At 39.3% G+C, this 144,179-nt stretch overlaps 2 protein-coding genes across 7 annotated transcripts in view; both read left to right on the forward strand.

Annotated features, from left to right (window-relative positions):
* The first annotated feature begins 7,333 nt into the window (after nt 1–7,333).
* tiam1a (TIAM Rac1 associated GEF 1a) lies at nt 7,334–90,222 on the forward strand. Of its 2 annotated transcripts, XM_041801932.1 has the most exons (30): nt 7,334–7,523; nt 31,894–31,999; nt 34,979–35,634; nt 36,874–37,160; nt 38,108–38,380; nt 38,474–38,705; nt 41,676–41,848; nt 43,893–44,117; nt 45,573–45,758; nt 50,995–51,141; nt 51,229–51,303; nt 53,904–54,074; nt 56,990–57,094; nt 58,134–58,215; nt 58,500–58,586; nt 62,030–62,242; nt 64,464–64,597; nt 79,822–80,046; nt 80,380–80,448; nt 80,564–80,689; nt 80,823–80,931; nt 81,076–81,255; nt 81,362–81,480; nt 81,582–81,690; nt 83,846–83,904; nt 84,136–84,232; nt 85,391–85,478; nt 85,606–85,778; nt 87,914–88,290; nt 88,412–88,539. In XM_041801932.1, exons 3-30 carry the CDS (start codon nt 34,986–34,988, stop codon nt 88,421–88,423), a joined length of 4,782 nt encoding a protein of 1,593 aa, XP_041657866.1. In that variant the 5' UTR covers nt 7,334–7,523; nt 31,894–31,999; nt 34,979–34,985; the 3' UTR covers nt 88,424–88,539. The 2 variants fall into 2 exon arrangements, with proteins under 2 accessions (XP_041657866.1, XP_041657865.1); XM_041801931.1 differs by having other exon boundaries at nt 87,914–90,222.
* Nucleotides 90,223–100,161: 9,939 nt separating this feature from the next.
* The window catches only part of grik1a (glutamate receptor, ionotropic, kainate 1a), a 61,847-nt gene continuing 17,829 nt past the window's right edge, over nt 100,162–144,179 (forward strand). For 2 of the 5 annotated variants that reach the window (XM_041801979.1, XM_041801982.1), the window contains exons 1-12: nt 100,162–100,464; nt 111,819–111,986; nt 118,113–118,370; nt 120,084–120,265; nt 123,978–124,031; nt 124,125–124,295; nt 124,671–124,814; nt 132,207–132,314; nt 132,575–132,619; nt 140,367–140,480; nt 140,792–140,995; nt 143,401–143,624. In XM_041801979.1, the coding sequence (XP_041657913.1) occupies nt 111,857–111,986; nt 118,113–118,370; nt 120,084–120,265; nt 123,978–124,031; nt 124,125–124,295; nt 124,671–124,814; nt 132,207–132,314; nt 132,575–132,619; nt 140,367–140,480; nt 140,792–140,995; nt 143,401–143,624 (1,634 nt within the window). In that variant the 5' untranslated portion in view covers nt 100,162–100,464; nt 111,819–111,856. The remainder of the gene's footprint in view (nt 100,465–111,818; nt 111,987–118,112; nt 118,371–120,083; nt 120,266–123,977; nt 124,032–124,124; nt 124,296–124,670; nt 124,815–132,206; nt 132,315–132,574; nt 132,620–140,366; nt 140,481–140,791; nt 140,996–143,400; nt 143,625–144,179) is intronic. The other 3 variants (XM_041801980.1, XM_041801983.1, XM_041801984.1) reach the window with 2 other exon arrangements.

The following is a 144,179-nucleotide window of genomic DNA, read 5'->3' on the forward strand; positions in this document are numbered from 1 at the left end:
AATGTGTGTTGTAACGTAGTAATGTCACCTTATTTTAAAATAAGTAATGGGAAAATAAAGACAAAAGAAAAAACTAAATGGAAATTAAAACTCACAGATTTTTATTTGTGACACACATTAAACAATAATAAATTAGACTTTTTGCAAAAACTTGTTCTCCTGTCTCTTGGGGACCAAAAAGTAAAAAAAATAAACATTCTGTGACAAAATAACTTCAAAAAAATTCACATATTAACTAAAAAGGTCTTGAACTTTTTTTGTATTGGCTCTATTTGCACCATTATTCAAAGCAGTTCCTGTCTGCAGTGACACAAAGGGACACGTCACAGGCTCTTTATCTCTCTTTGAGCTAAACAGGCCGTCTCCTCCAGGATCTGCACAGTAAGAATAGTGCAGTTTGACAAAGCATGATGCAACGATAGAACAGCCTGCCATTGGTTGTCGCAGCCCTTACAAAGCATTTTGGGACACAAAACTGTGTAATCGTTAGCTGCTAGCAGCAGAAACAATCAAAAATTGATTAAAATGGATAAAAAGACATTCAATACAGGGTTTACTGGTATGGATTTAATCTTTAAAGACCCCGGGAAGTCACCCAAATTCCAGGCTTGCTAGAAAAGCTTTCGTAATGAATTTGAAGACATATATAGTGTCATTATAACAGCTGAATTGCAAGCTTCAAGAGGGGGGAAAAGTAAGAGGCTATGATGTATGGTTCATAAGTTATGTATCATTTTATAACCTGTGTTACTTCTTGTCGCATATGACAATACTGGTCTCAGTAAATGCTACTTAATGCTAACAAACCAATAAAATAATAGTCTGATTTTACTCACCTGAAGTAGCACAAACTGGAACACATGCCTTGCACAGTATGTTGTAAAAGTAATTTTAAAGCATGCTCACTGTCCAATTCATTAAAAATCTGTTAAACACACTACAATGATGTACTCAAATCTTGGGAGTAGGGATGTGTGCAATTGACGAGCAAAATAGTACATTTTTTTACATCAAATTAGCCAATAAGATTTAGTTAAACTCCTTATCATTTTTTCTAAATGTATAAATTCAGACCTGAAATCCCATTTACATTCTTTTAAAACTGTCATGAAGCCTCCTGCCACTAGTAGCCGCTGTAGCTTCAGTAAATGGCTGTTGCCTTCCTGTCAGAGCTTTCCATCCCTCTTCTCAAGATGTTCACATGCGAAGCTGAACAGTTATCATCTCACAGGAACAGCCCAGTAAGGCAGTATTCTTAACTAGAAAATGGAAATAAAGTTGTGTGTAGATTTTTGAGGGTAACACTGAGGTTAGTCTCTCAGCTGAAATAATGCTAAACCACATTAAAGACATATTTATCTGCAAGGAAGACCAAAGGCTGGAGGAGCTATCTGGTAGCTTTGGCCACACTCTACTCAGCATACCAAAATCACATCATGTACCCACTGACAAAATGCCCCGTCTTTAGACTTGGTAAAACACATTTTAAATGATAGTTTAGCAAAATAGGGAAATAGCTGCCAAGAAATATCACAATTAGGAGTTTAAGTTTAGTCACTGAATTAATGAAAAATCTAGCAGATAGTTAGTAGAATCACCTATATTTCATAGTGACTACTTCTCTCATTAGCTATATTTTTAAGTGTAAAACTGATGAGATATATTAGAATATAACCACTGTATAGGGGGCATGGGAGTTTTTTCTTTTTATTTCTAATGTAAAGTTGTAATGTAGATTTGTAATGGAATTGTGCATTTTGGGTCTGTTTTGGATTTCATGCACTGATGTAACCAGTCTTTGGTTGCTGTTATGAGTTAGAAGTTTTAGCACTTCTTTGTTGGCCTAATTTTTCAGCCCTGGAGGTTGCCTCATGCTTTTTTTGGTCCATCTTCTCTGAGGCTCTATTAGGAGGCATTACACTGTAAGCAGATCACCAGTGAACCAGAATATTCACTGACCTCTTCAAGGCACAAAATGTGCAGTTTTGTGTGCAACATGCCTGACATTTTGATGACAAAAAACAAACATCAAATGCAAAAGACTTTTGTTACAAGTGGCATCTACTTACATACTACAGCTGGAATTCATGAGCACTTGTGTTTTTCTACACAGTGGGGAGTCATAGAAGAGGTTTTGTCCACATATGTTCATGTACAGTCAACTTTTGAAATAATTGACCCTTATGTGAAACCTTAGCTGTCCATCACAGAGATGAATGTGATGCATGCCACCGTGTCTTTGTGTTGATCATGAAGGCATGCAGTCTAACACCTGATGCCAGCCTTTTCTCCACTTTGAGGATGTGTCAGTCACATCTGCCAGTCACATCTGTTGTCACTATTAGTGTGGTTGTGCCTTTCTATATATCTTTCCAATTATTATTTTTTGACTGTAGTCTGCTTGTCTAATACATTTGGGTGCATATGACTGTGTATGTGCTAACATGAGGGTGCAGCATGCTAATGGAAATTGTAATAGCGCTAGACAGGGATTAGCTGATATGACCTGAAGCAGTGGAGGTAGCAACTGGTAGCTACTGTGAATCTAGCAAAGGTAGCAGGCCAGAAGGGGTGTGCTATTGTGGCCTAGCAGCACATACATTATTCATTAGTTCTTCTTGCATGGCTGGTAATAATGATTTGATCAAATCTGGCATGGTAGGTGGTTGGGTGGGGGAAATGGGAATCCTGACTATGACTATGTGCATACCTTTTTTTGTCCTCTTCCAATACTGTATGCTCATGAATTTCAATATGATATATTTAGCAAGAGGTATGACAGGAGGGAGTGATATGGGAAACCAATCTCATTCCTTCATCTTTGAACTGACACTGACTACCACACCCTCACGCACACACTGTGTAGCATTTGATAAGGATTGAAAGGTGGAGTCTATTGTGCTGAAGGCCAGCTCAGGTGTGCAGGAAGGCAGGGGAACAAAACAGGCTTAACTTACAGTGCTGCAAAAAAAAAAACAGTCTGTTTATCGAACAGAAAATGCATCAGTCAATTGCCTTTGTTGTTCTTTTACTCCGCTGTCAGGAGAGCAGACTGCGTGGCTAAGAACAAACAATGAGTGTGTTCACATTACAAAGGCAGTACGCAGAAAGATGAGTGCAAAACTGAGCAGAACAACTAAACAAAAAGAAACCCCCGCTATCCTGATGTTTCCCCAGCACCTCTTCTTAGCTTACATAACATCCTCCACCTGCTGCTGTTATTATTACCTCCTATGTATTCTGCCTGTGCCAACATGCAATCACAGTCATAGCTGTCCTTAAACTATCACCAGTTCCCTCTCGCTTCTTGGATAATTTCATTACAGCCCAATAACACTGTGTTTGGGTAGGAGTGTGGGAACTGGTTGTCTAAGTCATCCTCTTGGATTGGTTATTTCCTGTTTCAGCTGGCTCTGAGCAGGACGGACTGTCTACAGTTCATTTGTTAGATAACACAGAAAGAAATCAGGAGGAGAGAAGGGGAGAGGAAAAATGTGATGACTACACAGGTGCTAGCTGACTGTCAGGCAGACTGTTAAAGACAAGAAGCTCTGCAGCAGTATCATCTGGGTTAGGTGCTAAAATGTCATTAAGTACCTCGGGGTAAAAAGTCATAAATGTGTGTGCTGGAGTTGCACTATTGTGCACTTTTGTCAGTGACTTTCTCCTGGTGACTGTCTTTTCTCTCCCTCATGGAGGCTGTGCCAGGTCCTTTTGTCTGGTGGATCTGTTTCCTTTCCTGCCCTTTGTCCTGACATGTTTGCTTCTATAAATGTTAAATACTCCCAAACCAGTTATTTCAGGAGCTTTACAGCGAGGTAGACGGAGACAATGGGAAGTCATCAGCGTCTTATGTAATCTGCCCTGTTTTTCTCATAAAAACCCTTCTCCTCCAGCCAAACTTTTTGTTAAATCATTTAGTAATCCTGAGAACTCTCATCAATATTTTGTCTGAGATTATAAAGCATGCTGGCTCCAGAGAGAAGAAAAGTGATGGATCAAGGATACCTTCAGATTTCTTTGTCATTTTCCAAAGACTGGCGCTGTTGTAGGCCAAGTTAAGATGTCTTTGCATTTCTTGTCGTTGGATCCAGACATTTATCTACACCGAGGTCAAAATAGTTTGTGATTTTTTTTTAAACTGGTTTGTATTTTCATTTAGTTTTCACTTTTTAGTTCTCAATTTTAGTTTAGCTTTAATTAGTTTTCAATACTAGTTTGCTAGTTTAATTTTGATTTTTTTTAAAAATGCTTTGTATTAGTGTAGTTTTTTATCAGTTTTAGTGTCATTTTTCAGTTTTTCAGTATTATGGACGCTTGTCTGATACAAAAGCTAAAAGGATCAGGAAAAAAAAAACATATCTAAAACATATATTTAGATAATTGTACTCTCTGCTGAAGTTTTATTCCAAATTTGATATTTGAATACAACTCAAAACCTAAAACTGCCCACCAACCAGGCTTGGGTCACTAGGGAAAGTGGGGCCAAGTAAATTCACTTGAATATTAGAGGTTAAAGTTCAAATTCATTATTGGAAATATGTTGGAGAAAGTTTAAATACATGCTTTTTATTCATGTGTGTAGACAGACTTGAAGATACAACATGTACATTTTTTGCACTTGTGTACTATGTTAATTTGAAGAATTTTTTTTTTTTTTTTTGGTTTTACAGTATTTAAAATAAAGTATATCCTAATATTTTCAAAGACAGAGAAATTCTTAGTTTTTATTATTGTAACAGGACATGTTTTTTAATGGAGGCTACCATAGGTTGCAAGTTCAACTCCTCAACCTCACCTCTGCAACAAGAAATCCCCCACACTTGGCACATGGAAGCGACACCAGAGAACATCCTTGGATCCTAGAGCAGTCCTGCATGGGTCCAATTTTGCAAACCTGCACCACAGAGCTCAGAACCAAGACCTGACCCATTTCACAAAATTTTCCCCTTTCAATACCTGGGTCTGCCTGGACCCATGAATAAAAGAGCGCTGCCCAACCCGACCTGTGATTACACACAGTGGACACATACAGCCACTCACTTTTGTTTAAAGTGCTTTATTTTCTTGCAGCTTTGCATTCAGTATCTTAACAAAAAGTGTGGAAGGCTACTGCCATTCTCTGATATTCAGTCCTTTGCATGTTACAGATAAGCAGTGGTAAGTACGCTTTGCTTTCTGTCATGCATTCAAATACACACTCACACATGCTTGCATACATCACTGAATACATGCTTATGTTAAAACAACTGCCAACTTGAATAAAGTATAACCAAAGGTTGTAAAGAAATGAAAAAACTCAAAACTTAGAACAGTGTGCAACATAGGCGCTTTGAGAGTAATTCCCTCAGGCTACTATGGCGCCTCAAAGCTTCAAGGAAATAATTCTTGATAGTATTTGCTTATTTTGATGTAAAAAATGATGCAAATCATTGCCATATAGCCTAAATGTACTAGACATTTTCAGTGCTGCAGGTACCTGACCTAGTGCAGGACTCTACATGCACATTCTGGGACCTCTTCCAGCTTGAAAGCGAAAGTGCACTTTCAAGTGAATTTCTCCCGCATTATGAAAAATTTATGATTGAAAAACAAAACATTGGCTTTCTTTTAAGTAAATATGACTTTGGACACACCATTTTATTGAACAGAGTCCTCAATTCAAACAAGAAGTGAACAGTGGAGATGGGTGGAGCTGGGCAGCGCTGGTCTGTCCTCGTCAGGTCATGTTTTTGTTTTGGTTGAAAGCTCCCTGGTCGCCGAATTTTACATACTTTGTATAGTCCATAAGTCAGAGTCCCAAGATCAAATTTCCCAATAAACAGGCACCTCCAAAATGTAAATCACTGTAGATACATATATCATGAAGGACATGCCCATCACCATGCTTCTATCAAAGACTAAAACTAAGGAATTGTGTCTATTATTTTGCTTTATTGGCTATGCATCAACCACGTAATCCACACAACTTTTACAAGGCCGCTTTAACGCTTGTGCCCTCTTGTATCAACCTCTTGGATGAAATACAATAACATTCAGTGTATTCAAATCTACAGTGTGTATGTGTGTCTGATTGTTCATTGGTACCAAAAATAACAAGTGCAATTCACCAAAAAAATGCTTTTGTTCACGAAGACAATGAGAAAAGTTTCAAAAGTGAAACCATTTGTTACTAAATGAAATGCTCTCATGGATGTAATTATTCTATTTCTACCAGACACAATGATTGCTGAATTCTTCCAGACTTCTCACTGTTTGTATTTACCCGTCACATGCACCTGTTTGCTTTGAATACAAAGCCAAATGGTCTACAAGAATAGGAAGCTGCATACATTTTGACAGAGAGTAAGTACATGAGGAGACTGAGCAGAAAAATGAAATAGAATTTTAGTTTCTGTTGACATTTTAATACTTTTTTGATTAAAACTGGGTCGCTATAAGAATTATTACTGCTGTGGATCGACTACAACTACTGGCAGTAAAGGAGCAGGCTACAAACTTTTCAAACCCACATTTCTTGCCTACAGGTGGTGATTTCTTCATACTCAGAAAAACAGGAGCAAGTACAAACTATAACCTGAGGATTCTTTCCTTTATTTGGAGTCTCCTCTACAAAAATCCTGGTGGGTTTGAGAATAGTAAAGGGAAGATGAGTAGAAGAAATACAAGAGCAGAGCAGCTTAACATGAGCTACAGCTGCTCTCATGGAAGGTGTCCAAGAATGTGATAGATTCTTCTTCTGGTTCCCTACACCTCTCTGTCCACCTTTTTCACCTCGCTATTCACACTCCATCTCTATCCAGTGTGTTAAATCCCTGTTAAATGGTAGGCATTTCAAGAATGCATTTATATCTGTATTGTCAAAGTTTGTATTTTCTTTCCTTTAGAAATTCTCACCTCTGGTAGATAAGTGTATGTATTTATTTGTAGGGGAGCATGTCTGTGTGAGCGCTTGTATCATTTTCTGCTGTTGCATGCCTGTGCTTGACCACTGTATCCATGTGTCTTTGTTGTGCAGAACTTGAGGCCAGAAAGCCAGCAATTAAAAAGAGGACTGGGACATCTAAAGGCTTACAGGCACAGACCCAGCACACACGCTGGCAGTCAATTGGCAAGCCGGGGGAGGTGAAATTGGAGCGAGAGAAAGAAAGAGAGAGGGAGCAGAGATGAGAGAGGAAAGGAGGAGGAGGGCAGGGTGAGAGCATGTGGGAGAGAAGGGGAGAACCAAAACGAGGAGAGAAAAAAGAAAAAAAAAAAAAAGAGGGCGGGCTCAGACTCAGGCAGTGCTCACACACCCTCTCCTCTGCCTTCAGTCTAGTCTGGGTGTGCAAGAGGCAGCATGTGTGAGTATGTGCTGTAATGTGTGTGTGTAGAGCTGAGAGCTGCGCAGGAGTCCGGGAGACGTCTCATTGATGCCAGGATTCCCCTGTTTGCTCCCGGAGAGGACACGTGCTGACGCTGTTTTAACCACCACAGGGAATTAACTGGTGCTTACACTGGAACCACTGGGAGCTTAAGGACAGGTAAGAGATGCCTGACTTATTTATTGATGTTTTGAGAGATTTTAGAGTGGAAGAGACGGAGATGCTTGGAGATGAAACATAACTGGATTTATGTTGCACAGTGAATGAATGGCAGTTTTTGTGAAAATGAAGTGGAGTTACAAGTTCAAGTCCTTGCTTTTTTTGCTGCACAGTATATATGAGAGTTTGTATGAGTATGTGTGTAATTACTGTGTCTATACCTATTTAAAGGATGGCGTGGTTTCTTGCACAAAGACCCCTGTGTGTGACTGTAACTTCTTTCCACTGCCAGTACAGTATACTACTGTTTCTCTTAATGGACTCTGACTCTCTTTCTCTTGTGGATAGACGCTCATTCACTCTTCAAATATATACATGAGTAAAAAAATGCATGAAATGGACCTTTAATAAAGTTGCTCTAATATTTCTGCATGTGCTTGTGTGATGATGAAAGGCCTTTATCAATCATTAATGCCCTCACTGGGAGCACCTTGCCTCCAACAGTGAAAGAGATTTAGAGATAAGAAATACCTTTACAGTGGTCTGGCATGGCAGTAACTGGGATTTCCCGCCATTATACAAACTGTACAGCTCAAAGGGCAAACACAGCAAAGCATGCTACTTCAGTGTGTTTATTTGATTGGGAGATTTAAGTGCAGAGGAGCTGAGATAACTGAAGATAAAGTGAGATATCAAAGTCTTAAGATGTACTTGGAGTGATTACAGCTAGTTAAAAGCCTGTTAAAGTGCCACAGTAGTAGAGAAATGGGAGTACAGTGCAGGTCAGTTGAATTATTTTGTCTTTCTATTGCCATACTCAGACTGATTTGTGTCTGATAAAGATATTTTGGTACTTTCTGCATGTCTGTTTGTTTTCTGTGTTGTGTGAAAATACTGATAGATGACAGGAGAGAGCAGAGACAGGATAGAAAAGACAAAGAGGGAGACCTGTAAAGTCTTGAGGCAACAGCAGTTTTGGCTCTGAGGACTTGGCAGAGAGCGACACTAGCCAACAATAGAGAGACTGAGTGTGAGAGAGGAGATAGGAGTTGTAAGTTAAAACAGACACAAAAAAAGAAGAATTGGCACATGTGCACTTGTACTTTCCGCTGCATACTACAGACGTTTCTACCATCTGCCACTCACGTCTGTGTGCAAGTGGAGGTGTCAGGTCTCAGCTGTGCACAGGGTCGTCTTTAAACAGACAGACAGATGAGGAATTTTCAAAGGGCACCAAGTCTCTGCTGTCCTTACTCCTCCTGCATGTTCAGGTTTTTCTCTACAAGCAAATTAAAGCAAAGATTTTCTGGCTTACTGGTGGGGGTGTAGCCTCACTGTACAATTAAAGTTTGATTCAAATTAGGGGCAATTCGAATTTATGAAATAAATATCTATTGAAATACAAAGTTTTTTAAAGCTGTAATTATATGCTTTTCATGCCTTTTATTTTTAGAGAAGAGAGTGGATAGTGTTGGAAACAGGGATGAGAGAGTGGGGGAGAGACATGCTGGAAAGAAGCCACAGGCCGGACTTAAACCCTGGCAGCCCTAGTATATGGGGTGCAACCTAACCGCTAGGCCATCTACATCCCAATGATACTCTCTTTTTAACCGGCACCACCAGTTATTCAACCAACCAGCTACCTTACAACCTCAAATTAAAAAGGATTTAGGGATGTGCTTTCAGGGACGATTACTCTTCAAAAGTCACTGGCCATTATACAAAAGAAAGTGAGCAAATTTTAGTAATTTATTTTACTTGACAATATAAAATAAAATAGATTGCTTAATTGACCATTTTCAGTGAAATAGATCGTTTCTAAAGTGAAGAGAAGGCGATTAGTTTCATAGCAGCTCTACACTCTGTAACACATATACAACTCATATTAAAAAGCAGATTTAACATCAGAAATAAACATGTTTACAGACTGGTTTTTAAAAAATGGTTTCAATAGTTAATGCTTTTATGGGTACATGCTGTATGGAGGCTAATTTTTAATTTTTAATTTTTAAAGTTTGGGTTTAAATAAGGATATTGATTAATGCAGCAGCAGCTGCTGCATGATAAGCTAGCATGCTGTAGCTGTTGTCCCAATCTTTTTGTTTGCTACTGTTGATATAAATTTAGTTTGAGACGATTCCAAAATGACTGGATGGATTGGACTGAAAAGTCACTCAGGCTTTGTCCAGTATTTTCTACTGCCCACAATTCATTATGACGGTTATTTTAAATTTTGTCTAAACTTTAGTCTTTCTATTATTTTTTAGAAAACCTAATTTTTTGTTAACGAATTAGTTACTCTTCAAATGGAAGGAAGATTATTGCCAATCCCTTTAATAAATACAGAAACTTTCAACCAATGTTATAGATACTGTTTGTTATTAATAATGCACAGGTTTGACATCAGTATTGGCCATTATCAACCCTTTTAACATACTTTGGCCATCTGCAAATAATGTAGGCTTTAACAGATGTTAGTGGCAGATGTTTATATGTTGTGTCAGATCAGTTTAATACTGGCTTTGAGCACACCTAACAGCTGATTCAGAGAACAGATTGATTACTGGACAGAAGATGTGACTGACTGAATTGTGATTTTAAACATCGGTATCGGCCCTGATTTTAACAATCTGTGCATTTCTATTGTTTCTATTATTTTAGAGTAGAGGTAAAAAAAAAACAGTTTTCCATAATTTGACTTCAATCACATAAAAAAGAGTTAAAAAAAAAAAAAGAATCATGATAAAATTGTTGGGGCACAGATGGCCAAGAGGTTGGGTCGTGCCCCAAGTATGCAGGCAGCCTGCGGCCTCTTCCTGTATGTCTCACCCCAATCTCTCATCCTTATTTCTGCCCTCCTCTCCAAAGTAAAAGCACGAAGAGCCCCAAAAAGTATATCTTTTTCATATCAGTCAAGCCTGTTGAATTGAACTGAATAAGATAAAAAAGACTTCAGCTAACGTAGGTCTGATGGTCCAGCCTTAAACTCTACTGACTTATTTGTTCTTACAGCAAATTTTTACAGCTGATATAAGCAGATTTTATAGCCAGGACATTATATATTGCTACAATTATCTGCAGAAATGATTGTCTGCCAGTATATGTTACTGACTTTTGAAGCCATAAACCAGTATCTATTGATATTGATATACCAATAACATTATGCATCATCAAGCCATTTTTCCTTGATTTATGATGAGGATGTCTTTAGAAATACAACACAACACAATATATTTACCACTCACTATGTAATCCAGATTTGATGGTTTCTTTACAAGCCAATAAATCAATATGAGGATTCATAAAAGCTTTATATTGGCAAAGGCTGTATTTGGGTTGAGCTGTTATCTAAGGAGTTTTATATAACTTTGATATCAACTCATTTGGCATTGTAAAGATAAGGAAAAAAGGAGCAAGAAATCAAACCACCTGATGAAGGACTGACCTAATCTATTGACCTAAACTTTCTTTCACCTCTACTGAATACTAAATCGTGGATTTCTGTCCTAACATTGGTATTCTTTTTTGATTGTAGGAATGAAACAGTGTAAGCACTTGTAGGTCAACCATGACACATAATCAGCTTTATCACCTCTGCTCTAACCCTACATAGCAGTGTTTGTTTTGATTTTAAGAACACATTTTATAAACTAGAACCTCTCTCCCTCTCTCTCCCTCTCTCTGTTATCTTTTCTCCGTGTTATCTTTCTTGCTACAATTCACTGCTCCAGTTACCGCCATGAGGAAGTTGAATATTGGCAGGGTGTTTTGAGGAAGTGATCCGTAAAAGGGTTTATGATGGCAGATTAGAAATGGTGTGTGTGTGTGAGTGCCTATATGTGCACACCCTTTTTTAAAAAACTGACAAAGACTTAGCAAAAGCCTGAGGTTGTGATAAAGAAAGGGAAAGCCATTAACTCTTCTACTCTGCTCCACACTGCTCATCTAGTGTGCATTCACTACGTGCATGTTCAGGACACAGATAGGGTGCATCCGCGCAGCCATGTGCTCCATCTGTGTACAGTAAGCTAATATAGTATGTGAGCGTGAAGGGGGGGATGGGGCTGTGCTAAGTGAGCCCCTGTCAGTGTGTGAGGGTTTGTATTGTGTTTGAGTGTACTGACCCAGATTGATACACTGCTCTCATGTGAAGGCAGCTCACCTACAGTGCATACAGGTAGGCAGATCCTCTTTTACACACTTCCAGCCTCACTTTAAACACCCACACGCTCCAGCTCTTGTGTTGTCTCGTAGCACTTACGCACATTCATGAAAACAAGCACTTTAACCTTTACCTTTACTCTAAACAAGCAAGTGCAGGCACACACATATGCACAAAGACTAAACACAAAGGTGGAGACTCTGCCGCCTATATGCTTACCTTATACTAATCCTTTCATGCGAGGCTCATACAGCGCTCCATGCTTCTTATAACACATTATATTGATGGAAAAAATGATAATGATCAACACAAGCAACAACATCACAACTCAAGCTCACTACTTTGACCTTGTGGCACATCAGCAAACGCCTTCTCCTCATGATTACAGACACAGTCCATAAGACGCAGTTTGATGAGCATGTGGCGGGAATGATAAAGGGATGATGCAATTAACATGAAAGGGATGATCCCCACTCTCTCCCTCTCTCACTTTCTCAAAGCTTCATCCCTCGTCCTCAGTGGTCCGTTTATTTCTGCTGTTAAGCAAATATAGGGCTTATGCCGCCCCCTCGTCTGCCCCCCCCATGCAATCAAGCTGTTTAAATGTTTGTGTTTGACCGTGTGCCTGTGGGTTCCCTGCATGTCTGTCTTCTTCTTGTGTTTGTGTCTCTCACTCTCCCAGTCCTCCACTGCTGTCACTTGCAGCCCGGTCGCTGACGGTTGTTGTTGAAGTCTGTTTTGGGAAAACCAAGAAATCTGACAGCTGATGTCGCAGGGACACAGATTTTTTTCTTCTTCTCTTGTTTTACTCTGTGTTTGATTCAGGTGCTTTTTCTGTAGTACATTCATTTTGAGGTAGGGGGGAAGTTTACAGTGTAGATCACTGGTTCTCAACTGGTACAGACTCAAGATTCACCAACAACTCCTCCACTAGAAAATGCGACCCAAACTTTTGATATTTTGCAACTGATCAGATTCATTTAGTGAGAAAAGCACGGTTTGGACCTCAGATAGTACAAAACATAAATCAAAGAGACAACAAAACAAGTATGTTTTAAAAGAGTTTGAACATTTTGATGCAAATTTTGTTTCCAGGCACACCTTCAAAACCCACTTAAAAGATGTAGATGACCGAAAAAGCCAAAGTAATCAAAGTAATCAAGTTTCAAATTTCCTAATGCCACTATACCAGGATTTTAAACTTCAGTATGGCACTGAAAATCTAAGCATATCTATACCTGTTGCGATACCAGAGCAACTAAAATAAAGTCTCAGCCCTCCGATTTAGGGTTATTTCTTGTTTTCAATTGCAGGCTTTTTTCTCAGGAATTTGGATCATTCTTTTTTTATTGATATTTATGCCCTCATTTATACTCCTTATTGATCCAAGTCCTTATAGATACTGCTATTGATACTTTTCTGCTGTTTTTGGAAGAGAAAAAAACATTTTTTTTTTCACCAGAAGTGGTATAAGATGAGAAGACCTTGAGTTAAAAGGTGGCGCAGATGGTTAGGTCGCTTGCTCCATGTATGCAGGCACCCTGGGTTCAAGTCCAGCTGGTAGTTTCTTTCTCACATGTGGTATTAAAAAAACTGAAATAATGATATCTTTATTTCAGACCCAGAAAAAATAACTTTGTCTTAGTGAGACATCCTTCTACAGCTTACAAGGGACAGATATGGATGTTGTTTATTTTAAGGATGCTTCAGTGAAATACTTTGAAGTCCATGGGATTTTGGACACTGCTTATGTGTCTGAGTGTTATTGTTTTTGGACTTGGAACAAACCTTTGAAACTATGAGCAGTTGTGTAACAGACAGTGTCTGGGTGAGTCAGTGTGAGCGTCGTGTCACTCTGACGTGTTTGCTTTACACTATGTGCGTCGGTTCGTAATGTCACCTGCCCGGTTGAGCAGGACTACAGCAGTTGTTATGTGGGGAGTGTGCGTGTAACATCAGGTGAAGAACATTCCCCTTTGTTCCAGATCCCTCAACATCAACCTCCTGTAGAGGAGAAGATGCAGGAGGAGTAGGGGAAGCAGCAGAAGGGGATGCCTCTAATTTGTAGAGGGGTCCAGACGGGGGGAGGGGTGTCTCAGAGCTGACATGAGCAGGCATGTGCCCTCATTCATTTCCTCTTTTGTCTCCTCAGTGTCTGCTGATAAACTGGGAGTTTCTTCCTTCCTTCCTACTCTCCCTCCTTTTCTTTCTCTCTTTCTTCTTGCTTGCTCTTTTTCTCCCTCTTTCTCTCTGCTCTATCACCCCCTTCTTCCTTCCTCTCCCAATGTGTCACCATCGCCATCCCTGTCATGCCTGCCCATTATCTCTGATCAGTGTTGCGTCCCAGCCCACACATCGCTCTGGCTGCCAACTGATGATGTACAAATGTGTGTGAGTGTGTCAGTGTCTGTGCATCTGCATCTTATTATATACAGAGCCTACAAAAATATTTACCCCCTTCAATGTTGTACATTTTATTGATTTTCAATCATTTGATCTGGCTTTTTTACACAAAGTGAAAGAAAGATTTGGACAACATAATGCAAATTAAACAAAAATGTGTCATGTAAAATAAGTAAATGCATAAATATAAACCGCCTTTGACTGACGTATAAATTTTTTCCCCCACTCCTATGTGCCATGTTCTTTCCATTTCTTGATGATGGGTTTAACGGAATTCTGGGGGATGTTCAGAGCCTGTGAAATGTTGTATGTATCCATTCCCTGACTTAAACTTTCCAATAACCTTTTCTCTGAGTTTCTTGGAGTGTTCTTTTGTTTTCATGGTGTAATAGTAGCCAGGAATACTGATTAACCAATGACTGGGCTTTCCAGACACAATTGTCTCTATACTAAAATAACTTGAGACACATTCACTGCACTCAGGTGATCTCTATTTCACTAATTGTGAGAAAACTAGTACCAATTTAACTGGGTTGAATTGGTACTAGTTAAGTATAAGTCAGTAGTTAAGTAAGTCAGGGAATGGATACATACAACATTTCACAGGCTCTGAACATCGCCCAGAATTCTGTTAGATCCATCATCAAGAAATGGAAAGAACATGGCGCATAGGAGTGGGGGAAAAAATGTATACAGCGTAGTATCACAATATATTGTCTGGTGATATATCGAATCGTCTCGTCAACCAAGTATCAATTTTTTTCAGAACTGAACTGAAGCCTATGATAATGGAAAAATAAAATCAATTGTTTGGACAAGTGTTCATCCAATGAGGTCGGCAGAGGTGACGGCCATAGAGTAGGAGAAGATTAGCAAAACAAACATGGCAGCACCAGGGGAGGGACATGACACATGGGGTTTGCAAGAAGTGCCACATGAAAATCAAATACTGCAGAAATACGAACAACATGAGGGCAAGACTATTACTAAATCAGCTAAACAGTTGAAAAAATGGTACAGATCGCAATATATTGCACTAAATGGTATCGCAATACTCACTGTATTGCAAAATGTTTAAAATCGCAATAATATTGAATTGTGACTCGAGTATCATGGTAATATGGTATCGTGGGGCCACAAGTGATTCCCACCCTTAATGGCACATGTGTAAATCTGCCTAGATCAGGCTGTTCTCACAAACAGAGTGACTGTGCAAAAAGGAGACTAGTAAGAGAGGCCATCAAGACACGTATGGCTACTCTAAAGGGGTTACAAGCTTCAGCAGCTGAGCTTGAAGAGACTCTTTATACCAGAACTGTTGCCCAGGTTCTTCATAAGTCAAAACTCTATGGGGGAGTGGCAAAAGAACGCCACTGTTAAAGAAAACTCATATCAAATCTTGACTAGAGTTCACCAAAAGGCACGTGGGGGACTCCACAGTCAAATGGGAGAAAGTTCTTTGGTCTGATGAGAACAAAATGGTGTGTTTTGGCCATCAGGCAAGACACACCATACCACCACAAACACATCATCCCCACTGTGAAGCATGGTGGTTGCAGCATCATGATGTTGGGATGTTTCTTGGCAGCCAGCCCTGGAAGGCTTGTAAAGGTAAAATGAATGCTGCAAAATATAGGAGAATCCTGGAGGACAATCATATTCAGTCAGCAAGAGAACTACGGCTTGGGAGAAGATGTATTTCACAGTAAGACAATGGCCTGAAGCATATGGCAAAAGCTGCTCAGAAATGGTTTAAATAGGTTTTTTTTTGTTAAAAAAAGCCAAATTATGTTGACCATGATTGATTTAAAGAATCATTAAAGGGACAAAACATCCAAGTGGGTGATCATTTTTATAGGCACTGCTGCAATACAGAAGGTAAAGTCTTAAAGATTTTCAATCCTGGCCTCAATTCAAAAGCTCATCAGGGTAAAAAAGATGAAGGAAGATGAATGTACACAGTTTTGTTGACTGAGCATTAACGATGAACGTGTGCAATGCAAACAAGCAGAAAAGTGCCATTCTAAAGAAGTACAACTTAAAAAAATGTTGAAACAGGAGTAAATGTTGAAGCATGGTTTTGTGGAAAGATGAAGCAAGAGTTGAGATGCTACCCGAATAGAAAGCTGCTGTTAGACTTCAAGAGTAAAAGAGTGGAAATACATCCATGTGTGAAGTGCTGAGTAGGGATTTAGGAGAGGAATTACTGAGCGTGTGCAAAGAGTGTCTTCAAAGATTGTCTTTACGCTTTGTTTGCACCAGGGAGATTGGGCCTTCCTGAGATACATGCTTTTTTTTTTTTTTTTTTTTAAATCTCTGCCTGGAAATCTCTTACACTCCCTACTTTATGTGCTATTTTGGACAAGTTTACATCCACATGCCTGTGTGATAAAAGCAGAAGAAACAAGCTATGAGGCCACTGTCTCTCGTTCATTCTCCTCGACCTTTCCTTCAACCTCCACATTACATTACATAAAGAGAAAGCTGACCAGCATTTCAGCGCTCATCACATAGTCACACTTCACGTTTCTGCTCATTGACCTGGAAGCGATACAGTGGGATCGTACAAGGCGGTCTCAAAAGCCTTTGTGTGCATTTCTAAGTGTGTGTGAGTGCAAATACAGTATGTATGTGAAATCATATGAGTGTGAATGTGGATATAGGGGGAGGGTTGACAAAAGTAAGAAATGCAGGCTTTAAGGCAAAGCTGGTTGGATTTTTTCTATCTTTGGATCGAGTTTCTTGGGGGATAAAATCCCCAGTGGTGAGTGCAGTCTAAGGTTTCTATCAGACTGTGTGTTTTTGTTATGTTCCTTTGGTGCGTTTGCCTTTCAACACATGAATGTGTGTGATTATGTGTGGTCAGATCGCCTTTGTCCTCTCCCCTCAGGCCCGCACTCAGATGTCAGTGAGTCGTGTGGAGCTTATACAGGTCACTAATGCGCTCTATTCACTGCAGTCACTCAGAGCCCAAACAATAACCCCCAGCTCCAGTCCACTCCAAGGAAATGGACCCATTAACCTAGATCCAACCCCATCTAAAACGAGACGTCACATCACTGACATGCTGTTGACATCCCTTTCTCAGGAGTTGTGTTTTTTTACTACATGATATCTTGAAAGGTCCACTTAAGGGGAATGATGATGGTGCTGGTGCTGTAATAGATGATTACCAACCTGTAAAAACTCCTAAGGAACTGAATGGGAGTTTATGATGGCATCAAATGTATTTATATAGTCTCACACTTTACACCAAATTGATCCAGAGTGCTTTACAGTGTACACTGTACAGTAAACAGTTCCTACACAAAGAGCAACAGGAAAGACTCGGGTAAACAGGTTTTTCTTTGTTGATTACACCTCAGGTCATATTTTAGAAACACAAGAAGTAATGTGTTTGTGCACCTTGTCTTTATACCCCTGAGGTTTGCAGTCTTGTTTTTCCTCACTTGAATATCTCCATACTAAGCTGTTTATGCTCAAGTTGAAGTCCTTACCTGTGTTTTGATAAATACAGTATTTCCAAAAAAAAGGTTAAAATTCAGATAAGAGATTAAACGGATGATTCAACCCCCTGTGAGTTTTATTTTTGTTTTGTTGTCTTTGACATTTCTGAAATGGTTGTTGAAATTTGCGGAACAATGGAGAAATTCTGTGGGTGTGGGTCTACTTTCATTCTCAGAATCTGTCCCACCTTAATGTGGAAATGAAATGTCATGTGTCTGTGGGTGTGATGGGGCGTACAAATAGAGAAGTAGATTGTAAGAGGAAGGTTGCGTTTCTTAGAAAAAGCATAATAATGGGAATTCAGTAAAAAGAGTATCATACTTGTATTTGCATTTGTCATCACTTAAAAATATAGAGTAAATGTATCATTCTTTAGTCTTTAGACATTGGCTTAGTCTGGTTTTGTGTCTAATTGAAACCTTCTAAACACAGACTAACCCATAACTTCAGCCTAGTCTGTCCACAGTGTTCCAATAGCATCACAGATTTGCTCTGACCAGTGGCATGAGCCTGAGCCAGTTGTGTCCATACCTGAAATAGAGCTCTGTTCATTTCAGCATAGCTCAGAATAGATGGATCACTAGATCCCAAGACGACACGTGAACAAGAAGAAAAACATATAAACAACATATTACTTTGCCCGTTTGATGTAAATTTGTTGCTCATTTCTTACTGTTTTGACATAATGTTGGTGTAAGGATGAGATAATCTATTGGCAGCCTGTAAAAGGGGTTTTATTTTGAAAATGAACAGATGGCCTGTACATGGATGGATGTGTGCTGGAAGCAGGCTCCAATGACAGCGTAAATCCACTGAAGCAGAGCAGAGTGGCACTTCTGGCACATGTTGGAGACAGAACACAATGGGTGCTGTGGAAAAGATTCCCTTGAAAGGGAGTGTTCTTATAGAGAACACTGTGGACACAGTATGTGGAATATGGCTGTAAGAGTTACATTAACAGACATCTTTTGGTATTCTTTATGCGGTTTAACATTATTCTCACCTTATTCTACCACCACTATGAATGTACACCAGACCCAGTCTTAATTTTGTTTGTGGTCTCTGTCCTCTGTTGTCCTTAGAGGCTTCGATGCACTCAGCAAACCTCTGTTTGTCCGTCACATTCTTGCAGAGCATTTCTGACCCCCATCCTTCACTGTGCTACATTGTCTCGTCTTTAAAGGGGTGCTTTGTTTGCTGTTGACTCAGGTGCAAGGATGCATAACACAACTTCCCCTTCCATCCCTCTCTGCCTGCTTCTCTCCTCATTCTGCCACTTGCTTTTCATCTTTTGCCTCCTCGCTCACCTCTGTCAAGTTATGTTTTACCCCAGTGTCTCCTCTCCTTCTGCTCCGTACTAAATCTTTCATTTCCTCTCTCTTCCCTTCTGTATTCTCCTGTTGTTCTTCTTCCCCTCTAACCCATCCTTGTGTAGTCATAACAAAGCCTCTCTTGCTCTCTGGTAATGATTAGAGTGGTGAGAATTTACAGTGCCTCAGCAGAAATCTTAATGAATAAAGTAATAATCTTACTGGTTTGTGCTTTTGTTCTCTGACCTGTGTTAGGCTTTCTATTAAACTATGCTTAAAATATGATCAAGCAAATAGCACATCAAACCGATGCAATATTACAACCTAAATCACATTTTTTTAAATCACATGCATGCCATGCTCCACCCAAGGACAGGACAAAATAGTGCAGTAGTATATATATTTGTTCTAACTTGATTAATAGAATTATGCAAGATTAGTTTGTTATTCTCATTTAAACAACAGTAATCCAGGCAAATGTTCCAAATAATTGACCTTGAAAAAGTAAAATAGCAAAAGCTATCAATTAAGTGGCGAAAAAGTGAAGAGATAAAGCTTAAAAAAGGTCAAACTAACATCCAGAATGTATATATATATGTGTTTGTGTGTGTATGTACAGTACATAAGGAATATCAATCCTGCACTTGACCTGTTTAGGCTCATTTTATGTTCTAATGTGTAAAGTATCTTATCACATCCCGTTGTACAGCACCTGATGTACCATATCATATGGTATTGTATAGTATTTTATGGTATGGTAACGCACAATATCAAAAACTGTGTGGTATCATATATTGTATGATATCTTAATGTATTGTTGCATAACACATAAAGTACCAAACCAAAACATAACTTAACGCAAGATAATGCAATGCAACATAATGTAACACAATGTTACGCAACAAAACACAACATGACCTTATGTAACATGACGTAACACAGTGCGACTTACCGCAACTTGATGTAACGCAACGTGACACAGCGCAATGTGACGTATCACAATGTGACATAGCGCAATATGACATAGCGCAATGTGACATAGCGCAACGTGACATAGCGCATTGTGACGTAGCGCAACATGACGTAGTGCAACATAATGAAGCTGAACGCAACGCAATGGAATGGAACACTAAGGGATGGAACGCGATGTAGACTAACGAAATGTTGACACAACGTGACACAACACAATGCTACATAGTGTAACGCATTGGAATGGAATGTAGCACACCGTAGTGCAGTGCAACACAATGCAATGTAATATAGCGTAACACAATATACCATAATATGGCACAATCGGGAAATGTAACGTAAAGAAAAATAACGTGACAAATGTTTAGTGATGTAACATCATGTGCTATAATGTAACACAACATGTTATGTAACATAATGTGACGTGACGTGACGTAAAATACTGTAACATAAGTGACATAACATAACTAAGGTATAATAGTGTAATGCAATGACTCTTTTTGTTTCATTTTCATGTCATTTGTTCCGTATCATATTTTATTGTATCGTATCGTAACGTATTGTAACATATCATATTGTACCATATCATGTATCATATCGTATCATGTGACGCCCTGCAATTCTCATTGTTACTATTAACACAGTAATAAATATCATTGTGGTGATCATCTCAGGTTGTTTATAAATCATGTATTTAAACCTACAGTAAGATAAGTAGTCATGTTTTCAGTGTTTGAGTATTTGTTATACAAAAGTATCATCGATAAAAAGCTATTTATTGGTAATTTAAGTTATTTGGCAAACTTTTTTTTTTTTTTTTTACTAACAAGTGCATAATGCATTATAAATGCATTATTTTTAGTACAAAATAGTGCACAGCATCAATTTCTCCAGAGCAAAGATCTTTGTTACTGACAATCTGGTGACATATAAACACACTAACAGGGACAATAAACTCTCCAGATAGTGATACTGCAGTCAGATCATTACCGACAACAAACCATCCCTGTTCACATCTGCCCTACTTCGAGCTGACACAACATCTATCTCTATCAACCCCTCAGGACCTATCAGCACCACTCCACCCCTTTACTTCTCATGTCTCCTTCCACCTCAGCACACATCATTCATCTTTCTACCTGTGGCCCGACACTCGATTCCACCAGCTCCCCATAGCTCTAACAGCCTCTCATCCTCCTTTCAACACCATTATACCCTTTTTCAGACTCTCTTGTCCCTCTCATCCCATCCCCCTGTCTCAACCTCCCACCTCAATCAGTCTACCTTTGCCTAAAACCCTCTTATCCCTCTCTTTTTCTGTCTCACTCATCCATCCTGTTATTTCTATGTCCCTTCAGCTGTCACTGAGCGGAATAGCAGGTATTACCTACCAATTTGGCAACATTCACACCTGTCTGTGTTGGTCTGCTGGTGTTGATACGTGTCAGTGTCTCACAAGATGTAGTATGTTTGAACTTTGCCATTTTTTGCCACCAGATGGAAAGATTTTGGGTCATTCTTCTATTCTGACACTATACAAAACAGATTTTCAACAAGTATTTCAATCTGAAGGATAAAGTACATCATCTCTCAATGCTGTAGCAGACACACATTAGAATAGGAGAAAAAGAGAATTACCTGCTGAAACAAAAATGGAGGGGAATCCACTATTTAAGGTGCCATAACATGCCAAATGCTCAGTAGCTCCTCATGAATGTGTGTCCAATCCTGTATTCAGTGATAGTTAGTTAAATATATGCATGTGTGTGCCTCCTTTAGAGTTAAAGTAAGGACTGTTTCAGACAGTAATCGTCAAGAATATGTTTTTACCTTTTAACCATTTTTGGGGCAAGGCGCCATGTATGGCCACATCAGTCGACTTCCTTCATGGCCCCCCCCAAATCATCTGTGATACTGTGGAACAGAATGATTTTTCTCAGCTAATCAGTGGAGATCAGTCAATGTTACCTAAAGTGACATCATACATCCGACCAATCAGTAGTGGCCCAGAGCGCCTCAAACTTCCTGTTTCTTCTACTAAATATGATGAATTGATGAAACGCACACATTTTAAAGGGGAATAAATAATCGTAGGTTTTGTTTGTGTAGAATTTCTAGCAACTACTGAGATTTTAGGGTGAATAATGGAGGAACCATATTTGGACATGCCCTTGTTTAGTGGTGTAAGATGTCTATATTAAGGCGTAGAAATCCATACTAAGGGTATTTTCCAGGAAAACTCCTTTATATGGCCTGAATTTTTCCATGCAATCAGATATTTTTGACTTTATGATCTCAAAATTCCAAGTTTTGGTTCACATTAATAATGCTTTTAAAGTAAATAAATAAATAAATACATGACGTTTTTTTACAGCTCTTTAAACTAAAACATTTTAAGTATTTTCTCAAAAAATAACATCCTTTTTTTGAGTGGCATGCCATCGTAATATTTGACAGTTCATATGTACATCTTTTGGCAAGAAACTCTAAGTAGGCCAATATGTTGGGATTTTTTTCAGTGAAAACAGTTGAAACGGGTCTTGAGGGGTTTAGATTTTCTTAGATACAAATAGGGGTCCCTAAGGAGAAAAGGTTGGGATTTTGATGGGGGATTGATTTTCCAAGTATTTTGAATGAGTGCCCTATAAAGTGTTAAATAGTTGAAGGCGAGAGAAGGAGGCCAATGAAGATCAGCCCTGGTAGAAGATGCTGACTGGCCTGCTGTCTTATTACCCCAAATGTGCTGATATAAAATTGCACCTGCTACTAGTATACTGAAGGTTTTCTTCCACCTGCATGTCTTATATTTCATATCATTGTCAACCAGTCATTTCAAGAAATACAAATACCATGAATGCTTCTCCTCAGTTTTACGTCTTTCTCTAGCCGCTCCTCCCCCAGGCTGCGCCTTGCCCCTCAGGGTTTCTACGGTTACCAGCTGAATGTGGAGCACAGTCAACGTCTCGTCCCACTCCTGCTGGATAATTAAACAACACTTCTTTGGCTGGTGTGCACATATTTGGAGCAGCAAATCACCACATGAATATTCAGTTAATTGGTTTGGATCACGTGGAAGCGATTGTCTGTGCAATCACTATTTCATGAGGAAAACCAGTGTGTGGTGTTAGAGGAATTGCAAAATACAGAGAGATAATTTTGTAACATTTAATGAAAACCAAATGAGAGTTAACCATATGTCATGCAACCTGCTGCACAGCATGACTGTGCTTAAAAAACAAGAGGATTCAAGTGGCATAGTAACCTGCAACAGAAGCCCAACGTGGATTTAATGTCAGCTTACACGCCTTGATCTGCACCTTCATCTCAGAACAAGCAGGAGAATAGAGTACTCTGATCTTTTGCTGTAAAAGCCTCACATTAAAATATACATCTCTGAAGATCATAATAGGAGGTTAAATCTATGGGGTTTCCTGTCTTTGAATATGAACAGGCACTCGCTGAGTTTGCACTCAGCAGCAGCAGTGAAGCATCAGAAGCTACACTCACTCATTGACTCTCTAGAGCCTCTCACTCAATGGAGGAGGACTTGTGGTAGGAGGATTTTCTTTAAAATATGGTAATCCCTGACTGCACCATGCAGCAGAGACAGTCAGCTGAAATCTGAGTTAAGGAGCGTACAGCGTAAGCTCTCAGAAAGACGGAGGAGCGTATTTAATGAAGTTAGTGACACTTGAGGAATAGACTGGAGTAAATTGGACGACTGTGAATTCCAATAGCTCTTATTTTTTCACACAATCCTCTGATGCCACACAGACTTTGACCTACAATCATAAATCCGAAATATGTCTCTTTATGCAGATGATATGCTGCTCTGCACAGCTATCTTTTTTGTCTTGTTTTGAACTGGCATATTTATGATTAATTGAGCTAGGTTGGTCACTCATCTGGCAGTACATTTGCTCTCAGCACACTCTGAAATCTCCACTCTTTCTTCTTCACTTCTCTGTTAGGAGATGACAAATCAAGGAGACTAATGAATAACAATCATCTCATTCCTCCCACTCCCCTTTGTTCTGTCAATTTTTTGTACTTTGCCCTCTGCGGCAACCTCAAAATGAAAGTGCTCTTTAGGAAAGAATTACGATTTGTCTCTCACCAGTTAAAAGAAATTAATGTTTGATTTAAGTAGCAGCCGAGACTCATGCTTGCAGGCGCTCTGTTTGTGTGTTTAAGCCGTGAGAGGAGGGGGGAGACGGCGCGTGTCTTGTCAGATCCCGAAAGGATGAATAAGAAGCTAATCTCCCTCTCCCAGGGAATTCTTCCAGTGATGTTTCAGACAGTCCCATCTCTGAGGGACTGTGGGAGTGCAGTGGAGTGTGCACTCCCATCTCACAATAGGATGTTTTTAAAGCATATCTGACTGTTATCAAGATAAAGTTCCTGCTAGATTGTGAGCACAGCTAGGTGCACACATGCAGACAAGCTCCTGGAAAAGTCCAAAATCTTTATTTGTTTTGACCACTGAGCCTTCCCTGCACCTAGTCCTGATCACATGTTCTTCACGCTGTGTTTGTTATCTTTCAGGGCAGGTTTGCTCAGCGTCAACAAAACAACAGGGAAGCCCCTGTGTACAGTCATGCATGCATACATGCTAGCAGGTGTGTTGTGGAGTTTCTCTGCAGGCGCGTGCAGGTTTGTATGCTAATGGAAACCATGGCAACATTGATAAAACTGTCTCCCACAATCCCATGGTAGTCGACTATTTTGACTTCCCTGGAATGCCCCATCCTGAAATTCCTTTGTTTACCCCCCAGAGTGTTAGCCTCAGCGACTTCATTCTCCACTCAGAGGGAGGGGTACGATAACCATTTCGGGAATGCCGAAGGTGCGGGAAAAGACCTGAGGGGAGGGTGAGTCCAGGGACTGTGTCATATGTTCTGAGGCTTGATGGGGGGTCAGTCAGGGTTCAGCAAGGGCAGAGAAAGGTCAGATGCATCATGCAGCCTGTGAGCTTCTTAGGTTACAGCTCTGTCTAGACTGGTAACTATTGTTTCTTTTTTTGTATCTCTGTGAAGCTTATGTGGGGGAGCTGGTTATGAAACACACACAAATAAAAATCATGCCTTTTAAAGAGCTGCAAAGCATATGAGAAGCAAGTTTCCTTTTCCTTTGAGATTTTTTGGGCCTTTTTATGCCTGTATTTGAGAGATAGGGCAGTGGTTAGAGTTGGAAATGGGAATGAAGAATGGGGGATGACATTTGGGAAAGAAGGCATGGGTCAGACCTAAGTCATGGGCTGCCATCTTTGAGAAACACAGCCTCAGGATGTGGGGCGTGCAAACCAACCTCCAGGCCATCCCAAGATTGACTATTTCCTTTTTCTTTAAGATTTTTGGGGGGCTTTTTATGCCTGTATTTGTGAGACGAGGTAGTAGTTAGAGTTGGAAATGGGGACGAAGAGTGGGGAATGACATTTGGGAAAGAAGGCACAGGTCAGAGCTTAGCCAGGGACTGCCATCTTTGAGATCAATAGCCTCAGGATGTGGGGCATGCAAACCAACCACCGGGCCACCTGCACCCCTAGATTGACTATTTCTATATAGTTTTTGCAAGGTCTGAAACCACTGCCACAGGGTTTAGCTATGAGGCAAGACAATTAACAGTAGCCTGCCTAGCACACATCTCCACAACTGACAATGTAGCATGACAGATGCCAGGTTTTATCTGGTGCCATATCTATGCAGTGCTTGCATCTTGTACACCAAACTCCTGATTTGAAGTTGATTTTTTTTACAGGGCAGGGCAGGGCTGGAGCCATGATGCTTATGATATTAAAACATGGCAACATGCACTATTGCCACTTTTTAAAATAAAGGCTTTTAGTAACAGAGGAGATGGTCTACTCTTTAGGACTTTGCATCCTGTACTCACCAGATTTTTGATACAAAAATCAGATCTTCTTGTGTCTTGATTTGGATTTAAACTAGTGTTGTTCCCTTTTGTATTGTGTTTTTATTACAAGTTGTCAGTCCTTTCCCTTCCCCCATAGTCGAGGACATTTTGAATAACAACTAATAGCTATGCAGAAATAATTTATCAATTCCACTTCAATAATAGAGCACCACTTTCAAACATGATAACAGACATGTCTTCTTTCAAAATTCAACACAAGTTTTGCATTACAAGTATCAATAAAGTTTGTTGTCTATTTGGAATAAAAGACATGTTATAAAAGTGTCAGAAAATGTCATAATTTGTAGTCAGTGTCTGGTTTCAGCAGCCGCCTCAGCATGCGGTCTAGACTTTGACAGGCTTAGAAAAGCAATGAGACAGGTTTTGTTTGACTTCATTCACAGTACAGCGGTGTACAGTAGTGCACATCAGCATCCACGTCACGACTGCTTTGAGTCTGGAGAGCTGAGGCGTACGTGTCATGTAGGGCGGAGCTGTGAGACAGGTGCAGAGATGAAAAGATTGTAGCGGGGGATGGGGGGGGGGGTGTTGTTGGGTGTGTCTGCTCCATGGCTGTTCTGACAGGCCTTTGGTATTTTTCCAGAGTGTGAGAACGTGTGTGAGTTGGAAAACCTGCTCACTTTAGATTCTCCAGGGATTGTGCAGGTGTGTGCGACTGAAAGTATGCATGCCTTTGTACTAAGAGTGTGCCACAGGAAACTACCTGCTCACGTGTGATTGTGATTGACGTAAGAGCCCATAGGTGTAGGGCATCTTCTAACGCAACTGTGCTTATGTGGCGATATGATGACAGGAATTTGACTTCTACAGTGCTGAGTTCTTTTTAACCGTGGAGAGAAGTGGCACATCCAACTTCAATGTGATACTCAGTCCAGTGTCTCTGATTATTGTGTCAACTATAGTCCATGCTTCAAAATAAAACCTAATATTTAATCATATTTGTGAGATAGAGGGGGAGATAGCTTTCAAAGCCATCAAAATGTAATGGAAAGACTTGCAAAAATAAACTTTCAAAATAAAATTGGATTCAACTTCGGTTTAGGGTCAGGGTAAGGGTTAAGGTAAGGGTAACTGTCCAAACTGGCCTGCAAAACCTGATTACGAAACGTTCAATAAAGCCGAGTAAACAGCTTACAGGACAAAAGCTTGTCCTCCATGAAAACATTCTAATGCTCTGTTAACTGCGAAAGCGACGTCGTTTAAGGAGCTATGTAGCTAACAGAGATACAGCTAAGCTCACAAAGCAGCTACATAAGCTATGTTATCTGTGTAGCTAAGTTAGCTTTAGCTACACTTTCTTAAGCTCCTATTGTTCAATCTAACTTAGCTGTAGATAGGGGTGCTAAATGTAGATAAAGCTATGCTCACAAAGCATAACTATGTTATGTTGCCAAAGCTAACTTAACTGTAGATAGGGGTGCGAAATAATTAACGTAAATAAAGATATGCTGACAAAGCATAGCTATGTTATGTTGCTAAAGCTAACTTAACTGTGGATAGGGGTGCTAAATAATTGTGGTAGATAAAGCTCACAAAGCAGCATAGCTATGTTATGCTATGTTATGTTGCTAAAGCTATCTTAGCTATAGATAGGGGCGCTAAATAACTAACGTAAATAAAGCTATGCTCACAAAGCAGCATAGCTATGTTATGTTATGTTGCTAAAGCTAAATTAGCTATAGATGGGGATGGGGTGCTAAATAACTAATGTAGATAAAGCTATGCTCACAAAGCAGCATAGCTAGGTTATGCTATGTTATGTTGCTAAAGCTATCTTAGCTATAGATAGGGGCGCTAAATAACTAACGTAGATAAAGCTATGCTCACAAAGCAGTATAGCTAGGTTATGTTGTGTTATGTTGTTAAAGCTAACATAGCTGTATTGGCTTTTGTAGTAGTCTTAATTTTCTGAGATTTACTGTGTCTCACATGAATGGTCTGTGAGAGTGGCCATCAGAGAAGAACGGTCTGAAGCCAGTCCCTTCTCAAAATGTCACCAATCATGTTTTCCACCAATATTGTGTATATTATTTACTAGTCTAGTATCAGAAAGGTATTGTCAAATGCTGAAGTGTAGGTTTGGAAACTGATACTAGGCAGAATGAAATGTTATCAGAGCATCTCTAGTGTTGTTCAGAAATTCAGTAAACACAAGATGAAAACATTTAGCAGCTCCAAATTTTACTGTACCAACATTGTTCTTTGTCCCTTCTGTGTGTGTGTGTGTGTTTGTCCATGAGTGGGCATGTCTGCATGGTAATGATGCTCTGGCTGCTGTTATGCCGGCCATTGTGTTAATACACTCTCTCAATGTGTTAATATACTGCTAGACTGAGGGAAAGAGAGCGAATAATTATGTTTCCCCTTTTGTCTCGGCTCGCTCAATTAAGCCCAAAGAGAGGCAGCCAGAGCACATGTCTACTTATCCACTTAAAGCTCAGCAACAATAGGACCCCCCAATGTCTCTCTATCTATGTCTCCCTCTTTCACCCATGTATGCTCTAATTCTTCATTTCCTGCTCCAATCACTTTTTTTTAAATATAAAACTTCTATTCATAGCCCCATACCCCAATATTTTTCTGCTCTCCCTTCTGTGTCTATACCCACCTCTGCTCCTCCCTCCTCCCTCTGTATGTGTTTTGCCTCCAGCCTTGCCTCACCTCTCAGCTCTACAGGGGTTTAGCAGAGTTCTCCCCCTCCTCCCCACATTACCCTCCTCCCTCTTCCATGCTTTGCTGCAGGGCACAGGGAGAGGAAAAACGAAGAGACTAAACATTTACGACTGTACACCGCCAGAGGAAAGGCAGCGGTTAGATGTCCCTTGTGTTGTGTTAGAAGGGATTGTTTTGTTTGTTTGGTTTGTGTGTGTTTTTCTTTTTACTTCTGTGAATTCAGACAAGATAGATCTATAGATGGACTGTTAAATGGCAAAAAAGCACATTCACCATTTATAATTAGGTTATAATGCTCTATGTTCCCAGATTGCATGCTTCATGTAACTCTAAATCATTATAGGTAATGATGTTTGCACATATCCATGACATACTGAACTGATGACAAATTTTAAAGTAAGCAGGGCTTTCTCCAAAGCAAACATCCAGTATCTGTGCAGCACTGCGAGTAATTGTATTATTATTAAAATTGTGCATCCCCTCTGTTTGTTTTGGAGAGGGTGGGTGGCCAGCTTGTTGGTTTGGATAAGCCTGGGAAGGATGGGAAATAAGGGGGGGCAATAATGAACAGAAGATGAGGAGGAGGAGAAGAAGTATCAGGGTCAAGTTTAGCTTATGCAACCTCTTCCCACAGCTGGGGGTAATGTCTACTGCAGTAGCTTATGTTTAGATACATGAATGCACATGAAGGCTTTAGGGTGTGGACAGAATTGACCAGTGAAGCAAAGCATTGTTATATTTTCCATGCATCTGCTCAAACTTCATCTTCACTTCCCTCTTTCCTTTCTATTTCTCGTTTTATGAGCTCCTATGTCTTTATTTTCCCAGGCTGCTTCTTTGATGAAAATAATGAAACACTGACAGCAGTATGTGATAATTATCAATAATGAAAGAAGCAGCTGTAGTCAAAGTTAGTGAAAGAAAAAATATTCTCATGCTAGCACTGCAGACCAGATGGAACAATTTCTTTTTTTGTTGTGTTATGAAACCAGATAAATAAGTCAGCAGATGTGAAGGATCGGAACTGACTTTGTGTGAGCTTATTGGTCTGGGCTGAATTTTCTCTTTCTCTCTTTACTTAACCGTGTTTAATAATTGGCCTGGCTGATAATCAATGTACCCCTAATTTATACATTCACCTTGTTGTCTTCAAACCATTTCTGTGAAGCTCTTGCTGTATGCTTCGGGTCATTGTCTTGCTGGAAAATAAATCTTCTCCCAAGTTGCAGTTCTCCTGCAGACTGACTAAGATTGCCCTCCAGGATTTTCCTATATTTTGCTGCATTCCTTTTACCCTCTACCTTTACAAGCCTTCCAGGACCAGATGCCAAGAAGCATCCCCACAGCATGATGCTGCCACCACTGTGATGATATGTGTTTGGTGTCCACAAAACATAGCTTCTTGTCTGATGGTCAAAAAGCCCCATTTTGATCTCATCAGACCAAAGAACTTTCTTCCACTTGACCATGGAGTCTTCAACATGTCTTCAACTACTTCAGAGTAGGCCTTGGCAATATGGCTTAATTATGACTTAAATATCATATCACAGTATTTTTCTGGCCTTTGAGGTTAACGGTATGAATCGCAGTGTTAAATATTAAAAAGAGATCATGCTTTTAGATCCAAATTCAAGTGTTATAAACCCCTTCTCCCCTTAAAACAAGCCTTTGATTGCATACTCAATTAAGGCCTAAGCATAGGAGCACAGAAAAAAATGTTGTTTTTTTAGGTCTCTGTATGTTTAATTCTTTCTAAATGTGCTCCAAGTTTAACTTTTCATCTCTATCCTGCTGAGGTGTGTTAAGCTGCCAATGACTTGAGCACATTTCCTGATGAGGGCGTTCACAATAAAAACACTTCAGAAAAATAACAGCCACAGACTTTTATTGTGAAGTCCGTCACAGCACAATGTAGGCATTTAAACCGTGATGATGGTGTTGCAAAACTCCATTTGGTGGCAGAAATTTTACCGGTGATGGTGTTAATACCGCTTAACCGCCCATCACTACTTCTGAGTAGTCATGGGTGTCTTGGTGGCCTCTCTCTAGTCTCGGCCTGATCTAGGCATATTTACACATGTGCCATATTCCTTCTATTTCTAGATGATGGATTTAACTGAGTGCCAGGGGATGTTCAGTACCTTGGATTTTTCTTTTTATCCATCCCTTGACTTATTCTTTTCAATAACCTTTTCTTTGAGTTGTGTGGGGTGTTATTTTGCCTCCATGGTGTAATGGTTGCCAGGAATACTGATTAACCAGTGACTGGACCATCATTATAGCAGGCAGAGATATGCCTCCCTCTCTTAGCTTGTTAACATGGATTTCTGGACATGGACAAACTTCACAGCTCTATACATTTCTGACACACTTAATGCTTAACTTTTGGTACAAATGAGACGAACCCCTTACCTCTAACTCAGTTGTTCTCAACTGAGGTCTGTTGAGGCATATACATGCAAGATTTAACTAACCTCCAACTGCATAATTAAGGTGTATAAATCTGACTTTGAGAACTTGATTTAGTATGGTTTCAGTCATATAAACTGAGTGTTAGCATAATCAGACTCCTAGCTCGCCTGCTTCAGGCCTCTGTATGACTCAGAAACCTCATCAGCTATTTTTGCTTAGATTCATAAACCACATTTTTATCATGTGAACTAAAATATGTGCAGAACTGCTTCCATGCATGCTCATACTTGCATACCTTCACACTACACATAGCACATTATGGAAATCACAGTCTACTCTAAGCAGCTCAGGGCTGGTATTAAGGAAAATTAGGTCGTGTTGGCAAGGATCATTTAATTGACTCTTAAGCTGTAAATCATTTCTCCATAGCTGCTTTCATCTTCTGTCACTTAACCACCAGTGTGTGCAAGTGTGCCATTGTCTGCAGGGGAACAAGGGGTGTTTTCCCTAAATGTGTCGTGCACGTTTGAACATGCCTGCATGTGTTCAGGTTGGCAGTGACTTTCAGGGTGCTCTTCAAAGGAAATGTGGTTGTTTGTGAGTTTCCCCCTTCCTTAGGTGCAGACATTACCTCTGAGCTTTGTTTCTGATGATATGTGAGCTTGTGATAAGATTAAATATGTTTTTTTGTCTCTCTGCCTAACTCCAGGCTTACTGACCACAATTCCCTTCATTCTCTTTCATCCTGTATTCTGTCTCTTATCCTATAGACTCCCTCTCTAGTGAGCTTCATAGCTTTCCTTTCAACTTACCTTCACGGGCTTCATGTGACGTACCTGGCAGATCCTCTCTCCCTCTTTCTCTCTGCAGTAGTTTCAGAGCGACCTTCCTGTTCTCATCTCCTGTCTCCACCTCTCTGTGCGTTTGACACATCAGGTCACTTTGAAGTTGTGACAGCTCCCCTGTAAGTCTTCTCTCTCTCTCTTCTTGTTCCTCTCAGGGCAAACTGACACCGTCGTTTGAGGATGTGTGGAGGATCATGTGGTCTGTGAATGGTGACACCTCAGTGATGATGAGAAGCTAGTGATGCTGCAGCTTAACTTCAGGTAAACGGATTGTGCACATCAATCTCTCATCTCAGCAAAAATCTCTATTAGTGCCAGATTTTGTATTAAACTGTAAAATCCAACCAGTTAGATCTAATATCTTTGTTTTGGTTGAATCATACTGAAATCAAGTAGGTGGTGAAATAGCTCTTAATACCAGGTTAAATCCTCTGCCTTAACAGATTTTGAAATGTTGGAGCACATTTTTTGGTCTCTCTCTGCATTTTAAGCCCACACTGAGAACCTGATGGTGTGGGTTTGATGATGTGTGACTCACAAAGGATCAACTGATCTGACAGCAGTTGACTCAGCAGCTCCATGTGCTTATATAACAGAGAGCAGGAGATGAAGGAGCTGGCAGAATGCAGTAAAAACTGATTTGTTCGATAATGTCTGGACATATTCATATTTTAAACACCACTGAGGAAGAGAAGTGTTGCAGGCAGAAAGAGATCAAACAAATATAAAAATTAAATTTTAAATGTTAAAAAATAACTAGCATTTTCAAAATACAATGCATTTGAAGCTTTAACTTCACTCTGATTACAACACCAAAAAAGCCTTTAAAAGTCTCTGTAAGCTGTTTGTGCTCTAAATATATTTTAAATGAGCTTTATTGTCCCAGTGCTACTCATTTTTCAGTGAGCTTTTCCAGACAAATTAACAAACCTCAGTTTGAGTTTAATCAGCCAAAACCTGGCAGTGAAGTTTCTACCTCAGCTGTGGATGCCTGATCTCATTTGCTTGACAGCTCAACTGTACAGAGCATTCAAAGAGAATCCTGGATACCTTTGACAAACTGCGGCCGGTTAATGGGAAACCAAATGTTACTCACTCATCCAGCACGCAGATTGACCTGGATTCAAGCAATAAATGTGACACAGTAAACAGGCCAGTGCCACAGAGGGTAAGGTCAAGACTTTGGTAATGGTTTAAAAGCAGAGTGTATGCATCCTAGTAATGGGAAAAATCACTACTTGATGTATGTACTGTAATTAAACAAACCAAAAGTGGATTTAATAAGTTAGTAATAAACAGAATGGCAGTTGTGTTCTACAAAAACTTAGCTTTACTCAAAAAAAATCAAATATTGCCTATTTCAGGTCCTTATTTTGCTACGTACAACACGGCCTTCCCCAGAAAATAGTTTTTCCTATAAACAAGACTAACATATCCAAATATAATTTAAGAGATTAAGAACTTGATACAGACTATGGTGCCATCATTCAGCCCTAGAGATGGAATAATTTGAAAATTTCATGTCAAGCTTATAATAACCAGTTAACAGTATCATAACTGTTGTTACAATGTGTTCAAAAAGTAGTAATACATCATAATGAAATCATTTCACTAAGTTTTATTTTAAAACACACATTAAAATCACAGAGCCCCTTGGCCCTTTTTGTTTGACTAAGGATTAAAATGTGAACGTCCAAAAATATAGGATGTGAAAACCATTTGAAATGTGCATTAACAAAGATTATTTGTGTATAAGGTTTTCAATTTTTTTTATATTTGACATTTTTCAATATTATGTGCTGTAAACCATTGGTTCCCAACCTGGGGTGCAGGATCTCCAGGAGAGACACCAAAGTTCTCCAGGAGAGCATGAGACTTTGTCCGCACTGAGATTATAAATATTAAATTTGCACATATTAACTAAAATCATGATAAAACACACATTAATGTATGCAAAGGTCTCATTGTAAGAAAATATGTGCAAATCTATTTCTCTTCTTTTTTATGATCTTTTGCCTTTATTTGGATAGGAAAGCTGAAGAAAGACAAAAGGGAGAGAAAGTTGTGGGAAGAACCAAACAGCACTGAGACCATTCTAGCGATTGGTTTGAAAAGGCCATAGCCTCTGTATATGGATGTCCGCTCTACAAACTGAGCTAAAGGGGCGCCCGTGAATTTTCTCAGGGTTTTATTAATTAGTCAATTAAAATCAACATTGTTTATGACAGAAATGTATCCTTTTTCTGGCTGGGTCAGCTTTTCTATACAAGTACCCCTACACCCTCCCTTGAGGTCCCCCTACTTGGGTTCCAAGGAAAAAAAGGTTGGGAACCACTGCTTAAAACAGTAGAATATGTGTTATTTTTTACATTTGATAGGAAGTGAAAGTACACTGTTAGACCCAACAAAAAAAGGTTGTTATATAAATGAGTTGTGTTAACTTAAAAAAATCAAAATAAGGAATTAGACACTCTTGCACCATGAGTGAAGTTACCCTCACGGTTAGAGAAGTTTCATAAATTGGGACCAACTTCAATATAGCGAAGACTATGTACTGAACTCTGGAAGAGGATTTTCTGTGTCAAAGTGCATCTTTCAGTCTTTGTTCCTTAAAGTCAGTCAAGTTAGCTTATTTTGGTTGGCATATTTGTTCAAAATTAAAGTATGTGAAAGACTTAAAGGGAAAATGAAAGTGTATGAGATACATGTACATTTTATATATTTTAACTTGAGTTATACTCAAAAACTGTATGAAAACTTCTAGGTAATCAGTTAAGACAAATATTTTGAATATTTTCAACTTGTTTGATTTGACAGTGTTCCAAAGTTAAGCAGAAAAGACAAATAAAAATCTTTAAAAGACTAAAACAAGGAAGAACTGATATAATATTTGGCTGATGGGCACATTTTGTTGTGTGCTTTTGTTGCTAGTTAAAACCATTCTCAATTTGAACAGAGATTTATGTCAATCCTCTTTGCATAAGTGGTGTCAGTCCATTGGCATAAGACTGATGGACTTAATATTTAACACAAAGACAAATGGATGTTTCTCCTCCAGCTTATATGATCTGTGTGCCAGTTCATAAATGCAAATGATAGTAATAAATCATAAAGGCGCTATAGACCACTTAATATTTATTACATAAATAAATCACTATTTTTAGGTACGAAAAATTGTCCAAAGCCTACATAAAATGATATGGGAAACTGTGTTTTTACAATATTCTCTTCCTTTAACAGTTGAATCATGGGAAACGTGGAGAGTCAGAATGGTGATAGCAGTTTCTACGGCGATGTGACGGGACATCTCTCACGTAAACACACGTCCAGGTCACTCCGTCTCTCCAACAAGCAGCAGATCACCCGGCGCCCTCGACACTCTTCCTCAGCGAAACAGGAACACAGAAACTCTGAAGCCTCCACTCGCTCTTCCAGCACCCCGAGCATCCCACAATCCTTAGCTGAGAACGGACTGGAACCTTTCAACGCCACAGATGAGTTTGAAGAGTTCGGCATCAACCCCCACTGGACTCAGCGTGTCGCTATGACAATGAGGCCGGAGTCCTACCAGCATGACGACGATCCTTTGGCCACGCCCACCCCTGAAACATCAGAGGCGGACACAATCGCTCAGGATGGAGGAGAAGACTCAATGGGGGAAGGGGAGGGGGATGTTATGGGAGAGGAGAGGTATCTCCAGAGGATGACCGAGGGTCCACGGGAGGGAGGGAGTTTCAAAAAAAAGAGGTCAAAGTCGGCAGACATGTGGAGGGAGGACAGCCTGGAGTTCTCCCTGTCTGACCTGAGCCAGGAGCATCTGACCAGCACAGAGGAAATGATAGATGGAGGAGAGGATGAGGATGAGGAGCAGTTCTCGCGCCCTCGAGCCAGTGCAGGTAAGGATGGTATATGTTCAGTCAACTTTGTTTTGAAATCAACAGTATGCATGTCCAACAGTAACAACTGTAATGCCTACCTACCGCAGATGCTAATGCCACTCAAAAATATATAATCTAATCATCATGACTTACAGTTTTAGGCTATTTTATGTTGTATGACCTGGCTTTATTTACTTAATAGTCCTAACCACAACTCAAACTGGGGAACAGGGTATGTTAACAAGAGTTGCAGCTCTTTACCCCTTAGTCCTGGGAGCGTCTAAGAATCCCCCAGGAAGAGCTGAAAATTGTTGCTGGGGAGAGGGTTGTCTGGGTGTACTTGCTTGACCTCAACCACCACGACCTGGCCTTGTATAAGCAAAAACAGATGGATGAACTGATGTTTGTTGGCATGTTTTGGCCTGCAAATTCACAAAATTAAACATAGCAACCATACCCGTCTATAGAACTTTGTAGCTTCCTTGCTTATGCTCCCTCCTTAAGGGGCAACACAGATTGAAATCTCTTGTGGCAGAACTTTGAACAACCAAACTTCAGAAATACAGAAGCATCCTTTTATGGAAATTCCTTAAACTGAGAGATGGCTTTTAAAATGTTGACATCAGCATTGGTAAACAACTATAAGATCATATAAGCTATAGTAGTCACTCATATCTCATGGTTGAAAGAAAAAAACCTGTAATAATGAAAGTGTGAACTAACATTTCCCATTATTTCTGAATGAACTGTGATAATAATTGGTGGAAAATTGGGTTTGATTTTATACACTTTGCATGTGATGGGGTGGGGGTAGGTGGGAATAAATTGAAGACACTCCGACAGTTGCCTTGAGAAAATCTGCTGATTGAAGGTTACCTTCTTTCCATCAGATGCAGCAGTTCAGTTGATCACAGGGTTGTTAGCTTAACCGGCACTGTGCTGGAGCAGCTGGATTTCAGAGCAGCAGCAGGCGGTAGCTGGTAACTTAGCTGCAGAAGGTGTAAGTGCTGTCCCAGGAGGCTGGCTAGCTGGGGATAATGGATGGGCTTTCTGCACAGACACACACACTGTTCACTCACACAATCATACAGATTCACAGGAGGAGCCAGACACAAATGGAGAAGGTTAATTTACACGTCAAACGTGGCAAAGCAATCTGACAGTAATTGACAGTAATCAGAATACACTACTCTCATTTCCCTCCCTCGCACACATCTACACACACTGCTCTGCAATGACCACCTGTGTGTGTTTCAGGCTCCGCTGAAAGGGCATCGTCTCTGGACCATCTGTGCAGCCAGCAGAGTCCTGGCCTCAGGGGGCAGAGGAGCCGTTTCGCTAAAAACCGGAGGGAGGCAGAGTGTGATGGAGATGGAGAAGGGGAGGAGGAGTTGATGTCTCCGACTGAGGAGGATGGCGGCGGTTACGGAGCGTTCACACTCCCATGCAGACGCTCGCACTGCCTGTCTGAAGGCTTGGCAGGGCTGGGTATCCCAGCTGCACCGTGTCCTGCTTTCCAAGGACGACGTGCACAAACTACTCAGGTTAGAACACATTAAATATGAATATGTCCTGGATGTTTAAGGAGTTCAAATCATTTCATTGATAAAGATTCTGGAAACATTTCCTGTGCTCTAATTCTCTGCCATTTTGTGTTGGCGTGCTTCCTGTCTGTGTGTCCAAGTGGACGTGTATATTTATGTTGTAGGGACAGGGATTACAAGGAGTCAGATACAAAGTCGCTGTTGGGCTACTTGTCCAACGTTGGCCTGGTTTCTTAATTCCCCCTCCAGAAATGAAAGCATCAAAGCATAACATATTCATGCCCCATTCACTAACCATGCTGCACATTGGCCTTAGAGGAACTAAATACACATGAAGATATCCTGAAATAATGTCGAGGCTTTTTTACAGTCACTCAAAGGTTAAAAAGAAAGCAAAGTTACAAGGAAACAAGCTGACAAGTAATTTAATGGTAAAAAAGACTTAAAGTTCACCTATTTGTAATGTTCATGTCACTGAAAACATAAAGTTTCAAAATAAGAGGAAAGTACCAAACAGGTTTTTCTTTTTAGGACCCCAAGAACCCTTAGATGGTAGAACACCCAGAGTGTTCATTATAAATTCATCTAGCTAGGCTGAGGGGGTTGTTAGGGAGGATATAAATAGACCCACAACACAGCAAAACAAAGAGAAAAAGAACAGAGGGAGTCTCAGTTTGTTGAAAGAAAAGTCTGAAAGCAAGGAGAATATTTCACTCAAAGTTTAAAGCTTATTTTAAACAGAAATGCATTTCATTTCACATGCACATTTCATGCACAAAGCCACCTACATACGACCACACATAAATATAAACCCAGAATCAGGTCATGTCTGTGCATATCTGAAGTGTCACTGCTTTATGCTTGTGTATGTGAAAAGCAAATATCAATGTTTTCTGTTTATTCATTCATAATCTTTAAGGAGGTTTTAAACTCTCTCTTCCTGACAGGATATCTCTGGAGTTTTGGGCGAAGGAAGTGAGTATGGCGACAGTGGCATTGATGGCGTCACCACAGAGATAGACGGGGATGGAGAGCTGGTGTCACGGCGCTGTAAGGCCATGTCGGCTTCTTTCTCTGTGTACTCCGCTACGGAGAGCAGTGTCTTCAACGGGAGTGACAGTGGGAGCAGCAGCGCAGGAGGAGGAGACGTACGAGGCGGCGAAGGAAACAGGGGTGGAGTGTATGAGAATTTCCGCAAGGAGCTTGACAATCAAGCTTGGGTAAAACTTTTCGAATCAGTTAAAGCACAGGTGATACAGTGACATTTCCTGTTTGTCTATTATAATGACATTTTACCTTCTCCTTTTCATTAGACGCATCACAGTCGGGACTGCACAGAAGAGGCTAGCTCTGCCGTGAGTGATGAGCAGAGCAGCGGCACACTGAGCAGTGCATATCCATCGGACACTCTGATTGGCTGTGCTCAGGGAACAGTCAGAAAAGCAGGGGCTCTGGCTGTGAAGAACTTCTTGGTTCATAAGAAGAACAAGAAGGTGGAGCCTGCAACGAAGCGCAAGTGGAAACACTACTGGGTGTCTCTGAAAGGTGCATAGAATACAATACTATTTAGTCTTTTATGACGTATTTTTTATTTTGGTTTATATTTGCAGACAACATATAATGAGACGTGGTGATAGAGGGAATAACGCTACAGGCTTCTTTTCATTCTCAAACTATAGTTGTAACATGGTAGGCATTTTTTAACCAGATCTATCAGCCTCTTGTGAGCTATCATCAAGGCTTCCCCCAAAAGAGGAACATTAGTAACCCCTAAATTCAAGATACTCAAACTATGCAGCAGTCCTCTCATAAAGGGAACTCCTGACCAAACCCAGACTTCCTGCAGACCCTTTAAAAGTCATAAAAACTCTTATTTTTGCAAGTGAAAGGTCTTTAATTAAGATGGCACTTTGACTTAGACATGTCTTCATCAAATTATTGTCCACTTCAAATTTTGTACAGTCCACCTTTGTTTTGAAATGCCTCCCTTGACAAAAAATGTAACTCTACTTCACAATAATTTATTAACAGTACAGAATCAGGCCAGCAAATCTGCTAATATATGTTATGATTAGTATCACTATGTGGTAGAATGACAATATAGAGGAACTAAATGTGCCAAAAATCATCAAATTTGGGTGTTCATGATTAAAAAAATGCTTTGCTCAGTGGTTTTCAAACCAAGATCAAGACATAATCTTTTGGCACACCATAATCATATCCATGCAAAATAGTCTCTTTAACACATGAGACAGTATCTGTAGTTGAAGTACAGTTATAGTAATAACATAGTTGTACTAAGTCTGGGGGAAAACCCACACATTCATCAAGACACCATTTGAGAACCACTGCCCTGTACTATTGAACACAGCATAAATTACATCAAATCAGAAAATTTAGCTCTGGTTCCATTTACTATGATATCTTATGTCCTTTCATTTTTGATTGTTTGCTATGCTAAAAAGTTTGTCTCCAGTGCACACCAGAAGCGCTGCTCCACTCAACCAGGTCTGTTGTCAGCGCCAGCCGCAGCCAACTGGCGTCAGTCCATCTAGAGCAGAAAAATCCAAACAGCAAGGAAAGTGTGAAGCATCCCATCAACTCCAAAGTAAAACAATGCACAGACTACTGATACTAAACCATAACCATAACTGTATCAAAATTACCTCTCATCCTGTGGCACAAGCTACAAATCACCAGTTGGTCAGTGGTTCACAGTGCTACTACACTTCCACTGACAAAGAAAAGTTCATTTCTAGGGTGGAACACCACAGAGTTTTACATGAAACCCCACATTCTTTTTAGAAAGAACAGAAATTTCAACCTTCTTATGCAGTGGTTCCCAACCTTTATTCCTTTAAGTCCCCTCTACTTGTATCTGACAAAATCTTAGCGCCCCCTCAGGACCAACATAAAAAAACTACGATACATTGTGGTCAAAATCAACACCAACTTTAATTCTTTTTTTGTTTCAGTGTTACAGTGGCATTTAGCAGATGCTTTGTCCAAAGTGACACACTTCTAGAACAGGTGTTCCTGTGTTAAGGACCTTGCCCAAGGGCCCACACTGGATACTCACTGTGCACTGATCAGGATTCAAACCCCCAATCTCCTGTAACAAAGTCAGCAATATAAACCAATAAGCTAACCAGCCAAACAAAACACCCCTAAACACAAATGTTCTCATGCACAGACCATTGTATGAATCATTTTGTAGTGTTACATCAGGATTTTAGTTAACATGTACAAATCTAATCTTAACAACCTCCAAGCAGACAGAGAGACCCCCTAAGGGGGTCTTTGACCTCAGGACCCCCTTAGGGGGGCCACCAATGGTTTAAAGCACAAGTTATCAAAAATATGTTAAAGTATGAAACATTTTGAAAACCTAAACAAAGTATCTTTTTTGATACACATTCCAACGATGTTCATGTTCTCACTTTTTGAATGTTAATATAATGTTTATGCAGCTTCACACCCACCCTTAAATCTATGGCGCCCCCCTAAGAAGGTCCTGGAGCCAATGCTGGGGGACAAGGTCCTAATGTACTCATCTCGATAGAAAAAAAATCACAGAATACTATCAAAATGAACAGCAAATCAACTCCAGAAAAATATTCAGTTGTTGACATACTCTTCCTGCATAAACTTGTAGTTCTCCCATGATCTCATGATATCGAGTATCAATCGGCTCAGGGCCACACTGATGGAGTATGTGGAATTTGTGGGTGAGCCTTTCCAGGGCCCAGTCATGGAGGGGCTCATGGTTAGCAAAGACATGATCCATCCTAAGTTGGACTAGGACAGTAATGTCAGCATACTAACCAGGTTTCTTGTGCTTGCACCACAGATCCATGTGCATGCATTGACATTTAATAGCATCTGGGGAGGGCCTAATCATGGAGCCTTTAAGGGCAAAACATTTTGTCTGTAGGCGTGGCTGGCTCTCACACAAGCATAATCACTCTTTGACCTAAAAATACTAATGCAGTTGAAAATATCTCTATCTGGCCTGTGTTTGAAATATCCTATTATGATAATAAGGATAAGTGAAATATGGAAAAACATGTAACTTTAACAAACATCCTCCAGTAATGTCGCTTTGAGATGAACATCTTTTTCTGACCTCAGCCTGTATAATCTCTCAGTCTATCTGTCCTGTTAGTAATCACATCAGTCTCTACACAGTCTGTGCCCTTGGTTGTCACCTCTACTCTCCTCTCTCACCCTCTACTGTGTGTGGTCTTACATTTCCTCCACTCATCCTCATCACAATTTAATTTTCCAGCGGCAACCGCGTCTAATCCAATCTCATCCTTGTGAAATGCACAAGATACAGCATCTGCAGCTGCCTTCTGCCTGCCTCTCGTCCTTATGTCCATTTCATATCATAACAGTTTAATGCTGAAATGCTTTGTTTTGCGAGGTGGTTTCAAAATGATAAAATGGCAAACACAGCAGGAAAAATATAATTTCTTCTTTCTTATCTTGATGTTTCTTTTCTGTATTTTCAAGGCTGCACTCTCTTCTTGTATGACTCGGACTGTCGGTCTGGGATCGACCACAACAGCGTGCCCAAACATGCACTGTGGGTAGAGAATAGCATCGTCCAGGCTGTTCCTGAACACCCAAAGAAAGACTTTGTTTTCTGCCTCAGCAACTCAGTGGGAGATGCATTCCTTTTCCAGGTATGTTTCTTGAAACATCCATGGGACTTTTCAGTGTACCTCAACACAAAATAAAGCCTTTTAAAGTTAAAATTACTGTTGGAGGTAATACAGCCGTCTGCAAACTACAAGGATTCAACAGATCAGCAATAGAGACAGAAATAAGAAGAGTCCTGTCATCCCCGGGGACATTTGTGTGTCTGTGTGTGGCATACAATTCATGACATTTATCCATATGTGGGAGATAAGCCAGTCTTGTGTCTGTGTGTTGTTCTCAGTCTGACATGTTTAAAGGCCACTCTGTCACTCTGTGACAATGATCCACCACACTGTCTATTGTACAAAATTAAAATGTGTCTATTTATATTCATGGCAGCTGTCCACAGCGACATTCAATCAATGAAGGCAAAGATAAATTGTTAAATAATTATGAGGTTATGTTGAGCACCATTATACAGAGGCTGATTATGGGAATCCTTGCTCCATTCCTGTAGCTGTCAATTTATTTAATTCTTTTAATAATAATGTTAGTAATAACTTTATTTGTATAGCACCTTTATAAATGGGTTTACAAAGTGCTTTGACAATAAGCAGAATCACAAATAACACAAAGCATCACAACACAACACAACACAAAACCCCAACATCAGAAGAACCCATGAAAAACTCAGCCAGCATTGTAACCCATGTTATGAAAACCAAAACACAATAAAAACCCAGAAACATTAAGCAAATCAAGAATGAAAATAAAAAATAAAAATACAGAATAGCCTAGATGAATCCAGGCAACACAGGGATCCAGCTACATAAACAGAGACCAAAGGACCAGAGATGTAAGAAGGAGGAGGAGGAGAAGGGATGGAGCAGAATAAAAGTCAGAGCAGTATGAATATATCAAATCATATTGAAATGAGTATTGATTATTAGATCAGACTACGACAATTTAAAGGGCTGTAAAAGATCAAATTTAATCACGATTAATCTCAAAATGTCTGTAGTTAATCACCATTAATATCACCCTTAGTATCACATCTCGAAATTACACTACTCTGCATTTTAAACTGTCTTTTGTCTCATGTTGGATTTTTCTGCTGTCGAGTAAATGACTTCCTGTCTGGATGCAGACCTGTTTTTATAGGTAGATTGACGGTTATGGCATGAGTTTGACCACAGAAAAAGGAACTTGTTTTGGGTTAAAAATGAAATAAACAAACACTATAAAGGCTCAGATGACTTCTGACTTGTCCACTCAGCTGATTAACTGCAATAAAAAAAACTTGCACTAATTGTGGACCTTAATTCATCCTGATTAAATTGATTAATCTTGACAGCCCTTGTAGAAAAGTTAGTCATAGTAAGTTAATAAAATAGTAATAAAATATTGACAATAATCAATTAAAAACAGATATAAAAGCAAAAGGAGGTAAAACAATAAAAGTGGAGAAAGGGGTTAAAAGCTCAACATCAATTGAGAGAAGAAGAGTGAAAATCTGGCAATAAGAATCAAATCAATGCATAAAATACAGAACAGATTAGACATAAAAGCTTCAAGATAGATTAGTACACTTAGGAAAACTAAAGTAGAAAATTTGAAAGAAAGAAAATTGACCAAGAGAGGGAGCAGGCAGTAAAAGACAGAGGCAACATTACATAAAAGCAAGTCTAGAAAAAGTGTTTTTAAGATGTGATTTACTGGAGGATATTGAATCTGCATGCCTTTTCTCCTCTGGCAGGTTGTTCCAAAGTCAAGGGGTCCTGATGGAGAAAGCCCGTCACCTTTAGTTTAGTGTCTCGACATTGGAACAACCAGGAGGTCCCCATCCAACGATCTAAGGCTGCAGGCTGGCTCATAGGGGGCTAAAAGTTCTGTTAAGGAGTTTGGCCCTTAAGTACTTTAAAAGTAATGAGTTAAATCATAAAATCAATTCTAACACTGTCAGGAAGCTAATGTAGGGATGCTAAATGGGGGTGATGTAATTTTTCTTTGCTGTTGTTACCTTCGCATTAAGTTTTTAACAAATTCTTGACAAAGTCCCAATAATTTCTTACTTTTTTATTCCTTTAGACATCAGGCCAGACTGAACTGGAGAATTGGATCACAGCGATCCACTCTGCATGTGCCGCCGCTCTGGCCCGGCAGCATCACAGGGAGGATACAGTGCGACTGCTGCGAACCGAGATCCGCAAGCTGGAGCAGAAGATCGACATGGATGAGAAGATGAAGAAGATGGGAGACATGCAGCTGTCCACTGTCACTGATGGCAAGAAGAGGAAGACTATACTGGAGCAGGTGTGCCAGCATACTTATTAATTTAATTCGTTAATCATCTCAGAAACTCTGATATTCCATTTCATTCCATGAAAGTAGTCAAATAAATCAAAGCTGTTTTATATATTAAAAAAGCAGAGAGAAATCTGTTACAGATGCAAAAAGACTTAAAGAAGGAAAAGCATTTTTAAAGTATTAAAAAGCAAATTAGTCATGTTTTATGTGTATGTGCTGCTGATGTGAACCATGTTTGTGATCACATGTGTTGCACACCCGCACAGTGACTGAAGCTTGCAGTTGAGCTGACTGAATAACACCTCGGGGTCTTTACAGATGCACAACTGCGTACCTTTGAACTGCACTGCATGCTTTCTCACACTGAAGTCTGTACTAAATCATCTTTACTGCATGGCGTCATCTAGACAAATGATCTCAAGAAGCACTTGCAAAGACAGATGGCTTTAAATATTCCGACTGGTGCTCATTATACACACATCTTATTGCAGCGCAATGCAGAATATTCATCACACATGTTGAAACCCATGCGATGCACACATCAGCAAGCAGGTGAACCTGAAATCTCTCGCTAATCCACCCTTATTAGATAGATGCTCTGAAACAAGTCAGAGCTGGAATTTCAAAGCTCTTCTTACATAAGGTTTGTTCACTTTCAGTGAGCCTTTAGCTTTTTCAAATCCTCCACGCATGTCTGGAGCTAAATGTCAAAGCAGAATCATATGTAAACATTGCAAAAGAGTAAAGGAATGTGCCCAAAAAACAAAAGGTCTCCTTGTTTGAGCAGAGTGTGTGGTGTAAAGCTGATGGCTAATGAAAGAAAAAATACTACACAGAACAGCACCATGAGGTAGTTAATCTTAATCATGCAGAACCTTCCTATTTCAGAGAAACACTGAGCTTTGATTGCCTTCTGTGAGTAACATTAACTCAAATTTAGGCATTAAAACTGTGACAAGCCTCAATCTGAGAGGCTGATTGTCTTATTGTGCGACATCTTTAAGATCAGTATCTGCACCCTCTTCAATCTTAAAGTGCTTACATAGATAAACAGACTTGTGCTATCTTTAACTAATGACTAAGAAAGAGCATTTGCTCTCATTTCTCCTGGAACAAGTCAGTATAAGGAGGAACCAGTGAAAATTTGTTCGTCCAGATTGTGTTTCAGTTCAAGTATTTGTGTGTGCGAGTGTGTGTCACAGTGTTCCACCTCCCACGGCCCACCCTGTGCTACATTGCACATAGCACAGCAGGTTGAGGACTGGTGGGGGTTGTGTTGGTGAGTAATACCTCTCCACAGGGGCTTCAGCACTCCCACATCTCACTCCCTCTGAAATGACCAAACACAATCTCATAAACACGGGTCTTATGTATATTTTTAACCCTTTATATGTTATGGGTTTTATCACCCACTGTATTCTTAAAAGATTTAATCATTACTCTTATCTTTTCCCCTCTCAGATCTTCCTTTGGGAGCAGAACTTGGAGAGGTTTCACATGGATCTTTTCCGCTGTCGTTGCTACCTGGCTAGTCTGCAAGGTGGAGAACCCCCCAACCCCAAGCGCCTGCTGGGATTCGCTTCCCGTCCCACCAAGCTGGCCATGGGACGACTGGGCATCTTCTCTGTGTCTTCCTTCCATGCACTGGTACTTACTAAAGCACCCACTCACCACACACATATTTGTTTTTCTCGTTTTAGACTATCATTTCATAACTTTCTGTAATTTTACACCACTCAGTCCACATCCTGCCCCACTTGTTTGTACCTGTTCCACTGCATTGCGTGAGAGGCTCCCACTTCCTGACCCCCAATACCAGCCCAGCTTATAAAATGGGTGTGTTTGTTTGGCAGTGTGAACATCTTGTCACATACTGTACGCCAACTGAAAGAGAGAATTCCTGCCTGCCCGAAAAATATGCATGCTGAAAGGCAATGCATGTAGCCTGAGGATAAAACTTGGGTTACATAAGAAGAAGCAAAAAAGAGAAAGATAAATAATGAACAATCCTTTTCTAGTCTACCACATTAGCAGCTGTGTGAGGCGTTTTTAGAAATCCTGTACAGATGTCCTACATATGCGTGGTAGAAATGTACTGAATTGATGCCATGTGCTTAAATAATCCCAATGTCTGCACCAACACACAAAAAAACAAATGTTGCATCCCAGCATTAGACAGATGAGCCATTTGTAGTTTTCTTTCTATGAAGCCAGAAAAACAGCAATTCATCTTGCATCTGCAACTCAAAACTTGAAAAAAGGAGGTTATTAAAGTTTTCAGAATACGAGTTTTGAACATAAACAATATCCCAACAATATCAGTTCCTGTTTTTAACAACAAAAGATCTCTTTGCCACCCAAAACGGTTTAATAAACTTATTCCGGATTTCCAACCTGCACATGAAAAACTTACTGAAAGCGTACCAGAATTTTACATACTGTTAATGGAAATAAAAGGCAGAATAGATACGTTTTTTAGAGGAATAACTTCCAAAATGACATTTTTCCCCTTAATTAACATTTATAATCTAGAAGAAGTGCATGCACTTTTTAAGGACGTTTTATTGGTGTATAGTGTTTGTGCAGAGGTGTCAAGTGAAGATTTATATTTTGTTTGATGGCTAAACGCTCATCTAAATTGTGTTTAACCGACTAGTCTAAAGAGGAGAAAATGACTAGAGAACTGTCTAATTCATAAAAGTGTCATTGTGTCAGTGGGTTTGATGTGAGCCCGATTTACTGTGTGGAAAATGTTGAACATTAGCAGCTAGCTCTGGCAACCTTTGTTCATCTTTGTAGACTAATTTTGTGGGTACTCATCACTTCAGTTGAGTAGTTAAATGTGAGTATAACCCTCAATAGCCTACATACAACCCTATTTTGTTTTTGTAGTTTAAAAAACATTCAGGGAGCGCGGATGGTCGAGTGGTTTAAGGCGCTACCCATGTACGCGGGCGGCCCAGGTTTGAATCCGGCCTGTGGCCCTTTACCACATGTCTCTCCCCACTCTCTTCCCTGTTTCCGAATCTATCCACTGTCCTTCTTCTATCAAATAAAGGCATGAAAAGGCTCAAAAATAAATCTTAAAAAAAAACCCAAACAAAAACAAACTGGTCTCTAGATAAGTTTACACGTCTTCCCTGACTCTCATTCCCCATATTTCCTGTCTCTCTTCAGCTATCAAATAAAAGCCAAATACCCTAAAAATCATTTTAAAAAATGATAGGGAATTAGTTTGACTGACACAAATATTTTGTGCTGGCTAATTTGATATACGAGTTTAACTATTTAACCGGATAACTGTGTGCATCCCTAGTGTAAGGCTGTCATCAGGTTAGGATACCTTAAGAGACCAGTTGGCACTGCTGTCTCTCTCCTATCTGCCTACAGATTATTTATCTTGTGTGCATCTTCGTGTGATGCCAAAGAGACTTAACAAAATCATAAGGTGAATCAAACTGCTAGCTGGGCAGAGGCTGTGATGGTCCATCATCTGCACCTATCAGACAAAAGTCTGTACCTTTCTGCACGTTTGTGCAAAGGTGTCAGCATGTTTCTATGTTTGACAGAGCAGTGGTTCTCAACTGGTTTAGCCATAGGACCCACTACCGCTTTCTTCATGTGACATTTCGACCCATGTTTTTTAAATTGTCAAACACTGAAATTCATTCAATAAAAAAGTTTGGATTTGGATGAAGCAGCACATGACTGAACAAAGAAACTGGACAGAACACTGGAAGGAAATGCATGTTATTTCATTATGTTTTGTCATAGAAATAATGATGTTATCATGGGAAAATCATCTTTCTCTAAAAATATTTTTATCCAAGATAGCAGGATAAATGATTCAAATCTGAAGAAAGTAACTAGAATTTACTCCTTGAATAGCATAACAGAGCAAAATGAAACTTACTGACGCAAGTCAGCCTTGAACTTCTATGTCCTAGGTATTCTGCCACTGTGTTTTTTTCCATACACCCACTGAAAACAGTTCCATGACCCACTTTAGGGTCCTGGCCTACCATTTGAGGATTACTGCTGTAGAGAGTCACTTCTGGGAAACAATCAGAAACATGTTATCTTTTTTATTCTGTCTATAACTATTTCTCTGTGTCATTATTTTGTTTGTCATTTGCTCTCTCTATCTGATGGCCAGTTGCTGCTCTCTCCACTCGTAGCAACTTTGGGTTGAAAATCAGACTGTATATCTGTTTTATATAACTAGTACTATCAAACGTGAAATTAAAAGATATTCTATCATTTAAAGCATATGGTATCAAAAAGAATTGAAGTGCTTTTGTGTCTGCTATACTTCCTTTTGGTTATTCTTTTTTAACATATTTGAGGCCCCCAAAACTGAATTTATGATTGAACAATTCACTATAAAATGATCTGCAGCTGCAACATCATCGGTGTCTGTCATCCTTTGCCTTAAAGCTGTATTCTTTAGCTTTCATTGATTCTGACAGTATGGTGTAAATTAAGTCAAAATTTCTCTAGCGAAAAGCTTTTCTTGACTGCGCCAGTTTCAAACCAAAGCTCAGGAAACCAGAACACATTTGTTCTCACATCAAAATTGCATATTTTTTATTCTTTCACTGAAGTTTGTCTCCATGTAAGGTTATCTATATTTCAGACACGTGCTGAAATTTAAAGACCAGCTGTTATCCCCCTTCACATTCAGATCATTCTCTTCACAAACTTCCCCGATGTTGACAACTTCTGCCTGTGGCTAAAAGCCAAATCATTAGCTCAGCTCTCTGCACTGTCACCTTGAGCGTTTCAAGAATGTACAGAATGAAAAGTTACCAAAGATGGAATGATATATATGTTGCTATTATACGGCTGTGTGCTCTGCTAAATATCAGCCAGGAAACGTGGAAACATTATTTTTATTGAGCAGTTTCATACAAGCAGTCTATCAGATTGACCAAACACACACATACACAACATCAGAGGTGTTTTTGTGTGATTGGTGGATCGATACGAAGTCTGTTAGTAAGCTGCCATCCCTGAGGCTCTTTCCCACAAACAGGCTTAACACTCTGTGCTCTGCTGACCCCCCCTCCTTCCTTTTACTGCCTACACCCTCACTTCCTTTGTCTTTCTGTGTTTCCTACTTTATCTCCTGTATTCTCTTCTTCTCCCTGTCTCTCTTATACTTGTCTTCTCTGTATCTCAAACCATCTTTATTGTTTTTCAATATTTTTTCTCTCAAGATTTACATCCTTTTCTCTCCTTCTTGATTGCATAATTTAATTAGTCAGACACTGCTTAGATGCTCTGAAGATTTTGTACAGACTTGGATTTGCGTCCATTAAAATGACCTCTCTATTGTTTTATCTCAGCATTTACTACTTTTATCATGAGGACTGTAATTCGCCATGACCAAGTGACATTTATACAGAGTAAAACTATAAATATAAAAACGCCTCTTGCGTGCAGCTCACTTAAGAAGATTCTTGAAGACAGATTGACCTATAATGTTTGACGTGTGTGTCATACAAGCAGTGACGGGTGAGAAGACCAATAAGTACACATACGCAGTACAGTATGTGCTTGTGTGCACATATAGCACATGCATACATACATGTGCATCACATCATGTATCTGTGGACCTGATAGTGAGATGCTCTCATAGCTGAGTGCTCCAATGTGAATTAACCCAGAAATGCCATGAGTGATTTCTCATTCAGTGTGTAGTGGGTCACAGAAGGAGATGAGGAGGAAAGTGTTCATGAGAGTGATTAGTTACTGAGTAGCTGAAAATGTATGTTTCTATGTGTTGGTTTGTTTATATGCCTGAGTGTGAGGAGTGACTCAGAGAACAAGCACAGGCAACAACTGCTGTCAGTTTACTGTAAACGTGTCTTATTTTATACCGTTCATTTCTACCACGTGGTCTGGCTTAGTTTAGGACAGTTTTGGTGCATTAAAGCCTGATTTTGTTTTCATTTCCACAGCAAATGTCCAACCAGCCATGCTCATAGTGAAGGAATGCTGGTTCATTTTAGAGATTCAGATCATTTTGCTCTGCTTAGTCATAACTGCTGGTGTTTGGCTACCTAAACAGCTCTTCCTTTTTTTTTTATAATTTTGGTATTAACAATAATAGAAATGGAATGAAGAAACCTGCTCTCAAACGTGAGCAGGGCCCTGTCCTGCACATAAAAGAATCTGCTTTTAAAATCAACTTGTGTCCAAACAGCAAATCACTACAGCTTGTAACTTGATTTGAGTTGTTATTTCAATCTAAGCAGTACCTGAAAAGGTATATTTGCTTGAATTACTAGCAAGGCCACTCAAAAAAGGGGGATAGAGGGGAGAACTTTCTGGTCCCAGCCAATAGGGGGGCCCATGGAGATCAGCATTGTTAACTGTTTATGTATGGGATATTATATTTAATTCAATTTTTAGCTATTTTTAGCTATTCCAAGCATGAAAACAGAACAGAAGAATTGATTTCAACCTGTATGGGAGATTTTTTTTAAAGGAACCAACCATCAGACTGATGAGGGTGAAAAGCTCAGTTCAAACATGGCACATTTCATGCTTGTCCATTATTATTGCTGTTGCATGGAGAAGTGAAGATTTTTTCCAACCAATCAGCAGACTGCAGTGAGTCTAGTTCTACTCATTGTGGTCAGATAAGTAAGCTAGTACTCCAGGAGAAGGATGCCTAAAATGTTTGATGGTATGAATCAGTTATTTTAGTACCTTTCCCAACTTTTGATAGTGCAAAGACAAAACTGAACCATACCATATCAGACTGAACCACACCACTTGGTGGAAACTCATCTAAAGTAACTTGATATTTCAGTAGTTTACTTTTGATCATTAAAGTCTGTAGATATTTCCATTCAATTTGTGTTTTCTGTCACAGGTGTCAGCCCGTACAGAAAGTAATCTCAGGAAGCGGAACCAAGCCATGCCTCGTACCTTTAGTAAACGCCGAAGCCGGTTCTCCTCACTCTGGGGACTGGACACCACGTCAAAGAGGAAGACCATGGGGCATCCATCAATCAACCAGGTTCCTACGCTCACATTCTAAGACACTGTCTGAAGTATTCCATATGTTTGTATGCAGCTGTAGTAGTTTGCTTTCTGTTGGTTGCAGGTGTTTGTTGATGGGATGGAACCAGCCAGAAAACCACTTGAGCGTATGTTTGAAGACTCATCCAGTGAGAAATCTGTAAGAGCCTGCCATTTTTACAACAAAAAAACAAAGATTCATTGCAAATGAATGGACATAATAGACATATGTCTTCCTTTGACACAGTCATGTCTTCTTTTTTGAATGTTGAACATTATGAGCCAATTCAAACATTATCGTAATCAGTTAAAAAAAAGCCCAGACTCTATCATGAGCTCCTTTTATGTGCTCCTTGACCATACTGTAGCCAAAGCAAAGTCTTTAAGCACAGATAGTCATTATCTTCCAAAGGCTGAACATAGAACCATAGCTCAAGTAGCTGTAGGCATATTCATCATCATTTGCCTTTCTCATAAGCGACCATGAAAATCACTGGCGCATCTGATGAATCTTTGTACTTGTATAATGGGTTATGAGCTTCTTTAGACCCCAAGGCTGAATTTTCCACCTCCTTTAACTAAAGCGAGGTCCTTTGGTGCTCAGCCTCTTCATTTGAGGGGTTATCTTGGGGAAGCACAGAAAAACCCTGCACCCTCTTGCACCACTGAGCATTTCTTTGAGGTCATTCCAAGCTCCTGCTTAAATGTTTTCAGACATCCACTTCCCTCCTAGAAGGGGAAATTTTGAAGACTATAAAATTTTAAAAGCTGCAGAATCTTTTCCTGAATGCTATCAGGTTTATTCGTGTCAAATGAAAAACCTTGGACTACTCCAAAAATTGTTTGCTTTTCTAGCATTTGCAGGACTAGCTTGGATCTTTCTCTCACATCCGACCAGTGTGTCATAAATAATACCTTTGAATTTGGCCTCCACCTATATGCCTTATCAAAGGCTGTTCTCAGATCAGTGTTGACAGATTCCCATTTTCTTCTTTTCATTTGCTCCCAGCAATTCCAGGTCTGTCAGCATCAGGGAGATATCAACTGCAGGGTTACTTCTGTCTCCTAATCCTTCTGAGACAAATATGATTTGATATGTTCACATCATTAGCTTTCTGATGTTTCAACAAATTACACAGACGTTTGCTTCCAAAGGACCAGGCAGTTTCACACCATCTGTGCTCTGATGTCTCTGTGGTATTGACCACAATTTAGAGACAGTTACAAATAACGAATAATATCTTCAAAGAGAAAAATAGATCACAAGAGGATGCCAAAGGACTGTAGGTTTCCGGTAGTGGCTTGTCACAGCTTAGTAAATGATAAATTAATACGAATTGTAAGGGAAAAATGTCCAATTACCCATGGGTTGTGCAAGGACAAGCATGGAGGCTCCATATTTTATGAGAGCTGGTAAAAGGCAGCAGAGACGAGAGGAGGTGGGGAAGAGAGGCCTCCGTCTGAACTCAGAAAATAGAAGAAAACTCTGCAGCACTAACCCACTCTGACTTCGAGGGCCCCCAGTGGCACTATGGGAGATTGATTTCCTTCCACCCACGCCCCCTGCTTCTGCTGGCAGGCTATGGGATGGCATTAAAGAAATGCTACCATGCTTCAGTTGGTTGTAAGACAGAGCTGGAAATGCTGCATCAGTAGCACCAAGCATCTTTTTCAGCAAATTTGTTCCAAGTGTTCACATCTGATGGCTTAAACTCTGTTTGTTCTGAGGAATCCCACTGATGGCAGAGAAAAGTGGGGGGAGAAATTGAGTTTAGGGCTCTGCTTTGGACCCCCGCCCCCCAGCAGAGGCATCCTGGATGGGCCAGGAGGGGTGCCAGATGGTGCTGGGGGAGTTCAGGGAGTTAGGGGAGGTACTGGTTTTAGGCCCCCAGTCTGTTGTCTGTCTGACAAAAATGTGTGTTTTTCTTTTCAGCTTTGTTTTCTTAGTGAAGGGAGTGCAAAAACATGCTTTTACATATACTGTATCCTTCTGTCTCCTTCTCTGTTTGAATTTTATCATATTCAAACAGATAAAAAAACATTGATCTTCATCAGTTTCATTAAAACAGAGACCACCAGGCCAGACTGGTAACAGTCAGCAGATTGTGTGGTGTGAATGAAACATGGGGCGGAGGGACGTGATGGTACAGATAGAAGAAAAGGGGCACCAGAAGGAGAGGCAGCCATTAGTGGGGGGTTGAAAGAATGAACAAGCGTGCGGATGCTGTTACCTGAAAGGAGGAGATAAGGTATCAGTGACAGACAGCGTGAGGTCGAGCTGAAAAGACGAGCGTGACAGGATCAGAGCGGGAGAGGCTGACATGCCTGCCAGATTGTCAGAGGTCAGATTGATGAGCTTAAAGGTTACAGATGATGTTTTGGACAGAACGCACCCACACACTTGAAGCTGCAAAAGCACCGACATACTGTATGTAACAAACACCCACACAGGGAGACAGTTTTATCAGGAGGCTCTCATCAACATAAATGAATTAGATCTCTTAGTAATCAGATCTCCTGGGCCAGCTTCCATCATATTAGTCCAATCAGTCCAAACAAATCTGGTTTCTTTTGTGAGCAAGATGAAAAATAATCCTGAATTAAGCAGATTATTTAAGATATTCTCATTTTGGATAAGAGAATATGGAGCTAAAAGGTTTTTAAGATAACACTGAATTTATTATGAGGTGCCTTCTGTTTTCACTGAACACAAGGGCTGCTCAAAGATGCATCAACCTTCTGTGTGTGTGATGTTTTCAGAAAGAGAGAGATGGTGCAGTGAAAAGTCTTCCTCAACAAAACGTGGACAGCGACATCTGGGTTCCTGATTACCTGACTCCCTCCTGGGTGTGCCTGCCCAACAACCGGCCCGTCCTGGCCATCGTACAGCCTGGCGAGACATCGCTGGAAGTCCTGAGCGCTGTCTGTGAGGTGAGCCAGCATCACAAACATTATACTGCCAGACCCCATTAGTCAGCCACAAGCCCTCTATACAGTAATGTATGAAGGGAATTTTTAACAACATAACACTGTGTTATTTCAGCAATTCAGGGTAGCAGACAACTTATTTCTTGTTATGTTTTTAAAATGGTGTCACGCAGAGAATAAAGAGGTTGAGTTTTGCCCTCAAACCTGTATTAAACATTATTTTTGCCTGTTTTGTGAGACAGAACAGAGCAAAAAGGAAAACACCGTTTTCTAAGCATCCACACTTTCATTTATCAAACACTTTCAGAGGGAGACAAAAGAGATAACGAACTTGCTAAAAGAACAAAAATCAAAACCCTAACAAATCTAAAATTTTAAAATTGAAGAAAAATTTGCATCACAGCCTAAAAATTAGGTAACAATCAGGGTTCCATAGCTGATACAATATGAAGTGAAATGTTAAGTTTAAGTTGCCATGGTTTCCTGTATGTAACCAGGCTAGAAATGTGTCAGTGGTACTGAAAAACAAGCATAAAAATTTCACTGCTACTAGGCTTTAAGCAAAGTATTGTGGATTTGGACACACCAAGGCCGAGTATGTAGAATTCATAATGGCGTGGGCCAATACAGCATAGCTTTACACAGAAATATGCAGGTGCCTCTTAAAAAAATTTCAGTGTCACATAAAAATTCAATTTTCTCTATCATACAATGGAAACCATTTTTTTTAAACTTTTTTTGTTTTAATCTTGATGATTACAGCTCATGAAAATCAAAAATCCACTATCTCAAAATATTTTAATATTGTGGAAAAGTCTAATTTACAAAGGTTTCCCGAGTCTTCATTCTCTCACTCTGGTGTGCTGACTCAACAAATGTGCAGAAGTCAATCATTGTCATCCTCCACAAGGAGGGCAAGTAAGTCTCAGAAGGTCACTGCTGAAGCTCTTCTCAGAGTGCTGTATCAAAGCTTGCTCACAGAAAGCTGACTTGAAGGGAAAAGTGTGGTACAAAAAAAAGGTGCAGAGGAATTGGCACATGCCCTAGTGCCAAGTCCTGCTGGAAAAGTCAAGAGGAAGATGAGAGACACCAGAATTGATAGTACAGACAAGCTGAAGGCTGCTATCAGAGCAACCTGGACTTCATAACACCCTAGTAGTGCCACAGACTGATTGGCTTCATGCCATGTCACATGATGTAGTTTGTGAAAAAGAAGCTCCAACCAAATACTGAGGTCATAAATGAGCATAATTTTCCATAAGGTTAACATTTGTGTGTTATAAATCTTATTTTGGTTTTTTGATATTCTGATATTTTGAGATAGTGGATTTTTGGTGATTGTGAGCTGTAATCATCAAGATTAAAACAAAAGAGTCATCAGATCTTTTACTTTGTATGAGATGAATCTAGAATACTGTATTTGGAAGGTTTAGTTCTTGATTCGATTCACAGGAAGAAAAATATGATTCAAATTTTTGATGCACCTGCTAACCAGACTTTAGTCCAGGGGGTTGTTGAAAGAAAACAACTCAAATGTTCCTCTCAGGTAAGAGAGGAACATTTCATTTAGATTTACATTTCTGAAGATCAGAAAGGTAAGATTATCCATTCACCCAGTTGAAGGTTGCCATCTTTTGTAAACACAGGTGACATGATACCAAAAATTGGAAGCTAACTCCTACATACAGTCTAAATGCACAATTAAACTGCCCGTATTTCAGCATGCATAATCTAGACAGAATCCCCTCCATTTCTCTTTTTCTATTTCTCAGAGACAGTTATGTAACATTGGCATCTTTATGGGACACCAGAAGGAATTTGTACCTCACTTACTCTTTGATACTTTTTAACGTTAAAATTACAGAGATGATATTTTTAAAAACATGTGGATAAAGTATTCAAGATTTTGCAACCCTAGCACCCACACAGAGACATTGAAAATTCATACAGCATGACAGGAAGTTAAAGATGCAAATAATTCATTTTTACAGCTTTCTCAAACATGCTTTTGTTCGGAACAAGTCTGCTAAAACTGCGAGCAGCTCTGTTCAGGGGAAGACCAGAAGTGGTTACATAACAATAATAAAATCTCACACTCTTACAAGCTGTTGACAGCTAAGACAGCCAAACATGTTGAAGTCAACTTTTAAAACCCCGATCTTAGTAACAGGCTGAGATAATAAGATGCAGATTATCAGAGGATGTCTTCTTGAACATGAATCCGAATCTGAAGAAAACTCAGATGTGAGACTGTGTCTTCTCCTTGAAAGGCAGCGGAGTTAACACGGTAGATGTCGCCTGTGCTCTCAGACTGGCTGTCATAAGTCTTTTTAACATAAAAATACACACTGTGTTACTCTGTCTTGCACAGTCTTGTCAAATCTATTTCCACTTCATCTCCTTTTCTCTCTAATTGGTCGCAGTCAGAGGCACTCTGGAATAATGCCTCCCTAATGATATGTATACTTTCTACTTCTGAAATGTTTGACATGCATGTAAAGCTGATCATCAAGTGTGTGGGTGTTCTGTTTCTGTATGCATGCCATAAATGTGCTACAAGGAACTGGAGCGTCTAATTCATGGTCCTCTGTGCAGAACATACATGCAGATATATGTGGATTTTATACATGATTGGATACATGCTGTTTATATGTCCATGTCCTTTTGTCTGGGGATTTCATGAGTTTTATTGTGTGGTAAAGGGAATGGTGTTTTGACAGGTGAGTTTAACACATTACTGTGTGTTACATTAGTAGTAAAGCCTGACTCCAAATTGCAGGAAGATTAAACTATGAGTGCTTAGTGTAAATATGTCTGTCTTGAAAGAGGAGTGAATACACTGGTTATGATCTCCAGTTTTATGATTTTCCCTCTCTTAAGCATATCTTTTCATTCCCATCCTGTTTTGCTGCCTTCAGACCCATAAGATAGACCCCTCTGGCCATTACCTGCGTTTGAAGGTGTGGATGGACAACCAGACGCTCTTTTATGTTCCCAAACTTGAGGAGGAAATCTCGGATATGGTAAGCAATCACGCTGAAACACTGTCTTAATAACCTCTAATAAATCTAAACATTACATGAAAATAAATGAGGCAATTTTAGAGTTTAGATACCCACAAAGTGTGCCCTAAAAGTATCGTGTTTCATATCATGTTTTATGCCAGTGAAGATATGGAGGAAAGTAACTCACTTCAAGTAAAATATGAAGTTTCCTGTTTGTTTTTTTTTAGCATTTTGTTAGATGCTAAACTGCCGTTTCAGCTGAAAAGCAGCATCCCATTTGAATTGTAGGGTCTTCACCTTATTATGAATTAATTTTTCTTTCATTTCGGGCAGATCTGGACGCTGGCTTGTGCATGTTTTATGACTCGGTTGCAGAATTGATTTGCAATGCATACAAAATTCCCAGGATGCAAAAGAAGCTTAATCACATATGCTATAAATTATGCAAAAAAGCATTCAGAGTGTATGATGTGCCCTAAGAACTCTACCCATTTGTGTTTGTACTTGTATTATTCAGAAAACAATCACCCTCATTGAAAAAGACCCTCTCCCTCAAATTATTCAACCAACATAAACCCCAAAACGTTCTCTCTTTGTGACGGCTCTTTGTAGGTGATACACTGAACTCTGCCTCAAAGCAAAGTCATTGTATAACTCGCTCTTTTTCCTCAAGAGGCCTTTTATCTCCCTGCTTTGATCAGTGACTCGTTTCACCCTCTTTCATCCTCCGTCTATGATATGACATTATTATTTCTCCACAGTGAAGCCCATTAAACACAGCGGACTTCTGTTCTGTCTGTTGCTTGATACACACAGCTGTGTGTCTGCTCTCGCCTCACCGAGAGGTCAAACCCTAGTCTGAGCACCCACTCGCTTCTCAGACCTGCCCTGGATCTTGACCCAGCAACCTTCATATGTGATTGTTAAGGACTCTGAATAAAACATGAATCCATCTCTTCTTTATTAAGAGTGATAACATGACCTTGACTTTCTCTTTTCAATATCACTGCTTTCCTTCCATTTTTTGCCAATTAAATAGACTTTCTTGTGTTTGCAGCTCTACAAAGAGATTGAGATTTGCCCCAAAGTGACAAAGGTGATCCGTTTTGACAAAGCTGAGTCCTGCACCCTCGGATACGGTATGCTAGTCTCTGACTATACCTCTCTCTTTTAACTAGATAGACTCAGTTCCATGCAAACTCATAAATTCTGGATCAAATTGATTTCATAATAGACCTCATTGAGTCATGCTCTGTTAACGACTAAAGGGAGGGTCGCACAGTGTGAGCCCATTTTGTCTTAAGTGGATCTAATTGCATGGTAGTTATGCTGCAGCACACTATGTCAAAATGAGATATTGCATAGAGGACTATAAGAGCTGATGACTGAATCTGTCTCTTTATCTTATAATATATGTCTCTAGGTTTTTCTGTGGCAGTAATAGATGAGGACGGGACGCAGCAGCTCCATATAACTGAAGTGAAAGCAGAGGGACTGGCCTCAGCTAAAGGTACACTTTCTTTTTTATTAAAGCTCTTGAGAGAAGGTTTTAGCTGGTTATAAAACAAACTGAAATCAATACTAGTTTCTCTAAAGAATACCACAAAGTAAATGAGATTACAAGCATTAAAATGAACTATTTCTGGATAGTTATTTTAAATGCTTGTAAATGGTGCTGATGGGTAGGTACTAAGACAAAATGAGTTTTACTCTAATATAGCCTTTTGTTGGGTTTTTTTTTTGTTGTTTTTTTTTTTTAACTTTTTTTCTATCAAGCAAAGGCTCAAAATGAGAAATACATTGGACCCTTTAGCTAAAACAGGGTGATATATCTTGTGAGAAACACTTCCTAAGCACTATTTTAGGGTTCCTTCAGATCCTTGAAAAGCCTTGGATAGTCTTAAAGTGCACATTGGAAATTTAAGGCCATAAAAAGCCTTATAAAGTTGGATTTTTGTAGTGAGAGGTCCTAAATTTTAGAATGCACAGTGACTTAGACATGTTTTTATCCAGTCTTTGTTCTCTAGCCAACCTTATACAGATGCAATAATGATTATATCACACAGGTCACTGCTGGTGACCTGTCCTTTATGTATCCTATACACACTGTGTACAAGAGTTACCAACAGACAACATCTGAGTGTGTTTTTATTCTATTTGTTTTAATTTTTTTTTTATAATACGATATGATTTGCTGTACTGTTCCCTTTAGCTGGGTGTACACTACGCAGATTTCTTCTGACTCAACCACGGGTTTTGTGTCGCACAGCTCACCTGGAAGTCGCGCAGAATTTTGTTCGGATTGTGTGTCATTTCTTGAGTCGTGTACAGAGGGACATGAAGACCAAATCACAGCCCGAACAGCTGCTCTTGACTGATCAGATGGATTTCTGGCATGTTTGATATCTTGGTCATAAGACCGCAGACACTCCTGCAGTGAGAGCAGAACCACAAGCAAAATCCTCAACTGTCAGACAGCATCTTAAATCAACTTGTCAACAGCAGGAATGACTTTCTAATGCTAATGTTTTCCCTCTTTCCTAATACTCCAGCTTTCTCCAGCAGACATGCTAGTTAGGTTTATCTGTGGTCCTAAACTGTCCATAGGTGTGAATGTGAATTTGCCTGCTTGTTTATCTCTGTGTATTAGCCCTGTGATCGACTGCTGACCGGTTCAGAGGTGTACCCTGCCTCATGCCTAATGACAGCTGGTGTCAATTCAAGCCCCCTATGACCCTGAATGGAACAAGAGGTATCGATAATGGATGGTCAGATGGATGACACCCCCTCACAGGAGCTTGAACAAAAAACAAAGAGGTTTTCAGATGCATTAGCCTAGAATTGACAATACATCTTAAAAACAAAAGAACAATTTCCCTGTTTGAATATGAGTCAGAAACTTCCAAGGTTATGAAAAAATATGTGACAGCTGAGTACATATTTCTTAAGTTGACATTGCACACCTGTTCCAAGAAGCACCTGAAACCCACATGACTTCTTAACAGTGCATAGTTTTGTGACTGCATTGCATCATCTGCAAAGAAAACAAAGCTAAATCTCTTTTGTTTGAGAGAGAAGCCCAGTGGCTTAGGAAAGAGAAGAGAGGAGATAAGGAGAAAAATAAAATGCATACCATGTCAAAGGAGCACAGGGAGCACTGATGAGGTCTCTATAAATCTATGGATCAACTGTAAAAGGCAATCAGCTTAAAAATAGAGTCCACTGAGGGGTCATACACAGTAAAGATGGGCCCCCAACTTCACTTTGTCTACGTGATTTGAGCCAATATCTATGAAATAGAGAAATAAAAATGGGGAAACATCACAAATCAAAAAAGACTTAATCTAATGTCTTTTTTACTACATTTGATTGTCTCATGAATACCAACTTCAGTCTTAAAATGAAGCATAATGTGAATACCTTATAGCAAAACTACATTATATAGAAGCTATGACATTTCTGTTTTATCCTCCCAGAGAGCACAGGAGAAAAAATGGCATTCCTTTGTCTTCATCCTACCGCTTTATGAAAATCAGAGCATCAGCCTTTCATCGGTCTCTATCTTTAAACAGAGCCAGAGACACATAATGGGTTTGAGAAACACACGGCTGCTCCGTAGATAAAACACTAATGTATAGAAAATAACATGCCCCACTGTCTTGCCCCCGGGTCACACCAAGGTTACTCGAGTGTGAGATTGTGTCCTCGGTGCTCTGGCAATCTAAAAGCTGCTAGCTTAGCAGCCAAAGGATACAGCCACACTGTCTCTTCAAGGAAGAAAAAAAAAGCACCCAGACAACACAATGCATCTTTGTGAACCTATATTTTGCTGAATCAGTGAATTAAGTATGTCATGCAAGACATTTGTTGGTCAATGTGCATGCAGGGATGAGCCCGCGTGTGCGTGTTTTCCTGAGCGTGAGGAGGATGAATGGGGACTGAAAGAGATCACGCTTCCATTTCCGCAGGGTGCACGCAGAAACCAGGCCAGCACTGGACAAGGAGCCCCAAAGGGTCTTTTTCTCCATCTCCTTTCTCTCTCCCTCACTGTAACTCCCCCTCCCCCTGCAGGAGCACACAGACACACATAGTAGAGCACATACACACACCAGTATATGGCCTGAGGGGTTTATCTCTCTCAGTCCAATAAAGACTCTGCTACAGCTGACATTTCACATCCCAGACAAGTAGGTCATAACTTAGGGCTAAATTTGTGCCATGTGTGGCTATATATGTAACTGTATGTGCCTATGCATCGGCCTGCAGCATCATAAAAGCAATATCCTACATTGTCTGCTGTTTCTATTTTAGTCTAGTACATAAAATCAAATGTGACTGTGCTAAAAGGACCAAAACCCTTTGTCTGAGTTCGTTCTGCAGCAAGAGGCAGGTGACTCTGCTGTCAGATGGCTCTAACAGCCGTCACAACCAATCAGGTTTATTGAATGAGCTTGTCTGCTAATTGGTTGGCTGATTGAGTGCTAATTCTCAATTAGCAGAGCCGGGCACAGGTGGTCGAGGGAGGGGCGAGAGAGAAAGCCTCAAACTGAAGCTGCGTTCAAATGAAGGCTGCACATCTATAGTAACACATATAATCTATATTATGATTCACTTTTAACCAGTCCAGTCATGTTAGATCAGTTTTCCCCTCATGCCAACAAGCACAGATGATCTATTTTTAATGTTTAGGACCACATTAGAGTCCCAACATGCCCTCTCAGCCACAAAGACAAGGAGTATAGCCGTAAAGTTTCATCTCTGTAGATCATTTGTCCACGTTAGGTTGAGATGATGGCTCACAGGAAAGCTGCTGTGTTCGATGGCTATCTGTTTTTTCAACTGTCAGATAACATTTCCTCTTTCTGTATGTTTCTTCTAAAAGGTTTAAGTTGCAGTTTTTCAGGCTTAACTTCTTCCTTCCATTTAAAGTTTATGTGTCTGATCCTCTTGCAGGTTTGAAAGCAGGGGATGAGATCCTGTTGTTGAACGGTAAACCTGCATCTGCTCTCCAAATGGAAGACATGAGGGCTGCCTTTGTGAACCAAGCATTGACCTTGAGCGTTAGCACCCTGCCCCAGCTGGACTCACGGTTGCTGTGCACCCTGCCTCCCCGGCGCTCAGATGGAGAACAGGACCCTACCACAGACATCTTTTCCCAGAGCCAAGGTAAAACATCCTGTTACACAAATAAAAACTTGCACAATGAGAAAATTTATGATTATTTGTTTTGTTCTGGTTTTGGTTCATTGTGATGAAGTTTAAAAGAATGATCTGTTCTGAGCTCTCTGTTCAATCACACAATAGGGTGATACTTACATGAAGAGCAGATGTTTAGTTTAATTCAGATCAGATTTTCTTAGATTTTATTGGAGCCCCTCTAAAACTTAAAAAGATACAATAATTTTTTGGGGGGGAAATGATTTGAAATTAAGTCCAAAATTTATGAGCAACCAAGATGAAAGGGGACATGTGCAAAAATAACTTTTTCAGACTTTTCCAACAAAAATATGTGACCCTTGTCTATCAACAATCCCCCCAAGCATTAGAAAAATCCATTCCCTCCCCCCTCTTTTTCTCCACCTTTCAGAAAATGAGTGCTGAAACACGTCGTTCTCGGATTTTCTCCTCATGATGTTATGTGGGGAGTTGGCACCGCCCCAGGTTTGGCTGGCCCTCCCTGCTCAGAAAAAAAGTTCCACCCTCTTTTTCTGATCCTCTGAGATGATCAGGAGAGCCACATCCATTAAGCCACATCCATTTCTGGAGAGGGGCAGAGTCAGGGGCGGAGACAGACAGCTCATTAACATTTAAAGACACAGACACAGACAGCTCGTTCTGAGCAGGGTTGAAACAGAGGGTTTTTTAGACATGCAAAAATCCAATACTAGAGTGTTTTTTCCCCAATACTGGGGTAAAATATGTCCCTTTTAAAACAATGGTGGATTGCCCTAGATTGTGGAAATATCTTTTTGTGTCCAGATGCTAGTGATAATTGATCATTCTGGGCTCAAATCATGTAAAAAAATTTCCTTTGTTGCTCAGTCTCAGTAAAAAGTATAATTTGATGTGGCTCTAAGCTTCAGGACTTGTGCAAGGAAAACCGCTTCATCTGGTATGATTTTCTAGATGCAGCAGACTATTTTCAACTTTATTATCCTTAAAATTCTTAGTTTTGGCTCTCAAAAATGTACAATTTTTAAACTTGAAAAGTTATAGTTTTATCTTGAAAATTTACAACTTCATTAACCTAAATTTTTATTTTTTAAATGGAAAATTTCAGTGTTACAGCGTGTTAGTGTGTGACAACTTCATACTGAAGAAACTCAGTGGCGGGTGTCAGGATTTCTGTTTTAGGGAGGCATCACAGATGACCAAAACAGGAGTTTTTTAAACATTTTCAGCCCATAAGAAGTTTTACAAAGAGAGAGAGTGAACAACACAGACAACAGCCCCAAATATTTCCCGTTGTGCTTGAATACAATGTAAATATACTTCTATGTTGAATTTCAGGAGGAAAACATATCATTATATCATTTAAAGTTACTCCTCCTAAAATGTTGAAATCTGGACAATTAAATGTGAAGTAGAAGACCTCTCTCAGTTTTGCATAGGCAAGATAAAGAAATCTTTAATTTCTCCTTTAACTTTATCTTATGATTATTTTCTATTCCTTGTCTTATTCGTCATTGCACATCTTTATGAATCTCCTATGTGAGAATGTAATGTCGATAGAGCTCTTTTTAAGTAGGTTATTTTGTAATTATGCATGGATGCTGTCTGCTAAGCAACCTGCAGGCAGCCGCCAGCTCTCCTCTGACCTGCTCTCTCTATCCACGCAAGGGCACCATTTGTATTCCTTCTAAATTGGGGCTGTGCAGTGCACAGTCTGACATGCTGGCATTGTTTATACAGGGACTCAGAGCCATATGAATATTAATCTGAATCCTTGAGCAGCATGGAGCTGTCATTGTGTAGGATATGTTGTACTCAAAGGGTCATGCTGGGAGCAAAAACACTCGAGCAGACAGATGGAGGTTATCGATGATATCATACTTAAGAAAAGACAAGTGTTTAACCAAGTGGCCTTCAAAGCAACCATTTTTCTCCAAAACAGCTGGAAAAATGCTTAGTTTTTGTGTGCTGCCCTTTATATTAAGAAACATTAAGGTTTATGGTAAGGATGTAATTTTGTATAAATCATGAACGGAGAAGGAGAGCACCACACTCATGGCGGTCACAAGGCCTACCCAAAGGTGAATTTTCAGGATATGAATGTGCCGTGCATTAATCCAAAGAGATACCTAGATACACTTTTTTTTTCTTCTGACCATTAATGAAAGCAGTGTGATATGTTAACATTGCTTCATACTGTGTCCTTTGTCTGTAGAGGACATCCTGGATGAGGTGTCGGGGTTAACCGTGACTAGCCAAGATGAGAGTTTAGATGAAGGACCTCGTCTGACCCTGCAGAGCCCTGGAGGTCATCTGGAAGACAAAACCTTCATCGGGATTGGACAGAAGGTAGGAAATGGCATGCAAAGACACAACTTAAATATGTATAAAATGAGGCTAAGCATAACTAGTCATTGTACCTGCAACAGAGCAGGGGATTAACAGTGTTTCTACAGAGGATGGAGAATCCCATAGACACTGTGATACACCGTTACAAAGACCAGCAAATGTATCAGTGTTTGTGTGTGACCTGTGGATCTGTGCTGGTGATGAAGCTGCTGGTTAGCTACAGAGTTGTGCTGACGTTTTACAGGCTGCTTATTTGTGACAGAATACGAAAGGAAAAGATCAGTCATCAAACATTTTTCCCCAACACATTTCTGGGAGCGCTTGTATGTTTGCAGTAGTTTAAAATTCATCTGGCAGATCTGACGCTAGAAATGTCTTCATTCATGTCAGTTTTTTTCTTTTTCTTCGCGTGTATAAAGTGATAGTGTGAAAAGCTAGGAGATGTTCACAGGCTTTTTCTCATGAGATATTTGTGACCTTTACACAAAGGCTTCTCTGAGACAGAAAGATCTCCAGAGACATGAGACAGTGTAAATGGCCCAATGTGCATGCATAGCCATTACAATTAGAGAAGCATGTTAGTGGATTTATACAGATATCCAATATGCTATTATTTACAGCGGAGTTTTAACTGACAGCAATACATTAGAGTTCAGATATGAAACTTAAATAACACATTTGAAACTTTTAAGGAATGAGGTTGAACAAAGAAAAAGATTTCAGCTGCTAGGTCTGTTGGTTCTGCCTTAAACTGTACATTCATACATATGGCCAGTATTTACAACAATTATAGGCCAGTGTTTACAGCTGATATATTGGTGCTAAATATTAGAGGTGTAAATGTCACACAATTCCATTCAAATTCAGTATTCAACTCAAACAGACTCCTAATTCACAAAATCTCCCTATTTTTTTATAAAAAGGTTATTGTTTCAGGATGGTGCACACTAAAGAGCTGTTGTAATTCTGATTTGACATAAAAAAAACACAAACAAAAGTGTTCAAAATAATGCTAGGTTTGTAGCATCAAGATTGTGGTCTTACATAAATCTTTTTTTTTTTTTCCCAGCACCTCTAAGACATATCATACCAATATTATTCTATGTACTTTAATATGGAGTTGCCCCCCTTTTGCAGCTATAACAGTCTCCAATTTCCTTAGAAGGCTTTCCACAAGCTTTTGGAGTGTTTCTGTGGGAATTTGTGCCCATTCCTTCTATAGAGCATTTATCAGGTCAGGTGCTGATGTTAGACAAGAAGGCCTGGATCGCAATATCCGTTCCAGTTTAGCCCAAATGTGCTTTATGAGGTAGAGGTATGGGCCAGTCAGGTCAAGTCCTTCCACGCCAAACTCATCAAACCATGTCTTTATAGCCCATGCTTTGTGTACTGGGGCATAGATGTGTTGGAATAGAAAAGGGCCTTCCCCAAACTTTTGGCACAAAGTTGGAAGCTTAGCAGTTTCCAATATGTTTAGGTATGCTGAAGCATTAAGATTGGCCTTCACTGGAGATAAGGGGCCTAGCCCAAACCCTGAAAAACAGCCACATACCATTTTCCCTCTTCCAACAAACTTTACAGTTTACACAATGCAGTCAGGCAGGTAATTTTCTCCCTGCATTTGTCAAACCCAGGCTTGCCCATCTGACTGCTAAACAGTGAATCATGATTCGTCACTCCACAGAACATGTTTCCACTGCTCCACAGTCCAGTGTGGCTTTCATGAAGCTACTCAGCCATGGAAACCCATTTCATGAAGCTCCTGCAGCACAGTTTTTATGCTTACATTAATGCTAGTAGAAGTTTAGAACTCTTCAGCTATAGAATTGGCAGAGTTGGCAATCTTTACTCATCGTTAGCGGTCCTTGACCCCACTCTTTGACTTTACGTGGTATTCCTCTTCATGGCTGAGTTGCTGTTGTTCCTAAATGCTTCCACTTTCTAATAATATCTCTTACAGTCGAATATAGAATATCGAGCAGGGATTAAATTTCTCAAACTGTCTCAATGAACAGATGGCATCCATCAAAGTAGTCACTGAGCTCTTCAGAGCGACCCATTTGTATCACGAATGTTTTCATGGAAACTGCATGGCTAGGTGCTTGATTTTACACACATGTTGCAACAGGTCTGATTGAAACACCTGAGTTCAATAATTGACAGGTGTGGCCAAATACATTTGTCTGTATAGTGCATTTCACTTTAAAGTTGCTTTTTAAGTAAGTAAAAGTCCAACTGGATTAATATTTCATGCTCAGTGTAGCTATTTGAGGCAAAGCTTGCACACGGTGATCTGAATCACGTTAAATCAGCAAATTTAAAGGTCAGTTTTTAAATGAACAGGTGTTTGTGTTCTGTTTTGATGACCACAGAAAGGTGAGTGAAAGCATGAGCTAACAGCATCACTTTCTCATTAAGATTACGTCAGCTCTAATCAGGGTCGGCACTGTGATTGCTGGGACACGCCGTGTGCCAAATGGTCTCTCTTGGATACGGTTGTCGCTTCCATTACCATGGTGATGTGTGACAACCAGTAACCACCGGAAACTTTTTTTTTGTATCGCTCTGCCGATGGCAGAGACGTGAACAAAGGGTGCAGACAGAGAGAAGGCACAGTGCTGTGTTTTCTCCTGGATATGTGTCAGTGAGCTTCAGTCTGGAGGGAGAACTAATGGGTGAGGTCAGAGCTGACTCCAGTCTAGACGCCGTCGTCCAGTTGGGCGGTGGCATTTCTGTGACTCCGATGTGCCATTGTCAGAGGAGAGTAAAGTGTGAGGGGATGAGAGACAGAGCAACTGATAGTGTTTCAAGGATGGATAGATGGAGAGGAAAGAGAGGCCTGCTTAAGTCTCATTTGGTAATCTTCATGTGGGGAAGACATCGGGCATTTCTAAATTTGTTAAACTTTACAAAGCCGTTTGAGTCTCTGGACAGTCCCTCATTAAGGTTTAAAGGACTCCGCTAAATAAAGCTCAGTTTGCAGAAGATATCCTCTCAGATCTGTTCAAATAAACTACAAAGCACAGCCTGCACTCTTTACGTAACACAGTTGCTGAGTCATTTTAATGTCTTGAAGCTCGTTCAATGTCACTAATAGTTGAGCTGTAAAGTAGAAGGTAGTTATGCAGTTTCTTTGGAGGAACAATAACAAATGCCTGCTTTTTGTGTGTAACTTGATGCTCTGGTGCTTAGTCTATTTTCCCTTTGTTGTCTGTTGGAAACAAAAGCTTAGCACAAAAATCATTTGTGTTGTTCATGTTCAGATTTTAGTGTACATGTTGCCAACACCCTCTCAAACAAGCCTGACAGGGAAGGGCACTCATGGCAGGCCTTTGAGACCAGAGATTGGCTTCATGCAGTCTGTTCCGGATTGTCTGGGCAGAGAGAATTCGGCCATATTGTCCTGCAAATCTGTAGAAGACAGCTTATGGTTCCTAAGTGCTGACAGGGTGAGGAAACTGTCTTCTTGGGATGCCCGCTTTGCAGCCTGTCTCTGACATCCCCTGTTCTATGGAACTTGGCCTTAAGCTTGGAGATGGCCTATTGCATGGGCCCTATCCAGATCAGGCACCTGATTGGCAGTACCTGGGGGTAACAGAAGCTCAAAACAAGAGTCAGTAGCAACAGCAGAATAAGATTATCAGCTCTACTGCTCATCCCACAAATGCATGTTCCTTATAAACATGGCATCATTTAAAGGGAAATAAACAGGCTTTCCATCAGTATAAGATGTAGTGCCAACAAGTATTGATACAACAACAAAATAATGTACCAAACAAATGTCCTGACTAATTTTAGAGAGAAAGCCAAACCCAGTTCATCCAAACTCTAAATAGTATAAACAAAGCTTGTCTCTTACCTCTTACTCAGTTTTAGTATGTAATACTTTCCCTGCTTGTCCTTGTTCGCCTCTCTCCTTGTTTTTGCTCATACAGCTGATTTATTATCATATTTAGTCCCCATGATTGAAAGCAACAACATGACCCTGTCCTGTCTTAGACACGAAGGCTCAAGTGTTCTTTCATGTTTCTTGGTCTCCACAAAGGCTGCTCTTTTAAAGCTCTCTCTTTCCTCCTGTCCTTCCCGTTTCCTTTTCATTTCCTGTCCTTCTTTACCCTTTCCACCCTCCTCCCCCTCCTCCCCACTTACCCCCCATTGTTCATTTCCATAAACATGAGGCATCTCTTGGCTCTCCTGCCGGCTGTGAACCCTGACCTCAGCCTCAAGCACTTGGACTCTCCCTCTGTCAACAAAGGCGATTCAAAGTTTTCACAGAATCACATTGAACCCTTAAAATCCTGCCATTTCTCTCTGCTTTCAGATTTTTATGACCACTCTTTAGTTTATTTTCATTATTGTTTTGTTTCTCCCAGCTCTCCTCTTTGGATGGGCTCTGAAGTGCTGTGGATTGCGTCTTGCCTCATTTCTGTTTTGCCCGCAGTCACATGTTGGCAAGACCGAGGGAAAAAACGAGGCAAAGTGGGACATTTTTAATTATCCTCACTTTCTAATTACTCGATTCTCCACAGTGTTTCACATCATTTAGCAGAGATAAATGAGTGTCTGGCTAGCCGCAGGAAACAGGGAGGTTCATTATTGTAGACAAAGCATGGAGCCACCTCCTCACTGTGATAACCAGAGAATAAAACGGCGATTTCCTTTGATAACAGCGATAATAGAGATAACGGCGACTGTCACTGTTCTCCAAGGTGTAGTCTGCCTCTCTGACAAGTCTTGTTTATAATTGACAAACCTCTATCAGTTTGTCTTAGGGGCATATGAAATGGAAAATACATAATTCAGTGCTTAAGGGGAGGGGAGACGGTTTTCATCAAGGTTTGTTTTGATTGAATCTTCATGGTGCAATTCTGGTTAAATGGCTCCCTGCATGCAGTTCTTTTGTTTAATGTAGTAACTGGAAAAAAAACAAAACACATTTTATGTGTCATGTTGCATTTATGGAATACAGGAAAACACTGGCATGAACAACTCTACCTGAGTTTAAATGATACCATCTGCATTTTTAATGGTCAATGAAACAAACAGACGCTTTAATAAAACACTACAACTCTTTGGTCATATTGTGACCCAAAGCTGCTGCGAGGGAAACAGAACAGCAGAGGTCAACTCAAATTCACAAATCAGCAAATAATTCTCTTTTTCAAGACCTTTAAGTCGGTGATACCGTCTAAGTTTTACATAAACAAAGCAAAACTTTGCCAATGGTGCTAGCATCCTTTCCAACAGTTTAGAGCTGACAAGTATCAAACTTTGGGTTCTAATGTTACATATATTTATTCATACTCATTTCTAAACTCCTTTCACCTCTTTGCTGGCCAATATTCCCACTTTATGGACACTTTTAGCCCATTTTTGCCTCTTTTAACTCATTTTTGACTATTTTCACCCTGTTATGCCAAGTCAAATCATCATCTTATGATTCTTTTAACCCCTTTTTGCCACTTCTAATCCATTTTTATCAATTTTAACTTCTAACTCTCTTAAAGCCATTTTCAACCCATCTTCTCCATTTATAACACGTTTTCACCACCTGTTTTCCTCTTTTTACTCAATTTTTTGACACATTTTACCCATTTTTGCGCCCTTTTAACCCCTTTTTACCACTTTTCTGCCCATGAAAGCTACATTTAAACCATATTTGCCACTTAAAACCCCTTTTCAGTAATTTTCCTTGCCATTTTTGCCAATTTATAATCCCTTTTTTGCCATTTTCTAGAAGTTTTTAACAACTTTCACCCTTTTTTCCTATTTGAACCCATTTATGGACACTTTTTAATCTATTTTTAACATGTTTTTGGCCCATATTTGCCCCATTTACTCTCTTTTGCCACTTTCAACCTCTTTTCATGGGTTTTCCTGGCCATTTCTGCTTGTTTTATAACTATTTTTCCCACTTCTTACCAATTTTCATCAATTTCATGCATCTTTAACCCATTTATTGTCACTTTAACAGGTTTTCACCACTTTTTGACTCATTATAACCACAACACTACACTACAGCTCTTTGGTTATATTGTAATAAAGTTGTGGACGGATTTTGATGAAATTTTCAGGAAATGGCAGAAATGGCATAAGGAAGAACTGATTAGATTTTGGGACTGATCCGGATCACTGTCTGGATCCAGGAATTTTTTTTAAGGATTCTGCACTATTGGGAGATAGGGCAAATGGTGGAGGTCTCCGTTGACGAGTCGGAGCGTAACAGAGAAAGACAGCAAATTGTAACGAGGATACTCACAATGCTGGGAGAAATAGAGGAATATACATCCTCTGCCATGACTTCCAGTCGTCCGGTGAGACCATGGGTGCATCTGTTGGCACACAAAGCGAAGCCAATGCTTTGCCTCACCGTGTTTCCATCCCACCGGGGAGGGAGTAATCGGCGAATGCCGTGTTGGGGGGCACATGGGGACGGATCCAGGAATTTTTTGAAGGGTTCTTCACTATTGGGAGATAGGGCTAATGGCGGAGGTCTGCGCTCTCCGGGTGCTTTTCTAGTTGCCACTTTGAACAGATTTTCACCACTTTTTAACTCATTGTCACAACTTTTCACCATTTTAACCAGCCTCCTTCTGCCGTTGTAACCCATTTACCCTAAATTAGTTAATCATTTTTCCCTTAAAGTTGTCTCAATTTCTTCAACTTCATTTCTTGCATCCTGCATTTGTTCACATCGTGGCTTAGCTTTCCAGTCTGACATTATTTTCCAAAAAGCTTAGTTTAATGTCCCCATCCACACTGTTAAGATTACAAAAAAAGTAATTCTGTTTTAAGAAAAAATGTTGTAAATGTTATATTGTGGTTATATTGATTGTTTGTTGCTTTGATGAAAGTCATTATCAAGCTTCAGCTAAGTTAACACAGTGTCACAGCTTCATCATTAATAATGTGGAAAAAGAAGATTTCAGACCCCTTTCCCTCTGAAAGACTAACTTCTATTGCTAAAGACAATTGGAAAGACTTTGTTGAGCTCTGGGAACCTTATATGAATACCGCAGGCTTAGGAAGAAGGAATTGTTAGAGGATAGAGAAGTATATCTTTTATTTCTGCATCATCTGAAATCAATGCCAGCTGGGCGTCAGCCTGTGTTGGCAAACAGCTGTTTTGTTGTATTTTTCTTTGTTATGCTCTAACAGAGACATGCTGAATAGCATAATATGAAAAATACTATGTCAGGACTTGAGCTGTACTATGTCAGTAAATTGTACATTTAAAGATTAATTTTTGGGCTTTATGCCTTTATGTAGATAGGAAAGTGGATAAGTCAGGAAACTGAGGGGACAGAGAGAGTGGCGGATGACTTGTGGAAAAGGAGCGACCAGCTGGACTTGAACCAAAGCCTTTTGCTTTGAGGACAGAATCTTTGGTACATGGTGCAGCTGGACATAACTAGACAATCAGGGCCCCTAGAATGTACATTTAGCTCTAAAACAGTCCTTTTATATATTTTTTCTCCCTCACTCTTTATCTGGCTTTCTCATTCTTTGCTGTTGTTTCACTGTCATCCACAAGGGGGAGCACCTTGTTGACTATGGTGGCCTGCAGAAAGACAATCATGACTGTGAACACGAACAATAGCAGTTTGATTGAACTAGATCAAGAATTACTACCAACACTGGCTGGAATATTTTAATATTAAACCAATTTTGGACTGTAATCTTTTGAATGTATAAAGTTCTGATGTTGCCAATATTTAGCATATTTTAAGCTACAAAACTAGATGTTTTTCTCTTTTTAGTGATGCTTGAAAGTGTTGGGGAAAAGAAAATGCTTTGCTCTTGCCTCTCACTTTAGCCTTGACTGCAGTCTTATAGCAAACAGCCTTAAAGTCTGAATGTTCATGCGTAGAATTGTGAAGACTCATGTCAAAATATAATCATCCTTTCACTCCAGATTAAATGATTAAAGTCTTTCGCTCTCCCTCTCTGTCATGGCGAATATCCCGTCAGTCCTCATTGGGATTTATGGATTTGCATGTTTCTGTGATTCCAGATGAAACTGAACTTTAAGACTCTCCCTCCCTCTCATTCCTCCTTTCTGTAATCACTGAAAATGACAAGTACATGCCTGCTCTCTCTGAGGAAACAATGGGGTCAAACCATGAGCACATACCACCAAAATACATCCATTTCCTGCTACATATGCTTATTTTCTCATGTCAGAATACATTTCACCTAGTGTGTATGTTTGTGTAAAGCTGTGTAATAAGATTCTGTGTGCCGAGTATGATGTGGAAGTGTGTAATCTGTGTTTATCCTGGGTCTTCTGTGCATGCTTTGAGCTGACGAGTGTGGGAACAGGTTTGTGCTTGCCTCCATGCTCCTCCCTCATACTGTACTTGTGTCTGTTTTGCACGGGGGTTTTTAGGTGTAGTAGATGGTGTTAAAGGGTAAAGGTCTGCCTCTGGGATTTCAAAATGCTTCTGTCGGACTGGCCGGAGAGAAAGGTATCCCCTTTGAGGGGCATCTCTGTTTATTTGCTGCTTATATTGTTAGGCTGTTTTTTTTTTTTTGCTTTGAGTTTAAGGATTGCATCAGTTGCTCTGTGTTGCAAAAATATGCTTATCTGACATAATTTTATGCAAACCATCAAAACCAAACTTGAAAATGACACCTTGTAAATATCTTCATAGTTTTGAAGGCAGCATTTGAAAGCAAACCCTCAACAATGAGATGAAAATCCCTTAACCCTCCCTTCATCTTCACTGATCCGTGTACGTTTTTGCCATGTCTCTGCTCTGCTTATCACTCAGAATTAAGGCATGGTCATGTTCTTTTGAATGTTGTGTAATCTTTGTTTCTCAGGAATGACAAGTGCACAGCAGGTGTGGTACAGAAACTGTCGCTGACTGGGCTGAAAACTGGAAACATGAATTTCAGGCTTTATGGATGCCATTGCTATGGTACAATGTGAACTTTAAGTCAGATGTGCATCCGATGTTGTTTGTAGGATTTATGCAACTTTAAGGAGGAGGTATTTTCTGAATCAGGGCATTTTTTTAATGTTTTATTGCACACTGATGTCCAGATTTTTGATCCCAGAATTCCTGATTACTGATGTACAATTGACGGCTTGTGGATTTAAGATAAGCAGGAGATAATATGCCATATTTCCCTTATGTTTAATAAGGCTGTTGTCCATCTCAAGTGTGGTGACATAAGTCTCTGAGAGCCTGTTATGGAAGAGAGAGAGTGAGAAAGCCAGATGCATGTTGTCTTCTCCTGTTGGAGTGTTTTGCTCTCGCCACCCACTACTTCCTCACCTCCTATTCTCTCCTCCCCTTCCCTCATTTCTCCCCTCTCTCATGAGGATGTTATGTTTGATCTGGTTATTTAATGCTGCTGCTCTAAAACACCTGGACTAAAGTGAGACAGGCATCAAGGACAGAGATAGAGAGCAGCAGGAGAAGAGAGATGACGGGGGAGCGTGCGGAGGCAGTCGATGGGATTTGGAGAGAGAGACAGATTGGATAGATGCTGTAGGACACAGTTATATGGGAGCGCTGTTTTTTTTGATGCAGTCTGCCCTGTTCAGTCTGTGTCATGACCTGTTTGTGCAGCTGGGACTGTAAAGATTTACCAGCAGCAGTTTTACTTTTGAACACTTTGGCTGGAAATTTTCAGGATCTGTTCATCCTGCACAGATCTCCAGTAGCATCTTTTGGATGATAGAAACAGTTTCTTCAGAGTGGAACAGAGAAATGGAGACTAAAGAACAGACAGGAAACAGACAACTGACCTGTCGTTGAACCCTGTTGGACCTGCGAGCATGTCGTCGGCTTTCAGGAGGAACAGGAACTCCAAAAACTCCACCGAATCTATTTATGATATGCTACAGCTGGTGAGCATTTGTGTGTGTGGGTTGTGTGATCGATCGTGCTGTGGAAATGATTCTGCAGAGGTCAGTGATCATGTGATGGCAGTGCCAAGGTTAGAGGCAGATCCATTAAATCTGTGCAAGATTTATGTGATCGCACTCAAAAACTCAAGACTTTTTATATGTTAATCAAATAGACGAAACATTGTTGTGTTGTGTTGTGAAACTTGTTGTTGTATTACAAATCCAGCAGTTTCCATAAATGTTATAAAGTGCAGTTGTTAACATTTGGCTGCAACATTGATTGTCTTAACTGTTGATATCCATGTTTAAGTACTATTTCATCTGTAAGTTTAAGGTTCAAAAGGTTGGCAAAATCTCATCCTTTCACTTCTTCATCAGCAGTGGTGAAAAACATATCATTCAGCCATCTCTCCCCAACCTGTCCCTCCATCTCCTGTCATCCATCTCTGTCAATGCTCCATCTGTCTCCAACCCCTCTGACTGCCCAAGGGTGCACCCTCTCATACAAGCGGCCGCATTGTCAATACTCTGCTGCTTTGTGCATAGATATACACTGGCATGAATGTAGTATGCATTATTAATTGCGTGCACATAGATCCTCCATGTTTAGAGAGTTTGTCCCAACAAAATGACAACTATGAGTTGAAATAACACATTTCATTCATGCAGATACTTGCACAGCTCCTCTGCTGCACATTTCATTTTCTTCATATGTTGTTCAGATTTTATTTTGTTGTTATTTTTTGGTGGAGGTGGGGTTTTTTTGTATTTAAGTTCTCTTTTGGTCAGAGTATTTCTGTTTTATGACTTTTTATTTTTTATTTCTTTGTATATTGATTTTGCACTAAAACACAAGGTTAAGTTGGTTGTGTGTTTTATCATACAAATGATTAAAAAAAAACAGATTCTAAATCATTTAAGTCAATCATACTTTTGTATATAAACAGTTGTTGCATTAAAGGTCACACATTATGCCATATACACCTTTTCAGGCTTTTCTAACATATATATGTGCCCCTGGTTTGTCCACAGTCCCCCCAAGAATCAGAAAAATCCATTCTGTCAGAAAATGTGTGCTGAACCGAGCTGTTCTCAGATTTTCTCCTCATGATGTCACATGGGGAGTTAGCACCGCCCCCAGGTTTGGTTGTCCCACCCCGCTTGGAAAAAAGTTCCGCCCTCCTCTCCTGATCCTCTGAGAGGAGGATCAGGAGAGCCATATCTTCCAAACCACATCCATTTCCTGCGAGGGGCGGAGTCAGGCAGCTCATTAAAATTTAAAGCCACAGGCACAGTAACAGCTCCTTCTGAGCAGGGCTGAAACAGAGGGTTTTTTACAGAAATGAACTTCACAGGCATGTTTTGGGACCTCTGAGACCAAAATAAACTTGCCTTAAAAGGGTAAAATATGTGACCTGCAACTGTTATTAGCCAAGGTCCATGATTAGTGCTAGAGATGTGAATCTTTAAATCTCCAATGATATAATTAGATTCGGGTTCTGAGGCACACAATTCAGTTCAGAATTTGTTTTCAGTTCAGAACAATTCCTGATTCCAACTACACTCTCTATCCATAATAAAGAGGGGATTTTTTTCATTTTTTCATTGCACCAGTCTGTTGTGCATAAGGGGCTGTTATTATTATATTTTATTTGTTATTATTTGACATTAAAAAGCTAAATAAAATGTGGTCAAGATAATGCTTTCATAGCATGTTTTGTAGAATTTTAAATCAGCTAACTACAATAATAATACTAAAGAAAGCAATAACATGCTTAACCTGCAAAATAAATATGAGTAAGTCACGTAGGCTTAGACAGGAAACGTTTTTATTTTGTCTAAAACTCGTCAGTAGAAACATGGTCATGAATTTAAAGCCTTTGCTGGTGATGATGCTGTAGGAGAGCAGGTGTTATGTTTCAAAAAGTGACCATGTTAACTGGTGGCCTTAGAGCTGCAAATAATGATATGAATTGTTGCATTGAAGGGAGTGATCATTCTTATGTCATTCTCTTTTTGATTAAGAAAAACATAAAAATTGACAAAAGTAGGATTTATTGTTAACTTTTCTAAAAATGTGTCACATTGTATGATGTGTATGGTGTAACATCTCTACAGGAATAAAGGTTTTAAACTGTTATTTTGACACACATTTTAGTTTAAAAAAGATATTCCAGCTTCTTTGATTTGAAAATTGCAGCAGGCCATGTTGTGATTTTATCTAAACTTCAGTTAATTGCCCAGCCCTAGTCTGTACCGTATTTTGTTCTCAGTGTGTCACTCTTATTGATTAATCCCATGCTTTATTGTCCTTTTCAGTTAAGCCATTGTCACTTTTTCTTGTGGCCACAGAGATGTAAAATCAGTCCATCGCTGCTCCCTAATGTCACATTTCACTTAAAAACCTCAGACAGCTCAGTGGACAAGCCAAAGGTCATCTGTAGCTCGTGTTAGTTTCTAACACAAGCTACAGGAGAGTTTCTTCTCCCTGTTTAAGCACGTCATAATCTTTAATCTACCCAATGTTCCTATTTTCTTTCAAAATAAAAGCAGGTCTGCATCCAAATGGGAAGCCATTTACCCTTAGCTTTAGACAGATGAGAATCCAAAGTTAAACAATTTTAAATGCAAAATAGTGGAACTTCAAGATACATCAAAAGGGGAGATTGACTGTGATTAAATCTGAGATTATATATGTTGATGTTGATATTAATCTCTGTAAATGTGATGACTAGACTAGATAGTGTTTTGATTTTTGATAACAGATTCTTTTTTTTGCTTGCATGATGTGCCTCAGAGCTATTGTGTTGTTTTTTTCTCTACTTAGGACAGGAGTTTATCTTTACCCAAATTTCATTATCAGCACAGGTGTCAAATCATGTGTGTCTGTGTACCTAGCAGCGTTGTCAAACTCGTTTGGAAACCACAATGGAAAATTGTGTTTGTCATCGCCGCAGTCCAACAGGAGACGAACCATGAAATCTGCAAAGACAAGCCGTGTCCCCATCTGACCAGCTGCCTGCAAATCAGATCAGATAACAACTGATAAAACACCTCAACCCATCGCAGACAGATGAGAGATGGATGTGCAATGTACATTTTAACAGTACACCTGAATGCTTTGGTTTCCACCTGATTGAATTTGAAGTGCTGTTACCACCAATCTGAATAATGTCTGAAAAAATAAGATTGTGTTTGTGGCATGTTTTCATGGATACACATTTTGGCCTCTATCCTCCTGTTACAAAGAAGTAACTGCAGTGACTCGCTGTGTTGAGTTATGCTACTCTGCAGGCATGCCATCATACTTTTTTCTTTCTTTTCATCTCCATAAGAAACCAAAAGTCTGGTAATTTTCCTGTCTTTTTAAGTCATTGCTTTTCATTTTCCAAGCTTTACTGTTTTTTAAGCCATTTATTGTTTAGTTTAAGATGATTGCAAAGTTTAGTAGAAGTAGGCGTGCATTATTTGTCCTGCCTGCTTAAGTTACATTAAATGGAGTATCAGTCCCTTACATTAATGCTCTGTGTGTGGGCTGAGCTCATTCATTCTGTTTCTTGTCTTTTTAAACCACCAGTTCTCGCTGAGTGGAGTCAGTGAAAGGGTATAAATGCATAACTCTTTCTCTCCCTCCATCTCTCACTACCTCACAGTCTTTGCTGCAGCCTGCCAGGACTTGACTGGCAAAGGAAAACATGGAAGTGTTTGATCTGAATCCAGGAATAGTGGAATTTCTGATCATAACAAGTCAAATATTGGTTTGCATTTGCAGACATAGAAAGAGATTATTGATTGTTTTGGCATTGTGGAAACCAGCATTGCGGTGTCACTCGGAAAACATTTCAGATTTGCAGTATTACATCCCACCTCTTACTTATGATGACCTATTTGAGCCGCTTCTCTCCATTCTTCTTTTTCTGGTGCCCACTAACTGCTGCACTCTCCTGCAGAGCCCTGGGACTATGAAAGAAACAGTGAAATGTGGAGGCAACCTCCTGATCCTTACTTTTCAATCTTACCTGTGTGGGTTTGATTCTTTACAAAATCATGCTCATTAAAGATGATTCATCTGAGCATTTATGAGAAGTTATTGACCCTCATCCACCAAGCGATTTCAGTTTGAATGAGTCTGTTTAGCCAGAAAGGGAGCTTTTAAACATTAGAGCTGACAGGTCTACTCATGCTTGGTATTTTTGATTCATGTGATGTTGGAGGGTGTTGTTATGGCAGGTTTCCAAAGAATGTACTGTATGTTTAATTGAGTGTACATTTTACCTGTTTGTTGCATGAACCTATAACAACATTACTGGGGGTGGAAAAGGCCTTTTCAGTCTTGTCTTTTTTAGACAGACATGGGTATAAATTTAGTGATGATGAAAAGGCATTTAAGGCCTAACAATTGCAGTTGCCATATTAGAAATGCTCTCCTCACATTACTTTTAAAGGGGAAAAGGTGGGTCTAAGGTGGTTCTTACTGTAAGTCTCCTGGCAAACAGTAACAACACATCTGTCAGTCTACTCAGCTATCCTCCTCATCCTGCAAGCTTTTAACTTTCAGATTTAATAAATCAAAGTGGATGAGTTTTGAAAAAGTTCACCCCAGAATTAACAGAAATGAGCCATTGATACCAAATTAGTTTATTTGTCCTGGGAGTAAACAAGTTTGTCCTGCTGTAAAAATTAGTATTTTAGGGGGCCTTACTGGTTATTTCTGTGGGCCATATGAACAGTTCCTATAAAAACTATTCACCCCCTTGGATTTTTTACCCTTTTATTGAGTTTATAAATCAATCATGGTCAATATAATTTATCTGCAAAAAAATTCACCTCCTTTAAAGTCACTGACCTATTTCAATAGAGGTCCAGCCAATTGGTGCTAGTAGTCTCACAACTAGTGAGATGGGGATCCCTGAGTGCAGCAAATGTGCCTCAAGTGATTATTGTATGAAGACACCTGTGTCTGGAAGGTCTAGTCACTTGTTAATCAGTATTCCTCGTTACCATTACACCATTAGGACAAAAGAACGATGCATGCAACTCAAAAAGGTCTAAAAAAGTATGTCAGTCTGGGTTGTAATAGTTTCCTTGGCTTTTGCAGCCAGCCACAAGTAGACACTTCACTGGTTACACTGGTTTTTGCGCTTCTGCAATCGCAGCAGAGGAAGTTTTTTTTTGGTTTTATTTCTCTTTTGAAGACATGGTGCAGTTTGATAGTGCTCCATTTTTATTTCTTCGTTATCTTAGCTGTACCTCTTAAGAACAAGCGCTTTGAGGAAATATGACAAAAGCAGCAATTATGAAACTGACTGACTTAAAAAGAATGCAATAACTAATTTGTTTTTCTTTGTCTCTTTGTCTGCAGAGCACAGAGCAGGTCACTGCTTTCTGCCGCAGTCTCCATGACATGAATTCCCTGGACTGCCCCATATCATCCTCCTCATCGTCATCTTCATCATCCCTTTCTCCGAGTCCTGTGTCAGCTCTACCACCCACAGTATCAACCGCCACTCAGAGACAGCTCTCCCACGCAGACAAGCTCCGCAAAGTCATCAATGAGCTGGTGGAGACGGAGAAGACTTATGTCAAGGTCAGTGTGAGCTCTTCGTAGGTGCTTTTAAATTGTTTCGGACCCTGCAAGAATCGGTAACTAGTGAGTCATCTATCCATATCTTTATCTGTGGAGCGAAAATGGACACTTTTGCTTAAGAATATACTAAACTCATGTTGTTAGCGGTGAGACAGTTGAGCTGATTCTTAAGTCATCTGAGTTATGTTTATACTTGTGGAAGCGGATTTGTTTTTGTTGTTTGAAACCCTTAGTAATAACTTCACATTAAACAGCTAGACACCCATGCAGGTCCTCACTCATTCCTCATCATTTGATCGGCAGTTGACATTTCATTGTTCCTGTTTTTTTCAGGACTTAAGGTACTTAATAGATTGCTACCTGACACCTTTGCAGAAAGAGAGCTTCCTTACTCAGGATGAGGTACTTTCCACCTGATTTCCATCAAACTATACATAAATTATTGTTGAGATACTAAACATAACAATCATTAGAGTTGGCAGCAGTGTCAGGATAATGCTTTGTGTGTTTTTTACAGCTGGATGTTTTGTTTGGTAATCTCGGAGAGATGGTGGAGTTCCAGGTGGAGTTTCTACGGACCCTAGAAGATGGGATCAAGCTGGTGTCGGATCTGGAGTGTCTGGAAAGAGTGGAGCAGTTTAAGGTGAGGAACTGTTGATCTCTAGAGCCAAACAAAAACAAAAGCTGGTGTTCAAATTTTACTCTAACAAGGTCAAAAACAGTTAAGACTGCTGATTTCCACTGTGAGAACTTGACATGCTTGTTCATTTCCACAGAAAGTGCTCTTCTCTTTGGGCGGGTCATTCCTGTATTACGCTGATCGCTTCAAGATCTACAGCGCCTTCTGTGCTAGCCACACCAAAGTCCCAAAGGTGCTGGCTAAAGGTAAAAACATTACTCTCTCGATTATCATAAGTTTGTTCTGTACCATTTCTGGCAAGAAATAGCTGGAGGCATAGCATACTACAGGAAGTAAGTTGTTCAATGAATGCATGAGATAATAAGGATTTTGTATATTTCTCCCTACAGCGAAGACTGACCCAGATTTCAAAGCTTTCCTGGCCGTGAGAAACCCCCGACAGCAACATTCCTCCACTCTGGAGTCGTACTTGATCAAACCTATTCAGAGGGTCCTGAAGTACCCCCTGCTGCTGAGGGAGCTTTACTCCCTCACTGATCCGGACAGTGAGGAACACTACCACCTGGATGGTAAGCTAGCCTCTTTTTTTATGTAATGTCATTTATACCCTAAACCTATGGTGCTGTCGATAATGTGACTAGTAAACAAGAAAATAACTTTTTCTTCTGATTGCAGTTGCAATGAAGGCAATGAACAAAGTTGCGAGTCACATCAATGAAATGCAGAAACTTCATGAGGAGTACGGAGGCGTTTTTGACCAGCTCATCAATGAACAGACTTCTGTTAAAAAAGAAGTGAGTGTGATGATACACATTTTATAAATCCATCCTGAATCAAATAAAATTTCCAGTCGCCGTATTTTTACTTGGTGTGTTATTATTTCTCTTTCTCTCAGGTGGCCGATCTTTCCATGGGAGACCTTTTGCTCCATTCAACTGTAATGTGGATCAATCCTCCAGCATCTTTGGTTAAAAGCAAAAAAGACCCTGATCTGGCTGCTTTTGGTGAGGAGAAAAGTGGAATTTGGATTACATTACAGCCCAGATAATGAAATTCTGTTTGTAGGATTTTTATGTCAGTATTATCTGTATTCTGTTTAACTCAATTCAGCTCACAAAAGTTTATTAGTCCCAAGGGGGCACAAGGGTAAGGAACTTAAGGAACTTAGAGCAGCAGTGTTAGAAAAAGCAAAGAGCAGAAACAATAGTCAGAAGACAGCACAATGGGCAAAGTCTATCAAAACATCATCATTGAGAATTTATAGAATATATGTGCAAGAATAAAGATTTATTTTTTATATGTATATAGTATACATATAAAGTATGTCTTTGTACAAATTATAAACAGTATGGAAGGATGTTTTAAAAATATAAGGCTCAGAGATTGGCCAATAATGTTGTTAAATTTGTGAACTGAGCAGTACAATTGGGATAAGAATGATCATAGTGTAACTAAGAACAAGATGACAAAAGGAAATAAACAAACTTATAAACAGAAGTATATGAAATGGACCAATACTGAGTAAACATGTGGTTATAGTGCAGTAGGACCCAAATAGGACAGCAATAAATATATATCTGACACTGGGCCAAAACCTTGTATCTCCATTTTTGTGTAATTTTATTTCTTTCATAAATGAGTGCTATTTGTAACCCTTTGCAACTGCCAGAGAGTTCTAACACATTTTAAAGCAATAAAAAGTGTCAAAAAGATGCTGAATATGTCCATACATCGTTAAATCATCTGAAAGATACAACACTTTTTCATTCTCTGAAAAGAAGGGTTTTTGAGATACAAGGTTTCTGCCTGACACCAGCAATTTAAACTGTGAAATGAAATGGACCAACACTGAGTAAACAAAGTTGCTATAATAAAGTGCAACAGGACTAAAATCACACACTATAAAAACTTTCTTGGTCCTTATTGAAAGGTAATTATCTGAACTAGAATTAGAGGTTAGATTCTATGCGCAAGTCCAAGACCGGCTCATTACACTGAGAGTGGGACTGTGGGACTACTCAAAAAAAATGTCTGTTTTTGATGTAATGAGGGAGAAAAGCTGTTAAAAAGTGGAACTGCCAGCCTGCTCCACTCAGTGAGCACTTAGTGAAATGGTGCAGTGAGAGACAAGAAAGGAAAAGAGACTATGGGACACACAACAATGCACAGCTGGAAGAAAAAGAAGAAAAACTTTAATTGATCATCAGTTAACCAGTAAAACCATTTACAAACTGATGCTCTGGAAAAAGCCCAACATGCTCAGTGATGTCTGTGCGTCTGCTCCTCATCCTCACTGCCCTGATTATATATATATAGATAGATTAGATAGCTTAGAAACTATTTTATTTGTGCACTTTGATTTATTATAGTCTCACTCTTAATTTTCAAATCAAAATCTCTCACTCTGAAACTGTGAAATACTTCATAATGTGGCTCTTTGCATTTCTATGCTCAGGATTGGTTGTCACATTACATAACTTTGAAAATCCTGTTACATGTGCAGGATTTTAGCTTTACAGATGATCTGTGAAGTATTCATCCCAGAGCTTTAAAGACTGAAACATTGTGTGATGGTTTCGCTGTATACGAACATGTTTATTTTTCCATAAAAAGCAGGCATAAAGACAAGTTTTTCTAAGCCTCAGAGAAATACTGCATTCTGTATCATATGTAAGAATATCTTGCAGGCATTTTGAACTGCACTCTACTCCACATAATGCTGAAATACTTGGTGTTTTTCCCTGTTGTATGGAAGAAAATTTGATAAAAGCCAAACTAAGTCGAATGTAACACAAGGGATCTTTGTGTTATTTTTTCCTTTTCATATGAAGTGCAGCTCACATAAGTACATGAAGTTCTCTCTCACAGTGAGGTGTCACTGAGTCTTAAAATGTCCCCCCACTCAGACACCTTTGGTTATGAATTTTACATAAACGTGCTATAAGGGCTTTCCCTTGTTAGGCCTCAGAGAGTGGAAGTGGTTTAAATCTGCATGCAATAACGTGACTATGGTCCGTTTTTATCTTGTCGTTTCCTCCACAGCTGTAACTAAAAGCATCCATTGACTCAGTTGGGTTTGAGATGTGTTGCATGCATGTGATGAAGGAATCCAGACCCTCCTAATGGTTTCTTTCATTTTTCCTTTTATTTTTCATTTAGTGTTCAAAACAGCGGTTGTATTTGTGTACAAAGAAAACTCCAAGCACAGGAAAAAGATTGTAAGTACTGTTTTTCTGAATTTCTGTTCAAAGTGAGTGAATGAAAGAAAGTTTATGGCATTGAATGAAATAGAGACTGTCATACACTCCAAACTTTTTCTAGTGCAGCACAGATGAAGGTTGTCTGCTAAACCCTCTCTGTCATTGTGCTCTTGCACTCCCTGCTGTCTTGTAGACGTATTGCAGCAGTAAATCAGTAGATACCGAACTCTCTCTCTCCTCTGTCTCCAGGGTGCATCTCACCGTACGTCTGTGAATGACGACAGGGATCCTTTCCGTTTCCGTCACATGATTGCAACAGACTCTCTTCAAGTCCGCAACCTTGCAAGTAGGTCTATTCTAAGAGTGTCACCCGGTGAATGCAATTTTCAGTCTTGCATCAGTGTTCCTTCAGGTGCCATCAGCACCTTGAAGATGGTTTGGACTCTAGGGTGCCTGTTTGAGGGATTTTTAAGCTAGTGTCTGTTCAATTTCACACCAATGTCGTGTCATTTTATCACATTTTCTGTCCTAACCTTGTTGATAAAAATAACTACAGTGATTTGACAACACATGAAAACATACCAAAGTGGTGGATCAGTTGACATAAATGGTAAATAACAGTGAAATTATCCTCCTTTTGAAGGTTTTCAAAGCTCAAGACTCTGAATCAGAATCACAGTTGGAATAAATGACCCGTATTATTAAATTCTTGCAGAAAAACATTTTTGATTATCCTGCAATTAGTCTGAAATTTTTGACAAGACACAAGAAACGTTTAACCAAAGCTCTTTCTGATGCCATGTGGAGACAATAAATTGTCTTGCCAGGGAAGCATGGACCGCAAAATTTATTGTCAGCCAGCCAGATGTCTGTAATGAAAGTCTGCTCAGTGGAAAAACACTAATGAAAGAAGTTTGGATTATTTCATGTGTTACGGTTTGCTCCCCAAAATTATTCATTTGTCTGAGAATACTGTTTGAACCGTCACCAAATATCTGCTGTTAGCTAGAGTAAGTAAACAAAAACATTCAATTTTTTTAACTTAAATTTTCATTTGAATTTTGGTCATACCTCAACAAGATTTTCAGGTGCAACATATTGTTCTCTGAGAAAGAAATGTATCCTTCCTCTTTATGTCAAGGTCATAGCAAACATCATTTGCATGTGAGACGGTCTGTCATCCAATCCTCAGAGGTGGTTTCTCAGTATGACTCAATAATTTCTGCAGTCGTTTCAAAGCCTCTGGAGTCCACTGAAGGTTTCTCTCCAGCAGACAATAAACGATTACCTTTGCAAACAGAGCAGACGAATGGGTGTTCGCAGGTCTGCATGCTGTTTTCTTCACCTTCTATCCTTGACTTGATGAACCTTAAATCACCCTCTGGCAGCTCGGCTCAAGTGTTATCGTTTATCTGCCTAATGGCCTGTTGTTAAGGGGAAAGGTATTGATGATGGAAATTAACTGGAAGCTTTTTAAATGTGGATCACATCTCTCTTCACTCAGATTCAGAGGGCACGGCTGTGTGTGAGATAGTCCACACAAGATCAGAATCTGAAGGGAGACCAGAGAGAACCTTCCAGTTGTGCTGCAGGTATGAACTTTCCATTTTTAATAGTTCTTCATTTGGGCACAAAAAATGTGGAAAAAGTATACAGCATGGCCCAAAGACCCTTTTCAGTATAATAAAAATCTACCGTGTGTTTTTCTATAATTTTCAGTTCTCCAGACAGTAAGAAGGACTTACTAAAAGCAGTCCACTCCATCCTTCGAGAGAAGCAGCGGCGTCAGCTTCTTAAGACAGAGTCTCTGCCCCCAAACCAGCAGTATGTCCCATTTGGAGGCAAACGTCTGTGTGCTCTTAAAGGGGCACGACCCTCCATGAACAGAGCGGGTATGACTACTTATCCTCTAAATGTACCGTCCTAACAAAAGAACAATGAACCTGCATGCAGTGGCTGTAACTCTACAGACTAACGACTGTGGATACCTACTACTAACATGTAACCAGACTGATCATATCACAAATAGACTTAAAGGTACAGTGTGCAATATTTAGCTCCCTAACATTTAGCTGAACAAACTTGGTAAACAAATTAACAAAATAATTATAAATTAGTGTTAAATCCCCTGAATATACACAATTTTATTTTTTCACTTAGAATAAGCCTTTTGTTCATACATAGGGAGTGTCTCCTCCATGGACTCCCCATCTTTGATTTCTCCATCTTTCATGTTTCTATAGTACCACAGAAAGAACCAAATAAAAGATGCACATTTTTTAATAATACCACTGATTGCCACAGTTACAACAAAAAGTGAGCAATGTGATCTAGAATCTGGCTGTTAGATGTGGTGAATATTCAGTTTTACACACTGCACCTTTAAGCACAGATTTAAATTCCCACAAGATTCACGGAGGACACATTAAGATCCAATTACTCAGGTTAATGACTGTATATAAAGATGGACAGGGCATCTCCATCTCCTCCTGTTGTACGAAAGTGAAGACAAAAAATCCCAGTGACACACGTTGACAAATTAAACTGATTATATAATTTTGGAACCAGAGTAATGAAGCAGACTCTACTGTAGTTTTGACATCTCTTTCTAGCCTCCATAAATAAAGCTATTATTATTGTTAAATGCACAGTATGTAAATCCCCCTTTACTAAGAAAAAGACTACCCTGCATAAGGTGTAGTTAAGTGAACCGTTGTTTTCATTTCATTTCATTGATGAATTTCCAACATAATGATGGAGAAAGTCTGTTTAAAAGTGTCCGTCCCTGTTCAGTCTTCCTCTGGTGTGCCAAAAGCTACTGGCAAAGCATTCTGGGATGGCATGAAGATTTTGCCTGCAGTCCTCAGTGTACATGTCATCCCATTACAGCTGTGAGAATTAAGGATTTCTCAGACTTTGTATGACACAAGCTCAGTCATTTTACTTTAGACTTTTCAGTTTGAAAATTCTACATACTGTTCCTTTAACTTACCAATGAAAGGCCAAAGATCACTTAAGGTCAGATCAGATCAGAACAGATTCCTGTGCCCTTTTTAAAATGGACACTTACAGTTATGGAAAGTTTTTTAAGATTATATTTGGAGCTTTTTGCTTTTATTTAGACAGGATAGTTGAAGAGAGACAGAAAATACGGGGAGAGAGAGTAGGGGGAAGACATGCACCAAACAGGGCCGAGACTGGGAACAGATCTTGCCACTACAGCGCCTGCTCTACCCACTTGGCTAAACTGGCACCCATGGTTATGGAAAGTTTGACTCTTGGCTTTCTGTTTGTTGGGATTTCTCTCACCGTTACTTTTCTAATCTACTTTTCCTGCGCACACGTTTCAGGAGCCTCATTTGTTGTCAGAGCTGTCAATCATGTTTTACCCTCTATTTTCAGAATCAAATAACTGGTTAAAACTAAATGTCTCAGTAAAGTGACCACTCAAACATTGAACAGCTCGATTTGCTTTTTGAAAGCGAAAATCCTTTTTAAGAAAAACGTATTTGATATGTCTTTTAAGATGTTTTTACCCATGTTCCATCTGTTAAGATGACAGTGAAACTTATGACCTACAGTGTACTTAGGCCAGGCACAAGGGGGAGTTCCAAATGTTTGGCCTCAATTTTGCAGGAAACTGTCATGTCCATCTTAAATACAGTCATGCTTGAGCCACATTTGGGCTGTTTGTGAAGCATTTGTCCACCTTTGTTTGGTATAGTGTATGAAAATGTGCCCTCAGCCACTTTAAATTATTATCTACTCTTAATTTTAAATCTTCTTTAACAGTACACACAAAAATAATCTGTTATTTTTATTTGTCATGTCATTGGCATTGTGTGCAAAAAAAGTTTGCGAAGTAAAGGGGAATTCACCCAAAATACTGGATAAAGCATGCTCTATTTAGGTTCAGTAAGGTACAGAATTGGTGGATCATGTAAATGCACGATGTAAATTGGGCCTTTAAATACTAAGGCTTATATTTTTGCATGACACTATCTTTTTTTTTTTTTTTTCTGTTTAGCATCAGCTCCCTCACGAATGCTGGCTCGCAGGAAGCTGGTGAGGAACCGCTTTACTATTGATACTGATCTCGTTTTCCACGGCAATAACAACAACAGCAGCGATTCAGACCCTTCCTCGCAACCACCTCTTTCCCAGCATGCTCATCTTCAGTCCAACAAACCTCATGGTGAGGACACGGACCGATGGGTGGAGGAGCAGTTTGACCTGGCTCGTTACGAAGACCACGGTGAGGTCATTGACTTGGGGCAGGTGAAGGAGACGGACATTTTGAGCGACGATGACGAGTACTGCAAGTCCGTTAGGGCCGCGTCTGCAGAACCTTCGAAGCTGGACGGCAAGATGCAGGGACTGGACTTGAACAGAGGAGTAGAGACTGTAAGTGGCATCATGCAGGGCAGGATGCAGGAGGGTGAAGTTAATCAAATAAAGCACAGTGATGACACAGGCTCTGTGGACTCTTTCACCTCCTGTGGTGTCTCTCTTTCCCACTGTGCAGCCCCGAGTGTGAAGCTCACCCCTCTAAAGCAGTGTGCTGTGGAGGGAGCCACAAACAAAGACCATGACGTCATCTGGGTGAGGCGGGAGGACTTTGCCAGTGGGTGCAACAGTGACGTTTTCTGATTGGGAAAGAGGCGAAGAAAGAAAGCATTGGAGAGATTAAATGCAAGCTTTAAATATGTGGCATTCAGAGGGGAAAAACAGTGTACAAAAAGTATGAAACCTCAGCCTTCTTCCTTGTATTTAAACGCAACCCTCTTGCATCTTCCCTTTTCCTCTGACAATCCTAAAGTTCTTCAATAACGCAAACATGCTCACCTTCATTAGACGAGATTCCTGATCAATAAAGAACATAAAATCCTCACTGTTTTGGACAAGCACCCAGGCATGACGCACACCTGCTGCATTGTATTTTCTGACTGCATGTACACGCCAGTGTGTATAAGTGCGTATAGTACACAACAGCACCAATACAGAGACTCTCGGCAGCTACTGTACTGTGGACACGCTGTCATGAAGTGACGTCCTCACTAAACTGTGACCTTGTGGCCAAAAAATGTCTATTTTTCAACACAGGAATGTGGGTGTTCTATTTTTCCGACTTCGAAACTCGTGTTTGTATTTTCACACTCAAAGGGCTGTGTGTTACTGACTTCTTTTCAGGGGCTCTTTTGGCTTAACGACTGCTGTGTAAAAAAAAGATGGTGAGATCCAACTAGCTTTATTGTGCTTTTGAATTGTTTTAAATTATTATGAGCTGCACATCGGTGTATAGTCAAAGTACGATAGAGTGCCGTTAACCTCTTGTATGAAATGTTTTGATGCTCACTTTTGTCTCCTTGCATATCCTTTTTAAAGAGAGTTTGGACTACAGATAGTTTACCTATTCTTATTTAATTGCCTTTTTTACTGTATTTGTAATGTTTACACCACAATCAGCTGCCCAGTGTTACATCTTTTCATGTGCCAGAAACAGGCTTGTGCACTTCACATGAATGTCCACTCTTTACTTAAGTCAATCAGATATAAAGGCATTGGTATTTTGAACTGATTTGATTAAGGTTATTGATATACAGGACCCTCTTTGCCCCACAGGCCATGCTTCCTTTATGCTCCAGGTCTTTGATAATAGCATAAAACTCCTACAACAATCCTGTTTTACTTGAATTTTCTTTGTTTTGAAAGAACGTATTCAGGAAGAGCCATGTTAGTGACTGTACTGTTACTTCAAGAATCAGTCATGCCGTTAACCTTATTCTCTGGTTCATATATCTTCTCCAGCACCATTTTATACATTTTGTCATGTCCAGCAGCATTGCAAACACAAAGACTTCTCTCTCAGCTATGGCATCAATCCTTAGTGCATTCTCCTCTTCTGCATTTCTTCCTTTATCCACCAGGCTGTGCTGTTTCACTTTGTCATCACAACACCACGCTGATTGCTGAGATCAACACAGTCGTGCGCACCTTAATGGATGTATTGAACATGCACTTAATACCCAACTGTGAGGATGAAATCTGTGAGCTACTCCGGTTAGAGTGTGAGTGGAGTGGAGGGAAACAATACACTTTGGATGTTTTTTTTTACCCTTGTCTTCTTCTGATGCTGAGTTTTTAGATTTTAGCTTACTGGCTGCTGATTGTGGCCCAGTAAGGATGTTCAGACTGTGAGGTACAATCACCTGGCCGCAGAGGCAAATCCTGTGAGAAACCCCTCTGACTGCTCCCCTTTGTACTTTGAAAACTGTGCTCGTAAATAAAACTGTGGAGTATTATCATTTTTATGTTAAAATAAATTTTCTAAATTTAGTTTTGTGTCCATGCAACCATTTATTACTGTCTCTCATCATTAACCACATGGGATCATTATCTATTGTGCAACACTGAGACTCGTAAGAAACTGAATTCCTCCCTTCAAAGATAGATTTCTATACACATCACAACCTCTTCATAGAGGAGGATCACATTCACTTGATCAAATCAAAATGATTTATGCCACATGCTTTTGCAGATTGAATTGCAGTCCTAGAGCACAATGCATGGTCCTGAATTTTAGGAATAATGAAATAACAGGATAAAAAGCAGTGGATGACTGAACAAACATTTCAATAGAAGAAGCCTTTATAGAGAGAAGAGTTCGTAACCCTTTATGGAAAAATAATTAGAAATAAGACCAAATTTGCCTTAAAAGGATACATTTCATATATATATATATATATATATATATATATATATATATATATATATCCTTCATTTATCAGGGAGAACCCACTGCAACCAAGGTCTCTCATCCAGGGGTGCACTGCAGCAATACAATAAAAGACAGAACAAGAAACACACTGTGAAAACAAATACATTTATAAGCATATATTCATAATTGTAACCCATGTCTGGTGGTTAATAAACCACATTTTAAAGCAGTTGCAACCACCTTCCTTTAATAGTTCAGATACAACCTCTTTAAAACACCATATGATACCATAGAGGGCCATGTATGTAGGTTCAGTTCCTAACCTTGGTGTTTTTAAAGTGATCCAGTTCTGAGATCTGGTAGTATGGGATAAGCTATTAATAGACAGGAGAGTAGTCAGGTAAGGAGAGAGTTTACCCATGAGTGCTCTGTAAATAAACAGAATACTGTGCTGTCTAAAACTGGTGATATTGTTGTCTAGAGATTATTTTTCTGTTGCTTGTTGAAAGGCAGGATTTATTCCTGTACAGAAAACAAAGTTGCCGTCTTAGTCACCTCGTTAAATTTGAGATGTGAGACCTAAAAGATAGATCTTGATCTGGCCATATACCCAAATACATAAATTGTTGAACGCATTTAATTTTTACATTATTCAATGTGTACAAGGTGGTATTGAGATGGTCAGTGCTCTGCCTTGACAAAATAATATATTTGGTCTTACTGGGGTTAAGCATTAGTTAAGGATCAATTAGAAACAGCTGGAATACATTGAAATCAGATTGAAACAGTGTGAGGGTGCTGAGCAAAATAATACTGCATCATCCGCGTAAAGATTTACTTTAACATACTTTAATTTCCCTGCAGTGTTATTCATATACAGTTGCAAGAAAAAGTATGTGAACCCTTAGGGATTTCTTGGATTTCTGCATAAATTGGTCATAAAATGTGTTCTGATCTTCATCTAAGTCACAACAATAGACAAATACAGTCTGCTTAAACTAATACTGCACAAAAAATCATATGTTTTCATGTTTTATTGAACAAAACATGTAAACATTCACAGTGCAAGGTGGAAAAAGTATGTGAACCCCTAGGCTAATGACTTCTCCAAGAGCTAATTTGAGCCAGGAGTCAGCCAACCTGGAGTCCAATCAATGTGATGAGATCGGATGTGTTGGTTAAAGTTGCCCTGCCCTATAAAAAACACACCACCAGTTTTGAATTTGCTGTTCTCAAGAAGCTTTGCCTGATGTGAACTATGCCTGGGACAAAAGAGCTCTCAGAAGGCCTACGATCAAGAATTGTTGACTTGCATGAAGCTGGGAAGGGTTAAAAAGGAACTCTAAAAGCCTTGATGTTCATGTGTCCACGGTAAGACAGACTGTCTACAAATGGAGAAAGTTCAGCACTGTTGCTATTCACCCTAGGCATGGTCGTCCTGTAAAGATGACTGCAAGAGCACAGCGCAGGATGCTCCATGAGATGAAGAAGAATCCCTGAGTGTCAACTAAAGACTTACAGAAATCTCTGGCACATGCTAGCATTTGTGTTGACAAATCTACAATGAGTAAAACATTAAACAAGAATGGAGTTCATGGGAGGACACTACTGTCCTAAAAAAACATTGCTGCATGTTGAAGTTTGCAAAAGAGCACCTGGATGTTCCACAGCACTACTAGCAAAATATTCTGTGGACAGATGAAACTAAAATTTAGTTGTTTGGAAGGAACACACAACGCTATGTGTGGAGAAAAAAAGGCACAGCACACCAACATCAAAACCTCATCCCAACTGTGAAATATGGTGGAGGGGCCATGGTTTGGGGCTGCTTTGCTGCCTCAGGGCCTGGACGGATTGCTGTCATTGACGGAAAAATGAATTCCCAAGTTTATCAAGACATTTTGCAGGAAAACAGAGGATGGATGATGCAACAGGACAACGACCCTATCCATCGAATCTATCCACTGTCAAAAATAAAGTCACTAAAAAGTCCAAAAATACATCTAAAAATGAAAGAAGAGATATGAGTGCTGTCGGCAGACTCCTGTAAAGGCAGAATAGTCATTCTGAGATCAGTTAGTTTGCCTCTTGGTGGATGGTGGAGGTCCAGGTTGAATTGTCACATTAGTTCAGATCGTTTAACAGAGTGTACACAGATTGTGATAAACAAAATGTCAATTCTTATACAGTTGAGGACAGCTAGATGCCTGCTCTTAAATGTCACTATACCAAACAACATTTATTAAAAAATAATCAAGATTAAGTTTGTCATAATTTTATCTCCTCCAATGACAAAACTTTTTAAAAAGCCCCCAAAATATTCAGATTTTAACACTCAATGCAGGTAAGAGTCATCATTCATTCTATTTTAATCATTTCAAATATAATGTCAGAGTCCACTATTCAAACACTCTCAGTTTCATTAGTCCTGAGGCATGATGGGAAGGTCTCCAGTGACCCAGTAAGATAAAGACCTCGCCTGTCTGCACTGAGAGATAATCTGGCATCTGTGCTGTAACCTGAAGATTATTCTCCTCTCCTCTCATCAGGACCGGTGGAGAGAACTGCTGCCAATCCATCTGCTCCTTAATCCAGCCCGAACTGAGCCAAACAAGCGTGGGTTCACATGAGTTTTCAGAATAAAAGTCTGCCTCTCAATTGCATTAAAGAGGAAGTGGTTTAGAAATGATGATTAAGAACAAGCAGGGTAATTTTATGCCCTCATAGGTTAACTTAATTCCTGCTGCAAATTGTTTAAGTGACTATTATACAAAATATTATGTTTGAAATAACACAGTTGACAGCTGTAAGTGGAAAAGAGTATGTAATATGACTCTGTAATGGTAGCAAACAAAGAATTAGGGTTGTCAGTGTCACCGTAACAAATTTTTAGACTTTAGTAGAATTCTAGTTAAAAATGTAATTATTATTAAAAGGCAACATGGATTGGTTTTGACGCTAAGGCAGTACAATTACGGCCCCAAGCTTCTAATATTAGGTAATGCCTTGTTTTCAATTTACAAAACATGCTGGCATACTCCTGCACACTGTTTCAATTGCCCAATTCATTGGTAATATACTAATGTACTTCTGCAAAGCTTTGGTATTTTTTGATGCTACTCATTGTTACAATACCTGATTGCGTTGTTTAAAAAAAAATCTATTGAAAAGTAGCAAAGATTTTGCCTTGCTTAGAAAGAATTACGAAGACAATCCTTTAATCTTCATTAGGTTGTTTTTAGATATGCGTCTTTACCAAAGGAAGACAATTTCATGAGCCCCGGGAGACATGGAGCAACTCAGTAATCAAGATTAGCATTTAGAATGAAAAAAAGGGGCCAAGAGTACAAAAAGCACCAATTTAGAGCTTGAAAAATGCCCTGCACTGTTAGACCGAATAGTAAACGGTTTTTAAAAATGAGTTGAGTCATCCTAGAAATCCAAAATAGCAATTTTGGCTCAATTTTTCTGAGCTGAAGGATTACACTTGTTGTTTCAATTAAACAGTACTTGATCACTCTAGTTACTTTTTTTGTCATTGTCCTTGAGAATCATCCCTTAATCTGCACAGTTTTCCTGGAATGTCTTTTGGAAACAGACACTTTTGCACCATGAGTGAAGTTACCCACTCAGTTAGATCAGTTCCCCCATCTGGGGACCAGCATCAGCATACCAAGGTCATTGTACTGAACTCTGTGGAAGAGCAATTCTGGTTCAAGTGCATCTTTGAGTCTTTGTTACTTGTAGTCTATCAAATTAGTTTACTTTGTGAAAGGAATTGCAGTGGATGAGAAACATGTAATTTTATGTTTTGACTTGAGTCATACTCAAAACATGTTTTTCCACCATTTAAAAGCTTCAATCAATTATGATAAATATTTTGAGTCTTTTCAATTTGTTCGGTTTCACAGTGTGAAAGGACTCATTGCTCCTTTATACTGAAGTTTGAGCCCCTCTAAGCCCATTTCTTCATAACAAGCAACATATATAAAGATAGATCAATAAATAAACATATCAATAAAGTAGTGATTACATCTGCTAAAATGGCTTTAAAATAAATAATAAAAGTTGATTTGTGACAGAAGAACTTATATTTCAAATGCAGTGGGACATGTTAGACTAAGGGCTCCCAGCACCTTCAGGACCACTTTATAGCAGTAGCCTCTGACAGGGACCCCCTTCCTGAAACATTTCTTGTATTGTCCTTGTCCACATAATTATCTGAGCAATGCTGACCAAATTTTATTGCAAAACCTAAATGACCCTTATTAAAGCAACACAAATAAACATTTTTGTTCATTGTTGCCTGTAAAAAAATAAAGCACTTCACACCTTCTTAAAGCAGTGGAGTTGCACAAAAGTTTGAGGAAGTGCAGGAAAGTTGTTGACCATAGCTTAATGTAAGAGTTGTTTACTACAACTACCAGTTCTTATTAAACAACACTTGGAAGTCATCAGGGGAGAGCCCCATTTTCTAGTCTTTCTGGGGCTCAGCTGTTTCTGTGGGCAGGTCTGCCTAGGAAATTCAGTCACCAGTTATCCTAACAAGCATGTCTTTGGACTGTGGAGGAAGTTGGGAGGGAACCCACACGTGCAAACTCAACACAGAAAGGCCATGACGGTCTAAGATTTGAACCATGAACCTTCTTGTTGTGAGGTGGCAGCATTAGCCACTGCACCACTGTGCAGCTCATGAATAATCTTCTTACTTATTGTATTCAATGTCTTTCTTTTTAATTTTTTGGATGTTTTTTGCCTTTATTTGGACAGCTGATGAGAGAATAGAAACAAGGAGAGATAGTGAGGAAACATGCATCAGACAGCGCCAGGACTGGAAATCAGTCCTAAGACCAGTGAATCAAGTACTCTAGTCTCTGTGTATTAACCTGTGTGAGCTGAACCTGGACCCTTCCCTGTGCATTTATGGATTCCTAACTCTTTTTATCAATGAGCTGTCTCTCTTATGTTAAAAACCTGTGCTACTCCTACTGGGTTCAAGATCCCCCCTTGAAAAACAGTCAGACAGCTTAGACGTGGAGACGTTCAGTTACTCGAAAGTTCTTAGTCACATTTGTTTATTTTCCTGGAGTTATAGTTATGTGATTTTACACATTGAAGAGAAATGCTTCAAAATGCTTCCTCTTTAAGGTTGCTTTAGGCAAAATAGAGAAGATGCTCATAATGCTCTCTGCCTGGAGCCTCCAAATGACTAAATCCGCCCCCCTGCACGTCTATTTCCTCTCTCTCTCTCTCTCTCTCTCTCTCTCTCTCTCTCTCTCTCTCTCTCTCTCTCTCTCTCTCTCTCTCTCTCTCTCTCTCTCTCTCTCTCTCTCTCTCTCTCTCTCTCTCTCCAGCTGCTGCCGCCCCGGAGGCGAACTGACCGACTAGCGAGTAAAAGTGGAGCGTTGCTGCTGGCTGACTCTTCCTGTCACAGCTTCTTACAGCTGGGAATATCTGACTCTGATTGGAAATCTACAAAAAAGTTAGCTCTTTGCGAGCGTTTCTCATCATGTTTCGTTTCTTAGACGCGATGGAGTGATGAGGAGTGATAAAGGATCGCAGAGGGGATATAAACTTGGGTTTGCGCGCCTGAATGGCACGTCAGGTGTTCCGGCGCGCGGGTAGAGGCTGTTTCTCTCTGTCATGGTGTCACTATCCGCGGTGAGATCGCCTGGAGCACTATGGAGGAAAGAAAGGGACTTTTCTTTTATCTTCTCTTCTCGGCGCAGCTCTGTTTGAGCTCCACACAAGTCCTCAGGATCGGTAAGCGCAACAGCTGTTTACGCACGGTGCTGTGAGTGATTCCCTGCGTGTGTGAGACGGATGGAGGAGTTTAGCTGAAAGATGCAGGGATAAGAGATAAGACGGCATCTTTGAGAAATAGTTTGAAGTCTTTGCATGTGATTAATGTGGTGTTTGCCACCTCAGTCGTTTATTCCTCTATTTGGCATAATCTGGTGGTATTTAGTGCCAGCATTCATAAGATCACTTCTATTTTGACCACCTGCATCAAAAGACAACTTTACTCCTTTCTTGATTGTGTATTTTGGGACACAAATGGTGCCACATGTCAGCTGCTGATGTCAGCTGCCATGCAGTCTGATATTAACTCAGAATCAAATAAAACCAAATGTTTGCAAGATCCAAAATAAGTCACTCTGCACCCATCACTTATTTCATCATCTGGTAACATGGTGTTTATGATTAAACATTCTGTCAAAATGCCTTCCAAAATGTCAGAAAAGTGAAAGTTTTCTGTGATTAATATTATGTCTATGATTAAAATTCAGATTTCAGCATCTTTTCCCATCAGAGGGTCTTGTTTGAAGCTTAGTATTCATGCAGTATCTTTTAAACCACTGAAATATTAATATGATCTCCAGTCGCAACGTAGATAACATGTGTTTATCACTCCACCCAGACCTTCAAATAGCTGAATATAATAGATTATTGATTCCTCCTTTGGCTCTTCCAGTTACAACCGCTGCTAGGCTGTTTTAATTCAGAACAGTCCCCTGACAGCTGATCTTTAGACACTGACACCTCTCCATCACTGAGATGGATGTATAAAGGAAGCTGGTGATGGGGATGTAATCATCTTTGCTTCTCCTGTCATGAGTGGTGTAGTAGAGCGGAGTTTAAAAGAGAGAGGGAACTTCACCAAGACTTGATTAGACTGGAGGAGGTGGCTGGTGAGAACTGTGGGCCGTGTTCATTATCTGAGCATCTCACTTTAAGAATCTAAATCAGGCCGGAGTCGAAGAGTAATATGTCGATCCAATCAGATTAGAGGACAGGAGGACACTGATTGTGTAGGGGAAAAAAGACTGGTTATGCACTTCGTGGCCAATAATTTGAGCTGGAATGACCTGGCTGTGCACCATTTATGCTTACAGATTTGCAAAGAAAATATCCAGGAGTCTGCATTTATAACCAAACAACATTGTCTGTAACACTGTCATTTACTGTTGTTCCATTGAGGCCTCAATCTTTAAGCTTTGTGTGCTGCAGATAATACTTAAAGATTGATAAACAGTGAAGTCCCAGTGCATGCTGCTAGATAAACTACTTGATTGCACAAATTATAAATCAACCAAAGCATTGTTTTCTATTTGTTCTGTTAAACTGAGAACTTAAAATCAGTACTTGTCACAAAACTTAGCTGATATAAATATATCTGTTAAGGTTCCATATCAACTATGCAGTACCTTTCTGGAACATTTGACATGCAGCAACATTACTGTCAATCCAATAAAATGCCATTCAGATAACAAATACGTTCACTTTATTAGGTATACCTGCTCAGCCAATCACATGGTAGCAACCTATGCATTTAGGCATGCAGATATGATCAAGATGATGTTCTGAATTGTGCGTTGGAACTGGGAAGAAAGGTGATTTAAATGAAATTGAATGTGCCATGGTTGTTGGTGCCAGATGGGCTGGTCTGAGTGTTTCACAAATTGAAGCTCTACTGGGATTTTCATACACAACTATCTCTAGGATTTATAGAGAATGTGTAAAAAGACAAAATATCCAGTAAGCAGCAGTTCTCTGTGCTAAAAATGCCTCATTCATGGTAGAGGTCAGAAGAGAATAACCAGACTGGTTCAAACTGGACACATTTAAACTTGAAGCTGAGATAGAGCAACAAAATACCACACTGGGTGCTACCTCTGTCAGCGAAGAACAGGAAATTGAGGCTACAGGCTGACCAAAATTGGACAAAAGAAGATAGGAAAAACGTTGCCTGGGTTGATGTGTCTGAAATTCTGCTGCGACATTCAAAGGTCACAGTTTGGAGTAAACACCATAAAAGCCTGCCAGAACAACAACAACCATGGGGCGTTCAAAGTCACTTAAATTAATTTTTACACTAGTGGTTCTCAAGTGGTGGGTCAGGTCCCAAAAGTAGGTCACAGATGCATTTTCAGTGGGTCACAGATGTGTGCCTGGTTAAAGGAAAGTGTCAAAAAGTCTGTGATATAGTTTTTAAATATATTCCATGCTGTCTTTCTTTTTTCTGTCATATGGCTTATCATGTCTGAGGTTCTCACTGTTTATATTTCATTGCATAAATCTGATAGGATGAAAATATTGACAACTCGGGTCTTTTTCATAAGGTGGGTCCTGAGGCTAGATTAGTTGAAAAAACTGCTCTTTACCATGTCTACATGCCTAAAAGCATTGTTTGCTGCCATGTGAGGAGGGGTTAGCGCTGTTGCCTCACAGCAAGAAGGTTCCTGGTTCACTCAGGACCTTTCTGTGAGGACTTTGCATGTTCTCCTCGTGCATGCGTGGGTTCCCACCGGATACCCCAGCTTCCTTCCATCGCCAAATAGATGGTTATTGTATTAACTGGTCACTCAGTTGGTTGGAGGTATGAGTGTGAGTGTGTCTGGTTGTTTGTCTCTACATGTCAACCCTGCGATTGACTGGCAGTCAGTTCAGGGGGTACCCCGCCTTTGCATGGTGAAAGCTGGGAAAGGCCCCCCTAGGATCCAGAACTGGAAAATGTAATGAATGGATGAAAATATATGTATAGTATATATGCATTCATGAGCAGGTGAAAAGGTGTACCTAATAAAGTGATCAGCAAGTATATATTTAAGATGAATCATCTTTTTATCTTTATGATTATATGTCAGTGTTGGATAGCGTGATGTATTCAATGAGGATATTGTACCTTTTATGAAAACATAGGCCTACCTCTTGCTAGACCTAAGCATGCTTCCCATATGTTACAAATATGGTGGAGCTCTTTATACATAAATATTCCAGTATGGACATTTAAAAAAAGCAGTGTTTGCAGGATCTTAGTCTACATATTGCTGAACAGTCCCACTGCTGCCTGTGTCTTCTGACAGAATAATTTGCCCTTTATAAAAACTCCAATTACAAGCTTTTCTTTCTTTTTTTTTCCCACTGAAAAATCATGAATAAATGAATATGCAAATATCATTCATTTCAGAAGTTTAACTTCTTGACAAAGGCTGTCCTACTTTACTGAAAAGTCAATTCTCTGTGCACGGGGGCTTTGGATTTCCACATTGTACTCTTGTAAGTTGCATGTCAGAGTGATCGCCGTGTTGTCACATTCAGCTGGTGTGTCTTTAACTCAGATTTAGGCAGGCACGGAGAAATGTTCTCCCTTCACATTCATCTACTGAATGTGAAAAGCAAAACAGATTAGAAGTTAGTGATCAAACGTTTGAATCAAGGCTGTCAGGTGGGGGTGCAGGCTGGTAAGCTCTCCCTTCCCAAACCTAACTACATTAGAAGACTATGCCCCCACCTCCTGCTAATTTAGTGAAAAAATAAAGAATTAAGAAAATAAATAAATTAAAGTATTTTTGATTATGCAATTAATTTTGATATAACTGTATGCAGAAAACGAACTGAGTATATTTGTATAAAAAATAAGTAAAAATATTTTTAAAATTTCGTAATGACGTGTCAATGACGCAAGTGACAATGGCCGCTCAGCACCTTCCTTTACTGCTTGTATGTTTTTGATTGGTTCATATTGTTTGGTTTAGTTTAGTTTGCATGTTTCAAGCCTTGATACATGACAGGAGTGAAATAAGAGTTTTACTAAGATGGAATACTAAATACTAAAGAATAGGGACACTTCCTGTTGATGAATTTCCCTTGGAATGGCGGACTTGTCCTTACATTTATCATACAAAACTATTAAGCGAACTTGGAGACTGTTGGTTGGAGGAACATAGAATGCTGATCTCTTCGGTGAGGAAGCTAACGTTTTTAAAGAGGCGTTTGTTGCCAGAGATGGCGGAAAGTGAAGACAATGAAGAGAATGACGAAGAATATGACTGTCCTGACGGGGTTTCATTAACAATGTAAGTAAAAGTTGTGTGCTGAAACTATGCTGGTACGTTTGCCATGATGTTGTTTCGGGCTAACGAAGCTACTGTTAGCAGTTAGCCGCGTGCTAGCTAGCATGGTGGTGTTCCACAGTGACAAGTCACGAATCTGCTTTAGCTTTTGCGCTGACTTCTGCCGTTTCTGCTGACAGCTTAACTTTTTGTTAATTTTTTCCTTTTTTAAAATTATGTTTCATCATTTTGAACAGCTTGGTTTAATTTTATAGTGACACACTTACTCTCCCAAGAACCAAAGCTCTTAACTGTTAGCCGGGAACATACATGACAAGACACATTAATGAAACTTTTGTGCTTTTGTGCCTTAATGGTATTTCATGTTTTTTTACAGCTTACAGTTAGGCTCATTAACTATCAAATAAATATCATCAGTCGTTGTGTTAAGTGAGCTAAGCTTGATAAAGATATGCATAGTCATAGGTGTCAGTTATGCATATCAAAACATGCATGTGCCTGACTTGTGGCGTTGTTTCTATCCTAGCCTAGCATAGCTTCTTCTACTTTATTGCAATATTTTGTCACTTACTAGTCTACATTATGCACAAAAATGTATCAGTGATAAATTATGTTCTTTATTATATTTGTCATTAAATAACTAGTCTGCTTTAATTGAATTAAAAAGGCTGTATATCTAGATAAGATATCAGTGTACGCAGGCCAGCATGTTAGATCCCTTTTTTAAACATGGACAGCTTTTGTTCGTTTCATCTGTCAGCAGCCACAGTCCCAAACGCAGGGGATTTCTGATCTGGAGTTTAGCTCTTGGTCACACATTAATATTCATGACCATTCAAAGCCAATAAGTTCAGGTTTGATGGTTCAGTTGAACAACACAAGAACCAAAATTCACATGAAATTTACACAAAGTGTCTGAACTTCAAAGTCTGGCTCCTTTCTGTTATATCAAGAAGGAAAAGTTAAGTTCAGTTGGAGCTCTAACTTACATTTGTAAACACAATACCTGTTTAATTTTATTCATTAGTTCCTTCCCCTACAACAAATGGCCATTAGGAAAATGAATGAATCACTCTGCAGCCAAATGGCCACAGTTTTAGAAAGTTGGCCCCACTTCTGTCGGAGATGTATGCACAGAGAAACTGTGCAATTGGCTTACTCGCTTGCGTGATCGTTCATCATGCTGGCAGAAACCCAACATTTTTGTTTGTGAGAAAGGAGCTGTAGTTTTTCATGCAATTGCATGGATGATATTGGCACTCATTTGTGTGTATTGATTGTGTTGTCTCATGAGGCTTTTCTTGTGATATGTAGACTGAATTGGGTGGTGAGCTTAACATCAGTTCGTGCATCTTTTTTTAAATCTGATATATGTCACTGATGTCTTTTTGTGAGAACAAAAAACCTGGGAGAGAGTCAACCTAAAAGGAAGCTGAGTAGTTTTTCTTGTTAGCTTGAGCAACTTTTTGACAAGCATAAAAGAAAAAGTGTTCAACAGCAGATTAAAACCTAGGAATTTTTCTTTTTGCTGTCATTTCAGTGGCAATGTTTAAAGGTTCAGTACTTTCTGAATTATAAACTGGTGTAAATATGACAAGATGCAAAAATTGGGACATATTTCCCAGACCTAAAGCACCATATTTTAAAAATCCTGTTCTAAGTTCTGTCTTGTTCATTCTTGCGTATTCATGAGCCCCCTGATTGGCTGTTGATGTATGATAAGAGTCTCAGATCATCATCCTTCCAGTGCCCTCGCTACTGTCATTTCTGTTTGTCTCTGTTTTCTCCTCTCATATGCCCGATTGCATTTTTGCCTCGTTTCCCTTGATTTGTTGTCTGGAAAACAAACGTCTCCCCTGTTTTTCTCACCCAGGGTGCAATGAAATGTCTGTCATTCAGTCTGACACCTGAGACCCCCACTTTTTTTTTTTTTTTAAATCTCCCAGATGCATTTCCTCCTGCCTGCAGCTACACCGCCTCTCCAAAATGTTTTCAAGGAGACACAGATGGCAGTGGTTCCTTTAACTGTCAGCAAAAAGGCAAACTCTCTTACTTGTCCAACTCAGTGCTCTTTTATTGCTGTTCTAAAAATCCACATTTCTTCTATCTCAGGCGCTGAGTGGCCATTTGATGTGTAACTGCCCTCTGCTGAACTGTAGCACTGAATAAAAGATGACTCAACTAAAGTGTGCTTTTTGGTGACCACCATCTGGAGGTCAAACAGAGACAATCATGAGGAACAAAGATTTTTGCCCTTATTTTTCTCCTGACAAACCTCCCTGTTAGAAGAGATGAAGCAGCAATAATTAGCAGGGGTGTGAATCTCTCCTTCCCAAGACGGTTCGATTCACTGACGATTCATTAAAAGAACGATTCGGTCCGATCCGGTTCAATTTGATCCGGTACAAATTGATTATGGAATCAAAATAACTTTTTTGCTTCAACAAAAATTAGAAAAAAAGGAAAACAAGATCATCTCGTAATAGTCTAAGTGTCTTTGAGCTTATTTATCACATAGACTAAATCCCAGGCCTCCTGTGTAAACTTTATGAAATTCTGTTTAAGAAATGAAGTTGTTATCACTCACACCTGCCCAGACGTCTCACTTTGATAGTTTGGAGTTAAATATTAAAAGGATTTTTTACTGGTACATAAATCTTTTTACTTTTTACTGGCTTTATTAATCCTGATTACAGTAAAAACTTTATATCAAATTTTCACAATTACTCTTAATGTGAATATTTTGTCAACATGCCACTTAAACCTTGTTCTCTCTAACTCTCTGTATCTGACTGTTTTTGTTTTCATTCTTGAATTAATTCACTGGAGATCTACTGATCTCCAGCTCAGGGAAATCCTCTGTTTAATGTCATATCAGTGGGCTCAGGCGTATTGATTATGTCTCCAAATCAATCACTCGCAACAACATGTTATGGTTGTAACCCCTGTGAATAAAACGGGCTGTGGTTACGGTGATAACTGGAGATTTCCTGAGTTTTAACTATGAAAAGTGTTTATTCTGGGGTCTGTTTGTGCCATGTTTTAGTAGCATCTTAGCTAAAATTTAGCTCTGCCTTCTCAACAGGGGAGTTTTATGTTCTGCTGTTGTACTAAATCGCTTTTCTCTAAAGTGTATAGATGGGCAGACATTTCAACAGTTATCCCCCTTCATATTAAGTTCACATGACTTAATATCTGAGGTGGAGAACTGTAGCTGTAATATGTTTCGGCGATGACCAGTGAGACACATCCAGCTACCTAGTGAACACCTACGGCTAAAAATTTGCCAGCCAGAGACAAAATTTACCCGTGATGGGCGAGTGGCGAGTGTTAGTTTTGGACCCTGCAGACAGAGCTATCATAACAAGCAGCAGAAGCTCAGTGAACTGATCTTTAATATTAAAACCAGTCCAAAGACTAATTCATGCTACATTTTTTACTGATCCAGGGCTCTGCGGACTGATACGCTCGAACCTTTGACGTTAGGATTGGTTAAACTATCCATATCAGTTTAGCTTCATGCCACTAATAATGCTAATGCTGAATATTAGACCACGTTAACACAACAAGCCTTAAAGGGGACATATTATGCAAAAATCCCTTTTTCAGGCTTTTCTAACAAAACTATGTGCCCTGGCCTGTCCACAATCCCCTCAAATATCAGAAAAATCCATTCCCTTCCACCCTCCCTTTCTCCACCTTTTAGAAAATGTGTGCTGAAACAAGTCGTACTCAGACTTTCCCCTCATGACCTCGTGGGGAGTTAGCACCGCCCCCAGGTTTGGTTGACCCTCCCCACTTGGAAGAAAGTTCCACCCTCGTCTCCAGATCTTCCTCTCAGCTGTCTTGTGAGATGCTGGATAGTTCAGTGGGTTACCCTGCTGACTTTGCACTGAGAGATTGTTGGTTCAAATCCCAGTCAGGTCCTTAACTTTGGATGAAAATGCCACTAACATTGTAACATCAGGAGTGCCACATTCAGGGGCGGAGTCAGATAGCTCACTAACATTCAAAGCCACATACACAGAAACTGCCTGATCTGAGTAGGATTGAAACAGAGGGGTTTTTAGACATGCAAAAATCCTATAGTTGTGTTTTTTCAGCAACAAACCTCACAGGCATGTTTTTGAGGCCTCTGAGACCAATATAAATTTGTCTTAAAAGGGTAAAATATGTGACCTTTAATAGTCAATTCTGAGTTAATGCTCTGATCTGATGTTTTTAAGTACTCAAATTACTTTTTAAGTGTGGTCACAGTTTGATCTGTACATGATAAAGAACGGTTAAGACACTTTAAAAATTTAAACTATTGGCCAGTATCTGTCAGTGCAAACCAGAAAGGCCACTTTTAAAAGCTTTTCTCCCACAGTATGTGAAAAACGTCAATGATGTGAATGTCTTATGTTTTTTAGTAAATACATCATTAGAATGCTGTTTTTATTTAATGGAGTCCTCAATACCAAAGTATTTTCATTTTGATACCCTTAGTTCAGCCTGAAGTTTCGTTGCAGAAGATCTGACCTGTGTCTGATTGGAACAACATGTGAATGCCATCCAAATCTCATTGGGAAAAGATTCCATGTGATTTGTGCTGTTAAAACTGTCATGAAAAATCAAATCTAAGTGACATATGAGAAATGAAACATGATTTGTGTCACTTTGTCTTACAGTGTGAATGTAACCTTGGTTTCATTCTCAGTCAGTTGCATGTAAATGTTGTATTTCTTTGTAGTTGGACAGGCGGAGGATTTTAATGATAGAAAATTGTGAGCCAGCGTCAAAAACCAAAGTCCCCTATTTATTTCACATAAACACGTCTTCCTTCCAGATTGTGTCAGGGTATTAAAATGCCTCTGTAATCTCTATGCAAATTGCAGGTTAGCACATGTTGTTATCTGCAAGTCAAAAATCTTTTGTTGAAAATGAGAAATACAGGGTGTACTGATTGTGCGTGCAAATAAAACACAAAAGTGTGACATGCTTAGTTTGTCTGTAGACTGTGATATTTGCTCTCCAATCTGCATGGCTGTTGCCACATCCATCCTGTGCCAAATAACACAAGTGTTTCACTAAAATCAATATTAATCAGCTAAAAACTTTTAGTTTTTGTTTACTCTCATCCTCTATTTGGCTCTAATGAGGTGCTCTGTGTTTTAAACAGTGCATCTTGAATATGCTCATGTTTTATGCAGATAAAATCTACCTGCAAGCCCATCCGCATGTTAAAAAAGCATTTACGGAGTCCTGGGGTTCCTCTGAAACTTTTAACACTCATTTATGCTGCCTTGTAGGCCAGATGGATTTGTGTTCCTGAGGTAAATTATTCCTCATTATTTCAGAGCTGAATGAATGCTTTTAGTGCTCTGAGGTACATTAATCCATTTGCAAAGAAAAAAAAAAACACCTTGTTAAAAAAAGGGCCAATTTTTTATGAATGCAGCAGTCACAGCTCACAGTAGAGTTCAAGCTCCACAAGAAAGGATGACACATGACTAATGTGAGACATAATTGTTTGTAATTAAACAGTGGAGTGATGGATGGTGTGAAATTCTTCACACATGTACACACAAACATCTTCATCTCCCCAGTGGGTTGTCGACGAGATTGATCAATTCTGCGTGACAGGTTGGCACAAAGCTCCCTTTCGTTCTTCAGCTTTCTGTTTTATGCTTTCCTCACACCGTAGCAGGCGGCTGAATCTCTCACCAGTCTTTTGTACTGAGCCAGATCCACATTTTTATTCTTCCAGTTACAGCCATGGACCTGGTAATCACTGTAATTGCAGCGAGAATGACATTTTTATGTTAATGGCCGAGTGGGTTTTGACTATAATGACTGATTGGCTTTGGTTGTATTTATATTGAATTATGAGTGCCAGGACATCTGAGTGCAAGTGTCTGTGTTTTTGAATGGGTAATGCATACATGTATGATTGTAGAAATGCATGAGGATGTGCAGTTTCATTTAGTATGTATAGAGCTTTACATATGGGGATATATGTGCTGTCTGAATGTGTCAGCCATTAAAAATGATTGCCGGCTGACATCGCCAGACATTACAGCAGGTTTAAAGGGAAAGTACAATCTCCAAGATGTGTGCTCTGACTGGTTGAATCCTACTTATCTTGTTGCACAAGTACATACATTATATGGCACTTGATCAGTAGTAGCTCAGTAGTGTCGCCAAGTCCTGACCATGTCCTTTCCAGTTGTGTTTTCTCCAATCAGTGAGCAATATTTTACCAGCTGAATTAAATGCCCACCTGCTGTGACGAACCCCCCCAAACCATAACCATAGACTTTACTCAACTTTAATCTCTTTCTGTTTTGTGAAACTTGACAAAACTTTTTTTGGGAAAAATGATAATTATACATACTCTGAAATAACTCTCCTCATCACATGGTTTCATAGAAATTAGACCGAAGTAATGATGAAATATCTACATTGCCCACAAAAGCAAACAAAAACATTGGCATAAGGATTGAACATCTTGTGTAGGGCTGCATGACACAGACAAAAAACTATGGTGCGATATCTTTTCTTTTTTCACTATACTGAATATTCCAATATGAAAAAACACAGAATAACTAACCAGAAAATATGAGCATATGAGGTCTACACGGTGGGCTGTTAAAAAATGAACCATATGTGATTTTTTTATCACCATTTTATGAACAAAATGAAGTGGGATGAGAAAATAAATAAATATTTAAAAATGCATAATAGCTTAGGGCTGGGCAATATGGCCTAAAATTGATATCCCGATATATTTTTGCTATATTCTCGCCGCTGATGTGTATGTGCAGAAGAGTTTTCTGGATTGGTGTACGAGAGAGAGTGAGCTCGCTGCTGTGAGAGATGCGTTCAGGAACAATGGGAGAAGCGAAACTCCAGTGAGAAATGCACGCTGACATCTCAAAACTTCCACATAATTTATACTCAAATGTTTGTGATATAGTCATTTTATACATCGTGGGTGGCAAAAGCCGGGATACATCGAATATACTCGATAAATCGCCCAGCCCTATAATAGCGGTCACTAAGTTTCTTATGTTTTACACATTACTTGAGTCTGCAGCGTCCCCCTCGTCATTTAAAAGCAGCTTTTAACCTCTAAATTCATAAATTTGAGTAGTTACTGATTTACTGAAGCTTCACCTACTGGAATCAACTAGGTGTTGAAGCATGGCCGCCTCAATCAAAAGAACCTACAGCTTCCAGGCTTCTGTTTGTTTGATTTCCTGATGAAGGCTCGATGCCAAAACGCATTAAAGCGTGTTTTTAAGGTCTAAACATGACCATGCTGTGAAAATAAAGGCATTTTAATGCTTAAAGAAAGTCCTTTGGAGTTTTCTTGATGTTTGTTATCAACTTTATGAATCCCTTTTCCAAAGACCACCTCAAACAAACTTTGTATTGAGTCCTAGAAGCACTCCTTTCTATGGTTTTTTGAAGTTTTATTTTTATTTCAAGGTTTTATCTTTTAAAGAAAATGAGCAGTAGTATTGTATTCTAATTTAAGTTCAAGATTGAAGATCCAGGGAACAATTTATTCTAACTAACATTTCCAACAAACACATTATCAACCAACTAAAGATATGAGATGTCTGACTGAAGTTTGTAACTTTTCAGGACAGTTGGAAAAATGTCATGGTTTTCCTAGGTTTTCTGTTTCCAAGAGTAACAAGGGAAGATGCCCAAATTATAAAGTTAGTCAGCAAGGGGTTAATTTAGTGGAACAGTTCATGGAAGTAGGGGTGTAACGAGACTATTATCTCACGGGACGAGACGAGACGAGATTTTACACTGTTTTTCTTTTTTTTTTTTTTTTTTTAATTTTGGAAAAGAATTCATGGGTGGATAATATGTCCTTTATACAACTGAAAGTCCTAATTGCAAAGCATTCAGGTCTATTCAGAAATGTTTAAACTAACTACTCTTGTACTGAATAGGCTATCAGTGCTTACACACAGTTTGTCTTGTCTAACTCTCAAACTGTACATTTTAATGCTCTTCAGATCAAACCTTTCATTTTCATAGTCTACTACATCTTTATTTTACTACACAACGAACTCATTGCTACAATAATAACTAGAAAAGCACTCGAAGAGTGCAGACCTCCACCATTAGCCCTGTCTCCCAATAGTGAAGAATCCTTTAAAAAACTCCTGGATCCGTCCCCATGTGCCCCTCACCACAGCATTTTCTGTCTACTCCTTCCCCAGGACATTTCCTGAAAATGTTATCAAAATTCGTCCATAACTTTTTGAGTTATGTTGCTAACTAACTAACTAACTAACTAACCCTGCAGATCACATAACCTCCATGGCGGAGGTAATAACAATAATGAAAGTGTTTAGATTATTTTGAAAGTACTTTAATCACTGTTTACAACAGACTGAAATATAAAGAGCTGCATCAGTAAAATCAAACTATTTCTCATCCTCTTAAAGTACATCCATATTTAAAACACTCAAAAGAAATATTTCTGTCAATAACACGTATGCTGTAATTTAGAGAAATAGATTATTTTGTTGTTTTGTTGTCTTTTTTTCTCTGATAAGAGCTTTGACAGTGTTGGACACAACGTATAGATGAGCGTGTGTGTTAATGTGTGTGCGCTGGTGAGCGAGTGTGTATCTGCTCTGCCTGTGGTCAGACAACAAACAGGGATCGTTTAAGTGGAGCTGTAACTTCAGTTTTTGGAACTAACAATGAACTCTACGGTGCTCAAACAGTTTGTTTTGCTAGGTTTACCATTGAAGTATACAACGGCCCGCTGCGCTACACATGTTGAGCTTCTGATTGATGATTAGCACAGCCAACAGCTGATGGATGTGTGACTGACGGACGGTGAGATGAGAAGGAGACATGACGAAGCAGCGAGTGAATTAAAGTTACAAAGTCACAGATACCAGTACTTTGAGTGAGTCTACGTTCATACATGACCTAAATAAACGCTGTATTCTCCTTGTGGAGACTGCACGGGTTTCCAGCAGCAGCATTTCATCATTTTGGACCGTTGTGATGAACTAATTATGCATTGGCGGATCATGCGTGGCCCCAAGTAGCGCATGTGCAGGAAGGGGGTGGTGGATGGAGTGGTGACCTGGGATCAGCTCCGTTTCTTCATTAGCTGCCAAACCAACAATGTTAGAGGGTCCAGGGCATTTTTGTGATCTTTTATAATTTCCACTTTGGTATTGTTTTCTGTCAGGAGAGCTGATGCTCCTGAAGTCTGCGCAATATTGATCTCACGAGATGGATTTTCACCTCGATGAGAAATCTTGTGGCGTCTTGTTCTCATCACACCCCTACATGGAAGCATTTGTATGTAAGGTTTCTTTAGGTTCTGTCTGTTTTAAGCACACTATGTAATACATCTGTGGCCTGTTGCATCAGCTAATCTGCAGTCCAAGCTGAACCCTGTGTTGAAACTAGTTATGTTCTTACCTCAGTTGTGTCTTTGTTTGGTTTCACCATCTTAAATTGTAGAGCGTATTGTTCAAATTTACTGAGATATTGTTGCAGATTTGATGATTTAACTTCATTCGAATTATCAGTAACAAACATTTTTAAATTCAGTGCTTGTTGTAGTGTTGCCTCTCATGGCAGATTGTCTTTCCACAAAGAGACATCTGAAAATAATTAAAGCATGTTTTTGAAAGGGAAAATACATGTAAAATAGGCCAAAGCATTGAGATTCGATGATAACTGAAGACTAACACCCTTAACCTACATCCAGTGTAATGCCACAACAGTGACATGAGTGGTAAAATCATCAATATGTGATTACTTCATTGCTGCTTGGCAGAAATTATCCCTACTCATGGATAACAAAAGTGAGAGTCCCAAGAAAGTTATAGATTTTCAAGGGTTGTAATCCATCACAGAGAACAACACACCGTCGACACCAAACAGCTGCTAAAACCCTCTGCTCCTCCTCATCGTCCAAGTTAACTTAAAACAAATTATGACAGCCATGTCTTATGGAGGACTCTACACCTACCAGAAGGCATAGGTGTAAGATTTAAGTTATAACTTCAGCCTATCTTGAAACTATCTAAGCTGATGCTACACCTCCAATGTAAGCATAGTAAAAACTTCAGACTCGGCCACATTTAAACTTCTGCAGAGCTAATATGACACATATTTAAATTCAGATCTTGCAAAATAATAGAATGATATTCAACTGCTGTCATGTTTCCTCACCACAAACTCACAAACTTAACCTACTGTATCTCTCAACTGCAGTCTTTGTTCTGATAGACAACTTCATACTTTAAACAAAAGTGTTATGTATTTTAAGGTCAAGTGCAAGCAAAAGAAGATATATTTGCCTTGATTACTGGGAGCAGAAGACAGACTGAACAATTAATTCAAGCAGAACAAATAAGAACAAATCAAGGTATTTGTTTACAAGTAGATTTAATCTGAGCAAACATCTGCAGGATCAGTAATGAACCACTAAGTCTCTGCATCATTCTTTGGGGACTTCGCTGAAAACTGTAACTACAAGTCTAGTAACAAGTTGCCCAATGCTCATCCCCTGTCTGCTCGTGTATGACTTAACTTGTCTTTCAAACCGTCTGTTTTGAACCCCTATGAGAAGCTCTTAGAGCCTTTTTATTTCCCACCCTTTCACACTGCAGGACCAATTATACTTCTTCTATTTCATCTTGCCTTTGAGTCTGCACTTCACATCTTCTACTCCACAGATGACAGGATATTAGTGAGGAGATTTCAGAAGTCTGTCTGAGAAATATTGTTCTCCAAAGCCTGCTGACAGCCGATCCATGCACAGAGACGTGTGTGGCCCTGGGTCCTTGTACTGTAAAAGTGAAAAAAAGTAAAAGAGCTGTTACCACAACTCTGTGACTGTTACTCACACTTTAAATAATAAAGTGTTATGAAAACTTTAAGCCTTTGGGAAAACTTCTGAATGTTTATCTTTCAGCACTCAGTATTCATCTTCATTTGCATGCTGCTGTGACAATTCCAAATTAATTCTCTGCTCGTTAAATATTGAAGCTGGAGGCATTGGAACTACAAATATTAGCTTTTATTGAGGACATAACATATTTATGGCTTTTGTTTATGACTATGAGATGTGGTTTGCATAAAAAGAACTGATCTGCAATGAAATGACCATGATTAATTCAGGCCGCTGGTGTTATTAGATATAGTTTAAGGTCTAAGAACATAAAACTTTTTAACTGGGTAGAAGTGATGCTTTGGTTGTTTTTTAGCTGCACGTTAAACCAAAATAAGCTTTCCATCTTAGATAACTAGACTATGTTATTTTTCAACTGGGGGTATCATATCTTGTTGTCTTTGTTATCTATCTCCTTACTTAGGTGGTATTTTCGAGACCCGGGAGAGCGAGTTAGTGAGTATGGACGAGCTGGCGTTCAAGTTTGCTGTCAATAACATTAACCGCAACAAGACCTTGATGCCCAACACCACTCTGACCTATGACATCCAGAGGATCAACTTGTTTGATGGTTTTGAGGCTTCCAGGAGAGGTAAGCCATGATTATGGTATTGTAATGATGTAACCTTAAATACTTTACTTTCTGATGATAACATGATCACCTGAACTGTGGTAGGATTTTGAGTAGAACTAATACTATCAAACAGCTGTTTGTCGAGGGTTATTTGACCATGTACTCCTCTTATTCCTGTCATTAAATTTTGCCTGTGGCATGTTGAATTAAAAGCATTAGCAGTGCTATGCTTAAAGCTCCTTTCTCAGAGCTTTAAAAGAGTTAATCGATTTGAGTGTTGAAGAGAGCAGGGGAGGATTTTTTTGTAAGAGGACACTATCCTCAAATGAACAGGACAAGATCATCAAAGAGATACAGTTTTGTCAACAGGGCATCTGTCTAAGACAGATATGTTTTTTTAATTCAGACTTTTATTTGCGTTTATGATATGAGAAAAATATAAAAACAACCATAAACAAATCTATAAATATGAACAAAACAGGCTGGAAACACAACAGACATTGATAAGTATTAAACAAGTATTAGATACAATAATATAGAAGCATCATAAATGCATAACCTGTAAAATTACACGTATGTGCATATACAGTCCATTAACATCTTGACAAGATCATGTTCTTCCCTCCAAAATATGATGGCTAAATCTGTCACATTGCACCTTAGAAAAGCCATTTTTCTGGTTTAGTTTTCCCAGCATCTTTCACATCCAACTATTGCCAACATGTCTTCTTTCCACATTTTCAATGTCAGAATTTTTGGCTCCTTTCAGAATCGTGGGATTAACTGAGCACATGTTATCAAACCAGTTATTAAAAATCTAAATGAATATTTGCTTAAAGTGGTGGGGAGACATAATAAGACAGATATATTTTACAATGACATTCAGGAGACCGTTTTGACCAAAGCACATACATCTCAGAGATAGACAAGTGTTCACGGCCTTAAGGACCTTGTCCAAGGGCCCACACTGCCCTGCCAAATGGGGGGGGGGTCACAGAGGTCAGGAAAATCATGGTCCATTGTAAAGTTAACCTGTGATAACCATATTTCATGTATAAGCTGAATAATAACCACTCTAATCAAAGAAACTAAAGGTTCATTTTATTTAATGTATTTATGCTCTTTTACAACATAGTCTTTGTAAGATGTAAATCCTTTTTCTTAAAACAGAATTACCTATTTGGTCATATTTCCAGTGTGAATGGGTACATCGACAACAGCCTTTGGAAAGTAATTTCAGACCTCATAGATAAGCCATGATGTGCACATACATCTGGATGCCAGAAAAAAAGGTAGATCGGACCAAAATAGCTTTAAGGGGAAAAAACTTAAATAGAGAGACAAAAAATGGGAATAAAGTGGCAAAAATAGGTGAAAGTGAGAAAAACTGGCAGAAGAAAGTGGAATAAAAGTGGCAACAAAGTGGCAAAAACTGGTTCAATAAAGCAAAAATGAGATAAAGGTGGCAAACATGGGTTAAGAGAGGCAGAAAAGGGTAACTAATTAGTGAGAATTGGTAAAAAGCAGTTGAAAAGTGGCAAAATGGGATACAAGGGCCAAAAATGGGTTAAGAAGGGCAAAAAAAAGGAAGAGTGGTTAAAAAAAAAGTGACAAACAGGATAGAAATGGCAAAATTGGGTTAAGAAAGGCTATAGGGGTCAAAATGGGTGGAAAATTTCTGAACAGTGGTTAAAAAGTGGCTAAAAATTTGGTTAAAATGGGTAAAGGGGGCAGAAAAGTGGCAAAGTGGGCAAATAGAAAGTAGCAACAAAAGGCAAAAGGAAAAATCATTAAGAGGCCCTATCCACTGTCCTGTCCCTCTCTCATAAAGGCAAAAAAGCCCAAAAATAAATCTTCAAAAGCAGGGCAAAAATTGGTCAAATGTGGCAAACAAGATCAGGTGGGTTAAAAGTGGGTTAAAAGTGGCATGAACAAGTAATTACTACATCAGAACCCAATTTACACACTTTTCAGTTCCAAAATAAAGTAGCTGTTGGTCAGGATGGTAGCACCAATGCTACTGATCTAATACACATGCATTGACATCATCAATAAATCATTACTGAGAAGGGCCCAAAATCCAGGGTTTACCTGTGAGCTCAGGGAAAAGGACTGCACTATGGATAACCCGAGAGCATCACAGCAATATCTCTAATTGATGGAGCCCCTAACCTGACACGCCAGATGGATTTGTTCCACACATCCATCTGAGAAAGCTTCAGTAGGAAACGTTTAAGAAAAGGCAGAGGATCTGAAAAAACTTGGAGTGTGATTGGATGAACGTTCTGTCTATCACATCTCTACGGGCCAATCAGAGCAACAAAACACGTGACGTAGCTGCTATCGAGCTGCGCGTGTGCAGCTAGTGAGGAATAACGCGAAACATGGCGACTGTAGACCTGTAAATACTCAAATTTTGCCGTTTATGAAAAGAAAACAACTCACTGTTGTTCTTTGATCTTCTTTTAACGAAGAAATGTTGTCAAGTTCTGATAAAACTGGCGCTTTAGCAGCATCTACGCTAATCTCTTCCTCCATAACTGCACCAGCTCTTGCTGCTGCTGCTCATTTACATCACGACTCTGCTGCGCCTGAAAGTACTGCCCCTTGTTGCTGATTGGTCCTGTCACTTTCTAACCGGGCCCAAACAGTTCAGATGGGAGCTTAACAAGATGGATTCGCCAGTGAAAAACAAGGAAACGGTCGTATCCATCTGCTTTGCAAGGTTATGGAGCCCCCTGTTGCGAAGGAAATATTTACTGCTCCTGCCTCTTGCTAACTTCTAATGTCCGTTGATCAACGTACTATGCAAAACTCTACACATACTACAATATATTGTAACATTATTATTAACACGACACAGTAACGATCTGTTTGTTTTTAAAGAGGTGTTAAAACTGTCATTTATTGGTCCTCGTTGGAAAGTTATTAATTGCAGTCATCAGCACATGTCACACTGCAGTTCATCTCTCTCTCCTCTAGTTTCTGGGTGCAGTTCGCGTCAGATTCCAAACCCTACCTTTTTCTTACAAAACAGCAACAAAAACCACTCATGCATACCTGGAATCCCTCATCCATGTCTACCCTCCTACTCGCGTGCTAGCTCTGCCAATGAAAGGTACCTGGTACTCCCATGACAACAGGGCCCTAAGCTACTACCCAGACTCTTCTCCTCTGTAGTCCGCTGGTGGTGAAATGAATTACCCAACTCCATTCAATCCACAGAATCCCTTTCCACCTTTAAGAAAAAAAGAACAAAGACCCAGCTCTTTTGGGAACACCTGTGCTCTAAGCTAGACTCTTCTCCTTTGTAGTCCCCAGTGGAACCACACCAAACCACACTAGGTCTGCGTAGTCCTTTTCAACTTCAGGGGGAGTTTAAGACCCAGCTATATGGAAAAAGTTTAATACCACAACTTTTTATCTGGCCATGTCACAATCTTGATTTTGTCTTCTTCACTCTAATTTTTAAGGCTAATTTGTAAGTCACAGATAAAGCAAAACAAAACAAAACTTATTTTCCACATGGGTTTGAAAATGCACAAATATAATATTTTCATAGCAAGTCTATTAATGCTTTTCTTATTATTCTGCAACATCCTGAAGGTCAGTGCTTCAAATATTTCTATGTGTAATTTTACTGAATTCACCATCAGGTAAGGGGAGTCTGGAGATCTTTTCATTAATATTTTAGGCACTTAACATTTCTTACCCAAATTCTGATCTATTATATGGAGACAATTTCTGCTTTTTCCATTGCTTTAGAATTAGGATGTGTGTGTTCTCTTTTGTGTGTTTTTTTTTTATCTATTTTATTGTTCATCAGGCACATTTTAACTCAGTGATAGTAATTTTAAAACATGTTGATATAATCAGAATTAATACAGCAGCAAGTGTTACTTTTGGCAGCTATTTTTAATTTTAGTCTTAGTTTTAGTCTTTAAATAAAATGTATTTAATTTTAGTCACATTCTAGTCATTTCTATCCTTTATAGTTTTAGTCTAGTTTTAGTAGCCAAAACTCAAAAAATTTTAGTACATATGAAGTCCTCACATTTTAGTCTGAACTTTTAGTCTAAGCATTTATTTTATTGCCTACATCTTGTACCAAATCATGGTAGTGTGTTCTCTGCACCCTGCCAAACCTGGGGTCCCTGCTTTCTACGGCTGAGAGGAAGAATAGCTACAGATGCATTGTTTTTTTGACAGATTTACTAACAGTGGAGAAATATTAGGGGTTTTGAATGTCAGACGAAAACTACATTACGTTTTAGTCTAGTTTTAGTCATCTTGACACAAGCTAAACTTAGTCTTTGTCAGTTTTAGTCATCACAGATCTATTTTTGTTAGTTTTGGTCTGTTTTTGTCATGGAAAAAAAGGCTGTCGATGAATAGTTTAGTCATAGTTTTAATCAACAAAATTAACACTGGCAGCAGCTTGATAAAGACAGGCAATCCTCTGTCCACAAATACATTTGCTGGACAAGTTTGTTTTCGGATTAGGAAAAATGACAAAATTAGCAAATTAAAACACACCCTGCAATGAGATTGATTTCTTTATATCTAAATGTAATCTTGATTTTTATTCATAAAGAGTTCGGAAAAACGTTTACTGAAGAGCACAAAGCAGTGACATCACCTGCCTGCTGAACACTAAGAACAGGAGGACAGAGACAGATCTGCAGGAATAAATCACCTTGAGCAGGAAATTAAAGCACTGAACTCAATGATTTCAGTGTCTAAAACCTTATAAGGACTGACTTTGAGCCGTACTTTGCAGACATCACTGTCTCCCTCCGTAAAAACACCCTACGGTGTTATAAAATTTCACTTGTTATGCCATTATCCTTGCAGGTAATCCTCGAGTGGAGGGATGAAGAGGCTTGTTAATAACAACACAAAACACAGAGAGAACAGAATAATATCAACTGCAGTTACTAAAGAGAAACAGGATCAGATATGTAACACTGACCTATGCTGACTGTAGTGTGTCTGATTACTTCCCTGTTTGACTCCCAGTGGACCGTTAGGGAAGCAATCTCTTGAGATTGTCAAAAAGTTTGTAACTTTGTACAAATTGTGCACATAAATGCCTGACGATTTAGAAAACCATAGTAGCAGTTCCATATGGGGCAGTTAAAGCTAGTTTAAAGCAACTTCTAAGGACTAAATATTAAGTTTCACTTTATACTGTGGCCACTGAACCGCTGTCCATCAGGAAGTAGAAGGGGAGGGTTGAAGGAGCATAGAGCTGCAAAGGTAGAGCGAGCGATGTGGCAATTTCTGTAATTTGGCAGATCATCAATACATTCTCTTTCTTCGAGATCGTCCTATCATGCACCTCTAGACCCATCTCTTTGTGATCAGCTCTGCACTTGATAGTTTGGTGCTAAAGTTTCTGATGATGATATAAACATTAGTAATAAAAGCATGCTTCTGTACACCCTGGGAGTTGCCTCACGACTGCAAGGCAGCGCCTGTGTCTGATCAAACTTGAAGAAGTTTGTGGCACTTACTGCTGTTGCTCACACCCGTCTGGATCCTGGCTTGTGTTGTACTTGTACTCTTAGATGAAGGTTGCTTTAGAAAAAAGCATTTGCTAAATATAATTGTATAAATAAAGGGAATTTAAATGGACTATGGGATGTAAGGTACCTTCACTACTGGAAAAAATGTATACGCCATCTTTTACCTTTACATTTACCTTTTCTTGTTTTCCAATTCCATTTTTGCTCTGAAGCGTTTTGTAGATGCAAGTATTAGGGTAGCTGGTTTGATTGGTTCCAGGATTTTGATATGAGGCTTTTGAAATGTCAATAAAAGATCAGAATGAGGAAATTTACTTTCAAAACCAGAGCCACTGAAAAAAATGAAGAGTCATGAGAATTGGTGTTTTTTGTCCATTGTGACTGCTGACCTTGAAGTGTGCAAAGCTTGACTAATGTTTATCATTGGTATTGAGTAGGATTTCAAGAATGTATCACAGGTTTTTATTCTTAATCTAGGGGAGGAAATAAAAGTTTATATTTCCAAAGGATATCTGGCTGTTTGGCTGTAAAATTGGTTCTAAAACTCATAAATCCTCTCGTTCAAGTAGCAATAACCTATACACAGAGTCAATCTTGTGTTGCTCTTTGCCAACAGTGTGTGACCAGCTGGCTCTTGGGGTGGTTGCAGTTTTCGGCCCGTCTCACAGCTCCTCGGTCAGTGCTGTTCAGTCCATCTGCAACGCCCTGGAAGTCCCTCACATACAAACCCGTTGGAAACATCCGTCAGTGGACAACAAAGACACCTTCTTTATCAACCTTTACCCCGAGTACACGGCTATAGCTAGAGCTATCCTGGATGTGGTCACATTTTTCAAATGGAGGAAGCTAACGGTGGTCTATGAAGACAGCACAGGTAGGGTCTTATATCAAGCCACCACTATACAGGGTTACTGCAGATCCTTTAAATGTTTTAGAAAGTCTTAAATTGGACTTTTGAAATTTAAGATCATTAAAAAGTATTAAAAGGTCTTATTTTTGCCAGTGAGAGGTCTTAAATTATAAAAGGCATGATTATGATATATCTTTTTCTAACTTCTGATTTCTAGCTACATTTATTTGATTTTAATAATTCTTTTATAAATTTAAAAATATAAGCTTTATAAAGGAAATATGATTGTCTTTTGTTGTTAATTGATAATTTGCTGGGAAGTAAGTGTTAAATTTGGGTGATGATGACCAAAAATCCCATTTTTCTATACAATTTGACTTCCCAGAAACAGTGCACTAAATGCAAGAGTACCTAGAACGCATTTCAGCTCTGGTCTGGTGTTTCAAGAAATCTCTCATGCCTTTTTTTTTGGCAGAGCAAAAGTGGTATTAATGTACCTCACTTCAGGTCTAAAAAGTCTTAAATTTGAGTTTCACAGGTTTGAATAAACCCCAACTGTAACTTTAATAACTGGTTCATATATACTTGACACTTTAACACTCTGGCAATGAGACAATATAAGATTTTTTACTGGTTAAGTCATCCTTTATTGAGAAAATAGAGCCAAAACATTAATAAGACTGGTGTCAGAATGAGCTTTAGTGGGTCTTTTAAAGATATTTTGTATAAAGAGAGGAAGATTTAGAGCATAATTTATCTCTGCTATGAATGTCTCTTCAGTGCAAAACTGTGCTTCTTTAGCCTATCTTTGATTTAGTCTTGAAAGATCGGGACAACACATTATCAGCCATATCCTTATATTAGAATGGCTAATATCCCACACAATTTCTAATAGCATAAGATTGGCATTTTGTTACGTTAGAGTAATCTCTAAACTGAAATATGTATTTTTATCTTAACAGAAACATACTTTTTGTCAATACCTGCTGTAAAATTGAATTTTGCCTTCAACAACAACATTGCATGACATTTGAGGGAAAGAACTGAGAGGGAGGAGAGGTCAGCTTTGCTGCCTTGTGTTTTCTTGCCCTTACGGTACATTCATATGCCACAGTTATAATTACTCACAGAAAAGCAATTCCACTGTCAGCTGCAGTCACCTTCCTTGCGCTGGGCAGTGAACCCCATCTGTGATGGGGGCACGAGAGTCTAATATCAAGCAGCTGCCAGTTTTCCTGCCCCCTGACTTCACGCTGCATAGAGCCAAACCACAGCGACGCCAACGGCCCCAAATCCAGCGGTGTCCCACATAGAGCCCCTGCCAACAACCCAGACAGTATAAAATGGTGCTGTTGAAATGTCATAGTTTATAGATTTTTTAAGCTTTTTTCTCCATCAGAAATGTCCTTTCCTGAAATGCCACTCAGATGCACACCTGCAAAATTAACCACTGTTGTTTACACACAGATGTAAAAGAGGAGAGTATTTTTGTTGGCTACAGTTAGGGCTTGTTTGCCTTGATGTGCTTTAAAACAAAATTGAAGAATCTGAATAAAGATATTGCTGTGAATACAGATTGCCTCCATCAGTTACAATATACAGGCTCAAATTTCCATGACAGATAGACCCTGAACTTCCTTGGTCTCCTGGAACTAATCCTAAACTTTGAATATTCAGCAGAGGAAGGAAAACAAGAGCATATAAATTGGTAGTTTGATTCACTGTTTCCTTTTGAAGGTCTGATGCGAATGCAGGAGCTGATCAAGGCTCCTGCCAAGTTCAACCTGAAGATCAAGATCCGCCAGCTGACCCCTGGTAACCAGGACGCACGCCCGCTGCTTAAGGAACTAAAGAAAGACAAAGAGTTTTTTATAGTTTTCGACTGCTCCTACCGTATGGCTGCAGAGCTTCTTAAGCAGGTTGGTCCAGGGACTGAGCTCTTCATTTGCTTGTTCCACTAATTTGATTATGCATTTATGCTTCCCTTGGGGCCAACAATTTTAGAGGTTCTTGTCAACATGATTTTTATGTGCTAGGAAATCATATAAAACCTATTAACTCGTTTACTGAGGCCTACTTTGAGATGTAAATGAAACCCATTAAAGAAGAAAAATAGCTGAATTGCCTCTTTAGGATGAAATAGGACTGTCTTTTCAATTTCATAGTTAAAATGGTTTATATCAATTTTCTATTGCATTGGTTTGTAATTATGTTTGGAAAAAGATGATGACAGATGGTAGATGTTTTTTGTTTAAGTAAGACATGGTGAAAAACATACAGGTGCATCTCAAAAATCTGCATTTCATGTAAAATTGCGTTTTTTTCTGCTGTGATTTACTTCAAACAGTTAAACCTTTATAAATTCTAAATTCATCTCATACAAAGTGAAATATTTCAAGACTTTTTGTTTTAAATGTTGATGACTACAGCTTACAACTCGCAAAAATCCACTATCTCAAAATATCAGAACATTTTTGAAAAGTTGAATTTGTCAAGGTTTCCTGAGCCTTAATTCTCTCACTCCAATTCAATACACACAACCACAATCATGGGGAAGACTGCTGACTTGACTCTTGTCCAAACACTCATTGAAACCCTCCACAAGGAGGGTAAGCCACAGAAGATCACTGCTGAAAGGGCAGGCTGTTCTCAGAGGCTGTATCAAAGCATATTCATGGAAAGTTGGAGGAGAAAAATGTGTTCAGAAAAGGCGCACAAACAACAGCGATGAGCTCAACCTTCAGAGGAGCTCAGCCTTTGTCAAACAAAGCAGATTCAAGAACTCAGTGATCAAGAGTCACCACACAGATGTGCCCAGGACATGGGCCACAACTGTGGTGTCCCTACTGTTGAGCCACTCCTGAACCACAGACATCATAAGAAGCATCTTACCTGGGCTATGGAGAAAAAACATCTGGACCGTAGCTCAGTGGTTCAATGTTGTGTTTTCAGATGAAACTAAATTCTGCGTTTCATTTAGAAATCAAGGCACAGAGTCTGGAGGAAGATCGGAGAGGCACAGAATCCAAGATGCATTAAGTCCAGAGTTTAACAAGCCCAGAGTCAATGCTGTCAGCCATCTACCAGAAGGTGTTACAGCCTTTCATGCTTTTATCAGCTGAGAAGCTTTATGGAGATGCTAATTTCCTTCTCCAGCAGGACTTGGCTTCTGCCCACAGTGCTACCAAAGCTACCATGAACTGGTTTGCTGACCACGGTATCACTGTGCTTAATTGCCATTCAATTGGCCTTACCTGAACCCCATAGATAATCCATAGGGAAATGCCAAGAGGAAGTTGAGAGATACCAGATTCAACAATACAGATGAGCTGAAGGATTCTATCAAAGCAACCTGGGCTTCATAACATCCCAGCAGTGCCACAGACTGATTGGCTCCACGCCACATCGCAAAGATAGAGTAATTGTGCAAAAGAAGCTCCTATCAGTTAATGAGAGTATAAATGAGTACGAGGTCAACATTTCTGTATTATTAGTCTTTTTAGGGACTGATGTTTTGTTATATTCTAATATTTTGTGATTAATATTTAGTGCATATTTGATTTTTGTGAGCTGTGAGCAGGAATGATCAAGACTAAAATAAAAAAGTCAAAATATTTCACTTTGTATGAGCTATATGTAGAATATTAACTTTATGAATTAAATCACAGAAAAATATGAACACTACATGATATTCTAATTTTTTTGGATACATCTATACATATGATTAAAGGGATGGAAAACTTAGAATCAAAAAATATTGGCAAAAATAATCCATCTTCAGGCATTGAAGATGGTTTGACAAATGTAAGAGGCCTTTAGCTCACAGGGCTAGTAACAAAATGTTTTGATATTTCTAGCCTTGTGAATTAAATGCCTTTAATTTTTTCAAACCATCTTGATTGCCTATGCCTGGACATACATATAAATTAAAACAAAAAGTAAGGCAATTTGTGTTTGGTACATTATTTCTTTGTTGTAACAATGCTTCTTGGCAATAAATTTTATACCATTGGAAATCCTGTTTATTGCCCTTTTAAATGATGCCACATGATGCTGATTATGTGGGTTGCGCCCATGAAGAATGTGCCAAATCTTCTCTGCCAATGCCAAACAGCTTATTTTGCCATTGACTCTTATTTGGTGTTTGGATGATTGAAGTTTGAAGAAACAAGACATTTTGACAATTTGACAGTTTATTCATTTAACAAACAGGAGCCTCAGTAGTGTGTGGAAGAACCTCACACAGCCACAACAGCCTGGCACCTCCTCCTCATGCTGGTCACCAGCCTGGTTGCACACTGCTGTGGGATGGCATCCCATTCTTCAACCAGCATTTGTCGCAAGTCAGCCAACGTGGTTGTGTTGGTCACTCTGGCACGAACAGCACACCCAAGCTGATCCCACAAGTGTTCAATGGTGTTGAGGTCAGGACTGCCGGCAGGCCATTCTATCCTCTCCACTCCCAAATTCTGGAGGTTGTCTCTGATAAACCCCACTCTGTGGGGGTGAGTGTTGTCATCTTGGAGGATAGAATTCTTGCTGACAGGGTAAAAAAGCAGTATTCTTGGAGTGTTGTCTTCTTGGGATGCCCACTTCGCGGCTTGTCTCTGACATTCCCCGTTATATGGAACTTGGCCTTCAGTTTGGAGATGGTACTAGGGTTCACTCCAAACAATGCCGCAACCTGGTTTTGCGGAACACCAGCTTGAAGTTGCCCAACCGACAGGCCCTATCCAGATCAGTCAAATGTGGCATGCTGATTCTTGAAGCAGACATCTACTGACCACTGTTGCAGGGCCCATGCTCACAGGTGCTGCCAATCAGGCACCTGATTGGCAGCACCTGGGGGTACCAGAAGCTCTAAACAAGAGTCAACAGCAACAGCAAAATAAGCTGTTTGGCATTGGCAGAGAAGATTTGGCACATTTTTCATGGGCGCAATCTAAATACTTAGCTCTGCTGCCCATCCCACAAATGCATGTTCCTTACAAGTGTGGCATCATTTAAAAGGGCAATAAACAGGCTTTCTAATGTTATAAAATTTATTGCCAAGAAGCATTGTTACAACAAAGAAATAATGTACCAAACACAAATTGCCTTACTTTTTGTATTAAGTTAGTTTTCCAAACCCTTAATGAAGTTTTCCCTTCCATGTGCACCAGTAGTTTGAGGGACACCAGAAGTGCTGCAGTTGCATCTCCTTTTCATATTTATGATTAGTTTTGTGTACATCGATTCCAACATGCTGGAAGGACCAGCTCATGAGAAATCCTGTATCTGTTTATGATACTGATACTCCTCATTTATAAACATCTAAATTTTAATTACAAAGGCAAAACTTTATTTTGTTTGAGTCGTGGTCATGTCATTTGTTTCTAAAGTGTGGTGAAATACATTTTTTTTTGTTTTGTGTGTATGGTGGCACCCTCCATCATAAAATAAAATAAACCTAAGCGTATAAATGTATAACATATTCGATGGACCATGCAAAAACAGGAATGACCTGCCAAATTACTTTGTTATTGAAGATGTGATACTGTAGCTGCAGCACTGGAGAACTCATCACATTTAAAATAAGCAGTACGGCCCAGAATTTTCTCCATTATTCTATATCTGCTTTTCAATTTGCAGCTTTCATCTATGGGAATGATGACAGAGTACTACCATTTCTTCTTCACGACTTTGGTGAGTTAGAAAAATGTGTATCTAAAGCTTTTCTCCTGAAGAAAACAGTCAAAGTAAAACTCTTCATCTCCATCTCTCCCCCCCACTTCTCAGGATCTGTTTGCCTTGGACTTGGAGCCATATCGTTACAGCGGGGTCAACATGACCGGCTTCAGACTGCTGAATGTTGATGACCCATATGTGGCCTCTACAATGGACAAGTGGGCAATGGAAAGACTGCAGGGTCCCAAACAAGAGAGCGGCCTGATGGACGGAATCATGACTGTAAGCCCCTGTGCTATTTTTTTCACATTACAGAGCAATAACAACACAAACACCTGCTCCGCTGAAAGCAAATGATGCTTATTTGTATGCTGCATGCATGTTTGAATAACAATTGTAAACTGCAAGCATCTGCTCCCCTGTAAATCTTTGTCAGAGCTATATTTCCACATGGTAAAAATCATATTTTTTCCTCCATTGTTGTATGTATACTACATTCTGTTTACTTGTTTACTCATTTGCCACCACTGTCAATGATATTGCATGTTGATCTTCAAGCCACAATTTCAGCTGTTTATAACTGAAGCTTGGCTGTGTGCCATGTAGTGTTAGAGAATAAAACTCCAAAACATCCTCCTCCGTCTCTCTGAATCACAGACAGATGCAGCCTTGATGTACGACGCCGTGTTCATGGTTGCTGTTGCATCCCAGAGAGCCACTCAGATGACTGTCAGTTCCCTGCAATGTCACCGCCACAAACCCTGGCGCTTCGGACCACGCTTCATGAACCTTTTTAAAGAGGTGAGTGGCACAAATCACACTGAACTAAAACCCCTGTCACACCACCTGTATGACTCAACTTTCTTATTGTTTTTCAGTCAATCACCCTGAATGTTTGATGGGATTTATGAGTGTTTTTTTGTAAAGGGTTCACTGAGCACAACATCCCTCTTGTAATCTCTGTTGCTAAAATGATAACCATCAAATCTGGATAACTTCCCCTGACAAGGGGCCAACTGACAGGCCATGCTTTACTCCTGAGAGTACACAACATAAAACTAGTCTACAGATTTGCCATATGAACTTTGAAGCATGCAGCTCAGCCTGATGGTCAGACTTCATGCCTACAGACAGGAAAGAGGCCTTTGATGCATGTTTTGATCTTTTAAGTCTCAAATCCGGCAGAGCGCCATCGCCTGCCATGGAGAAGGAATATTATCATTCAGTCCCCTTACTCATATTTCCTCTTCATGCCCCCCCTCCCTTCTTTTTTTCTCTCTTTGCCTCTCAGCGTCACTCTCCTTCTCAGCTTTCTGTTTTGTTTGCCCCTGCCCATCCTTTGAAGCATCTGTCCTCCTGTGCCATTCATCACTAGATAAGAGCCTTTTTGATTGCACAAAACCAGTAATGTGTCTCACACAGCACTCAATTAAAAAACATTTCTGACAAGAGAGAGCACAATGTGAGGACACAGCTTTCATTTCAACAGCTGAAATTAAATCCTGCCACTACAACCTTTATGCTCCTGCTATCTCTCATTTGGCTACTGTTCTACAAAGTATTTGCTATTGCTGTGGACCAAATTAGCTGTGCAGTGTTTTAAATATTTGAACACAGATTTGTCATTCTGTTCAAATCATTTCATGGCAGAAAACAAAATGGATGGTAATCTGGACTGGAAATGTTGACATTCTGAAAATCTTGGGCTTTTTTTTGATTACTTGTTAGAAGTCTGGTGTGATTGATAATTTTAGAACTGTTACGTCCAGCCTAGGGAACACTAGACCTAACATAAAAGGTGACCACTCCATTCTCACTTCTAAGATGACCCAGCACAAAAGGAACAGGAAATGAGGTTGCAGTCCATAAAATCAAAATTTAGTTGTTTCTTTTTTTCTTTCAAATGCAACAAAGTTACCTCAGGGAGAGATAGCTAACATGATAATGAAACACTCTTATAAATCAGTTATCTTACCAGCTTTTAAACAAAGAAAAATATACAAATCTAAACTGGCTCCCTAAACAAAAAACAGGAGAAAACTAGAAAAGCACTCAGAGAGCACAGACCTCCGCCATTAGCCCTATCTCCCAACAGTGAAGAATCCTTTAAAAACATTCCTGGATCCAGACAGTAATCCGGATCACTCCCAAAATCTAATTCACCAAGTACTCCTTCCCTAATGGGGTGGAGTCATGGTAAAGCAAAGAATTGGCTTAACTACAGGTGGATTGTCAAGCATTGCCCGCCTAGTCAACAGATGCACTGACAGTCTCACCCATGGTCTCACCGGACGACTGAAAGTCATGGCAGAGGGTGAATAGTCCTCTATTCCTCCCAGCATTGTGAGTATTCTTGCTACAATTCGCTGTCTTTCTCTCTGTTACGCTCCGACTCATCTCCTCGACCAGGCGTGCATCTTTCAAACTCTATAAACTCCAAAACTCTGAATTGAAAGACACCAAAACATTCTGCAAACAAACTAACAAACGAACAAACCTACCTGATCACATAACTTCCTTGGCGGAGGTAACTATCACCCAAGCTATTCTCCCCTACTTACCTGGACTGCTTTTACTTTTTAATTTTTAGTTTTTGCCAAATTATCAAATCACAATTTACAATTCTCATTCACGGTATCACGATAAATGAGCTGCTCTGTGGCGAACGTTGGTAGTAAGGAAGGAGGGTTGGCATCTCCGCTTCTGCAGTCTCCTTTTGAAAGAGCAGCCATCAGCTCCCAGCCAATCGCAAGCCATGATGCAACAGCACTCCTCCAGTCAGCAGCTGGTGTGCGGCTTCAGCTCCCAACCAATCAGGAACCACCACACCTGCAGTGCAGCGTAAAGTGGAGGAGCACAGAAAGAGAGAGGGAGGAGGAAAAAAACACTACACTCCTCTACACTATACAATTAATACGCTAAATAAAAAATACAATAAATATGACAGTCATAACAGAACCAGTTTTTTACTACATGAGATGAAATAAACAGACATAAAAAATAAAATGCTCTCTGTTTTCACCCAAGCTTTGTCTGCAACTGTTTGATGGCATCAGTTTTTAGCATTTCCACCTGGAATGTGATATCTTTAAAACTGTAGGCATATAGCCAGGCACAGCAGAACTAAAAAAAAAAACATTTTTCTTGCCCCAAGCATTCATCTAAGCCTCGAAAATTCTTGAGATTTTCCTCAGCGGCCTTATTTACCAATATCTTCCTGAAGTTTTTCTCACATTTACTCTTTAGAAAGTTTCTAAGAGAAACCTAGAGTCTATTCAGTTCTTTTGTTAAACAGCAGATTGTTTGTGCCTGTGTTCTGAATACCACGTTATCGTAAATTGAATGCTAGTGCATGTTTCCCTGTATAGAAATGCTCCTTTTATGCCCATATAAGGGCATTAAATTGCAGGACTCTGTGCGAACACAGAAGGTACATAGGAGTGTGAAGAGAAGTAGGAAGATGTCAGTAAAGTCCAATTTTAAATAAACAGTCAAAATAATCTGCACTGGGCTTAAAGTATAAGAAATTCCTAGACATTTCCAAAGTGGCTATAGTGCTGCAAGAAATGAAACAGAAAAAGTAACAGTTTAATTATATATTCAACGCTCGTGTTGGATGTTAGATATATGCTACAAACACATAAATCAAATGATATCACCTGCTCGGATAATGCTGTCATCAGAAACAGCTTGTATTGTAATGTAATAAGAAAAGGATGGATGGAAGTGAAAAACTGTTAAATTGGGGGATAATTGTTTTCAAAATGCAAGTGATTTGAATGAAACCTAAAAGCTGACAATGTTCAGTAGTGACATCCTTTAAACACATTCGAATACACATGTGTGAAAGTCAATTTTCATTGTTTTAAATGAGAGTTTAATGAAAAATACTTGTTGACATATTAAGTTTATACTCAAAATGTAAATATTTGGCAGTTATGATGAAATATTACATTATTAAATTTAAAATTGACCATATATAAATCATCCATTTGCATGTTATGTGTAATATAAAATTGTGAAACTGATTATTAAAAAGTACAGTAAACTTTTATCATTTAAAATTTCAGTCATTGTTTTTCTTCATTTTGCATATTATAGTGCTGATATGTGCCAAATTAATTGTTTTATTACTCATATTGGTGAACGTCTGAAACTTCTTAAAAATTGTGTAAGTGGATTTGTTGAGGAAATTTCTTCCGAAGAAGAGTTGGTGAATGAGGCCCAGCGATACCAAGAAACAGAGACAAATACCATTACAACAAAGAAACAAAGGACACCCTGAGTTTGATGATTTGTTTTTGGGCTTTAATGCCTCTACTCAAATTGGCTGCAATAGGACACTTGGTAGAAGGGAAAAATATGCTGGAAAGGGACCACAGGCTGGATTTGAACCCAGGCCATCCACTTCAAGGTTTACAAAGAAAATTAAAGCACCATCTTAGAAATATGTTGTCAATGATTCAACTTGTTTGGGGCACAAAAAAATTAAGGTATATGGTATACAGAAGGTAATAATTGACTGCCAACAGTAGGGATGGGACAAAATTTAAAGCAATACATGACCTTCCTGACTCCTGATTTAAGGAATTTAAAATTCTTAACAGATTTCCCTGCTATTTTAGCTCACATAACTACTTTATGACTCCTCTTGGTGGTGCTTAAGCCATGAATGACTTTAAAGTGAACTGAAAATAATTGTCCAGAGAAAGTGACAGATAAAGTTGAACAGCAGTCAAAAACAAGTAGAGATGCACCGCTAGCGAAAATTAGAGCCAATACCAATATGGATACCATTGTTCAAAATAATATAGACAATTGCTGATACCAATGGTTTTTATAATACTTATTTTGGGTGCCACTGCCAGACTCTTACTATGTCAACATTTTCTCTCATGTTTGATCATAAACACACCTGTCACTTTTTCTGCCCAGTCTTTGAATCTGTGAATCCCTAGAAACAAGTAAAGAGAAGAGGGATGATAACGAAATGCTGATTGTATGTTACAGTTCATAGATAAATTTATCCTGCACTGTACTCTTTCTGGAATATTCTCTTCAGTCACTCAAATACCATGATGTGATATTATGTGATTGTCATTAGGCCATGATTTTTCACTTGATGGTGGTATGCTGTTAAGAGAAGGAAACTTTTGTGGACCATTTGTTTAGTCGATCATTATGTTGCAGCTCAAGGGCTGTGGACTAATACTTTACAACTATCTACATTACTGTGGGCTGAGAGCATTACTGTCATCAAGATTGCAAACATTACATGGCAAAGACTGAGTTTAGAGAAGATCTACACAGCGAAAAGGAAACAACATGTAATGGACTTTGCTTTGCAGCACACAGGAAGAGTTTTGAATTGTATGATATTCTATTATATCACCTTGTATCTTGAGGGACCCTGTGATTCCAACTCATTGACCCTCATTCATCATCTGGTGTAAAAACCAGTGCAGATTTGGATATAGAAATTTTACAAGGTCCAGGTATGATTCATAAGACGTGCTTGTCTGACCTATCAGTGTATGAATGAGTGGGGGTTGAGTGGTTTATGTTATTAAGGAATGTAATACTAGTTATGGTGTCATCCTCCAGGTCAGAGAAGTTATAGAAATTAGATAGTTTGTCAGCCTGAAAAGTGACATTAAATGGGATCAAAAACACCACATCTGGAGGGAAATCCTGCTGCATAACCACAACAGTGATAGTGGCAGAGATAAACTGCCTCTCCTTGCTGTTCATGAGACTTTAGAAGAAACCCTGGAATGACCTTTAACCTTTCAAATGATTACAGTGATGTAATTTCTGTTATTTCTCCTGTACACTTACATTTAAGAAGAGCTAGATGAGGTCCAGTCGCTGTCTTACAGCCTCCAGCTGTGCGTCTGTGCGCAATTATGCACAGGATACAGCAGCGGATTAGATTGATTATTGAAATCTCCAGACCTACTCATTGGTTATGATCCAATGTAAATTGATGTTCTGTGTTTGTAATGGCCAGCTGTTACACGTATACAGTTCAGTAGTTTGGAGTAAAACACTCCTCTTCCTGATAAACCCTTGAGTCAGTCACAGCAGTCTTAAAATATTCCCTATTTCAGAGGCAAAAGTAAGATTATTTTCCTGTCCAAACTGACTTGAAAATGTATGTACAAGCTGAGGACTGGTGTGGGATTTGAGCATATTTTCCACTCTTGTCCAGATTGATGAATTCTAATCTGTGCATGGAAATGAGTGTACTCTCATTTTTCTGCCATACACACATTTTGGAAATGAGGACTATATAGATTTAAGATTTTATCAACAGACACTGAAATACTTTATGTAAAGTGAAGGGGAATGCCTTATAACTAAGCAGAGTTCTGCAGGTCCTTAAAAACCCTTAAATTGGTCTTTTGAAATTAAGGGCCAACCCCATTTCTACCCCTTAACCCTTCCCCTTAGCCTTTCCCCTTATTTTAATGCTCCAAATCGCATCGTATCCTTCCAGACCCCGAATCGTAAATATCAAACACGTTTGACATTTACGATTCTAGGTCATAGTGCCTCTGATGGAGTACCCACAACAACAAAGACAGCGAGCAGACGGGGCAGTGTCACCAGCTGGATCATACGCAATTTCACTGCTCATTACCATAACCACAACTGTAGCTTCATTCCAGCCAGGGTTTTCATCCTGAGTCTTTCCCTTGTTTTAGGAATTTTGCTGCACCTGTAATGCATGCCAGGACAGCTTGCTATGGAGGGACAGCAAGAGAATCGGCAGACATCCGTGTTTGTTTGTTTTTTTTCTGAAGTCACGTGATCACGCAAGGTCGCTGGCAGGTCGGCAGGTGTTTGGTCTCCAGTGATCTGACAGTCTGGCTGACTTGTCTAGTGTGTGCGTGCAGGCGACTAAAGATGAGAAAACGTTTGAAATTGTCCTGATGTCTGTGGTCTCCAATGTTTTTAAAATCGTTGAAAATTTAAAAATCGTGTGGCCGGCCTAAAGGAAGAAGTAAAATGAAAACACATTAATGGCAACAATTGCAAACGGGAAGTATTAAGTTGGATGGACTGTAAAACAGACCACAGACCATCTAACAATGAGGAGAGCCAGACCAAAATGACAACAGTGATGAACTTAGCATGGAGCTAATAGCTAACCGCAGTAGCTTCATCACTCTGAAGTTAAGTTTGTGGTGTGCTTTGCCCTCTCGTTCAACACCACACACTATAGGAACAAAACAGTAAAACCAGTGATTATTTGTCATCATGTGCGGGGACTCTCACATTGAAAAGATTGGTTAAGATTTTAAAAATTTTGTCTATGTGGTTATCAGGCTTCAGGAGGTGTTTCTCAGTAATATAGAATAATAGCATCAGCTGCATTATATAACTGAGTTAATATTTGGAGACTTGTTGTATTTATTATTTGGACTATTGCACAGTTTGTCCCACTGAATAGGAATAATAAATTATCAGTTTATTAATAGTTGTGTTAATTAATTCTTCTGAATGATTAATGAATCATCACATTGTGTAATTTAGTCGTCCCTGCTGTGGGATGCTTGTTGCATTGCTCTTTGGGAGGTTGATGTTCTGCTCTGTTGAAAAGAGGATCTAAAAGCATGCTTTTGGCTAAATAAGGATGACTTTTAATACTTTTATCAGGTTGTTCTTCAACTTGTCGGAGGTTTCAGTACTCTGCAAAACCAAGAAAACTGACCTATGATTTACCAGAGGATATAACAGAAAACATGATTGATATTGAATCGATGATTGAGTGATCTCACTCATAGGTGATAGGTGATTGAATATTGGCTGATTGGAGCATCTCTAATTATAATGACAATTCTGTAAATAGTATCTGTTGGCATTTTTATTTGAGTGGAAGCCAATGATTTGGTTATTCTTACTATAAAGACAGTTAGGAAAATGACTGTGAGTGTGGTTATTAATGCTGTCATGAACATTAACTGTCATGCATAATAAGGACAACCTGTAGATGTCTTTCAGTCTTCACCCGAGTCTTTCAGTTGTCTGTCAACACTGGCTTCTCTTGCTGCCTCAATCCCCTTCACTTGCCCTCCTGGGACTAAGCTTCTGAGCTTCAATGGGGCTCCGCTCATACTCTGAACTCAGACGGCATTCGAGACTTTCTCCCACTTCTCTCCCTCTCTCTGCATCTCTTTTTCTCCGCAGGCACAGTGGGATGGACTGACAGGGCACATTGTTCTTAATAAGACAGATGGCCTGAGGAGAGACTTTGATTTGGACATCATCAGCCTCAAAGAGGATGGCACTGCCAGGGTGAGCACGCAGGCCTGGAACAGCCAATTACACCACTCCCATGCTGCTTCCTCGCCGGCTGATTCATTCCATTAAGGCGTATGTGTGTGTGTGTGTATGTGTTTGAAAGAGAGAGGGCTACTGAATAGATTTTGTTTCCTTCCATCCTCACACACCTTTATTATTTGGCTTAGATGTCCAGCCATGAATATCAATTATGTTGCAACAACTGATTATGTTTTTCACGCTGCTTCATCTCGTCCTCTCCATATTTTCAAAAGGGTGTTGTGGAAGGTGGAAGTCGACTCACAAAAAGGTGGACCAAGGTTTGTGCCAGTGTCTTGTTTGGTCAAAGCCTTTTTTTTCCTTGCCCACCCATCCTTCTTTACCCACTCTGTATGCCACACACCTCCTTCCTCCTTGCCTCGTCAACCTTGTTTCTCTTCACTGATTTTGTGTACAGCAATGCCAATGTATTTGACATTTCAGTTTGTCCTGTGTTTGGGTTCAGGCAGCCTCTGACACTTGTCAAAACTTGTCAGCAGTACCAGAAAAAAATATCACAGCCTAAACCTTTGTTTAAATAGACATAACAGTACTTCCAATTGAGAAATAAGACCTCGGTGGAAATAATGATGTATTTTATTCTACCTCTACCACTACCTAAAATGTGCCTGGCTTTTAGCCTGCCTTCATACTGTCATGGGGATCATACAGGCAAGCAGTATTTAATTGTAGCCCAGAGGGAGTTAGCAGAGGACACGACAGCTTAAATCTGTCATTAAGACTTGCTCCAAGAGAAGAGAGATCTTTTGTTGGATTTCCACAGAGACATGGGCCACCACGCATGTTAAATCCTCACTCCATGCTTTTGTGAGAAAATCATCAAAACAGCCTTGTTATTTTTCTTATCAAATCATTCTTCTTTGCCAAATTAAATGACATGGCGCACCCTTTGTGAAGCAATTATCAAGAATGCATTATCTCGTATTGGCAAAGTGTGAGCAAGTTTTCTCAGAACTGAGTCTCTTAATGTTATTAGATGACCAGCAGGTACCATAACACATCATGAAATACACACAAAAGCTTTATCTATCAAATCCTTTATAGCCAAATAGAATTGTGCCTAAAGTAAGTTGGCCCAATAATGACAGGAGAAACTTGGGTCAGTACAAGCTGGACTTTGACTAAATGGAGGCACCTTTGTTATGTTTGCTAACAGAGATGCACAATATTATCGGCAGTATATCGGTATCGGCTGATTATAGCTTAAAAGCTTAATTATCGGTATCGGCCGATGATAAAATTTGTACGGCCAATAATGTGATGTCATAATTAAGTGCACACGATGATGCCAGACGTGCGCCAACGACAAACTCAACATGTTGGCTGTGTGTGTGAAGTTTGAGGTGTGGGAACAAGATAGCAAAGAAGCTGTTTGCATCACTTGTAAAGTGTAAGTGAAACTTAAGTCTTGTAAACTGTGAGGAGGTGCAGCTTTGAGTTAACTGAAATGCTACCAGAGGTATTAGACAAAGCCTGCATGATATGCAAAAAATGAACGAAGTGCAGTCATATACTGAAGAAAATTTGAAGTGCCATAAAAATCCAAAATCATAGGGTGCATATTAGCTCCAACTTAACACAAAAACAATTGTTTTCAAACTAATCTTTTGTGTAGCAAAGATGGGAAGACTATAAAGTTTTACTTTTATGAGAACTGTCTGACTACAGATGGTACACCTCTTTGATCTCCCCTCTCGCAAAACGTTTCTGTAAGAACAGAAATACACACTAAAGCATTGGAAACTGAATTGTATTATACTATTACTTTTACTGTAGGGGTTAAGGTAAGGATTAGAATATCAAAAGTTAAAAACTTGACCTGCAAAATTTGCAAACCTGCAAAACACAACATTTAATGAAGCAGAGTAAACAGCCTGCTTACAGGAAAAAAAGCTCGTCTTCCACGAAAACATTTTAAAGCAGCAAATGTAGCTAATGTAGCTCTGTTAGCGACATAAGATAAGTTGATAACCAAGCTATGTAGCTAACATAGCTAAAGCAAAGCTCACAAAACAGCTATGTTAGCTTGAGCTTGCTTTAGCTAAAGCTTATGTTGCTAAGCTAATTTAGCTACATTGGCTTATATAGTAGCATTAATTACAAAGCTGGTGTAGCTTTAGCTAAGGCTAGCCTAGCTAAAGCTAGCCACCATTCATGCAACTACTTCTAAAACTGGTTAATACCTAATTTCTTCCCAGACTAGCCCTATGACCTTTTTTCTCTGTTTTCTTTATGACATATTGCTTACTCTTTAATATTTGCAACATGGTTATTCCATGAATGTAACTGCCAGACTCCGTTTACAATTAAAGTTGAATGAAAAAAATATCTAAAACTAGAAATACATTGTACCCCCAAATTACATTGCTTCCATTCTGATAGACGCCGTCTCACATGAATTGTCTGCAAGAGGGGCCATCAGAGACGGTCTGCAGTCAGGCTGTCTTGACATTTATACCAGAAAGAGTATAGACCTGTACTAGATTAGGTCATCAATAAACAAATTAATTGACAGTTACTAGTTTAGTCTTGCTTTAAGGATAGTCATTATTACTGTCCCAGATTGTTTAACTTCGTACTAGTAAAAAAATGACACCTTTTCTACTTTCACAGCAACAAAAATAGAAGTCCTAGACACTATTGTTGGTTTATTCGTTGTTTTTCAAAAATTGCAGATTAATTCCTGCACACTTGTGCAGTTTTGATAGAAAGTATTGTGTTGAAAATAAGACTTTATAATACTTTTATGATTCATTAAATACACTGATTTTATTGGTTAAAACATGTGTTTTAAAAAGTATGTGGTATTGAAAACTTGAGAGAGAGACAGATACCTCTTTAAATACAATCACTGATGAGTGCTATGTTGTCCAATGAAACTCTGTTAATATATCTAACTTAAAGTAAATGTTACATTGTTAAAGTTTCACATTTTATGCAACCTTTTCTTCTTATGTTTGAACCAGAAAACTTTAATAGTGTTTCAATACTAAATGCATAGGCCCCTTTAACTAAAACCTGCCTGTATTTGCACATCATACAGCTGCATCAGGCTATTTAAAGAGGCTGGGCCTTAAATTAGCACTTATTGAAGCTTTATTGTGTTTGTTGATTAATGCAGACTTCTGTATTATGTTAATTGTAAATGTATGTAACCAAACTGATTAACTGCATTGACACGGTGATTATCCTAAACTATGCTTTTATTGCTATCGCTTTTTCAATTGGTCAGACAAAATGCACTGTTATGTTTCTTACTTTATAGGCCACCTGTGTTTATCACCTTGAAAGCAATCTGATGATTGGAAGGACAAATACTGAATTAATTCAGTTCGTCAGAGACATTTTACTGTCAGAAGTTGGCAATGTTTTTCCTCTCTGAATGGCTTAGTTATCAGGCAGGCAGGTATGCAGGCGGACAGCAGCTGTCAACTTTCAGAGGCAGTGATTTATACTGTAGAAGTATTTTCAAATCCATTCAGCAGTTTTAGCCCTCAAAAGCCTCTCCTCAGAGGAAATACCTCAACATGGCAAGCACATCACATAAAACGCTCAACTTCATGGTCATGAAAAATGAATTATCAGTTGGTTGCAGTCATGTTAGTTCTTGGGCACTGGAGTGTTAAATACCATTTGAAGAGGATGGTGGGACTAGACAAAGTTAAAATCTCCTGGGAAATAAAGTATTTTCTCTTTAAGTTGTTGACTTTCTGGAAATGAGGAGGTTTTTTCCTCTTTGCCTTTTTGGCCTTGCTCAGTGTGTCTCCAGCTTTGTTGTTATGGTTTTCCAGTCTGATTTGGTTCTGGAGGGAGATGAGCTTCAATATGCAACGATAATATTTAACTTCCAGCATTTAAGAAGGGATTCCTGTCAGTTTTTCTAGCACACTTTATAGTTGGAAGCTTCTCTGGTATGCATGATAAATTTGCAAGGCTGTACATGGTAAATCCATGACTTAGGGCTTTAAAAAGAGGATGACTGTATACTGTGCGGTTGTCACAGGCTATATTTTAGCTTTGACTTCATTGGCTTAGTCAGATTACTTCATTTTCTAAGCTTCCAAATAACTACTGATGCAGTAGATATTTCATAGAGGAAGATTTATCCCAAAATAACACTGTTATACAACTTGAGCATGTGGACCTGTACAATATGAGAATAAAATACCCTCCACACCCTTCAAAAATATTGTTCCAACTCCGTCCATTTATCTCTGAGATTGAGGACAATACAATTAATTAAACCCAAACCCGGTCGCTGTGTTCCTCATCTGCAGTGTCCAGAGATAAGACAGATTTATGGACTCCTGCACAGAGAGGACCCTTTGCAAAAGTGCCACGTCGGAGATACAGAGTGCTTTTAGCAAGGTTATAAGTGAGCACATTTTCTGTCTGTGTGACTTGGTGAATAAGATAGAACGTAATGAAGAGTGAAGAGCATGTTATCTTTTCCAATAGGTAATCCCACACAGCCCCCTTTTGAAAAATAAGTCTTGAAAAATAACACTGAGGCTTCTGTAGAGCTCTATTTAATAAGAGGTTCTGATGCGTTCACTACCACTCATCCTCTTATGCAGTGAATGACTGAACAGAAACCATTGTTTCTAAATGAAAATACCCACATTTAGCACTTGTTTTGTACTGACCAAAAAGCATAAAGAAGAGGGGCTTGTCTCTTCTCACTCACTTTAATTCTAATCTACAATGTAGCTTGATCGTTTAATGCACTTAGCCGTATCACATCACTGTCATGGGCCCCCCTGACCTTTGCTCAGCTCTTAATGAGTGAGGGGATTTGAAAGGGTCAGAATCCTGCTGCCAGAAGCCTCTTCTAATCTGATAACTGTCTGGATTATACCGCCTGATCTGATGGACCAGACGCTCTTTCACTGTTACTGTGACAGTACTGAAGGCACACACCAAGCTGTCCTCTATTTATACTGTCTGTGGCCATCCTCCATACATCGTAACCATGTCTGGCTCCTCCCTTCTTCATTCATACCGTCTCTGCTGCTGTGATACCCAGTAGTTAACAGTTAGATTCAAGTAGAGCTGCTGATTACATATTTTCATTTCTGTTTACACCTAGGATTGTTAATCTAATACTTCTTTTTTTCTTAAGTGTGTTTCTTTAAATGAAAAAGAACAAAAAACTTTGATCTGGCCCTAACTAAAAAAAAAATTAATTATATAACAATAATTCCTCAAGCCTACTGTAATGCAATGTCATGTAATGTATAAAACTCTTGTTTTAGAAAGGTGTTTTTCTTATTATAAAAGCAATGTATTTTCTAACATTAATCACTTAGAACCTGGAAGTGTTTGGCTAAAAACTATTAAAAAAAAACTAAATATATACATACTGTTTTTGTCTGTTGACCATGTAATTGGTTTATTGCTAACTTTGTAAGCAAGTACATACAGCAATGTAACTGATCCAACATTCATATAAATCAACACTACTGGGGTATGTTTTTTTAAAAATAAGACCATTAAATGATGTTGATTGCACAAAGAAGGATTCATGATATAAGAAAACAAAGCAATGCCTATAAACATCACAAATTATGAAAAATAAATACAAAAACAGACCACATTTTTTTTATTTCAATGTCTATCTGCTGTTCGTTATGATTTGCATGATACCTGTGTCTGAGAAATGTGCCTCCTGAATCTAAAATGAATTTTTTCTCACCACTTAATTGGCACCAATTTATCTGAGGGCAGCAGATAGTTAGCTCGAGCATCATCTGAATGAATTAATAAGGTGTGGGAGCTTGGCCACCATACCCAGGCTTCAATCCAACAGGTAAAATTTACATACTGAAAAACATTGCTTGTTTATCAAGGATAATTTATTATGTACTTCTTTAAATGCAGACTTTTGCGTTGTGCTTGAATTTTCATTGGTACTAGTAAAGTATCTATCTACTGGTATTGCAAATACTCATATTAATAGGGCTGGGTATTTCCCACAGCCTCACAATACAATCCATTTCAAAATACAGAGGCCGTGACATATATTGCGATAGGTGTTGATTTTGGGTAATAAGCATGTTGTAATTAACATGAATTCACTACAGCAGCTTGTCTTTGTGTAGGAGATAACAGAAGGTTCTTACTCTTTCAAACACTTAAATTCAGATCGTCAGAGATCCAAGTAAAATTAAAATAGTCGATTTCTTATCACTTAGCTATAGATAAATAAAAATAGAGTAATACTTTTTAAACTAAAAATGCCTCTCTCTGTTATCTCTCTTGCTGTTTTTATTTATATTTTAGGTAAGAAGGTGAGGCGTCATTCAGTGCTGGTTAGGATGACACAATTTAGCATCGTGAGCATAGCTGTTGTTGCTAACTGCTAATTAGCCTGGTGTCATGTGCCGATGACGATTGGTGTTGCTGCAGTGCTTTACCGTCTTACAGCTTGTGTGACTCAGATCCAACTCCTGACTTTCTAGTGTTTAAAGAAACCTGAAATAACCCAGTATCTTTGCTTTAGCCCGCTGGCTGTGGATAACCACTATAATCAATGATACTGTTGTAAATACCTCTACACTATGCTTGTTTTGGTGTGTGTTTTGTTTGTTTTTGTTTGTAAAATATTCATACGTGTATCGACACGGTGCATGTGACGATATATTGCCACGATATGAGCCTCTAGGTCTATGTCATAGTAACCTCCATTTTACAATTACTGTAAAGTCCAAATTATAGACTGTGCCCCTGTACAAGCTGCTGTCTGTTTTTGGGTCTCTCCCAGAGGGAATAAAAGGATAAAACTGTCTTCAGCAAATTCCACAGCATGTACTTTCAGTGCAGCTGTGTAGCTCTTAATCCCATCTGTTTTTCCATCAAGTGTTTGCCCCTCTACCTAGATATAATGCAGGCATGATGGTCGTGAAGCTGACAGACACAGTCTGTGAGTTACACTGGCCACCTTTGCTGGTCTTTTCAATCAAACCAGCGCTCCACATGGTTTATAAAGTTAGAAGTATAATCCTGTTTCTTACAATGCAGTGTTATGGCCTGAAGGAGAAAAGATAGTTTTCATCACTATGTATCACAGCATATGTGAGCAGTGTAGCAGCTGCTTGCAAAACATAATGAATGTGGTCACAATTTTTGTTGCATCAGCTCTTTTCACGTGCAATGTGTGATGATGGTGGTGACTACTTGTGGTCATGACAGCGCATGTCTCAGCACGTTACACTTGTTTGTTGGTCCCAGCATACTTTAAGATGAAAAATTGGCATTAAACGAGTGTCTTATACACCGGATTTTACGGTAATTGTAACACTCTTGTATAAACATTCAAAAACTGACTTCCTTTTGGAGATAGTTGGATTAAGTGATAAAATATAACTACCAAACTTTATGCCAATTCAAAGCGATGTATTCTCATAATGTAAGCTGCTTTCTTCACATTTCATAAAAAGATGACTTTTTCACAGGCTGCACAATATGTTTAATACTCTGGAGAAATCACTGAACCTCTTGGGAGTCATATTGATTCACTTCAGTATAGCTGTTAACTTTTACCTGACGATTTTAACAAGCTGCTGCTTCATTTTCATATTCACTGTACACAAATTTTGGCACTTTGCCCAGAATCATCAGAGCAGAGCTGAGCAAAGGGAAATGTTGTAGAGCAGTGAATGGGGCAGAAGGCTGAACAAGAGCCAGGAGTGTCAGGTCTTCCGACCTTAACGCTTCTTTTTCATTTTTCTGTTCGATGAATCAGAAAATATGATTAATATGCAGAGTACTGGAGCACTTCAGGTCCTTGTAAAGATTCCAGGACTACATCACAGTCTGTTTGTTTAGTGTTTTAGAGATAGTAAGAACAATCAATCACCTTTTTTCCTTTAACTTAAGAGTTTTATTTTTTAAACACAGCTTCACTCAAAGTTTGAACTAAATGTCTACTAAGTTGAGTGGCAGGTGTCAAACAGCTCTAACAGGATAGCTGGTTCAATAAATCTAACATCCTGTTTGCCTTTTCAGATCGCTGTGTGGAACTCCTACAAGGGAATGAACCTGACGGAGACCAACCGAGACAAGAATAACAATGTGACTGACTCTCTGGCTAACAGGACTCTGATTGTCACTACGATTCTGGTGAGGATGAAGGTTAAACAGAGGACAGCATAAAGAGAAGGAGGAGCACATATGGGATGGGAAGTGGGCCGAAGGGGGACAACACAGGAGAATAGGATGACTTGAAACTGCGTATTTAGGACAGTTCGGATTTTAATGTGCATAATGATACAAAATGTGAAAATTAAAATTAATTAAAATTAATTAAGGTTTCTGAGAACTGATCAAATTGGGAAGGATCATAAGATTACATCTACAGATTTCAGTGTTCTTTAGCTTTGATGGCATACAGAGTCCATAAAGTTAAGAAGAATGTTTTGCTTTCTTTACAGGAAAATCCATATGTAATGTATAAAAAATCAGACAAGGAGCTGTCAGGGAACGATCGCTTCGAAGGCTACTGCCTTGACCTTTTGAAAGAGCTCTCAAACATCTTGGGTTTCACGTATGAAGTCAGACTGGTAGGTGATGGAAAATACGGGGCCCAGAATGACAAAGGAGAGTGGAACGGGATGGTACGGGAGCTGATTGACCACGTGAGTTTAATACTTTTATACTAAAAGTGTAACAGTAAAAAATTTCTAGTGCTTCAAGATGAAGAGATGAGATGACAATGTCTATTTGCTGATTTGTAAATATATTTTTAACTAAAAGCTGCTTAAAAGTTTGGGAGGGCTTTTTATGAACTTTTTTAGCTGAATAGGAGCAGCTCAAGCCAGGGTGCATACTCCATAGTCTGAGTTTTTTCCTGTCAAGCAGACGTCCCGACTGTCTGCTTTGACTACAGGCTACGTCATGTTGGTTTAATTTGATTCTTAATGCCAATGTGTTTTGAGCTTCTAAATTGATTAGCATATGGCTAAAGTGCACCGCGGGCCTACTTGTTAGTCTATTTCTCTGTTCTGAACTCTGACAGTGCAGTGCAGGCAACAGAGCAGAGGAGAGACAGAGATGCTTCCTCCTTCCTGACATGTTTTTTTCAGTCAACTGTTTTATCCCCCATTCACCTCACTTGACAAACCTATATAGAACTCTGTCTGGACACTATATACCATGATGTTAAGGAGCCATTATCACTAACGGTTATTAATGATAATTAAAATCTGAAAGGTATGATAACTGTGGTGGGATTTTATCATGGTAACTGTTTTATCTCTACATGTGACATCACATTTTCTGTCCCACCCTGGCCCGGACAACAGAAGGGGCATGTTATTTCTTGGATATCAGTGATAATACTTTTGTCCGCACATTCCCTGCAGTAATCTATGCAGTGCACATGTAGAGTTAAGAGTGCTTGAAATGTCGATATTAGTTACCCAAACATCATCATATGATGCACAGAACGGTATATTCCATAGCAGCATCTTAACTGGAACAGAAATACTGAATGTGCTAATACTAATATTAGCCAAAGCCTGGAGTTAAGAGTTCTTGCAAAAGAGTTCTTTTGTGCCTCAGCATACAATGAAACTGGAAATACTGTGCTGGAGAAAATGCATTCATGGTGGAGCAGCTGACACCTCAAAGATATCCAAAACTTGAAAAGAGTCCCCAACAAAATGTTCCTTTTTTTGAAAAAACACAAACATTTTAATGAGGAAACTAAAAATTAATTCAAGGTTTAGTAAAACTATTAAGAAACACGGGGAGAACAAAGTAATGTTTAAATTCCACAAGAAGGTGCTTGAAGTGCAGCTTGTGATATAATGTAGTGCTCCCTGCAAATTTCTATTTAATAATCTAAACAAGTCAGAGAAGTTAAAGATAAAGTTTAAAGTCCACCTCCACATGAACTCTTAAAAAATTGGAGTGGATGGGCAGAACAAAAACTATTATCTGAGTCAAATATGGAATTGACAAAAAAAAAAAAAAAAGTCTAGAAGAAAGTTCAAACTGCTAAGAGCCTTTGTCTGGTCCAGTAACCCTGACTGGATGTTTAAATGAAGCTTTTAACACAGTTAAAAGCTAGTTTGTAGTGCATCAATATAAAAGATTTTTACTCCTACAAATTAACAGCTTTAATTTTTTTCTCCCAGGTTTTTAACACTCATTTTTTTCCCAAAGTTAGCTGTTGCTATACAGTTGCCATCCGTGATTTTCTACATTCATTGCTTTGATTTTTGGTGACATACAGTGCTTAACAAATTTATTAGACCACCACCCAAAGTAAGGTTTATGCCACAGCTGCCCTAAATTAACAGCAGAAGCTCTTTAACCCAAATGATATTTTTAATGCTAAACTATAATTATTATTGTTATGCATACATTTTTAAATTTTACTGATTTACAAAAAAACCTGAAAAAATAGTCAAGCAAATTATTATTTCTTGATTGAAATGTCAAATTATAGTTATTTACTTGCATTCATGAACAGAAAAATGAGTTTTAGTGGTTGAATGTTCTGCTTGATTGATTTCTGACTTCTCAGAGAAGCCCAGTGAGCCAGCTCAAATTTGGGTATAAAAAGGTGAATTCAGTTTGAAATTCCTCATTCCTGTTCAAAATGGTAAAACGTGGAGAGCTCACTGAAAATGTAAGAGTCCAAAGCATTTCATGATGCTGGATGGTCTCTGAGACAAATATGACAGGTGGTCTAATAAATTTGTTAAGCACTGTATGTAATAAAGGCTATAACTCCTCTAGACCCTAACCCAGTGCCTGCTTGTCACTTCCTGCTGATGAGTTAATGATATTAGTTAATAATATGACAGGTGGTCTAATACATTTGTTAAGCACTGTATGTTGTTCCATACTTATGATTTACTAGTTTATCCTCTAGCAGAGAAGTACACTAAAGTTTAAAATGCTTAGTACAGAAATCTCTTTCATTTTAATAATAGAAAAGCTCTGAAATTGATTACAGTCTCAAAGAATCCATTTGTAATCTGAGCAGCACTATTCTTTCCTTTTAGTATCTTACTTTGTCATCTTTTTTAAGGTTGCAGACCTTGCTGTGGCTCCCTTGACCATCACCTATGTACGAGAGAAAGTCATCGACTTCTCCAAGCCCTTCATGACGTTAGGAATAAGCATCCTGTACCGAAAACCTAACGGCACAAATCCAGGCGTGTTCTCCTTCCTAAATCCCCTGTCTCCAGACATCTGGATGTATGTGCTGCTAGCCTGCACGGGAGTTAGCTGTGTGCTTTTTGTGATTGCCAGGTAAGAAGGTGGATTGATGCCTGTGATGATGGCATAATGAGGATGGGATGGAAGACGTAAGGGCTGCTGACAGAATGCTGGAGGCCACATAGATGTTGACTGCTTACCAAAAAGAATCAGGCGCCATCTCTGAGCCTTTATAAAACAGAACACAGAGTTATGTTTGATGTATCAAATTTGCATGGCAAGAATAACAATTAGTTTTTCAATGATTAGCATGATTATACCTTAGCAAATTTCTAATTTTGTCCTAAATTGTCAAATCCATGCGTTTCGCTGCCAGATTGGCTTTCCCTGTGGTAGGAAAGTAGCTGGGAGTAATTGTGAGCTTGCTCTTCACTCCCTCTCAGGCAGTGTGCAAAAGCCTTTCCAGCTGTCTGCTGCCAGAAACCAATAACTGAGATGTACTTTTTTGTGAAAACTCAAGTTTAGACTACTAGGAGAAGAATTCAGCTGAAGTGAAGACGCTGTGCAGCCATTGCCTCAAGACCAACTACAGTATGACACCAAGATGAAATCTGCTTCAGAAGATTTTACATGTCCAAGTTTGAAATT

The sequence above is a fragment of the Cheilinus undulatus genome, linkage group 12 (assembly GCF_018320785.1).
Source record: "Cheilinus undulatus linkage group 12, ASM1832078v1, whole genome shotgun sequence".
In the NCBI taxonomy this organism is placed as follows: Eukaryota; Metazoa; Chordata; class Actinopteri; order Labriformes; family Labridae; genus Cheilinus; species Cheilinus undulatus.

Bases quoted from the DNA above. Each gene is read 5' to 3' on its own strand.
- tiam1a (XM_041801931.1), top strand. From the start codon at position 34,986: ATGGGAAACGTGGAGAGTCAGAATGGTGATAGCAGTTTCTACGGCGAT. The intron at 51,304-53,903 runs GTAAGAGCCTGC...TGATGTTTTCAG, and splicing joins ACTCATCCAGTGAGAAATCT to AAAGAGAGAGATGGTGCAGT. The intron at 80,932-81,075 runs GTAAAAACATTA...TTCTCCCTACAG, and splicing joins CCCAAAGGTGCTGGCTAAAG to CGAAGACTGACCCAGATTTC.